Genomic DNA, 127500 nt, shown 5'->3' with positions numbered 1-127500 from the left:
TTCAGCTTTGCCATCACAGGAATAAATTACTTTGTGAAATATATTCAAATAGAAAACAGTTATTTTAAATTGTAATAATATTTCACAATATTACTGTTTTTACTGTATTTTTAATTAAATAAATGTAGCCTTGGTGAGCAGATGAAACTTCTTTTAAAAACATTAAAAATCTTAGTGGTTCTAAACTTTTGGACTGTACTGTATATATATATACATATACACACACACACACACACACACACACACATAAATGCATATATTTAAAATAAAATAAAAATACACAGTACACACACGTTTATTATGTAAACACAAATCGCATTTTGGATGAGATTAATCGTTTGACAGCACTAAAATAAATATTATCCTCTCTAGTTTCAATTCAATGTCAGAAATTTGAAATCTAATTAAATTAAAAATAATAAAATGCATATAAAATAACATAAAAAGCAAAAATATTTTAATGTTTTTAAAAGAAGTCTCTTATTCTCGCCAAGGCTGCCTTTTTGATAAAAAATACAGTAAAACAGCAATAATACGAAATACTATTAAAATTTAAAATGACTTTTCTATGATTATGATTCTGATATGCTTATTTGTTCCTCAAGATTTCTTATTATCAATGTAAGAAATTTATTGTATTTTATAATCTTTTATATAATTACATAATTATTTAATAATTATTTAATAATTATTTCTATCTATCTATCTATCTATATTAATGAAATGCATTTAAAATAATAAATACATTTCATTTAATACATTCATATAATAATTAATTAAAACTAAATTACATCTTTGGTAAAAGATACCTTGGCACCCTATTAAAAAAACTTTAAAAATGCTGCAAAACTGCGGAATATTGACTTTTTGTTTGATCATACATATTGATTTAGACTCCATTACCAGCTCTATAGCACACTAATTAGACTAAATGGGGTCCATCTTGATTTCATATTGCCTTTAACAAACCAGTTTCCCAGCCCTGATTGGTTCCTCAATAAAAAAGCAGATAAAACAACACCCACCACTTCTACTGTAGTGAAGACATGGCAGAAGTGGTAACCAGACTTCAGGTCTTTTGTGATGTACGCAAATGTGCAAAGGTCGTCGGGATCCTGGGCCGCACACGAGATGTTCTGGATCTCATGCTCTGCAACCAGCGCCTGCAAAAGTACAAAAATACTGAGTGAATCCATCACAATTTTCAGACATCCACTAAAAACATGAGCACTTAACTAATTCATAACCACACAGGCCTACAGTATGTAACCATATATAACCATAATCTATCATTCATGTCTGTGCCACAAATAGTGCGGGACGGGTTACTGTAGAGCAAATCTCTAACTCTGACAGTGATAGTGATGCTTGGCTTAGCAAACACTATTAATAATTAGAATTAAACCAGTGTTCACTTTAGTTACAGTATGTACTGGAGGTTGCTTTTACCTTGGTGGCTGCGTCAACAAACTTGACTCCTTTGTAGGTGATATTCAGAATTATAACGGGACCTTTCCGGTGATCCTTTGATTTCTGGTGAAAATTGGAAGTCAGAAAAATCAAACTGTTTAAGTGCCAAATGTATAAACATACACTGAGTTACTTAACAACAATTTAAGAAATAAAAATGGCATATTGACTTATTTATGCATATATACCCTTATTCTAGCACAGGCCTCCTGTGTAGATTCAATTCCTCGTAGATCTCGGATGATCACAGACCCTAAATACTGGAAAAGGAAGATTGGAGAAATATATTTTTCAAGGGTGGTATATGTCATCAATTTACATTCATATTCACATTTATCTATCTATCTATGACACATTTCTTATTATCAATGTTGAAAACAGTTGTGCTGCTTCATATTTTTGTTTAAACCATGATATATATTTTTTAGAATTCTTTGATGAATAGAATGTTGAAAAAGAACAGCATTTACTTGAAATAGAAATCTTTTGTAACATTATAAATGTATAATTCTATCACTATCTCTAGCTATTGTATGGAAGCTTGTTTCCGGCAAATAAAAAATAAAAAAGGTAATTGCAACTTTTTATCTCACAATTCTGACTTCTTTTCTCAGAATTGTGAGACATAAACTCATAATTGTGTGTTATAAAGTCAGAATTGCTAGAAATAAAGTCAGAATTGCGAGATATAAAAGTCACAATTACCTTTTTCTTTTTTATTCAGTGGTGGAAACAAGCTTACATACTATTGTGCTACACAATACGTTTCATCCCAGGGTTCACATTTTAAAAATAACAATGATGGTTCAAAAGAGCACTTTAATTTTTAATGTGGAGCTCATTAATGGATATTTATTTATTTAAATATAGACGCTGTCTTGGTCTGGTTTTGATCTTTACGACCTGAGTCACGATGCTTTTGACAATCCTTTTGGGGGTTTCGTACTCTGACACATAGTGAAGCCAGCTTGAGTCATTTCCTGATCCTATTTCCCCATCATTTCCTGTTCTCTCTCTCTCTTATATCCCTTGGCAAACTCGATTTTCAGCCAAAAAAACTACGCTTAAAGCTATTAAAAATAAAACTTCTGAAATATCGCCTTGTCGTGTTTTTAAATCAGATGCATGTCAATTTGTTTGATTAATGCACAAAACATGAAAAGAATATTTTCCTCTGATAGTCTTTGGGTGTATAAGAGCAAGTTAAGAGGAAAAGTTAGTATCATACCAACCCTTTGTTAAAAGTAACAAAGTAAACCAACCCTTTGCTTTCAGTAAAAGTGGCAAACGTCCAGATAAATCTATTGTGAGGTTGTATAAACTGACAAATCCTCACAGAAAAAGACTTACTCTGGCCTCATAAACGCAGGACTCGGTGATAAGTTTCTCAGGGTGATGGTGCCAGGTGGAGACAGTGGTATATGTGGCAGAGTGGCTGGAAGGGCGAATATGTGAACGTGAGTGACGATCTGCATGACGGTCCTAAAGGAAAACACAACAACAATTGAAATCTGTGTTAAGGTCACACCAACTAAAAAAAATAAAAATTATTCTGTAAATTTATATTCAAAGTGGAATTACATTTAATGTTATTTTGCAGAATTTTTCTATTGTTCCTCCATAAATTTTAAAGCATAATGAGATTGAATTATTTTTAAAATTTGCCTTATTTAAAAACGCTATAAATTATTCATGTTCTGTGGTGTTCAGACTGTGCCTTGTGGTAACAGACATCAGCCTTCAAACATGTACAAGAACGAATTCTTCACAAAGATCTCATAACCATTTTAACTCATTTGTCAGACAGCATGTGGAAACATAAATAGTAAATATTACTAAATATGTTTAATTAAAAATGAATATTTAGTAGAGACACCACAAAATGTGTCCAGATATTTTCAGAATTTTAGACACATTTAACAAATATACAGAAGCTTCTTTGAAGAGAAAACAGTTCTTACTGATTAGTGTAATAAATAATGATAATATATATATTAAAGAATGAGCAAACTATCCTTTGTGTTTTCTATTATTTTGATTCAAAAGATTTAAATGGGTGGTTGATTATGATTTCACTTTTTTAACTTTAGTTAGTGTATAATGTTGCTGTTTGAGCATAAACAACATCTGCAAAGTTACGACACTCAAAGTTCAATGCAAAGGGAGATATTTTCTTTTACAGAAACTGCTTTTTCAGGACTACAACAAACGGCTGGTAGGGACTACAACGAGCTTCTTCCCAGGTTGGTGACATCACTAACCATAAAATTTACATAAACCCCGCCCCCGAGAACACACAACAAAGGGGGCGAGGCCATGTTGGGCTGCTTTAGAGAAGAGGAAGAGTTGTTGTAGTAGAGTGTTGTTGCCATACCGTCATTTTACACCGGACCGCTTCACAAACGAGGATCAATTCAACACTGGATTTGCACAAAAGATGAACACGACGGCACATGCTAGTCGATGAGTTGAATCAACTCCACAGCAACTACATAAATTAATCCATTATCCATTCATAAACGTCCAGTTTCATTCTAAAAGTTGTAACTTCTTCCTGAGTCTCTCCATCAGTGTCGACTCCGGTTTGAACAATGTAAGGCTGAACACCGTTACTGTGGGGTATTTGAGCTGAAACTTCACAGACACATTCTGGGACACGCCCTCTACTACTGATTGGCTACAAGTGTGTTGTTGCTCAGTCCGATCCACTTTTAACAGCATCTCTCAGAAATCGCCTATTGCACCTTTAACTGCTTAGACATGGTTTGCCACATTTATCATAGAGTGACTCAAATGTGATTCATGTTACTTGGAAGGAGTCGTTATAATCACATTGATCTTGGTCACAGAGGTACTTACATGTGAGCGTGACCTTTCACCAAAGGAGCGAAGGGAGATACTGCCGTCCTGATCTAATGCTCTGCTCTTTCTGCCTGATTCTCCCAGTGGAAGCAGCATGTCCATGGAGCGACTGGTGTACGGGTCCATATAACTGAGCGGCGACGTATTCTGAGACAACAGGTCCTGAATCTATTAAGCACAGATATTATTTATGGAAGTTTTATATACATATTGTATTGTTACATTTGCATGCATGTTGTATCTTTTATTGAAAATCATTTGGTAATACGGATGTCATGCGGTCTGTGTTTATCACCTTGAGCTGGGAAAAGCGGTTGGATTTTGAAGGTGCTTCCTCATACGGTCGCTCTGCTATCGAGGCTATGATTCTTTTTCTGTGACCAAGAAGGCCAATTTTTAACACCTACACAGAGAAAATACGGTCAATGTATCAGATCACAGTTCACAAAACTCATTCCTGCTGACAAAAATAGTTTGAACCAGCATGAAAGCACTTTTACATTGACAATTTCAAGCTCCCACAGGTTCTTCACGCAGTCCAGGGTGCGGTAGCCGCTAGACAGGAAGTTGTGCAGATATTCTCCGAGGCCTAAACTTTCCAGCCATGAGGACAGAGAGGTGCTTCCGTCACACCCCAGCGCTTTCACCTGAAGGAGGAATAAAACACTCTCTCAAATTGCATGGCATAGCATATATATAATGCACTTTGAGTAAAGCCAGGAGAGACATTTGTATACTTCATTCACACTTAAAATGTCTGAATGTGATTGCATTAGATAACAAAATATTAAATCTAGTGCAAACAAATACAGAACAAGCTTTTCTCAGAACTAACTTTACTTTTTCTGAGACATATTTGCAATGACTTTTAACCCACTCCCAAGGTAATTTTAAGTGGAAGTGGATGAAAACTTGTTTTCACACTTAGTGTCCAAAAATACTATTTGGGGCCTGAAACACGCTACCTTCGGAAAGCTTTTTGCTGCATGAAGGATTTTCTTCCTGTGGCCTGGGTCGGTGATGCCAATTTCCTGAAGGTCCTCATCTTCCATCACGTTGCTCCCCTAAATGTATGCACATTCACATCAATTTCTGCTTTACTTAAATTCATGAGAACAACCAAGTGTTGCATGAAAGTGACAGCAGAGGTAGTTTACTACAACAGATTCAGGCACATACAGTACTTGTGAATATTGACACTTAGTGCCTTGCAAATATATTTAGACCATTAACCAATTCCCCTCCCTCTCTCTCTCTCTCTCTCTCTCTCTCAAACCAAAATTTATTCAGACACCTTGAACATTTCATTCATTAATACAGTTTATCAGTTTATTCACTATAGTTTAAAAAAATGTTAATAAAATATGACAAGATCTCAGAGTTAAACTGTGTCAGAAAAAATTAATCTTAATTATGTCAGATAACACTTAAGCAAAACATGGTCAGGTCAAAGTGTCCGAATAATTGTTGGTTCCAAATTTTTTCCAAATCAATTTTACAGAATTATGAAGAATTTTGGGGTATAATATGTCACAGTTTACTTTGCTATCCTCACTTACACTAGTAAAAATATATCAAAAATGTCAAAAATGTCTGAATAATTTTTGGTTTGACTGTATATATGTACACACACACACACACACACACACACACACACACACACACACACGTATATATATATATATATATATATATATATATATATATATATATATATATATATATATATATATCTGCCTAGTGCATACATTCATACAACATAGTATATAGTTGACAAAATAAGATACACACTTTTAGGCTATACAATTTTATATTACATACAATTATAATACATAATATTTATATTTAAGGTGCTGTGGCTCAAATGTACTATAACAATTTTTACATTAATTTCACCATTTTTAATCATCTTTTATCTGTTTTGCTTTGCACTTCACTAAGATAGTCCTGCATTGTGATAACTTAATTTTTTAAAATAACAAATATTCCATGTAGTTTCCCAATTAATATGAGGTCATAAAACTGCATCAATAACAAATATAAAACATTTATAGAAAAATATAAAGTTTTATATGCTTATAGCATGTCAAACTGCAAGAACTGCAAATTTTATGTTGTGTACCCTTTTATTTTAAAGCACTGAACTTATACTTTTATCTTTTAAATTATACCTTTAATGTAAAATTATTTTTGTTTAAATTCTAAAACTGATTTTTTTTTATAGCAATTAAATATTACAGAATTCAAATAAAATTAAAAAACACATACATTGGATCTACACTGAGGATAAAACAAAACAGATTTTCCTCACTTGGAAAAAAATATATTAATCCATGAATGACGGTGTTCAGTGGACTGAATCATATTTTGGGCTTTGGTATATCGGATATATAGAAACTCACCACATCCCTGACCGACCTGCTGTGTCAGTCAATCCCCACACACAAAAGCCACTCACCATGTAGCGCAGGTCATCGAAGCCATTGAGCACCAGTTTGCTCTCGTACTGAGGAAAGCCCACATGTTCCAGCCACTCCCCCACCGACTGCTCCAGCACGCGGCTCCCAGCTGCATCTGCCGACAAAGGATGGCGTTTGAGCAGCGAAAAACCATTTAGCCTGTAGCAACGGCACTCGGAGGCCGAGATGTGGCACTGCCACATCATCTTTGGCCAGCAGAGCTGAGGGCAGCAGCAGCAACAGCAAGGCAGTGTCCAGGCTTGAGCGACGGGCCTCCGCTAGACGCAGGGCCCCAGATATATAGACTAAACTAGTAATGGAGATTCCTCCACAAGCCCTCACTGCATTGGAGATGAGGACCAAGGCTGAATGGGGTATGGAGGTAGACCTTGGCAGGTAGTCCTTTAAAGAAGAGCGTCAAGTCAGTTAATTGGTACAATTTGGCGTTGCTCTTCAAAAAGAGGGCAAGCAAACGAAGCAGCGTCTACACAGCTTTTCCGTATCTGACTCAAACATTCGCACCGAGGGCCATCAGCACGTTGCTCCGACAGGAAGATCATAAAAGTTCAAAAAGAGCTTTTGGCTTGCAGCAAAATATCAAGATCTACAAGAAGCTACTAGGAAGTTGCAGGAACTTTACCAACATGCTCTTCCCCTACACGTCAAAACATTCCTACACGATGCAAGGCATGATGAAACAGACTTGTCCTTAAAATTGAAAGCAAAATCCTTTAGCAAAGAACTAAGAACAGTTGGAGAGTAAGAATAATGCCAGTGAGTTTGTCTACAACAGAATCATGGACCCTCAAGCCAAGCAGCCCAACTCATTGATCAACAGTCCACCACAATGCCAGTTCTTCAACACCAGAAGCCTTGCGTGACGGCAGCTCATCCTCATGGCACATTTTCCCATTCCTGCCTTCCCGTTGTTGAGTTGTTGAGTTCGAGGAACCCCTCCCACCATCAGAAAGTAGCCGGTTTGACCACTTCCCCAAGCAGTCCCTGATTAGGTAGTGCTCTGTCACGGTAATCCAAGTACTCCTGGTCCTTCCGAGCTTAGACGCACATCGCCGGGTTAACATACCAGAACAGAACACACCATCAAAACGAGGTAAAGCCAAGCCTTTATCCAGTGGAAACAATGGGTAAGAAAGCCCCGTTGACGGCTCGGTCCCTCTTCTTGCAGCCCAGCCCACTTGCTCTGGTCGCTTCGTTCCTTTAGAAGACGTTCCTTCGGCCCCTTATCGCGGTAATGCAAGGACTGCTGGTCCCTCCGAGCTTAGGGCTAACATACCAGAATGGAGCACGCCATCAAAGCGAGGTACAGCCAAGCCTTGATCCAATGGAAATAAAGTGACCTCCCACAATGGACGGATAACCCCATTAGTAAGCCCCGTTGATGGCACGGTCCCTCTTGTTGCAGCCCAGCCCCCTGCTCTGGTTGCTCCGTTCCTCTAGCAGACGTTCCTAAGGGTCTTGCGCTCGGGGGCAAGGATTGCTGCATCCCTGATCCAGGAACGCTCAGTCACAGAAGCAGCTGCATTCGGCACTCACAAAGCAAAACATCCAGATGACATAGTGCTCCTCCAGAAAGCCATCGGTAGCGCATTGCCTGCAAGGTTGCAGCTGGTAATCACCTTAAAGACATCTTCTTATGCATTCAGTTTAGCTGTGTATCACATCCACTCACTGTATCCAGCTCTCTTTCTTCTTTGACTTGATTTTTACTCCTCACTGAAAGAGTCTGCAGGGCTGCCATACGCCGTCTGATGCCGAGACCCGCTGCACGGCATATACGCTCTGTTCGTTCCCAAACCCCCCTCCCGTCTCTATGCCTGTCTCACATGCACACACACTCTCTCTCTCTCTCTGTGGTGATCAATCCCCCCACCCCCTTTTCTCTGTCTCCCTCTCTCTCTCTCTGCCCCTCTATCTATTCCCCGCTCCCCGTACTGATTAAAATTGCACGCAGACTCTCTGATCTTGCTGGTGCAGAAAGGACACCATCAGAAAAAGGAACAAGAGACAAACCCAAACCACACACTACTGTGCCAGGATCAGACAGAGGGGGGGAAAAAAACCCATACAGGTTCCTCTAACCCCACACCCCACAACCCCATCCCTATCCCCTCCACACTTAAGTGCTTCCAGTGCCTCTGCACTCTCTCTATGAAAAATTAAATCGCAGCCAAGCCACATACCACGGTAAATCATCAGAGGAATTAAATTCATGAATGTGTCACTGTACCGGAGCGGAGAGGAGGGCTGCACGTTAAACGTTAAGTCAGCGAAATGCACCGTGCACATGCTGCACTTAACATAATCCCACCTGTGCCCACATTCATATCGGACACATCCGAGTCCAATCACCAGAATTCAGGTTTGCCAGAGCCAGACGTGATTAAACAGTAGCGTTTGTGTCTCACAATGCAGACCGCATTTTCCATAGCGTGATGTAGTCTAATTCGGTGTCACACATGAGTGCTGCTTCATGCATGCATGTAGGGCATTATCTGCATGCAGCTGAGAGCAGGGGAATCATACGAACTGTCAGCCTGCCAGGGCGTTATTCATATCCATACAGACACTGAATAAGGCTTAAGATGTAAAGTACATCCTAACATCTGCAGGCTCAAAAGCACGCTCATTTCTAAAGGAGCTACATTTATTCATTTATCCAAAACGACAAGCAAAATGAGGAAAAACACTGACAATTTGGCAAAAAGGAGCCAAACAATATTAGTAATGGTGCTATACTGAATTTCAATATGGTATTATCATGGTTTCTTAGATATGCTATTTTTTATACCATAGTAGTACACTGCAAAAAGTGCTTTTCTTAGATTTTTTGTCTTGTTTCCAGTCCAAATTTCTAAAAATTCTTAAATTAAAGAAGGATTTTCTAGACAAGTAAAAATTATTGCCAGAAAAAATAAGTCATTATTAAATAAGTTTTTGCTTAAAACAAGCAAACTAATCTGCCATTGGGGTAAGCAAAATAATCTTGTTTTCGGTTTGAAATAAGATTATTTTAATTATCCCACTGTCAGATTATACAGAATAACTCATTTTCCTATCTCTGTTCTCTAACTCCAATATTACATTCCTCCTCTTAAGAGCTCTCAACTTTTCCAATACGTTTTGACTTTAAAAAATGGCCTATTGTGACACTGTAAAAATTTGAGAATTGATCAAATATGTATTTCAGAAAACACCGGCATTTTCTTCACTAACAACAGCAAACAACTCAACGAGCGTCTCATTACGTGAACATTTTAAGGACACTGTCTCACAGAACAATAGAGCTGTCTGTTCCTTTGAGGTGATTCTCTGCTGTACAGTTTCTAAATAATCGTACCTCTCCTAGAAAAGTCCATTAAAATATAGTGCTGTCGCTCCATATATAGCAACTACCTTGGGAGGCTCAACTCAAAAAGAAAAGTATATCAAGTCCTAATTACTTAGTATCAGTGCGATGGCCACAGAAAATGGTCATCTCATCTCTTTAAAGTAGGCCCTCGGCACCCATTGTGTATCGGATGGTGTCTGTGTCAAAATATCAGGTACAAAAATATCAGACTAAATTGGGGTGAAAAGTGAGACCATGTGGTTGAGAAAGAAAACCGCTGGTAGTTTAAGACGCTAATGAAATAGTTCTGACTCGAGGGATGATTCAGCCAAAGCAAAGCTTTGTGAAAAAAAACCCTTTGTGGGCTTTCACAGAGGATATACTACTGTGTTTAGACATATACAAAAATATTAAAAAAAGCATGGTTCCTCTCTTAAAGAAAAAAATAATATGCAACACACAAAAATACATTGATTCTAAAGGCTTTCGTAGCAACTTTAGTACCATTGCTTTGTTAGAGTGCGTTCACACTTTAAGTTTGTTTCTCTTGGTTCTTTTGGTCCGGACCAAAATAGAAAAATGATACATTTAGTCGTGGTTTGCTTAGCATTCACACTGTCATTTTTAACAATGAACCTAAAGATACAAAAAAAACACAGGTTTTTATGATGTATATTTTGCAAAGCAACTTGTTGAAAATCCAGAAAAATGCTGTGTGCTGGGCTATATACAGTATGATGGTATATGATGGAGCTGACAACTCGTGAAGAGCTTATAAAATGTGTAAAATGGAGTAAAAACAGGGGCAGGATTTTCTCCGTCACACACACAAACGAAGATGTGCTGCGAGGAGACATGGTTCTGAACTGTACAGGGCAACATCATGACTATGACAAGAAAAAACAGGTATGCTTAGGCATTCTGTCCTTCTTAGGGTCACATCATTGTAACATCGCGTCCTGTTTTTGGTTCGTATATATGTCTGTGGTTACATGTTGTTCATATTTCAGTCGAACCGCACAAGAGTTCATTTGAAAGCGGACTGAGACCCACCTTTTCAGGGGTCTCAGTCCACTTGTTTGGTGCGCACCAGGTTCGGATGGCAGCGTTCACACTTGTTCAAATGAACTGCAATAACAGAGCAAGCGCACCAGAGTTTGTTTTAATCGAACCAAACATGCCAAGTGTGAACACACCCATAGTTTATAGGTGATATTTCATACTTGTTGAGTTTAGATATACAATTCTGCCATACAAAGCATTCTCCAAAGAAAACATCTGCAAAACAGTTGCAGACAAACAGTACGGGACGAGATCCATGGTAGTTAGTTAGTTAGTTCACTCAAAAATGAAAATCCTGTCATTATTTATTCTCGTGTCGTTTCAAACCTGTATGAACAGTGCTGTTATTATTAAAGTCCCCCTGAAAGCAAAATGTAAGTTTTGTAGCTTTTAGTATGAATATGTTAGCCTTAAGGTTATGAATAAGCTGATGTGTTCCAAAACAATGACAAAATTCACATTTAGGAGATATAAGCATTCAAAAGTTACAGTCTCTCATTTACGCTAAAATGGATCACAGATTTACAAGACATCACTGTGCACTTCATCTTCTCATCAAATCTTCTGTCCAATCAAATGCTCTTTAGAATCTGAAGTCCCGCCTCCTCCTACACTATAAACAGATGCTGAAGCTGCGGTTGAAATCGGTCATTTGTTCACACATTTACTAGTTTTTATATGGTGAATGGCACATAGTACACTATATAGGGGATAAGAAACGATTCAGACAGTATAAATATGCTTCCCATTAATGCGTTAGCGTCACGTGAACCGCCGCAGTGCGAGCAGTCCAGAGACACGAGAGCACAGAGTGGATCATGTGCGCGAGTCGCGGCGCAGACCACAAAACGTATTGGACCCATTTGAATTCTGCACAAAATGCTGTATTTTAAAGCGATATTGAGGAGATTATGAGGAGAAATGGTTAGAGATTAGAAGGAAACCAAAGCTTTACCGAGGTCAACAGCTCTGGCCGAAGTGTGATATAAACTAAACGCTATTGGCTGTTTAAAAAAAATGGGCGGGGCTGTTCGATATATTTCTGTTTCAGTTGAAATTATGTCAATGCATTAAATAATGCTGCACGTTCCAAGACACTTCAGTGGGCCTTTAACTAAAGCGAAAACTAAAACTATCAAAAATAGTTTTCTTTAATTAAAATAAAGCCGATATAAAGCAAATATAAATATTAGATATTAAAAAATATTAAAAAAACATAAAAAAATAAAATGTTGAAGTTGAAGTACTAAAATTACTAAAAATAAAAATAAAGCTAAATATAAATTCTTAACAAAAAAAAGTATAATAAAAACAACAAAAGCACATTACAAAATTGCTAAAACTTAAACAAAAATGAAAAATGAAAAAGAAAACCGAAAACATAAAAATAAAAGCTGATTCAAAAACCTTAATAAATACTATAATAGTATATAAATAATATTAAAATGATCTTCTATGGAACACATAAGCAGATAAAACGTTACTGTCCAAACAACATTGGACCCCACTGAGATTCATTGTATAAACAAAAAAGAAACATTTTTATTCTTTTATGCTCCACAGATTGTCATATAGGTTTGGAATGACATGAAGGTGAGTAAAAGAAGACTTTTATCTTTGGGTGAACTATCCCTTTAGGATTGTCATTCAGTCGTCTTTGAGAACTGTGTCATGTCTCATCACTCATGTGCAGATCTCATATTTACCTTCCAATGCAGGTTGATTCTCCTTGGAGATCTCAATGCCGGCAATTAGAGTCATGATCCTTTCAATCTACAACACAACATCAAGAATAGAAGAGTTAGAAAATGCAGTTAAATATTTAATTTTACTGTAATCTGCCATGACAGGTTACTCTCTTCATTGGACTGTGTTATAACTGATTTTTATCCATAATTCATATGTGTTGTTGGCCAAAACAACTGTATCTGAATGCAGAAGATCTGAAATGTAGAAGATTTAGTAATTTTTCCTTTCTCCTAGAGAGTAAAAAAAAGACAGATAGTGGAAAAACTCACACCCGGTGTTGGTCCCGAATCAAGTCAGAATCGTAAATGCAACCCTGGACCACTAAACCAGTCATAAGGGTCAATTTTTTGAAATTGAGCTTTCCGTTGATGTATAGTTTGTTAGGATAGGACAATATTTGGCTGAGATGTGACTATTTGAAAATCTGGAATCTGAGGGTGCAAAAACATCTAAATATTGAGAAAATCTCCTTTACAGTTGTCCAAATGAAGTCCTTAGCAATGCATATCCACTCACAAAAATAATTTTTTTTATATATTCACGGTAGGAAATTTACAAAATATCTTCACGGAACATGATCTTTACTTAATATCCTAATGACTTTTGGCATAAAAGAAAAATCGATAATTTTGACCCATACAATGTATTGTTCTATTGCTACAAATCTATTGCTACAAATATACCCATGCAACTTATGACTGGTTTTGTGGTCCAGGGTCACAAATGTTCACATTAAAAGAAATCAAAAGGAAACGACTAGAGAAGCAAACTGAAAGCACATTTATAAGAATACTTTTGCTTCCGAGTAAAAGCTTCAAGATTACTCTCCAATCAATAGACTTTTAGGAGAAGCCTGAAATAGAAAAACGTTGGTTTTTGATGTAATATTTAAAGTCTGGCAAACTCATCTGCTGTGTGCTTGTGGCATCAACATGCTGGCAAGCCCCTAGATTCATTTAGCAGTCAGATGCCACGGTCCACGTGGTAGATCCCCTCTAGCCATACAGGTCTTTGCATTTCCCACTCTCAAGTAACCTACATACTGTACTGACTTACTTCTGTACACTTCCCATGTCTATCCATTATAGAATGCACAATGCATCATCACACCTTTCCATGGCGCACATCCCAGAATCCCTCAGCTGCCTGTCCGCATTCCAGGCTTCATCTCCTCATATGTGTTCGGAAGTACAGACATTTTACAGATCACATTAAAGGAAGAGGTACTCAGCTCTATATAAAAATATTGGTGGATTGGCAATGTATGACATTTATACTAAAACTATAGGCTTAACATAAAAAGAAACTTGATTTATTTTATTAATGCAAAGTCCTGATTTATATTCTGCACAATTCATGCTATTCCAAAGTAAAACTAATCAATTTCCCACAGATTAAATCAAGTCCTACCCTGCTCATTTGGAAATGCATAGCATGTGCAAATCAATTTTACTTTCATAATATCATGTTCTTCACGTTGATAATAAGATGGATTGATATGAATAATTAAAGGGTTAGTTAACCCAAAAATGATAATTCTGTCATCATTTATTCATCTTCATTTCGTTCCAAACCCGTGAGATTTTCGTTCATCTTTGGAACACAAATGAAGATATTTTTAATGAAATCTAAGAGATTTCTGTCCCTACATTGACAGCTTTGCAACTAACACTTTGACACTTCTAAAAGTTCATAAATAGATCGCTTTATATGATAAACAGATAGAATTTAGGCTTTTATACATTTGACACGCAAGAACAAACCTCATTGGTTCATGCGAAAGCTCAAACGTGCTGCGTAACACGAGAATGAACCTCATTGGTTCATGCGGAAGCTCAAACGTGCTGCGTAACACGAGAATGAACCTCATTGGTTCATGCGGAAGCTCAAACGTGCTGCGTAACACATGAGAATGAACCTCACTGGTCCTTGCGGAAGCTCAAACATGCTGCGTAACACGAGAATGAACCTCACTGGTTCTTGCGGAAGCTCAAATGTGCTGCGTAACACGAGAATGAACCTCACTGGTCCTTGCGGAAGCTCAAATGTGCTGCGTAACACGAGAATGAACCTCACTGGTCCTTGCGGAAGCTCAAACATGCTGCGTAACACGAGAATGAACCTCACTGGTTCTTGCGGAAGCTCAAACGTGCTGCGTAACACATGAGAATGAACCTCACTGGTCCTTGCGGAAGCTCAAACGTGCTGCGTAACACGAGAATGAACCTCACTGGTTCTTGCGGAAGCTCAAACGTGCTGCGTAACACGAGAATGAACCTCACTGGTTCTTGCGGAAGCTCAAACGTGCTGCGTAACACGAGAATGAACCTCACTGGTTCTTGCGGAAGCTCAAATGTGCTGCGTAACACGAGAATGAACCTCACTGGTTCTTGCGGAAGCTCAAACGTGCTGCGTAACACGAGAATGAACCTCACTGGTTCTTGCGGAAGCTCAAATGTGCTGCGTAACATGAGAATGAACCTCATTGGTTCTTGCGGAAGCTCAAACGTGCTGCGTAACACGAGAATGAACCTCACTGGTTCTTGCGGAAGCTCAAATGTGCTGCGTAACACGAGAATGAACCTCACTGGTTCTTGCGGAAGCTCAAATGTGCTGCGTAACATGAGAATGAACCTCATTGGTTCTTGCGGAAGCTCAAACGTGCTGCGTAACACGAGAATGAACCTCACTGGTTCTTGCGGAAGCTCAAACGTGCTGCGTAACACGAGAATGAACCTCACTGGTTCTTGCGGAAGCTCAAACGTGCTGCGTAACACGAGAATGAACCTCACTGGTTCTTGCGGAAGCTCAAATGTGCTGCGTAACACGAGAATGAACCTCACTGGTTCTTGCGGAAGCTCAAATGTGCTGCGTAACACGAGAATGAACCTCACTGGTTCTTGCGGAAGCTCAAACGTGCTGCGTAACACGAGAATGAACCTCACTGGTTCTTGCGGAAGCTCAAACGTGCTGCGTAACACGAGAATGAACCTCACTGGTTCTTGCGGAAGCTCAAACATGCTGCGTAACACGAGAATGAACCTCACTAGTTCTTGCGGAAGCTCAAACGGCTGCGTAACACGAGAATGAACCTCACTGGTCCTTGCGGAAGCTCAAACGTGCTGCGTAACACGAGAATGAACCTCATTGGTTCTTGCGGAAGCTCAAACGGCTGCGTAACACGAGAATGAACCTCACTGGTCCTTGCGGAAGCTCAAACGTGCTGCGTAACACGAGAATGAACCTCATTGGTTCTTGCGGAAGCTCAAACGTGCTGCGTAACACGAGAATGAACCTCATTGGTTCTTGCGGAAGCTCAAACGTGCTGCGTAACACACGAGAATGAACCTCACTGGTTCTTGCGGAAGCTCAAACGGCTGCGTAACACGAGAATGAACCTCATTGGTTCTTGCGGAAGCTCAAACGTGCTGCGTAACACGAGAATGAACCTCACTGGTTCTTGCGGAAGCTCAAACGTGCTGCGTAACAAGAGAATGAACCTCACTGGTCCTTGCGGAAGCTCAAACGTGCTGCGTAACACGAGAATGAACTCACTGGTTCTTGCGGAAGCTCAAACGTGCTGCGTAACAAGAGAATGAACCTCATTGGTTCTTGCGGAAGCTCAAACGTGCTGCGTAACAAGAGAATGAACCTCATTGGTTCTTGCGGAAGCTCAAACGTGCTGCGTAACAAGAGAATGAACCTCACTGGTTCTTGCGGAAGCTCAAACGTGCTGCGTAACAAGAATGAACCTCACTGGTTCTTGCGGAAGCTCAAACGTGCTGCGTAACACGAGAATGAACCTCATTGGTTCTTGCGGAAGCTCAAACGTGCTGCGTAACACGAGAATGAACCTCATTGGTTCTTGCGGAAGCTCAAACGTGCTGCGTAACACGAGAATTAACCTCATTGGTCCTTGCGGAAGCTCAAACGTGCTGCGTAACACGAGAATGAACCTCACTGGTTCTTGCGGAAGCTCAAACGTGCTGCGTAACACGAGAATGAACCTCATTGGTTCTTGCGGAAGCTCAAACGTGCTGCGTAACACGAGAATGACCTCATTGGTTCTTGCGGAAGCTCAAACGTGCTGCGTAACACGAGAATGAACCTCACTGGTTCTTGCGGAAGCTCAAACGTGCTGCGTAACACGAGAATGAACCTCACTGGTTCTTGCGGAAGCTCAAACGTGCTGCGTAACACGAGAATGAACCTCACTGGTCCTTGCGGAAGCTCAAACGTGCTGCGTAACACGAGAATGAACCTCACTGGTTCTTGCGGAAGCTCAAACGTGCTGCGTAACACGAGAATGAACCTCACTGGTTCTTGCGGAAGCTCAAACGTGCTGCGTAACACGAGAATGAACCTCACTGGTTCTTGCTGAAGCTCAAACGTGCTGCGTAACACGAGAATGAACCTCACTGGTTCTTGCGGAAGCTCAAACGTGCTGCGTAACACGAGAATGAACCTCACTGGTTCTTGCGGAAGCTCAAACGTGCTGCGTAACACGAGAATGAACCTCACTGGTTCTTGCGGAAGCTCAAACGTGCTGCGTAACACACGAGAATGAACTTCACTGGTTCTTGCGGAAGCTCATATGTGCTGCGTAACACGAGAATGAACCTCATTGGTTCTTGCGGAAGCTCAAACGTGCTGCGTAACACGAGAATGAACCTCATTGGTTCTTGCGGAAGCTCAAACGTGCTGCGTAACACGAGAATGAACCTCATTGGTTCTTGCGGAAGCTCAAACATGCTGCGTAACACACTGTATTTGCTCTGTGGGGTGAGTCTTTTTTTCTGTAGTAATCAGCAGCATGATGCCACAGATTTTTAACCCAGAATATTCCTTTAACATCTTTTCCATTACAAACAAATAGTGTAAGAAAGACTTTAGCATTCGTATATTGTCTAAAAATGCACAGATTCTTGGAAATGTGTAGAAGTTTGTTTTTGAGGAATTCACTGAAGTATAGTCTCATGAAATTGGAGAGAGAGACGGAGAGAGAGAGACAGCGACGTAGCGGGAGAGTTATTGCGGTCGTAGCCTCAAGCCATGGAGTTCCAAAAGCAGTTCATGAAAGGCGAGCATTTTCATTCTGCAGAGACAGCAATAAGGAACATCACACAATGTCCAACCTAATGAGTGAATATGTAGAAGCCAGCAGCTTGAGAAAATGTGAAGTAGGGGGGTAATAAAGATTTCATACAGCTCTACCTCATCCCATGTGCCAGAAGAGTAACAAGATTACAGGCTTCAGAGACCGGAGTGATGGCCAAACCTCGCTGACACCACAGAGGAACTCTGATTAAAGTAAAGCCATAAGATCGGGATATGATCACCACCACAGTCTCGTTCTGAAAACCACATATATGCATTTTGCAATTTATACCAATCAGTAAATGCATCTGTGCAACTGTTATGCAGTGCATTCTGTAATATTTCAAACTGGATAAAAGAGCAGAATTGTGTAAAAGCACATAAAACACATATCTTGTTATATTTTGAAAGTCCATACACATCAGCACTTATTTAGTGATGGCCGATTTCAAAACACTGCTTCAGGAAGCTTCAGAGCACAGATGAATCAGTGTATCAAATCTGCTGTTCGGAGCGCCAAAGTCACGTGATTTCAGCCGTTGGCAGTTTGACACGTGATCCGAATCATGATTCGATACACTGATTCATTTGTGCTCTGATGCTTCATGAAGCAGTGTTTTGAAATCGGCCATCACTAAATAAGTCGTTATTTTGTTTTTTTGGCGCACCAAAAATATTCTCGTCGCTTTATAATATTAATATTGAACCACTGTACTCACATGAACCGATTTAAACTTAAAACGCAATTCTGACTTTATATCATGCAATTCCGACTTTATAACTTGCAATTCCGACTTTATATCATGCAATTCTGACTTAGCAATTACAACTTTATATCAAGCAATTACGACTGTATAGCTCGCAATTCCCACTTTTTATCTCGCAATTCCAACTTTATAACTCACAATTGCAAGAAAAAAATATGTTTTTAGTACATTAATGGATCTTGAGAGAGGAAATGTCATTGCTCCCTATGGAGGCCTCACGGAGCCATCGGATTTCAACTAAAATATCTTAATTTGTGTGAAGATGAACGAAGGTCTTACAGGTGTGGAACGGCATGAGGGTAAGTAAAAAATGATTTTGGGTGAACTAACCCTTTAATGAATTATTCTGGTAATAATTAACTGCACGTTTTACTGTTAATCTCTTTACATGCATTTGCTTCTTGTACTGCATTCTTGTACTCACGTGCAAATGCAAACAAAAACTGATTTTAGAAAAAATAAGGACTGGCCAGTGCCACTAATTTGCAACAAAGCTCAGTGAACATGCAGGGCCTGTGTGTGGAACGGGCTGTAAAGTCTCAGAAGCTTTCTGACAGGTGAAAGCATTTGCCGCCCACTTCTTTTCCCCCGTGCGCATCTTTCGCCTGCCATCTGAAGATACGTTTCCCTTGACATCTTCCGTTAGCATATAAATTATGAAGAGACTTATATAGCCATCTGTGGAAAGCATGTTTGACCGCTCACTCAAAGACGAAATTATTTTTAAACAGGTTTTCTGCAGAAGTGCTGAAACATTAACACTCTGAGCTATGGGCTGTTTTAGTCACAGTTAAAGTGTTAAAGTCAGTGTTAAAAATGTGAGGAAGGCTTACTTTACATGCATTTAAATACAACCAATATCGTCAAGAAATGATTTTAGTATTTAAAAATGAATTGATTTGTCTAGTATTAACATTTGAGTGATTTTATTATGTGAATAAAGTACAACTACTTGTTTTAAAATAAAATGAAATTTTGAGTAGTTTTATCATTTAAACCTCTATGGCACGATTGAATCAATATGAGTTTAATGAATTGAATATTGCGTGTCAAAAGTGGAATTCATTAATTCATCAAAACTTGTATAACATTTCTGTTTGTCCAGTAATGTACCATGATACAGAGATGTAACACTTTGGTACTTTGAAAATGGAGTTAAAAAGTGCCATTTTAATTCATATACCATGCTATTTACATAGCAATTCAATGCACGTCAAAGAATACCATACTGCATCCTGCCATGGTACTGGCAAAGGAGAACATTTTTTACATCAAAAACATTACACACTTCAGAAGTTGTCCGAGGAACGTTCATTACAGTGACTAACGCACAAATGCCGATACAGCATTTTTGCACGGGATACAGTGTGATCGTGTGCCAGCATACTTGACTGTGTCCCGCTCAGCTCGGATTTAGCATTAGAAGTTGTTTTGTATTGATGTGTTAACAGTAAGCCCACCTCACCTTCCCAGTCATTTCTCCAAACCCACCCTCTCTCATTTTCAGCCTCCCTCTCTCAAGCTTATAGATGTCATCTATATATAATGTGAAGCAGCATCAATGTGAAACAGGATGTTCTTGAGAATAGGACACTCCACCCTGAGAGCCAAATTGATGATCTGACAGCAGATCCATTAAACTGGTGAAGTCTACAGTTTGAATAATGCTCCAGAATCTGATAACATAATCACTCCCAGCACCACCTGAGTCTAATGTTTCATAAAACTTTGAGTATAGATGTGATTGCCCCTAGTATTCTTCTTTTATTAAAAAAAAGAAGAATGTTAAGCAGTGTTAAGTATTTTTATAACAAAACGGATAGAGTCTCAATTCTGATCAGAAGAGTAACGCAAGTCAAGCATTTGTAAAATACTCGAAATATGCATTCATGTGACTGCACAACTGAATTTAATATTAATGTGCTAAGTTACCACCTTATCTGTGTCTGTTTAGAAATGACCTAGAAACTAGCAAGCACCCAGAAAAATAAAGCAATATAAAAATAAATGATGAAAATGAAAAATGAAATACTATAATAGTATATAAACAATATTAAAATAGCACGGTCTCAGAACATCTTAACAACTGCACAAGAACAGTCTAGCAATGACTCAGTTAGCCACTGTAATAATTAAAAACACTTAAACAAGCACCTTAGCAATGTTTTTGCAATTACCCATAAAACCTTAGCACATCCAATTTTAGGAACTAACCACACCCCTTAAAATCACCATGAAATCAAAATGGACAATCTTTGTTTCTTATGGAATATTGCAGTGTTTATTATAAATGATTTATCCGTGTACATCATTATTATTATTTTTTATTTCATGTGCCACGTGATCTTTAATCAGAATAACTTCCCCTCCCTCTTGCAGTGACATCTCTTAAGAAACTCGTTTCCACCATGAAATTAAATATAAAAAATGTAATTGCGACTTTTTATCTCACAATTCTGACTTTATAACACGCAATTCTGACTTTATATCATGTAATTTCGACTTTATATCTCGCAATTCTGACTTTATTTCTCGCAATTCCGACTTTTTATCTCACAATTCCGACTTTATATCTCGCAATTCCGACTTTATAACTCGCAATTCCGACTTTATATCATGCAATTCCGACTTTATAACTCGCAATTCCGACTTTATATCATGCAATTCCGACTTTATATCTCGCAATTCCGACTTTATATCTCGCAACTCCGACTTTATTTCTCGCAATTCTTACTTTATAACTCGCAATTCCGACTTTATATCTCGCAATTCCGACTTTATATCTCGCAATTCTGACTTTATTTCTCGCAATTCTGACTTTTTATCTCGCAATTCCGACTTTATATCTCGCAATTCCGACTTTATAACTCGCAATTCCGACTTTATAACACGCAATTCTGACTTTATATCATGCAATTCCGACTTTATAACTCGCAATTCCGACTTTATAACACGCAATTCTGACTTTATATCATGCAATTCCGACTTTATATCATGCAATTACGACTTTATATCTCGCAACTCCGACTTTATTTCTCGCAATTCTGACTTTATAACTCGCAATTCCGACTTTATATCTTGCAATTCCGACTTTATAACTCGCGATTCCGACTTTATATCATGCAATTCTGACTTAGCAATTACAACTTTATATCAAGCAATTACGACTTTATAGCTCGCAATTCTGACTTTTTATCTCGCAATTCCGACTTTATGACTCAAAATTGCAAGAAAAACAGTCAGAATTATGAGATAAAAAGTTGCAATTACCTTTTTTATTTAGTGGTGGAAACAAGCTTCCATACATCTCTTCTCACAACCATCTAATCAATTCCCCACAGACAAAATCAAGCCCCGCCCTACATTTTTCACGCAGATATACATCACAGTTGGGAAGAAAAGATGATCACAACTTCTGTTTCATGCTGATTTTAACTGTGGGAAGATCCCTGTAACATCCAGGATTGAGTGGGTTATTGCTTTATTTTATTTACTGAAAACACTCTTTTTTCATTTGCCTAGTCAGATACCATTACAACAGCTGACAGCGTCAATAATCGTGATCAGTGATTTAATCAACATGCATGTTTGTCCCTGATGTGAACCGCTAATCAGCACAAGGTGTGAATGCAGCGGCTGCACTCATTCGGGCTCTGACTAAAGCTGTGGCACGAGGGGAGGGGAGCTGTTGTGTGTGCAGCGTGGGCCGACCCCTGGGAAGCTTCCTGAGAAGATGCGGAGTGACAGTTAAGGCCCAATTAGCCCCGTGTGCTGTGGCCAGCATAGAGCAGCAGAAGGACTGATGGGCCCAGCCAAGCGTTCAGCATTCAGCCACTGGCGCTGATACTGTCAAGACTCGCTGCCTCGTCTTCCTCCCTTCCTCCTCAAGCTTACGCACTGCCAGAATTTCTTTCCCACCCACAACTAGAGGTGGAGAATGTTACTTTTAAAAGTAACACATTACATTGTTGCGCTACCTGTGATGAAAGTTCTAAAAATGAAAAAATGTTACATTGTTGCTTTTTATTCAAAGTAACAAGACAGTTACTGTTATTCGTATCTCTCTTAAAAAAATCTGTTATTGTTTACTTGATTTTGTTCTGAACCAGTGTTATTTTAGTTATTTTAATACTATTATAGCTTTTAATATTTTTTTGAACTAGCTTTTATTTTTATATTTTTCATTTTAGTTACACTTTTTTAGTATATGCTTTTGTCATTTTTATTTTTTTTAAAGGGGTGGTTGATTATGATTTCACTTTTTTAACTTTAGTTTGTGCAAAGGGAGATATTTTCTTTTAAAGAATTTTCTGTTTAAGGACTACAACAAACGGCTGGTAGGGACTACAACAAGCTTCTTCCCGGGTTGGTGACATCACAAACCCCAAAATTTACATAAACTCCGCCCCAAGAACACACAACAAAGGGGGCGGGGCCATGTTGGGCTGCTTTAGAGAAGAGGAAGAGTTGTTGTAGTAGAGTGTTGTTGTCATGCCGTCATTTTACGCCGGACTGCTTCACAAACGTGGGTCAATTCAACGCTGGATTTGCACAAAAGATTAACATGACGGCACATGCTAGTCGATGAGATGAATCAACTCCACAGCAACTACATAAATGTATCCACTAACCATTCAGAAACGTCCAGTTTCATTCTAAAAGTTGTAACTTCTTCCTGAGTCTCTCCATCAGTGTCGACTCCGGTTTGAACAATGTAAGGCTGAACACCGTTACTGACAATCCTCATTTTGGCTGCGTGAGATTCTCCAGCTTTGTTGTTGTTGTTGAGCAACCGAAGCATGAGCTGTTAAAGCTCCGCCCTCTTTTGGAAAGTGGGCCGGGAGCAGCAGCTCATTTGCATTTAAAGGGACACACACAAAAAAAAGTGTGTATTTGCTCACACCCAAATAGGGACATGCTATAATAAATGATCTGTGGGGTATTTTGAGCTGAAACTTCACAGACACATTCTGGAGACACCAGAGACTTATATTACACCTTGTGAAAGGGGCATTATAGGTCCCCTTTAAATAGTAATATTTAAGTTTAATTTATTTTTATTTATACAGCTTGGGTTTTTGTAATTTTAATACTTGAAATTTATTTCATTTTATTTCAGATGGTTGCCAAGGAAACATTTCTTAAATTATTACATGACTATGCTATGGTAAAGGAAGACTGTGGTAATTTTAAAATGGTAATTTTTAGTAATAAAAAGTAGTGTCTTTTCCAGAATGCTACCTCTATGCTTGGCTAGTTGTATTTTTTTTTTTTTTTTTTTTTTGAACAAGGCTGACATACTGTACTTTGCATGCAACACCTACACCCATACTGTATCAGCGTTTTTGTCAATGATAATAGCAGAGATAAAGTTTTATTGCACCACGCTGCTTGCTTCTGTATAGACACTGTGTCACATACACTACATAGGCCTAAGGCACTACATTATGGGGAAGAGAGATGTTAAACATTGCATTTGCCAGTAAATAAGACTAAATAGAAAACCAACAGTACATACACTACCGTTAAAAAGTTTGGGGTCGGTAAAATATTCTAATGTGTTTTTAAAAGAAGTCTCTTCTGCTCACCAAGGCATATTTCATTTTATTTGATCAAAACACAGTAAATATTGTGAAATATTTAAAATAACTGCTTTCTATTGTAATATATTGTAAAATGTAATTATTCCTGTGATCAAAGCTAAATTTTCCAGTCTTCAGAGTCACATGATCCTTCAGAAATTATTCTAATATGCTGATTTTCTGCTTAAGAAACATTTCTGATTATTATCAATGTTGAAAACAGTTGTGCTGCTTCATATCTTTGTGGAAACCTGTGATGCATGATTCTTTGAATGAATAAAAGGTTCGAAAGAACAACATTTATTTAAAATAGAAATGTTTTTTAACATCACAAATGTCTTTACTGTTATTTCCATCAATTTAATGCATAAATGCAAAAAGAACAGAAAAAACATACTGACCCCAAACTTTTGAACAGTAGTGTATTTTAAAAAAGTAACTTGGGTATTATAGTGTAAATTCAAAACATTACTGTGCATTACTTGTCACACGTCACACACAACCCTGCTCACGTCTTACAATCTCTCTTGTTTGTCCCTCATGAGAGGAAGTGTCACGTTCTCCCTCCTCTGCTCTTTAATCTGAAGTTCATCAGCTCTTACCTCATCCCATTCAGAGGCAAACGAAGGTATCTGCTCCATTTCCTTCCTCTCATCGGCACAGTTGGACAGGGATTCGCTCCGGCCACCTAGAGGCCCGTCGTCCTCACAATGAGGGGAAGCCAGCAGGTCGGAGTCTGATTTAGAAAGGCTGCATGCCAACTTCAGATGCCCAGGTGGTTTCCTCAAAGCTTGGGGTGACGGCACGGATGACCCATTGCTCTCGGTCTGGTCCGGACGGGCCGCTTGGGCATTGGTTTGATGAGCGCCCAGTGCGGGATTGGACATTCCGGATTTTCCTGTCTTTAACAGCAAAGCAGGGGTCTGTCTGGGGGTCTGGACACAAATCCTCTTTACCTACAATAAGCAGACTATTAGTCCTTGTCCACCTGGTATTATTCAGCGTAAGCCTGTATTATCCATCGAATTAAACTTAAACTTAATAGCCTCCCTGATCTAAAGCAGTACTAACCACTGTAAGCACTCGTGGTACTAGTGTTTTTGAACCAGGGAGGGTGTAGGTGCCTGATCTACATTGTCACAGGGTTCCACCCACAGTCTGTGTTTCTTCACCCTCCCCTTGCCAAGAAACTCCATGGGTTTTTTTGAAAGACTCTTTCCTTCCCCTCCCTCCCTGCCTGTCTGTTTTACTCACTTACCACAGTCACAATAGACGCCCCGTTTCTCTGCAGAAGCTTGCAGCCTAAAACAACCCGAAAACAATTGATCACATATCACTCAACAGCATAGATTAAAAAGTGCATTATAGAGCTGGAAGTAACAGCTAAAGAAACAACGAGGTTGGACTCTTAAAGAAGAATTATTTAAATAATTAAAAACAATTCAATTAATTTATTAATAAAATAATTAAATTAAAAATAAATAAACAATTTAATTTTAATCAACTTTTTATTACATTTTATTATATTAGATCAATTTAGAACAATATTGAAACTGTTCTTTAGGGTTAGGGTATATTACAAACCCAGCGATGCAAGTGTTCCAGAATAATATTTGTTCAGCCCACATCAACATCTCTAAAGCGAATCCTTGTTAAATGTTAAATTGAGCATGCAAGCACACATTATTTTAAAACACAAACCTTTTGCTTTATCTTAAGTTACTCACTTCGTTGTCTCCTGTTGTGGCTGGTTCTCCCAGTCTTCCTTGTCATCACACACTAGCTGACACAGCGATGGCTACTAGATCCAAGGACTGGTCTTATTATAACTGACAGGCTGGCTAATCAGGTTACTGAGACTCTCACACAGGCTGGTGGGCCTGGCTATTCACTTTACATGATGCAAGTAGTTGGGTCATTCTCTAAGCAACTTTGATCTAAAATAACAGCGCTGCCGCAAGGAAATCCAATGCACATTATACTGAATAGAGTGGGCACAATTTATTACCATGGTGATGTAATGCCATTGGTAAACAATAGGGTTAGACTCTTAGAGGAGGAATTCATTAAATAATTTATTTAAATAATCAATTAAAATAATAAATAATTTTAAAATTATAAAAAAATTATAAATAATAAAAAATCTGACTTTTTCCATGTTTAAGTGCTATAATCAGAACCCCGGTTCATCTACCAACTCAGAAAATATGAAAAAGTACCACCCTGTAACTTTGTTTTGGTAAGACTTTCTCTGCAAGCATGTGAAGAAAAAAACGAGCCGCTCAGATTTTGCTCCCCAAGTGACATAGTTTGGGGAATTTATTATTATTACTAGGGCTTTGGGTTCCAGAAAAGCGCATTATAAATAAAATGTATTATTATTATTATTATTATTATTATATTACTGCCCCTTAAAGGGTTAGTTCACCCAAAAATGAAAATAATGTCATTAATTACTCGCCCTCATGTCGTTCTACACCCCTAAGACCTTTGTTCATCTTTCGGAATGCAAATTAAGATTTTTTGTTGAAATCCGATGGCTCAGTGAGGCCTGCATATACAGCAATGGTATTTCCTCTCTCAAGATCCATAAAGGTACTAAAAACATATTTAAATCAGTTCATGTGAGTTCAGTAGTTCTACCTTAATATTATAAAGTGATAAGAATATTTTTTGTGTGCCAAAAAAACCAAAATAACGAATTTTTAACAATACCTAGTGATGGCCGATTTCAAAACACTGCTTCTTGAAGCTTCAGAGCTTTACGAATCGAATCAGTGGTTCGGAGCGCCAAAGTCACGTGATTTCAGCAGTTTGGTGGTTTGATATGCGATTCATAATGCTCCAAAGCAGTGTTTTGAAATCGCCCATCACTAGATATTGTTAAAAAGTCTTTTTTTGTTTTGTTTTGGCACACAAAAAATATTCTTGTCGCTTTATAATATTAAAATAGAACCACTGAACTCACATGAACCGATTTAAATATGTTTTTAGTACCTTTATGGATCTTGAGAGAGGAAATACCATTGCTGTGGATGCAGGCCTCACTGAGCCATCGGATTTAATCAAAAATATCTTAATTTGTGTTCCGAAGATGAACGAATGTGTGGAACGGCATGAGGGTGAGTAATAAATAACATTATTTTAATTTTTGGGTGAACTAACACTTTAATCTGCACGTTTCCACAAACAGTGCCGCCATTTTGTTTTCGCAAGCGACAACGGTGTACCAGCTCTGACACCATGGAAAAGTTCGAGCAAAGCATGCTAACTGTTCTGTCGTTGATTGTACAGATGAGCACAGAACACTATTTAGAGTCAGCATTTGATAGCAATCATAAACTTTAGCCTGGTGTGTATGGCTCTGTTTGGCAAACAGGTACGCTATGTATAGTGGGCATCCATACGGGTTTTGCACAAAAGATTAACATGACGGCACATGCTAGTGGATGAGTTGAATCAACTCCACAGCAACTACATAAATTTATCCACTATCCATTCAGAAACGTCCAGTTTCATTCTAAAAGTTGTAACTTCTTCCTGAGTCTCTCCATCAGTGTCGACTCCGGTTTGAACAATGTAAGGCTGAACACCGTTACTGACAATCCTCATTTTGGCTGCGTGAGATTCTCCAGCTTTGTTGTTGTTGAGCAACCAAAGCACAATCTGTTAAAGCTCCACCCTCTTCTGGAAAGGGGGCCGGGAGCAGCAGCTCATTTGCATTTAAAGGAACACACACAAAAAGCGTATTTTTGCTCACACCCAAATAGGGGCAAATTTGACAAGCTATAATAAATGATCTTAGCTGAAACTTCACAGACACATTCTGGGGACACCAGAGACTTGTATTACATCTCGTGAAAAAGGGCATAATTGGCCCTCTTTAAATAAAAAATGTGCATTGGATTTCTTAGCTGGATAATTGGAAAGTTATTTTAGATCACAGTTTATACATAAATGTGCACTCCATCACACAGAATAAAGTATGCACAAATCAAACCATGCGATAGTTCTTTTTTGTTGTTTGATATTTATTGGATATGTACCATGACTTGTTGGACATATTTTTGAAGTAGCCTACCTTTGCGCACCATGTGAATACAGTGAAAATTAAATTTGGCAATAATTTAATACCGTTGTATATTTTACCTTTATGCTACCATGGCAGGCCTACTGGTTTGTATGAATGCTCCGGATTACGACACGCCGCAGTCGAATAGCAACAGCTGACGTTCCCCCGCACCATAGTTACGTCGTGCGTTACGTCACGCCCCGCCCGCAGCCATGCGTACTCTGCTTGTTATCGGGTCGCTTGTTATGACTGGAGAAGGCCTCGGACTCAATTAAAACTTATCCCCGGGACAGCCGCATGCTCATGGAGGGCATGGACATAGACCTGGATCCGGAGCTCATGCAAAAATTCAGCTGCATGGGCACAACGGATAAAGATGTCCTCATCTCGGAGTTTCAGAGGCTGCTGGGTTTTCAGCTCAACCCGGCTGGCTGCGCCTTCTTCCTGGACATGACCAACTGGTGAGTCCGGGGACTCGGCCGCGGCCTAAAGCTGAACTGAACATAAAGAGTTTACCACTGCGGTTTCTTGCTTTAAAATCCCTTACATGTCAAAAATAGATTCGCGAGGACAGTTGTCACGAGCCCCAGTGGAGTTTAAATAAAGCTAAAGCGAAAAAGACAACAAGCTAATAGCTAATTGACTGTTTACAAAGACAACAAATGTAACATTTCGGCTCATATGAACTGTAAAGTAATATTTTAGACAGTTAGCCTCTTAAAAATGCATTTTCTCAAACATGTTCTTAAATAATGTGTTTTGTTTCATTTATGTCAGTTGTCAAACATGTAGCTTGTATGTGCTAGTAGCTCGCTACTATAGTGGTTGTGTTTCAAATCCTCGTGAGTTCCCTATCTAAGCAGCATTCTTTGTTTTTTTTTTCTGACCTGAAATGCTGCTGACTAGGGTAGTGCATTCAAAAAGCTGTCTAAGTAGTAGGGGTCTCGCTATGTTTTGAACCACAGACATTGTTTAATGTTGCTCAGTCACGACTGTTAAAAAAATACCGTTGGGTTTAACGATAGTGATATCTTATATTTCATTTGTAAAAACGGCACACTAAGTGTTTGTATGTTGCTGTTTTTGCGTAAACTTGTTGTTTGTTGACATGGATAGGCTATTGTAAAGTTTTCCTCAGAGTTACGTAATGCACGAGTGTACTTTCATCAGAGGTCTTACACACAGGCCAGCACAAGTTTGTCCCTCCCTTCTTTTGTTTTGAACATGACTTTACATTCGGGCCACTTTACATATGTTTAACTATATGCATGTCGTTTTCCTCTTGGTAATAAAACTGTGGTTAAATCCCCCATGTTGATATGTCTGTATTTGTGTCTTATCAGGAACCTTCAAGCAGCTATTGGTGCATATTATGACTTTGAGAGTCCAAATATCAACACGCCGTCAATGTCTTTTGTGGAAGATGTGACGATTGGAGAGGGGGAATCTGTTCCTCCTGACACACAGTTCACAAAAACATGGAGGATACAGAACACAGGTTTGAGGGTTTTTTTGTTTTGTTCTGGTTGAAGAGGCTGAATGACCCAAACTTGCACCAATGTTGTTATTTGCATGCATGCACAGAAATCACACATTTACCTTAAAGGGTTAGTTCACCCAAAAATGAAAATTCTGACATTAATTACTCACCCTCATGTCAAAAAAAACCTTCGTTCAGCTTCGGAACACAAATTAAGATATTTTTGATGAAATCTGTGAGCTTTCCGGCCTCCGATAAACATTATTACCACATTCGAGGCCTAGAAAGGTAGTAAAGAGATCTTTAAAATAGTTCATGTGACTACACTGGTTTGAAGCAATGAGAATACTTTTTGAGTGCAAAAGCCAAACAAAAATAACGACTTCCATGTCGGTCTCCTACGCTGTTCATGTAGTGAACGCAGTGCAGCGCTTCCGTGTTTACATCCGAATGCCAGCTCAGTATTGGTCGATGCTGTTCACGTGAGCACACATGAGATGCTGACGTAGGATGACAGTGTAGGAGAATGACAAGGAAGAGATGAAATTGTTGAATAAAGTCGTTATTTTTATTAGATTTTTGCACACAAAAAGTATTCTCGTTGCTTCATAAAATTAAGGTTGAACCACTGTAGTCACGTGGACTATTTTAACGATGTCTTTACTACCTTTCTGGGCCTTGAAAGTGGTCAAAAAGCTCTCGGATTTCATCAAAAATATCTTAATTTGTGTTTCGAAGATGAACAAAGGTCTTATGAGTGTGGAACGACATGAGGGTGAGTAATTAATTACAGAATTTTAATTTTTGGGTGAACTAACCCTTTAAATATTCCTTTATAGTGGAATCGTAATATAACATATGTCCAAAAGAAATGTTTGTGTTTTTCCTTGTGTGTTTAATGGTCGTTTTGCACTGTAATAAACCATGATTAATTTATTTTATTTCTTGTTTATATTGCTTAATTTGATAGGTTTATTTTTCCTTTTTACTTAAGGCGCTTTTCCACTGTATGGTACGGCTCGGTACGGATCACTTTTTGTCACTTTTCCGCTGCATGGGATGGCTCGGTACAGCTTGCTTTAATAGTACAACCTCGATGGAGGTTCCAAGCGAGCTGAACTGATACTATATGTGACGTGTAAACACTGCAGATCACTGATTGGTCAGAGAGAATCGTCACTACTAGCGTCACTGGATTTGAAACACGAGACACCAAACACGCTAGATTTAAATAGTTAGCAACAGCCACCACAGTATCATTTGTTCATGCGACTTTTTTTTTAATTACTTGCTTTAAATGACCATCGCACAGAACTTGATAAAAGAAATGGCTGTATTATGGTCAGTACACGAAGTGACTTGTTGGTAGCCGAGGAGTGGATCCACGAGAGTAAAGGTGGCGCAAATATAACGATCAGTCTATAATGCCTCCCATTTTGAACTAAACTGCAGTGGAAAAGCAAACCGAAAGTAAGCGAGCCATACCGAACTGAACCGAACCGAACCGAGTCGAGTTGTTCCACTCAGTGGAAAAGCGCCATTACAGGAATAGTGCACCCAAAAATTAAAATTGTCATTAATTACTTGTCATCATATCATTCCAAACCAGTTTTGGGTGAGCAAAAACTTTAACGCTTTATGAATACTTTTGCTTCTTTATGCATTGGTAATCTAGCCGCCTCAAATTAAATCCTAATGTCATTCCTGTCTTTGTGCATTGCAGGTACAGAGTCGTGGCCCCCAGGTGTGTGTCTGAAGTATGTTGGCGGGGATCAGTTTGGTCATGTGAACATGGTGATGGTGCGGTCTCTGGATCCGCAGGAGATCTCAGACGTGAGTGTGCAGATGCGCAGTCCAGCCGTTCCTGGCATGTATCAGGGTCAGTGGAGAATGTGCACAGCCACCGGACTATTCTACGGAGGTGAGACGCAAACGATAAAAGTAACAGTCAATGTTTTCACGACAATGAGCTAAAGAAACAACTATTGTTTAAAAAATTGTGAAATGTTATGCAATGACAATTTTAAAGGGATAGTTCCCCAAAAAATGAAAACACTGGTCATTTAGTCATCCTCATGATTTTCTTTCTGCATACTGTGTTTTTATGTCTTTCCAATTAAACCATTCAAGTGCAAGAGGATGCGAAAGAAAACTCAGTTTGCACTAATACCGATTTGAGTTCTCTTTCGTGTTTTGACCAGAGAAATGCACACAAATATATATACCAAAATACCCATCTTGGCGAGTATCATTGTAAACACTGTCAGTTTTGTCTTAATTGAATGTAAGAATTTGACAAAGGAAACGCATGTGTATCAGTATATTGGATCCGTGCGTTCTTAAAGTGACTAATATGCTGCTGCTGTCTGTGTAACTTTTGTAGCTTTAACCAGGATTAATTTATATGTAATTTATACAGTGAAGACTATGCAGTGTTTTATTTTTACATTTAATCATTCAGTTGTTAAATAAACCTACTGTACATGAAGAACTTTAATTTGTATCTTTGTTTTATTGTATTTGTCCTATTTTTTTATTTTTTTATTTGCTTCATTCTTTTTTTAATTACAAAAATAACTACACTGTAACTACATTATTTTTCAAAGATTATTGGAGCACGTTTTACAAGAAAATACTATTTCAGTCTATCTCCTTAAAAATTTCACATTTAATTCAATGTTACTTGCCATTTTTTTGTAATTAATTGTGAAATTTTCTAGCAATTTCTGAGTGAAAATTGTTTCTACAGCAAATTTTTTTGTGTATATTGTGATTTATACCATGGTCTGTCTGAATACTCGATTCTGATTGGCTGGAAGGTGTGCCCCGTAACTTTTATTAATAAATTAGCTCCGCTACTGAATCGCTACATTATACTGCTCAGCAAGAAGGTGGTAACGTCGCTGTTTTTGAAGTAATTCAACTTACAACTTCATTGCTAGAGAGATGCTGAACAGATACAGGTAATTCACATGCACATCTCTCTCCCTTTCTCTCTCCATAGACTAATTCATTCAACTCAATGTTATAAGTCAATCAAATAAGTGTAACCTTACCGCACTACTTGATCTCTGTGTCTGATTTAAAGCGGACAGAATGCTAGATCTAACGAGTCGTAGCTGACGAAAATAACCGCCGTTTTAACCCTTCCAGTCAAATTTCATGCTGCAAACTTGGTATAAGTGGGATAATCCATGGCTAGCTGTGCATTAAACGATTTGAATGCACTCTGCTTCATGTCAAGTGGTTCTTTGCCTCCACTTCGTGCATTAATATCGTTTAATGCACAACTTGCAGACGATTATCACTTATATCAATGTATATCGTTGTCATGAAATAAAATGTCTCATAACATGTTATTCAGAGCATTAGTTCTGCAAGTTCTGAGTTTCTACAACCAACTTTGGTGACCTGAAGGATGCGTGGCTCACCTCACTCCACTTGTTTTGCAGATGTGATCTGGGTGATCTTGAGTGTGGAAGAGGGAGGCCTGCTGGGCGTCACACAGCAGTTATCCTCCTTTGAGACGGAGTTCAACACGCAGCCACACCGCAGTGTGGAGGGAGGCTTCAACCCTTTCGCCTCACCACAGAAGAACAAGCAGGACACCAATGAGGATAATCTAAAAGACCCCGGGGGCCCCTGGGAGGCCCCACTGGACTCCATTCAGCAAGATCAAAATGGACTCAATCACAGCTCTGTAAATATTACACCAAATGGTCTCCAAAACAACTTATCAGTAGTGACTTACAGCCAGGTATGTTTGCCATTTGTAGTGTTTCATTGAGTTGAATGAAGATTAGCATGATAATGGGGTGTGAATATGGCTGGGTGATGGTTTTTGAACCGACTGACTGTTATGAACTTTACTGGCATTTTTACTCCCATTGTTTAACAGGGGTGCTATTAATAATCTCTCGTTATTGCAATGTGGTAACATTTTTTTAAATTCTTGCCATGAATTTAATCTTTGCTGAAATGGCAATAAAAATAAATTAAATCCCTCTTAATGCACTCCTGAGTCCCAAGAAGGAGAGACTGTCAAATTAGTCTAATGGTATGATCTTTACAGTCATTCGCCAGTTAAAATGATTAAAATATTTACAGTGATGCTTATATTTATAGTACCATTCAAATATTTGGGGTCAGTAAGATTTTTCTTTTTGAAATAAATTGATACATTTATTCAGCAAAGACCCATTAACTGATCAAAATTAATAGTAAATACATTTATAATATATAAAGATTTCTATTTCAAATTAATTCTGTTCTTTTGAGCTTTCTATACATCAAAGAATCATAAATAAAAAATGTATCGCGGTTTCCACAAAAATATGAAGCAGCACAACTGTTTTCAACATTGATAAAAATCAGAAATGTTTCTTGAGCAGCAAATCAGCATATTAGAATGATTTCTGAAGGATCATGTGACACTGAAGACTGGAGTAATGATGTTGAAAATTCAGCTTTGATCACAATAATAAATTACATTTTAAAATACATTTAAGTAGAAAAGTTATTTTAAATTGTTATAATATTTCACAATATTACTATTTTTTTACTGTATTATTGATAAAAATAAATGCTGCCTTAGTGAGATTTAAGAGACTTTTTGTTAAAAGGTATTTTAAAAATCATACTGATCCCAAACTTTTTAAATAGCTGTGTTTATTGGCAACAAAATCGTTGCAGATATATTATGAATGTTCAGTTTATCACCCAGCTGTCAGAATAATGAGTGATTACAAATACTTTTGACTAACCTGATGAGTACAAGCTCAACAGTCTAATGCTGTGAACCTGATATAAATGTTCATTAAATGAGGAGCTTTTTCCTAAAGGTAAGTTAATAGGTCACAATGCATCCAGCACAAGATTCAGTTTGAAAACCAAGATGAAACACTCAGCAGGTTTTTTGACACCCTCCCAAAATCTTCCTTTCATGCCAAAAGTCTGTACTGGAAAGCTCTCAATGTGCTGACCGCCATCTGATCTATTAGCATAGAAGGTCACTTAACAACAGCGCGTCACCTTTCTGTTCCCTGCCCTGTTTTGTGACATCTAACCAAAGAAAAGCACATTGTGATGATTCACCGTGTTTGGTTACACCTTTCCTCATTCCGCACACATGTGATACTGAAGCTGGGAGATACAGCTAAAACAGTTTCAGCCTTTTGACGATTTAATTTGTATCTTTATTCTGTTTATGTAGTTGCTTTGAAATGTCCTGAAAGGGTGATTTTTGTGGTTGAATTTTTTTTCTTCAATTATTTTGACTAAACACTCATTGTAGCCAAGCATATGTTTAATGTAGTAACTTAATTTTACTGCACCAATATAAATAGCGATATTTATTGTATTATATGATTAAGTGAATAATGCCACAGCATGAACATTTTGATTAAGAATTGCTAGAAATAGACTGTTGAAATAGTTCCTGACCCGACCAACAGCATATTCTAGTACGTTTTCCTTGGAATACTGGAAAAACCTGTACTAAATTTCTATCCAGATAGCCAGAAAGTACTGATTGGCTCTCTGCTGACTTGTGACCTGTGTGGATGATTAGCACCATACCAAAGAGATTGTTTTCAGACACACCTAAAGGTCTTTAAAACAACAAAATGCAGCTGTCCTTGTGAAAGAAAATCATATGTTGAAGTAGCACTCGGAAATATTCATGATATATTTGCGATCTTATTGCTACCAGTGGTTTTAGTGCCCATTTTAATTGGCCATTAAGTAAAGGCTGTCATTAGACTAATTTTGCATGTCTTGTGACTGTTTTAATACTGTCTCGGTTTTAAAAACGTAGTGTTAGAGTTGATCAATTTGATTAATGTCTGTGAATCCATTTAAGCTGTTCATTTCAATGAATATTATAACTCCGATTCCCTCAAAAATGTTAATTACGCATTATATTTTTTAACATATAATATATGTAGGTAAATATTGCTTTGATTTTTGTATTGTTATATTGGTGCATTTAAATTCAAATTAATTAATATTACTCTTCCAGTGTTCATTTAGTGAAATCTGGAAAACATGCACTGATTATTTTAACTTAATATTCACATTTTCTGTATTGAATCTGCTTGCTATCAATGGCTATTTGGTTTGTTCCCTAAAAAACACTATTTAAGCCATTTCATAAATTGATTTTGAGATGTATATCAAATGTCATTTGGCTGAAAATACTGAATGCTTTGTCTCCCAGCCCCATGTAGAAGCTTTTTGTTCTGAATTTGGCCTTGATGTGTTAACTGCAGGGTTGACATCTGTGAATGAGAGGCTGTTTAATTGGCCCTTGAGGGGGTAAAACTTTGCCTCTCAGCCACAAGATGGAGTTCCAAGCAAGCATGTGAGCTGATGCAGAAATGTCATTAACCAGTGGAATAAGTTACAGTTGAAATCTCACAAATTACTAACAACCAAACCAACCCATAGCGGTGTAATGTTGGAAATCTAGTATTGATTTTTTGAGTTAGAGACTATTTGCCTTAAAGGGATAGTTCACCCAAAATGAAAATTGTCATCATTTACTCGCCGTCAAATTGTTCCAAACCTGAGTTTCTTTCTTCTGCTGAACACAAAGAAGATATTTTGAAGAATGTCAGTAACCAAACAGTTAATGGTCCACATTGAAGTGAATGGGGTCCATCAACTGTTTGGTTACCCGCTTTCTTCAAAATATCATCTTTTGTGTTCTGCAGATGAAATAAATTCATGTAGGTTTGGAACAACTTGAAGGTGAGTAAATGATGACACAATTTTCATTTGTTGGTGATCTATCCCTTTAACAACAACCAGAGGGTCAAATATTTATGTAAAACTCGGTGTTGCACTGTCATAACTCATACATTGCTCATCATATTTGAACAAACCCTCAAAGGCGTCATGAAATCAAAATTGACCCTATTTACTTTGTTAGCACACATTACTAGTCTTGAGGTGAACGATTAATCCGTGAAACTTGATACAAAGGGAAAAAAATTGTTTTTCGTGGTAATCTTATATCAGAATCTCAATTTGCTTCCGCTCTGGAATGGCGTTCCTTCTCTGAGGACATTAGTTTGATGGCTTGGGTTGAATATCCTTAACCACTCCCCTCCAACCGTCAGTCTGCTATGAATGAGGGATGAAGCGAAGGTGCACTAAAGTAAAACCTCATCCTCTATTCAATATTCTGTTTCACTTGGAAATGTCAAAACACCGAAGTAAAGTCGGTTGCAACTTGCGGTTCACGGGGACTTTAACAATAGCCGCCGATTTATGTTTCCCAGAGAAAAGAAACAAGTTTTGTGTGCAAATACATTACAAACCAAATGTAAACACATCTTTATTCACCTTTTTTCCCATGAGCAAATGATAACTGGGCTAAGCAAGGTGACACATAGACATACGCAACAAATGCCCCTTGAAACATTTTACCATGCTCATTACTCAATAATTAATTGGTGTTGGTGCTGGCTTCAACTTCATGCAATGGTGCACTTAATGAATTCATTACTCAAAACTTATTTGTGTCTCGCAAAGAGAAACACACGGACTGCAAATATGTTGCCAAAAAACAAACGCATTCTTTCCATGAGCCGATCTCACGCTGATATACCTGATGATTTTGGAGTTAATGAGGGGTCATGACATGGATTTTTTTTTTTTTTTTTTCACACAAGAAAAACAACAAAACATGTACAAATTATTTTCTACCTTAATTCTGACCCTCTGTCTGAAATGACTTCTTTTTAAGGGGCGGCTCCTTTTAAGGCTTGTCAGTAAATGGCCACTGTTATGATTGGCTAACGTCATTGTATAGGAAACCGTATGAACGCCCACTCGCTATTGCACTTGAGTGTTTTAAAAACATTATCCATATAAAACCGTCATTTGCAGAAAAAGCATTATGAAATCCTTTACTTACTGTTTGTGTTTCAGCTGCTGTCAGATCAAATACAACTGACTGCTTCATCTATCAACAAATGTCTCATTACGCTATGTACATAAAATGAAATGCTCCGAACAAACATAATCCTCAGACACAATCCGGGAAGCCATTAAAATAAACCATCCACTTGTTTCCAACGCTGAGATCCTTCTGAAGTCTATATAGAGACCCAAAAAAACTGTTTAACCTGGAAGCATCAAAGCAAATGTTCTTTCACTCTTCCATTTGTCCTGTTGTCGACAGAATACTGTATACTGTGTCCATACAGCGTCAGTGATTATAAAGGCTTCTTTTTGCTTTTGATGTGACGCTCGCATCCAGTGTAGGCAAATGTCAGCCATTAAGCGACTGAACTCCAGTGGGCGGGCCTATGGTGTGATGTAGTACAACTGTTTGTCAATGTCTTTCTCTGGAGGCAGTCGTATGCAGATGTCACAGGTCACCCAATATCAAAACGAGCCATTTTTAGAGCTTGATTAAATAAATGCTTTGTTTATAATGACAATGTTTTAAAGGGTTAGTTCACCCAAAAATGAAGTTTCTGTCATTAATTACTCTCCCTCATGTCATTCCACACCCGTAAGACCTTCGTTCATCTTAGTAACACAAATTAAGATATTTTTGATGAAATCCATCTGACGGTATCTGATCCACACATAGGCAGCAACGTCATTGCACCTTTTGACATCCAGAAAGGTAGATGAAAACATGGTTAAAATAGTCAACATGACTACAGTGGTTCAACCTTAATGTTATGAAGTGATGAGACTTACTTTTTTTTCTGGACGTCAAAAGGTGCAATGACGTTGCTGCTTATGTGTGGATCAGATCCTCGGATTTCATCAAAAATATCTTAATTTGTGTTCCGAAGATGAACAAAGGTCTTACGAGTATGGAACGACATGACGGTGAGTAATTAATGACAGAATTTTCATTTAAGCTCTGAAACTTGCAGGATGTTTTAATGGTAAAAATACCTCTTTTATGTCAAAAGATCAACTCAAATATGATTTCTCATGTCATGACCCCTTAAAAATGCAATTTATCACTGTGCAAAAACAAAAAGCACAAACTTTTGCATCAGGTAGTTGACCACCAATCAGAGAAGTTCCTGAATTTTTGATTGGTTAAAATGAATGGAAAATGTCGCCATTTCCGGAAACTGCGCCTATGCCCTTAACCCTAAATATTAATCTATGTGGTAATATTATTATGAATCCCATAGTTGACTTACATTGGAGGGACCTGAGCCAGAAACTTGGTGCTCTTTTTATTTGGAGTGTATCAGTCAAAACACCCTAGCAACTGTATAGCAGTGTCCTAGTATTCAAGTGCCATTTGTTGTAAAAAAAAAAATCTAATGTTTAAAAATCTAATGACAATTGATCTTGTTTTGACAGAGTTTTATCTCACTCTTTCTGTTTATTCCCAGGGCATTAATGGACCCTTCCCGTTTGGACAGTCTTAAGATACAGAAACCATCCGGTAGCTCATCGGAGCTGCTGCTTTTGCCCTTTTCAGGGGTTCAGTGAGAGGAGGAACAGATTTACTCTAAAGACTTGGTGACCCTCCCTCTCCCCCGATGCATCACAACATCACATAAATGTGTGGACAAATCTGTTTGGCTCCAAATCAATATTGAAGCAACACCTGTGTTACGCATGTGTGAATGCTAGATTTAGACGAGTGCTAGAAATTCTAAAGAGATATAATGAAAAATACACCGTTTTTTCTGATCTGTATTGTCACATTACAGCAGTAAATTCAGATGTGTGAGTGCACGAATGCGTAAGAGAAAGAGAGGCAGGGCGAGTGGATGAATGAACGAGAGAATCCAAGTCATATCACCCCAAAATCAATAGAAAACCATATTTCGCTTAAAGAAAATAACGCCTGCTTTTAGGACGTGCAAGATATTTTGCTTCATGGCATTATTTTGATGACAATTAAGCACGTTTTCCACCAAATTACCGTATTAAATACGGACAATTATATTTCTGTAATTCCCATTGTTCTCACCTTTTTAAATGATTGTATTACATTTCTTTTAAATGTACTTGCACTGTTTTTTTTTTTTTTAGTTAGCCTAATTGAAATACAACCAATTAATGTACAACAATGTATAAATACTTTCGATATTTAAATAATATAAAAATATTTGCATTATAACAAATGATTAAATACCATGAAAATAATGTCACAATGAAGGAAAACTTAATGGTCCTAATAACAGGCTTTGTTTTCTTTATGCAAAGTATCATTTCTCATTTCTTCCTTTTGATTTTGCAGTGAAATATGACTGGGATTTGTTCTTGACAGGTTTGTGAGAGTCATCTGAATATGTGTGCGACTGAGTGTTTCAGCCATGCACAAAAGCCATCAACAAATGAATGAAGAATTAATGCCTGTCAAGTAGTTTTATAATTTTTTTCATCAATGTTCTTTGACTTTTACTTCACAAACTGAACCGTTTCAAGTAAAAAGAAAAAAGAAAGGTCAATGTGCCTACTTGGAGGTTAAATGTAATTGGTAGAAACAACAAAGATTTCATATGGTCCTTTGCCAGCCACTTGTAATTGCTATTGAAACCTGCTCTGGATTCACTAAAAAACCCAGCAACCTGTACAGCGTACATGAGCACGTAATGTCTCATCATATTGAAGTATACATCTGTACTGCCACTACAGGTCAAGTCATAGCTGTTGTCAGAGATGCCCTTACTATCTTGTTGCTGTTGTCATATTTGTTTACATTGATGTTTTTCTGGAGTTATTGAGTGCTGATGTTGGTTTCCACTCGTGATGACACAATCCATCAGAATTGATAGTAAGCAGATGTGGCTTTGGTTCCCTTGTTTACTGACCTAAGAGTTCACAAGCACATCATTGATTTATGTTCCCGATCATACATTTCTGCCGTTCACCTAGACCTGCGATGGTATTAAGCTTTTTTTAAATGAGCTGAGGGTGTTTTAATGAGGGAAAGTGTGAGAATGAGTTCATTTTAAAGGAATATTCTGGGTTAAATGCAAGTTGTGCTCCATTGACAGGAAATTGCGATTTGTACCTCTCTGAATTGAAAATGCATTGACATTTATGTGCCTACAATCGAAGTCTATGTGGCAAGTGCACTACTTCTGTTGTATGGGCATTTCCCTATACACATTTTTTTTTGTTTTTTCTTTTCTCTTTTTCTGTTTTACGAAGGTACCGATTATTTTCTGTGGTAGCGCCTGCATTTAACCAAAAATAATCTTTTAAATTGTATTCTCTTGAGATGTTGCTAAATGTTGAAATGGTAAATTTTGAGCTGGAAAGCTCCAAATAATATTTTAATGCATAAAGAATTTTTGTGGAATTTATTTGGTTTAAATCGTGCCTCTGTGTTTGGTATGATGGAAAGCTTCTTGGATGTTTATATCTCGCTAAATATATCTGAAAGGCCGTTTTACTCACCATTTTCTGTTTTGCTGCAATGGATAGGCAAGTTATAAAACATAAAACGTTAACAACAGTCTCCTATAATGTTTTTCTTTATTTGTCCGTTTACTAAGATGGAAACGTTTAAACAAATTCCCCGGTGTCCTCAAGCAGTATGCAAATCAATGAGTCCAAATTGACCTTTATGTCAAGGAAAAAAGAGATTAGCGTCAGCATGTCCTGTTAAATTTAATGCGTCAGGCGATTCTTGTCTGTTTCACCCCAATTCTATGCACCTGGAAGATTTCGACATTAACGGATACTGACATTGTGTCCAAATTTCTAGAATTACTGTGGCTTCACTCTTACATTGCAAATGATCTATGCAGTGTTTTAAGGGACAGTCCCTTCTGTATTCCAAAAAGTTGCACTCACAGTTGAAGCATAGAAGAAGTTAATGTTCTGAAACTGGTCGCCATTCATGTTGCCGTAAGGACAGAACAACACTGACGTTTCTCCTAGTGCTCGGCCCATAAACAGCTCATTGGAAGATGTCACCGCTTCATCAGTCAAGTCTTCCTTTGAGCTGTTCTTTGTGAATGTCCTCATCCCAAGCGCTGCACACTTCACAGTCTCCTTCCGATTTATAATTACACTCTGGATTTTTCTTTCTTTCTCTTTTTTGTTTTGGGGAAGGGGGAGGGGGGTGGGGGGTGTTGCTTATGCATGTGAGAAGTGTGATTGATTCATTGCTGCGTTATTGTCTTTTTTCTGATTTCTTTTTTTTCTGTTAGATCTGTTGGGTTTTCTGCACTGTGGCATGGTGTATGACTGAGCGGAGAGTTTGCATAGAGTCCTATGATAGCACAGTGAAAGAGAGAAAATATGAAAAGCCTTTTCCTGTATGTATAATTGAACATTTGTATGATTAAATTAACACTGAAACAAATGATTCTGTCGTCATGTGTTTTGCATGCAGCATATGTGAGCGGTGTGATTTTGTTAATGCAGTTCCCAGAAGAAGTCATTGTCCTTTTACATCTTGCTTGTTTTTTACCTTCAAAAATGATTTGGCAGTAAACATACTGTCTTGAAGCATTCAATTCCTTGCCAGCATTGGCCTAATAGGAATATTAGTGTTTTTATTTGTTTTACATTCTGAAAATAAAAGTTCTTTATTGGCATGAATGTTCCATTAAGAACCTTTAATGTTCATGGAACCTTTCCTTTGCACAAACGATTATTAAAATGTTCTCCATACTAAGTGAATCTGGTTCTTTTAAGAACTGTTCACTGAAAGCTTATTTGGAAAACCCAAAATAGTTTTATGGTATCGTTGCAAAAACCCTTATTAAATGTTATACACCTTACATTTAATGTACTATGGCAATTTAACAAGTTCAGGTGCCAAAATGTATTTGCACACTTAAGTTGCACTTAAATATGTCTGAATGTCATTGTATTTGATACAATATCAAAGCAAATGTCTGTCCCTGAGCCAAAAGGATTGTTTCACTAGCTTCACTTCATTTTTGAAGCCTCAATGACTTTTAACTTGAGTTCTGGTGATTTTAGTGGATGTATGAAGTCTGTTCTCAAGTTCACACAGAATCATTTGTTCAACTTCACATTAACTATGAACTTTGTGTGCAATTTAAAACTACTTGGTGTGATATTTTGATATCTAATCATTGACAGTCGCTCATTTTAACAGATTTTTAACTCCTTTAAAGTGGTGAAAATCAAGTTTTTAATGTTTGTCTAATGTTTTAATGTTTATGTGGTGTTTTTAATATGCTTTCAGACAAACCATGTGCAAATTTATTAGTCAGCACCATTGCTGAGTATTTTCTCCTTAAAGTTTGCATATTTATAGAACCACATATACTAAATGAGGCAAGGGTGTGATGTCAATTAAATGTCATTTTGGTGATCAAAGATGAGTTTTAAGGGGTAAAATGATTGACTACATGGGGACTTTAAAGTTTCCCCATCCCCAGTAATACCAAAGAGAATTTCACTTGTGAAGATTATATGTTTATGCCTTTTATGACCAAAACCATGTCTACTTCTAATCATAAACTGAATTCCAGTACAACCCTGATGTTCTATGGCCCTTCAGGAAGAATATAATCTTGTTTACACTAATTACCATAGCTGGGATGTGCTGATCTGGGATGAGGAGACCATATCTAGGCAAATATTTGCTCACATCTCAGGTCTTGTGCAACTTGCCTTGGCACTATCGTAATATTACCCACCTAACAAACATGTAAGATCATTGAAAGACCTTAAACAAATGCAAAGTATTTCCTCTTGGTTTGACAGCTGCACTTGTGTGGGCTGTGGGAGTTTGAAGCGACAGGCAAATTCTGTGGTATCTGGAGGATGGTAATGGGCTCTTGTATAAAAACACTGATTTAAGTGAAATGAGCCTTGAGCATTTCTTTTTTCTCTGTTTAAACTGTCAGCAATAGTTTTCTGGTGTTGGATATTGCTTCATTTGAAAAGTTTGACTGGATTTTTGTGCCGATTTTTAACTCCCTAAATGTAGTTTTTTCCCTGTGATGTCACTAAAGCCTCACCAAGACGACAACTGCAAACAAGGAAGTTTCAGACTTCAGACTGCAGGGCATTGTCATTAGTGTATTTCAGTAGAACAGCTTCCTTTAATACTGCAGGGTGTAGAGATCAACCAAGACTGTGCATTTTCATAATTTTCTAGTGTGGGGGGGTAAACATACACATTTAGACTCGGTATTGACACAGTTGGGTGTAATAGTTTGTTGGTATGGTAAGTAAACAGTCGTGCAGTCTCAAAGGGCAAATATCTTATTCCTAAGAGTTGATATGCACCTCTCTTTGCTGTGTTTCCAGACTTATCCTGCAGTTGGCTAATGCATGAAAATGCTGATAAATCATTCATTCATTCATTCATTCATTCACTTTATTTATAAAGCACTTTACAACTGTACCTGCAGACCAAAGTGCTGTACAATCTAGAGACACTTCATCAAAAACAACAGATATTAGCCCACCCTCTCAAGGCTAAAGACAAGAAGTAGTTTTAAACATCAGTTTTAAAAGCATTTAAAGATGTGACTTCTCCAAGTTCCTGAGGAAGGCTATTCCAGAGCATCGGACCCGCAACAGCAAAGGCCTGATCCGCTTTTAACTTTAAATGAGTTTGAGGGACAGCAAGCAATAACTTTTGACTTGATCTTAAAGGCCTCGGTGCTTGGTGAAGAGCAATGAGCTCAGACACATAAGCAGGATTCATTCCATGCACTGCTTTAAAAACATACAACAGAATTTTATATTTTATTCTGTAGTCCACTGGAAGCCACTTCAGAGATGCCAAAATAGGAGAGATATGATGACTTTTCTTAGCACCCACTAGCAGCCTATTGTATCAATATCAGAAAGGAGTTTCTCAGAGAAAAATTGCAAAGAGTTTGAAGTTATCATCATCTACCATGTATAATACCATCCAAAGATTCAGAGAATCTGGAACAATCTCTGTGCGTAAGGGTCAAGGCCGGAAAACCATACTGGATGCCCGTGATCTTCGGGCCCTTAGACGGCACTGCATCACATACAGGAATGCTACTGTAATGGAAATCACAACATGGGCTCAGGAATACTTCCAGAAAACATTGTCGGTGAACACAATCCACCGTGCCATTCGCCGTTGCCGGCTAAAACTCTATAGGTCAAAAAAGAAGCCATATCTAAACATGATCCAGAAGCGCAGGCGTTTTCTCTGGGCCAAGGCTCATTTAAAATGGACTGTGGCAAAGTGGAAAACTGTTCTGTGGTCAGATGAATCAAAATTTGAAGTTCTTTTTGGAAAACTGTGACGCCATGTCATCCGGACTAAAGAGGACAAGGACAACCCAAGTTGTTATCAGCACTCAGTTCAGAAGCCTGCATCTCTGATGGTATGGGGTTGCATGAGTGCTTGTGGCATGGGCAGCTTACACATCTGGAAAGGCACCATCAATGCTGAAAGGTATATCCAAGTTCTAGAACAACATATGCTCCCATCCAGACGTCGTCTCTTTCAGGGAAGACCTTGCATTTTCCAACATGACAATGCCAGACCACATACCGCATCAATTACAACATCATGCATAGGTGTGATTGGCAAAGGACAAAAAAGCAGGAAACTATACGGTGCACTTACCATGGGGGCGGGGCTTTGTTATGGGGGAGGGGCGTGGCTTGTTTTTGTACTGTTTTTTTATGATAAAGTTATGTAAAATAACTGCTCAGTGCTGCAAAACAGACAACTCTGCTAATGCTAACTTAATTCTATATAAACTATTAGGGGTGTGACGAGACAGGTATCTCACGAGACGAGACTCGAGATTGAGTTCACGAGACGAGACAAGATAGCGAAATACACGACTAGAAAAAATATTCTGCAGGTGTATTTGAAATGTTTTAACTAATCCTCTTGTAATGAATGTCATTTCAGTTCTACTTTCTGAGTATGAATTATCATATGCAGTAAAAGACAACAATACTCAAGTACTGTAAAAGGTTTTGACACAAACTCAACTGACTGACTTCTGTATGATTTCAGTCTCTTCAGATCTTACTGTACATGATTTATGAGCTTCTACAACTTTTGACCTCCCAACTGAACTCCTTTCCACAAACTGATCATATAATAAAAACAGTATGAATAAAAATGGTAACACTTTACAATAAGATCTCATTTATTAACATTAATGTATTAACCAACATCAACTAACAATGAGCAATATCTTTGCTGCAGTATTTATTAATCTTTGTTTATGTTAGTTAATAAAAATAGTCATTCATTGTTAGTTCATGATAGTTCACAGTGCATTAACTAATGTTAACAAATTAAACCTTATTGTTTGTGCTTAATAAGATTAAGAGAAACCTGTTATTCATTTTTATGGTAACACTTTACAATAACTGCAACCATAATCGCACTCTCTCAATATTCAAAGTGCAAATAAGACCAAATTTGTCTTTGATACAGAGATAAGAGATGGTTACAACTACACTGCCCAGCCTAAAATAGCTTTAATATATTGAGAGATATCTGCATTCATCAGGGAGCCGCTTTCAAATTGCGGGGTATTGAAATCACGTTTGAATGCGCGCGCGCGTTTACTTTCACTTTCGTGATCGCGTGTACTCTGTGAATGTGGAGCGGCGGCGACCGTTATCCAACTGAATTAAATGTTTTTTTATTTAAATACAAAGCAAAACGACAGTGGAGGCGTAATGTAAACGTAGCGGTGGCATATTCTTTCCTAATCATCCTAACACTCTGTCATGGCAACATCACGAGAGTACACAGTTTATGGGTATAAATTGTGTATTTCCCTCACAATTGTCACAAAAACTCACTAGTCTGTACACTGTCTGGTCTCTCTGCGCGTTGCTTTGCGAGATCATGGCGCGATTTTTTTTCCCTCACTGTGTGTGCGCATTCATAACAGTGCGCGTACACTTTGAACTTCAATCGTGACAAATGATTGGACTACTTGCGGAGTGACATGACGACATGAATCAGAGGCACAAAAAACGTTGACAGCGGTGAGCGGTCATTATGTTTACCAATACTCGACCCATCGCAACCGCCGCAACCCCTCCCCCCTCCCCCTTTGTTTTTTTTTTTTGTTTTTTGCATGATTTACGAGAGCATCATTTTCAGGTCGGAAAAGCCGGATTTCCGGATTTTTCCGGAAGAATCACACCCCTGAATTCATGGCTGCGTAGAAGAAGGATCCGGGTACTGAAATGGCCAGCCTGCAGTCCAGATCTTTCACCCATAGAAAACATTTGGCGCATCATAAAGAGGAAGATGCGACAAAGAAGACCTAAGACAGTTGAGCAACTAGAAGCCTGTATTAGACAAGAATGGGACAACATTCCTATTCCTAAACTTGAGCAACTTGTCTCCTCAGTCCCCAGACGTTTGCAGACTGTTATAAAAAGAAGAGGGGATGCCACACAGTGGGAAACATGGCCTTGTCCCAACTTTTTTGAGATGTGTTGATGCCATGAAATTTAAAATCAACTTATTTTTCCCTTAAAATTATACATTTTCTCAGTTTAAACATTTGATATGTCATCTTTGTTGTATTCTGAATAAAGAATTGAAATTTGAAACTTCCACATCATTGCATTCTGTTTTTATTCACAATTTGTACAGTGTCCCAACTTTTTTGGAATTGGGTTTGTACACATAGGTAGTATACTGGCAACATTGGGTAGCCTACTTTCTGATCATTTGACATTGCAGTTGTTTATGAAATCATTTAGTACTAGTTTAGTATGAATGATGAACAATAGACCTTATTCAGAGCAGCACCATGACAGATGACTTGCTGCCATGTTTTCAATTACATCTGTAAAAAGCTGTACAAAGCTCCTATCACTTGTAATTTTCTATGAAGTTTTTTTGTCTACTGAAATTTCTAAGATATTTCCGCAGTGTTTCGACAGCAGAACAATCCAAAAACACATCAAATAATAGTAGCTACAACACACTTAAGAGATCTCTGTCTATCCCTCACAGTCTCGCTTTCACTGCCGTTAAAAATCAAAGATGGAGCTGCTGTGAATAAGGTCTATATATGCATCAGAATGAACCCTACCAAAGAGTTTTAGTCCTATGTAATTTAAGGAACAGCGTCAAACATTATCTTGGTAGATTACAAGTTAGTCAGAGGTCACGGTTTGTTTTTTACGTGGCGGGTGGTGCCAAACTATTGCAAACTATCGCGTCCGATAACCATAGCAATAGCGCGCTTAGCACGTAGAACACTAATAATAACAACATTAAATAACAATTATTGTCATAATTTCTCTTTTCATTAATTTACATAGGTATATTACAGTATTTCACAATTGCTAAAACACATTTCTTGAAACCATCACTCATTTTCTCAAAACATTAAACACAAATCCAATCTTCAAACTAATTTCACAAAACTTCTGAATCTTATGGCAAAATCAAACAAAGCTTTCAGATCATACACACATTAAGCAAAATATAAACACATACAGATCATTCATTAGACGCTACATTAAAAAATGGAAAACACAACATCCAGAACATGAGGTTACAGAAAAAAAAGTATATTGTAACACAGTAAACACATTTTGCCATTACATAAAATGTATAGAAATCACAAGTAATGTGAATTTAAAGTATACTGTATGTACTGCAAGTACAGTATTATATTCAATATTATATAGTATTGAATGTCTGTATATACAGTACTTACATACTGCAAACATACAGCAGTCTAAATGCAAATGACTAAAAGGTCAAAAGGTCAAAACTCTAAATGACAAGCATGATATAGTACACACACACACACACAAAAAAAAACAAAGTTCAGTGAGTCAGTGAGAGATTCATTCTGCTTCAGCATCACGTCTTCATGTTGGGTCCGGCTACACATTTATACTACACAGATACTAGTCTAGTCTAGTCTAGTCTAGTATAGTATAGTATAGTATAGTATAGTATAGTCTAGTCTAGTCTAGTCTAGTCTAGTCTAGTATAGTCAAAGCAGCTTTACAGTGATAACAGGTACATGATGATCAGTAATGCAAAGAGGGTTCATTTTGGCTGTACAGCTCTAAAAGAAAATAGTGTCATTGTTCAGCTGAAGTCAGTTCAGTGTTGATTCACTTACACTGTAAAGATCATCAATTATTATGTAAATTACTGTAATTATTTTCCTCTATAAAGCAATTCTGCAGAAAACAGTGATGTCATCATCTAGGCTAGCTTAGTTCAGTTCTCATCCTATAATGTCAGTACTGTCAGATCAATAATATTGTTGAATATTATTGAATATTGTTGAGGACATTTTCCACATCACAGGCAATGTCGTCTCTTGCCAGGCAAAGGGAAAAACCTGTGCCGGATCCAGCCTTGACAGCCTTGTCTCCACAACCCCTTGCTCTTTCTCCTCATCATCCTCTTACACATACTCTTCCTTCTCTACTTTTCAGATTGTTTCCATCTATTGTTGGTATCATCATTCAGCACCTGTGTCACCTGTGCACTCTGAACTGACCTATATTTTATACAGTTGATTTGATCACTTCATTAGAAATAAGTGTGAATAATTTTGAGTCATTGTGTTTAAAGGATGACAACTGTGTTGTAGTTGTGTTTAACTTTTGCCACATGTATTTACCATTTTGCAACACAGTGCAAAATGTGTTTTAGTGAGTAAGAATGTGTTTAGAGTTTTGCAAAAAGAGTGGATGAGATTTGCAAACAGTGTCTTAACTACCTGAACTTGTTTAAGGTTTTGCCTACAAAGTGACTGATTCAACAAATGGGTTTAGGCCACTGAGCATTGGGTTCAGAGAATGGGGTTTAGTGTTTTAGCAATTGTGAAATACTGTAAATTACAGCGTATGATTTTTAATTCTAGATAGCTTTTACAAGACTCTATAGTTCTTTAAATAATCCTAGCTAAATAGTTTTACAAACTACCATATACAGTGGGTACGGAAAGGTACGGACATTTTTATTATTTTTATTTATTAAAAAAGAAAAACTGAAATATCACATGGTCCTAAGTATTCAGACCCTTTGCTCAGTATTTAGTAGAAGCACCCTTTTGATCTTATACAGCCATGAGTCTTTTTGGGAAAGATGCTACAAGTTTTTCACACCTGGATTTGGGGATCCTCTGCCATTCCTCCTTGCAGATCCTCTCCAGTTCTGTCAGGTTGGATGGTAAACGTTGGTGGACAGCCATTTTTAGGTCTCTCCAAAGATGCTCAATTGGGTTTAAGTCAGGGCTCTGGCTGGGCCATTCAAGAACAGTCACGGAGTTGTTGTGAAGCCACTCCTTCGTTATTTTAGCTGTGTGCTTAGGGTCATTGTCTTGTTGGAAGGTAAACCTTCGGCCCAGTCTGAGGTCCTGAGCACTCTGGAGAAGGTTTTTGTCCAGGATATCCCTGTACAAATCACCTGGCCGCATTCATCTTTCCCTCGACTGCAACCAGTCGTCCTGTCCCTGCAGCTGAAAAACACCCCCACAGCATGATGCTGCCACCACCATGCTTCACTGTTGGGACTGTATTGGAAAGATGATGAGCAGTGCCTGGTTTTCTCCACACATACTGCTAAGAATTAAAGCCAAAAAGTTCTATCTTGGTCTCATCAGACCAGAGAATCTTATTTCTCACCATCATGGAGTCCTCCATGCAGGCTTTCATGTGTCTTGCACTGAGGAGAGGCTTCCGTCGGGTCACTCTGCCATAAAGCCCCGACTGGTGGAGGGCTGCAGTGATGGTTGACTTTCTACAACTTTCTCCCATCTCCCAACTGCCACAGTGATCTTTGGGTTCTTCTTTACCTCTCTCATCAAGGCTCTTCTCCCCTGATAGCTCAGTTTGGCCGGACGGCCAGCTCTAGGAAGGGTTCTGGTCATCCCAAACGTCTTCCATTTAAGGATTATGGAGGCCACTGTGCTCTTAGAAACCTTAAGTGCAGCAGAATTTTTTTTGTAACCTTGGCCAGATCTGTGCCTTGCCACAATTCTGTCTCTGAGCTCTTCAGGCACTTCCTTTGACCTCATGATTCTCATTTGCTCTGACATGCACTGTGAGCTGTAAGGTCTTATATAGACAGGTGTGTGGCTTTCCTAATCAAGTCCAATCAGTATAATCAAACACAGCTGGACTCAAATGAAGGTGTAGAACCATCTCAAGGATGATCAGAAGAAATGGACAGCACCTGAGTTAAATATATGTGTCACAGCAAAGGGTCTGAATACTTAGGACCATGTGATATTTCAGTTTTTATTTTTTAATAAATCTGCAAAAATGTCAACAATTCTGTGTTTTTCTGTCAATATGGGGTGCTGTGTGTACATTAATGAGGAAAAAAATGAACTTGAATGATTTTAGCAAATGGCTGCAATATAACAAAGAGTGAAAAATTTAAGGGGGTCTGAATACTTTCCGTACCCACTGTATGTAACCCCTCACCCAGGTCCTACTTGGCGCTGGCTTCGGACCTGGGTCTCTGGCATGGGAGTTGGACGCTCTAACAAGGAGGCTAAAAGCTGCAACCTCTCTTGAGATCAGAGGAGTGAGGTTTTACTCGCACAGCGACTACTACCTGGCCTCTGTTACATATACATGTTGCAATCTACAACTGTTTTTATGAACTTATGTTAGAATAAAGAGATAAGTAATGACGGTATGTTTTGTGATGAACTGTCCTATAGATTTTCTCATGGAAAGCGTTCGAGCGTTTTGTGTTGCTAGAGCGAGTTCTGTTGGTAAACTGTTTGGTTTGGCACCAAGTGATCTAATCTAACTTTTGAATTCATTATATATCATTATATCATTATACTAGTACAACCTATTATCAGTGAGCCTCTGACGGTAACACTAAAACAGCGCATCTCAAGTGTTGTACATTTAATCACTAGCAGATTCAACACTGCTATGGCGACGTCTCACCTTATGTGATCTTAGTTTTGTGCATGACTCACTAAAGTATCTGTAGCAACAAGTTTTTATTTTCGTTTAACCCTTTAGGAGTATATTGACTAAATGTAGCAGGCTATAGTTATTGTGCCACTAGGCTATATGTGCATGTGTTTGTAAGGAAATTATAGAGGAAACTTCTCTAGCACCTGTTTAAGTTCACATGCAAGTCCTCCCTCGATGTTTATCAGTGTCATTTGTTTTTGGAAATCTGCCCATCAAGTGAATTCTCGTGAAATAATAAGTTTAATTCGAATGGGGGCAAATATAATTGCATGCAACTGTTTTCTAACGTTGTCAACATTCTTGAAGATATTTGTCATCCTCAGAGTTTCGTCATTCAGTCACTGTTGTTGTATTTTGTAATTTTAGTCATAACAAAATGACTTATCAAATTTATTTTGGAATGCTTTTCTGGGAAAAGATATCCAGAATAAATTCCACAACATATATTCTTCAGCACTAGCAGCATAATTTTCTTTAGCTATACTTCACTTGATCACGTGAAAGTGACCACAAGATCTAGAAAAGAAACTCTTCACCGTAAAAATGTCAACCTATTTCAAGTTTACATTTAAAAAAAAAGTATAATCAAATTAACCGAACAAGTCATTTCACCTTAAATTATATTAAACTGACGTGAATCTTATTTAACTAGTTATGAAAAGTTGAAATTAAATTATTTTGATGAGTTGAAGTAATGTAAAAACATGACTTATTGATCATTTTGGTTAGACTTCAGTTTAAGGTGACATAGTTACATTGTACTTATTTAAACAAGTACTGAGTAATATTAACTTCTTACTATAGAGTTATGGTTTAGGGTTAGTTACTTGTAATTATGCATAATTTACTGTTTTTACTGGAGTAAGTACATTTAGTAACGTGTAGCTACGCCCCCTGAAAATAAAGTGTTGCCTATTTTTTGATTACTTTATTGTCATTACTAAGTTGCACAATGTCACTAAAGCATTTTGTTCATAACATGTTTATCAGTTACTTAATTTTAGGTTTCTCATCAAAACCTGCTAATTAAGAGCTTTTCATGAGGGTACATCTCATAAACTTATGCCCAAAAGGCACTTTTCCTAATGCTTTTCACATCCATCATGGAGAAGTCTGAAGGATTATGGATTTAACCCAACTCAAACTCAGAGGGTTTCATGTGCGCAGTCTCTTTCACAATGAACCATTGAGAGCATCAACTGAGTTCTAGGTGTGCACGTTCTGACAAATGGCTCAACTGAACTTCATCGTAAATGGACACCTTTGACGGCGACAGTAACCTTTCTGTCCATAAATGGTTATCTAGTGCATGAGAAAGTTGTTTCAAAGTAAGACACTGAAAAGAGCACATCTTAAACCTGCGGTCTTTCTAACTGCCATGCAAATGAACCCCCTCTGGGAAATGTGCAAGACAAACAAAAATACAGAGAAGGAAACCTTTGTTTGGAGCAAGACATTCCACGCGTTTCCCAATTCTTATCTGAGCAGCTGTCGCTCTTTATAGTCTGGAAATAAAATTGTTAAACTGTTATATATATCCAGGGATGATATTGTGCAGTATTTGGTCTATAAATATTCTGCAAGTAAAAGCACCCTTAAAACAAGAACAGTTTACAGTATTTATTTTATCTTGTTGTATCGGCAGATTCTTCAATGTATAATAATTATTAATAAAAAATAATTTATATTTTTAATTAAAAATAATTAATTTTTTAAATTTTATAAAAAATAATTTTTAATAAAAAAAAGTTATTTTATTATTTATATATATATATATATATATATATATATATATATATATATATATATACATTTTTGTAAAACAGATAACCTCATTATCAGGCGTTTCTGAGGAACTCTGTGTAATAGCATGTAAAATAGTCTGATATACAATCTTTCTCTCACTAACTCACCTTCTTTATTTTCTATTACCAATAAAGTCTGTATTAAGTGTGTGTGTGTGGTTTGTATTGGTGTGTCTGTTTAACTGTGCAAACACTGTGGCATGCTGCGTGCTTGCAGACAAATCATCAGCACATTGACGCAGGCACAAATTCTCACATGTGCAAATGCACAGAAATACACTTTAGAAATGCCTTGCATACAGTGAAATGTCTCTACCATAACATCTGAACAGATAGAAGAATATTAAATAAAAAAGAAGGGATGCATTTCTATACATATGCATCTTAGTATCAGATTTGGGTCTCTTGTTTGGGTCTCTTTTTGCATCTGAGTTATTGGGTAAATGTCATGAAATCAGGTCATATTTCATCACCAAAAAAATAAAAATAAAATTATATATATATATATATATATATATATATATACAGTCAAACCATAAATTATTCAGACATTTTTGATATATTTTTACTAGTGGGTGCCGGACACTATAGTTCATTTCTGTAAGTGAGGATAGCAAAATAAACTGTGGAATATTATACCCAAAACCTCTTCATACAGTGGACTACCAGTAAAACTGATAAAAATTTGGAGCCAAAAATTATTCAGACACTTTGACCTGACCATGTTTTGCTTAAGTGTTATCTGACATAATTAAGATAAATTTTTTTCTGACACAGTTTAACTCTGAGATCTTGTCATATTTTATAACCATTTTTTTAAACTATAGTGGATAACTGTATTAATGAACGAAATGTTCAAGGTGTCTGAATAGATTTTGGTTTGACTGTATGTATGTATATATATATATATATATATATATATATATATATATATATATTTTTTATTTTATTTTATTGTTTTTGTAGAGTGAAAAGTGACCAGGAAATGCTTCCATGACATTTGCATGAGTTTTATTTTTTTTATTTATAATTTTATTTTATTTTTAACCAATTGGAACATATTTATTAAAAAAAAAAAAAAATAATCAAAAAATATGTGCATTTATGTGCATATTTTATGTGCACTAACAATAATTGACTGCAATTGAATAAAAAAACATAAAACAAGTAGGTCATCTTGCCATATTTGCCTCTGATGATCACACGTGATTTCTTATAACTATTGTCATTTAAGATTACAAAGCAGATGTCAGACATTTAATCAAATTAAATGAAACTGTCTCTTTCCTCCTCTGAGGGTGGGGGGTTAGTGGTCCACAACAACGGACAGGCATGTCAAACGCCTTCAGGCTGGGAATGGGGCTCTAAGACAATGTTTACACAGCTTAATAAGGCCTGTGTATAAAAGTGCCACGGGAGTCAATGAAGCAGGCATTCCTTCACTCACTCTAACTTGAAGTCTTGCGCACACCCACATCAGGTGCACTCACACACACACACACACACACACACACACACACTCCTGTCACTAGCAGTATTAGTCATTGAGGTTAGTAATGTGGCACTCTACAATTCCAGCCTGCCGCATTCCCTGTTGAGTCTGTAGGAGGCCTAGAATTAGTCCCACATTTGAGAAACAAGCTGAAACCAAAGGAAACAAGGAAAGGCCTTCCTGCTCGCACCTGCAACACTGTATTCAGCTGGACAGGTAAGTCTGCACTGCTACCTCCTATCAACCCACTTCTAAGGGATATTACAGCTTACATGTATTTAATGTGTACTTAAGAAGGAAAAGCAACAGTTTGGACACATTTGAACTGATATTACCTTCTGCGTGAATGTTTGATTGCTTGTTACACATATATTGTGCCTATCAGTGTTTACAAAACTAAAATTATTTGAATGTAAAAATGGAAATTGCATGTGTAAGCGAGCAGAAAAGCATCACTGCACTAGTTCTTCTTTCACGATAGTTTTTACAAGCATCCCAGGATGCACTTCATAAACGTCCACAGTGAGAAGAAGCTCAAATTTGAGATTGTTTTCATTTGCGTGACATGTTTTAGTCACTACGTCATTCCCATATTTCTTTTTGTGTTGTTTCATAGTTTTCATGACTTAACTGTTGTTTTAAGATGAAGAAAATGGTCATAATAGGGTGCAACAGTGCCCCCTTTTTCAGCGGAAGTATTATTTTTTCCCACTGGGATTTAAAAAAAGTCTCCGTTAACTTAACGCCTTTAGCGAGGGAAAGAACTACAATCCCATGAAGCATTGCGAACAGCATTAAAAATGGAGAAATATAAAATTACTCTTTTACAACTGTTGATTATATATTTAAAAACAATATATTTTAAGTTTATTGCAAAGTATGCATAAATATATATATATAAACCTTTAAGTATTTTGAGAGTAAATACCATGGATTAACAACCTCGTAGCTCAGTAGACCTACTCTATCTTTGAGGGTTTATAAGTTATCGTTCAAAATCAATTTCCCTATGGAGAAAATTAATGGAGTTTTTACTTCCGTAACCCAACTGTTGCACTCCATAAAGAATGAGGAGCTGTGTCCAAATATTAGTGCAGCAAAACATAAAAAGCATTTGTAAATGTGTCTATATCTCTAGGCAACCGAGCGATCAGCCTTATCACCAGCTCGTATCATATTGCCTTTCATTAATAGAGGCCGATATGAATTCAGATGGTTCTGAATGCACCTGTTCTCAAGCTGACACAGTTCACCTGTTGTTCACATGCGATGTGTCTTCATTTAGAAAGATAAACGGGAACATGTCTCCAAAAATTAAAAGGTGTAAAGCTCTTAGGTCTTCAAATGTCATCTGGCTGGCCTCCAGAACACCACCAGCAAACCACAAATGACTGTTTTTTTCCCCTGAAGGGAAAAGTGCAAGTGACTCGTGTTCTGGCTGATGGCCAAATCTTTCAGAAGAAGAAAAGACCTTAATTCTCAAAGTCAAATGTAAAGTTTCAATTGATTTCCATTGAGGCTAAGCACGGTATTGTGACTGAGCTAAAGTGTTACATTGTACTGAGTGAACAGAACTAAACTCATTTTGGAGTTGTGTCAAGTTGGCTTACAGCAAATGTCAATATTTCCTTAAAGGAATAGTTCAAAAATCTTATGTTGTTCCAAACTTTTTTGGAGCATCATGCACTCTTAAAGTAAAGGTTCCTAAAGGGTATTTTTACAGTGATGCCACAGAGGCATCGATGGTTCCATGAAGAACGTCCATTTTGGTTTCCCAAAGAACCTTTCAACGAACAGTTCTTAAAAGAACCTTTTTTTCTTAGTTTAAAGAACATTTTAAAGACCTAATGAACCGTTTTCCACTATGAAGAACCTTTTGTTGAAAGGAAAGGTTTCACGGATGCTAATAAAGGTTCTTTATGGAACCGTTGATGCCAATGAAGAACCTTTATTTTTAAGAGTTTATAAGTAAATTAAAGTCAGAATATTATGGAAGCTTGTTTGCGCAATGAAAAAAAAAGTAATTGCAACGTTTTTTCTCGCAATTGCGAGTTTATATCTAACAATTCTGACTTTTTTCCTTTTATAACTCACAATTGCGAGTTATAAAGTCAGAATTGCGAGATATAAAGTCAGAATTGTGATATAAACTCACAATTGCAAGTTATAAAGTCAGAATTGTGATATAAAGTCAGAATTGTGATTATAAAGTCAGAATTGCGAGATATAAAGTCAGAATTGTGATATAAACTCACAATTGCAAGTTATAAAGTCAGAATTGTGATATAAAGTCAGAATTGTGATTATAAAGTCAGAATTGCGAGATATAAAGTCAGAATTGTGATATAAACTCACAATTGCAAGTTATAAAGTCAGAATTGTGATATAAAGTCAGAATTGTGATTATAAAGTCAGAATTGCGTGATATAAAGTCAAAATTGTGATATAAAGTCAGAATTATAGATATAGTCAGAATTGTGAGATATGAAGTCGGAATTATGAGTTATAAAGTGAGAAATGCAAGTTATTGTGAGTTATAAAGTGAGAATTGCGAGATAAAGTCAGAATTGTGAGATATAAAGTCAGAATTGCGAGATATAAAGTCAGAATTGTGAGATATATAGTCAGAATTGCGAGATAAAGTCAGAATTGTGAGTTATAAAGTGAGAATTGCAAGATAAAGTCAGAATTGCAAGATATAAAGTCAGAATTCTGAGATATATAGTCAGAATTGTGAGATATAAAGTCAGAATTGCGAGATATAAAGTCAGAATTGTGAGATATAAAGTCAGAATTGTGAGATATATAGTCAGAATTGCGAGATAAAGTCAGAATTGTGAGTTATAAAGTGAGAATTGCAAGATAAAGTCAGAATTGCAAGATATAAAGTCAGAATTATGAGATATATAGTCAGAATTGTGAGATATAAAGTCAGAATTGCGAGATATAAAGTCAGAATTGTGAGATATAAAGTCAGAATTGCGAGATATAAAGTCAGAATTGTGAGATATAAAGTCAGAATTGTGAGATATAAAGTCAGAATTGCGAGTTTATATCAGGCAATTCTGACTTTATATCACACAATTGTGAGTTTAAATCTCGCAATTGCGTGAAGAAAAGTCAGAATTGTAAGATAAAAAGTCGCAATTACCTTTTTAATTTTTTTATTTAGTGGCATAAACAAGCTTCCATAGAGTGAAGTGCATGAGTACTAAGTACTTTTTTGTGGCTTGACAGTAAAAATCATGGCTCATTTTCATTATATGGAAAACAGTATGGGTTAGGAACTATAGTTGACTAAGATTTGATTTCAATCTTTTGGTCCGAGTATCACATGATGAGATTGACAAATAGATAACCTAATTATCTGAGTCAACCTGGCACAGGTACATCACACCTGCTCTGGAGGTCGAGGAACATTAAATGTGATCTTGAGTCATGAAGAATTCCCCTCTATGATTTCACTTGGGCTTAAAGATCCCAGAATGGATCAGAGATACTTATCAAAAGCGTCTGTCAGCGGTTAAGTGACTTAATATGCCAATTTGCATATAAACATGCTATTCCAGTTTTTGTTCAAACAGCTGGGAGTGTTGTGTTTGTAAAGAAATTATGGCAAAATTCAAAGTTTTTACAGTCTGAAAAGATAGATGACGGCCTCATAAAGGACATCATAATGTCACTGAGAAATGCAATAAATTTGCATTTTAACTTTAAATCAGTGAAAGACAAGCTACAGCTCCTCTGATCTTTAAAACCATAATTTCCTTACTATCGCAGGCCAGTCATTTTGATCATTTGTCAAAATGTTTGTAAAATTTGAATTAAAAAAATTAGGTTTTACATATTTAGGTTATTAATAAAGCCACCCTGAACTATTTGGATACACAAGACATACTTGAAAATGTCTGAATGGTACTTCTATAGATAACAAAATACCAAATATGATCATATTTGATGATGAACCATAATATGGTTTTGACATTTTGTTATTCAAAGATATTCCAACAAATTTAAGTGTGTCCACGTTCTTCTTTTGTAAGCGTTTTGACCTTGAAGAGTGTTTTTAGAGATTCTGTTGATGGTTTTTAAGAATTAGCCAATCGTTGTACGACACATCACTGGAGCTCAGTCATATGCTGGGGGAGCCGCCGCACTAATAACTTGTAATGATTACCAAATCTTTTATGTCCTTATGATGTGAACAAGCTGAATATTGTGCAGCTGTTGTTGAAACCCTGCAGTCGATGGAGCATTTCCTCCAGTAAGAGACGTTTACTATGAGCACGGCATGTACACAACCTAATAGACTCATTGAGCGGGGAGACTCGTTATTAATAGGTAATGTTTTGCTATTGAACTGTGCTGTGCTGGTTGCTATGCTGGGACAGAACAGGAATCATTATATATATATATATATATTGGGGTAAAAAAACAACACACAAATTTTTCAACATTTAAAGAATAAGATATAAGAAACTATGTTCAAATGATACCTATTTGAGGACTGTAATTAATTAAAGGATTAGACCACTTTTAAATACACTTTTCCTGATAATTTACTCACCCCCATGTCATCCAAGATGTTCATGTCTTTCTTTCGTCAGTCGAAAAGAAATGAAGGATTTTGAGAAAAACATTCCAGGATTATTCTCCTTACAGTGGATTTCAATGGCTACCAACAGGTTGAAGGTCAAAATTACACTTTCAGTGCAGCTTCAAAGGGCTTTAAACGATACCAGATGAGTAATAAGGGTCTTATCTAGCGAATCGATCGGTCATTTTCGGAAAAAAAATACAACCGTTTATGCTTTATAAACAAAATATCGCCTTGAACGTACTTTCCGCTTCCGCATTCTTCATAACACTTACGCTGAATGTCCTACACCTTCCCTATTCAAGTTACGGAAAAAAACAAAACATTCAGGCGTAGAACATTCAGCATAAGCGTTATGAAGAATGCGGAAGCGGAAAGTACGTTCAAGGCGATATTTTGTTTATAAAGCATAAACGGTTGTATTTTTTTCGAAAATGACCGATCTTTTCGCTAGATAAGACCCTTATTACTCATCTGGTATCGTTTAAAGCCCTTGAAGCTGCACTGAAACTGTAATTTTGACCTTCAATTTGTTGGTAGCCATTGAAATCCACTGTAAGGAGAAAAATCCTAGAATGTTTTCCTCAAAAACCTTCATTTCTTTTCAACTGGCGAAAGAAAGACATGAACATCTTGGATGACATGGGGGTGAGTAAATTTATCAGGAAAAGTGTATTTAAAAGTGGACTAATCCTTTAACATGAAAATAATGCAATTTTTTTTTTTACCTGTTTTCATTTATTTTATTTCCTGTATGCTTTTTAAAGAGGTGCACTATGCATAAATGAATCACTATAAATAAAGCACAAGTGTAGTAATGTAACTTTAGGAAAGGGCCAGTCTTGTGTCTTCTGGTGTGAGACGCTGATAAACGGTGCGAATTACGGGTCAAAGAAGGCTTCATAGGTCATGCATTATGGGACGTGCATTTATTGCATTGATGAAGAACATAATGTGTTTAATATGCATATACACAGTTCAGTTGAATGATAACATTTGCCCTCTTTAATGCTGTTAAACTGAATGTACGAAGCAAATATTTTGTTGAAAATATCTACAACTTAACAGCACTGAAATAGGAGCGCGAAAGTTGCATTCATTACTATAGTAGTAGTAGTATATATATAATCTTTCGGACCCCCCTGAAGGCCATTGTGTAATTCACACCCTGCTGAAAAACAGTCGTTATTTAGCACTGAATGCTGCTGACCTGGCAAATGGAGCGGCTCTTAACCCTTCCAAAATGAATTTTCGAGTCTTTAACCAAACTCATTTAAGGATCAGTCACGGGCCTAATCCCGCGCCTGGGGAGCGTGTTTGCATCTCCTCACCGCTGTTTTTTCTCTGCTAGCCAGAGTCAATATGACTAAATGTGCCTGTCTAATGGGCTTATCGCAAGCTGTTGCGAGCAAGAGTGGACACTAGGTTACAGACTTGAATCTAAGCTGGCCGCAAAATCACGCTCCATCATTTTCCTCGGAGAAGAGAGGGAGGGGGATGTGAAAGCAGCAGGAGTTTGGAGATGAGAACAGGGATTCCAGGAAGGATAGCTTCATTTCCTTTAGGGTTTACTCCAGGACAGCTTCAAAGACACGGTCCGGGGCCTCCGTTTGTCTTTGCGTATGGAGAAGTGAAAGAGCGAGAGACAAATGGTTTGACCTCTGACCCTCTGCCATTCCATCGCTGTGTCCAACGTGACACATGCAGCAGCAGCAGCGCAGTTTTGACAATTTTTACTATTTAAAATCTTGATAAATGAAACGGCTTCAAACTATTTTTGTTAAAACAATAATAATATGTCCTGGAATAAAGATCTGATCTAATGATATTTCAGATGAGAACTGAATTGAGCTGGACGATGACTTCACTGCTTTCTCCAGAGCTACTTTACAAACTCATTTCATAACTGATGAACTTTACACAGTCATTGAACTGAACTGAATCAACACTGAACTGACTTCAGCCGAACAATGACACTTTTGTCTTTTTAGAGCTGCTTTACAGCAGAATTAATCTCTGTTTGCATCACTGATCATTACTTTCCTGCTTATTACAGTAAAGCTGCTTTGAAACGATCTGTATTACTATAGAACACGTCCATCTTATTTTTTATAAAAACAGATATACTTATTTTAGAAAGACTCAATTGTTTTCAATACTTGACATGATGTTAATGATGGCGAGTAGGTAAAAAAAGTATAAACTGTACACAAATAGCAGATGATTTCTAATTGAAGTATAAAATAAATAATAATAATAACTATCATTGGTAACACTTTACAGTAAGTTTCCATTAGTTAACATTATGAACTTTCAATGAAAAATACTTAATCGTAAATTAAATTACATTATTACTACATGTTGTACCAATATTATTATACAGTATGCACATGAGCTAACACAAACTAAGCTTTTTATTAATTAACATTAACAAAAAAATGAATAAATACTGTAACAAACATATTGCTCATAATTAGTTGTTGTTAGTCAATGTTTTAACTAATGTTAATGGGAACTTACTGTAAAGTGTTACCCAAAAATATTAAAAATAGGAAAATATTAGGAAGAAATGCTAAGAATAACACTTTTTAATGATTTAAATTTTTATATAAAGTTATTATAGAGGGGAATTATTAAAAAAGTCTGGGACAAAGTGGAATTCTGGAAAATTTGACTTTTAAAAACATTAAAAAACGAGGAAAAAGTCAACTGAGAGACACAATAAAAGATTAAAGCCACTATAATCCATCCTTTAAAATTGATTGTTTTCATTTTATACCTCATTTCCTCTGCTATTGCTGGGTGTGGAGCAATCTCACGATTTTATGAATGACGGCAGTGGCGTGTCCAAACAAACGGAGGTTGTCCGAGAACATGTGGCAGATGGGGAATGTCCTGTAGACATACGCTCTAATGACAACTGATTGCCTACAAATGCGTCTTATTCTCCATCTGTGCCGTGAACTTTAAATCAAACGATTATGGGCGCATATTTACTTATGGGATGAAGAGAGGAGGCTGTCCAACAAATACCCTCACAGGATCTATATAAGAAGCATTTATGGCAAGCAAACAGTGCAAGGAGGAAAATGGCAATGCAGGATGATATAGAAATCAGAAATGTGGTTGCTGGAAGATTTTTTTGGACCTCAACTAGCAGTCTCCACATTAAAGGGAAAATTCCACTAAAAGTTGAAAATTATTTTTTTTTACTCACCCTCATGCCATTCCGAACCTGTATGACTCTTTCTTCTGCAAAACAGAAAAAAAAGAATAATGTTTGATTTTGAATTGATGACAGAATTTTTATTTTAAGGTGAACTATCTCAGTTGCACTTTATTTTGATGGTCCACTTTAATCTACTAACTAACTAGCTTTGCAACTACATGTCAACTAATTCTCATTAGAGTATTAGTAGACTGTTAGGGTTAAGTTTTAGTAGTCAGATTAGTAGTTGCAAACTTACTTATAGTCAGTAGAATGTCTGTTAGTGGAGCATCAAAATAAAGTGTTGCCAAATCTTTATGCATACTTGAAAATACTTGTGAACCATCAGTTCTTTTATAAATGCAACTATGACATTTAACATTTAGCATGTCTAAATTACAGTTGTACTCACTTGACCTGTGTCAGCACATTAAGTCACGCTCTGTTCGTTCCGACAGCACCTCATTGGCTGCCTGCAATGTTCTTCATGTAATGTGGAGGCCCTGACAAGACCTTCATGATTCATGAAGTTCCTTGTTTCTGTCACTGGGAATATTTTACAGCTTTTTTGCATTCCTAGTACAGTTTTTTTAGACGCCCCAGGGCAGATTTTAATGTTACACAGACTTTATTAAAAAAAAACAACATATATCTTTAGGAAAGGTCAGTGTATTGACAAGCATCCACAACACTCATATGTTCTTCAGAAAATGTAGTTTATATTAGTGTTATTTATATATTATTTATTAACTTTTGATTACTTTATTTTTAATATTTTAGCTTGTATTTGTATATTTCCAATTTTTTTTATTTCAGTTGAAGTTTTAGTAATTTTATAATTTTGCATTTGCCATTTTTGCCAATTTAACATTTCTATTTAGTTCTAATTAATTTTTAATTTCATTTTTTTTTTTGTAATTTTATACTTCAACTTATTTGAGTTAGTTGTCTAAGTTCTTTAAGTTTAAGTTTTGCATTTACTATTTATATTCATATCTTATATTTTTTTTTATATTATTATCAATAGTTTTAGTTGTCCAGTCAACACTGGTATATATATATATGTGTGTGTGTGTGTGTGTGTGTGTGTGTGTGTGACTGTAAATAAACTGATATATAATAACTGCAAAAAAATGAAACACATTTACTCAGTAAAATACTGTTTTCCATTGAAACAGTAATATACCATAAAAACAATGCATTCTGGGTAATATTCGTTGTTTTAAGAAAAGAGGCCTATAGGCTGCTTTCTCGAAAACAACAAATAATATTACCCAGAATGCATTGTTTTATGGTATATTACTGTTCCAATGGAACATGGTACTTTACTGTGTAAATTTGTTTCGTTTTTTTTTTTTTTTTTTAGAGTGTATACATGTATATATTTATATATAGTTTACTTACAGTCACACACTTCGATGAGACTTTTGCTCTTTGAGGAAACTCTTTGATATTTAACCAGCAGTTTAAAAAGACGGTTCTTGAAGGCAATTATTTTTTACTAGTGCTTCCAAAGTATTAATTGTCTTCCAGTGAACTTGTAATGTGACTCTTTCCTTCAAGCAATCTTCCCACCTTTTTATCTTTACCTCCTGGCTACTGGAGATAGATATCAGCTCCATCCCCGCCTCTCCTGTCATCCTACATTTGAAGCATCTTTTCCTCTTTGCAATTTGATTAAAAACTCATGCTGACACAGGAGACAGGAGAGCGGGGACGGCACCTTGAAAGCAGTCCTCCAAACCGCCGCTTTGCTTCAGTGTCACCCATCATTCTGTACAAGTGACCCATGAGTAAGTGACTCAGTCAAATCCAGTTTGCTTCCCCCATGCTGCACTGACTTTCTTCATTCATTCCCATTTGTCCTGAAACCCTTAAAAACAGAAACAGCATCACCTACGCTCAGTGTTTTCTTTGGGTAGGATAAGTTGGTTGGTTATGGAACACCAAAACGCTCAAGAACCAGCAGTTTGCTGAGCGTTCTGGTATACGGCAGCTCTTTTACGCATTATAAACTGATAGTATTGGATAATATTGAGGTGTATGGTTTCATTTAAGGTCTTTTCTCTTTAACTTCTGCAGGAGACAATGGCCAGTCCAGTCCGAATCCAGACAGACAGCACTGTTCTTCAGCCGCCACGCTCCACAGGCTTCACCGAGAGCTCGCTGGCCCTTCTCAAGCGAGAAGATGGCATAGTGCAGACCTCAGAGATGGTTGACCACAAACCCCGTCTTGACGGCTCGGACCGAGGCCATCCAGGACTCTACCTGTCCTGCTTCGATATGCTGTTCACCGAGGACGCCGCCTGGCTGGTCAGGGTGTCGGATTCGTCCACGACTGCGGGCGGCGGGTCCAGACTGGAGCCGTGTCAGGAACCTGAGCAGTGCCCTGTGATCGACAGCCCTGGACTGGGAGTCTCGCCGCTGTCTCCCACCCTGGAAGAACAGGTGGAGGAGAGATCTTTAGAACAGGTGCAGAGTCTGGTAGTGGGAGAAGTTCTGAAGGACATTGAAACAGCTTGTAAACTTCTCAACATCACACCAGGTGAGATAATACAGACTTTTATGTTGGTTAATGAAGCTGCAGAACTATTCCAATAAAAAGGAAAGAAATTATATGTATATTTTTATATTACAAGAACATATAAGTAGTTTTTAAAATGTTAAAACTGTATTTGTATTAATTAAATATATAAATAATTAATAAAAAATATATAAAGTATAAAAAATACAATTATTAATTAATTAAACATTTAAATCATACATTATTTAAATAATTATTTTAATATTATAAATAATTTAATTAAAATAATTTAGTTAATTATTTTAATATTTCAAATATATTTTTATTATAATTGTTTTAATATGTATTTTATATATTTAATTAAATATTAATTAAAATGAATATTTTAATATTTAAATAACATTAATATGTTCTTTATATATATATATATATTTAAATATAAATTCTTATATTCATTAAAATAGAAATATTTTTAAAATAAAATAGAAATTGTTTAAATATTGAAATATATTTTTTATTAATAGAAAAATTGTGTATTTTTAAAAGAAAATATCTATATTATTTAAATGTTAAAAACATTAAATATTTCATTAGTTAAACATAAAAGATAAAGAAATATATAAAATGTATATATTATTATTTTGACAAAACTGTATTAATGTCTTCCTTTCAAAATTTTCACTCTATGTATTTAATGTGTTTAATGTTTATGTTAAATATGCCTTAACTTAAAGACGTTTAAGCAAGAGTACCATGTGGACAGTCGTACATTTACACTGGTATAGTTCAATACATTCAGTTTACAGTTAGAAACAGGTTTGAACACGGAATTTAGATTAAATTAAGATTCGATTCAGATTGTGATTTTATGCATGTTGCAATAAAGCTGTTAAAAAAAGCATCCAAGAAAAACACTCAGTTTTAAAAAGAAGTGAATTTACATTAGATTCAGATTAAACACAGAATGTGACTTAGTGCATATGCCAACATTTTATGCATATTATCCCAATCAAAATATATTACAAAAACAAATTAAGGTCTGATATTTATGCAAAAAACTTAGACAAAATCTTAGACAATAATCTCCCAAATTCAGATTAGGTTTTTATTAGATTCAGATTAGGGCCATATAAAGGGCTATTTTCAAATAGAGCAGCTATATTAGTTATATAAATAACAAAGATATGATAAAGTTCACATATATTTATTTATATATAGTTATAAGTATATAGTATACAGTTATTAATATGTTAAGGTAAAATATTTATGCGAAATGTTTCAATTTCCAAATTTAGCAAACAACCTACGCATCGCCTAAAAATACTTCCACATGAAATACCGCAATACAGCTATGACGCACCTTATTCACAGGCACGGCATTAAAACAACAACATGCTGATATTTTCATGACACTTATTCAAATGAACAACTCACCATTCATCACTCATGTTCAATGTGAGTGACAGGCAGCTCTGGGTTATGATTGAGCCGTGCAAACATTCATAATGAAACTGTTAGAAAAGGTCTTTGACTGAACCACCCCTGAAGGCAGCTGAAAGTATCTCCACCAGGATCTGCCTAATCCTCCAGAGTTTCACTAATGTGCTGAGAGCTTTGTTGCACTAACTTTCCTTAAGGACATTCAAACCCCTCCCGTATAACGATGATAAGAAAGCAAACATTCAAATAGGTCTTGCAGATATTGTTTTTTAATAGAGATGCATATTAAAAATAGCTTGTAACTGGCTTTAATTATCAGTGATATGTCATACTGCTATTGATTTATCCTTATTTTATAATGGCGCACATGCAATTTGTGGTATCATGTTAAATTTTGCATCTTTATAAAGTCACACCACCTTGCACAAACACCCATCCCTACTGTTTGCTCTTCTGAATGCCGCTTTCCTTCACTAACTCTCTTTAAGACGTTTCAAAACATTCTGGAGTCTGTCCAAACAGCTCTGAATCCCAACAGTGTGCTTTGTCAGAGGTGGTTGGGTGCTCCAGACCGATCATGAGTGACTTATCTGATCTGATTTGATCTTTCAGACCCGATGGAGTGGAATTGTGGGAACGTTCAGAAGTGGCTGTTATGGACGGAGCATCTCTACAGGCTTCCGCAGGTGGGAAAGGCTTTCCAAGATCTGGATGGGAAAGATTTATGTTCCATGAGCGAGGAAGACTTCCGACAGCGTTCGCCACAGTGCAGTGAAACGTTACACGCACATCTGGATATATGGAAATCAGGTGAAATATTCGGATCAGTATGCGTGTACTAAGTCAACGATGAAGTACTGCATGCAAAGAACTGTTTGAATTCAGGGTTATGAAAATTCAGAATGCGAAAATTCACTCCCTTTCGATTCGTCTATGGGAATTTGAATTAAACTGTCCCCACAGGAAGTTGAATTGGAATCTGAATGACAGGAAGTGAAACTTTCTACACTATAATATTGAAACACAATACAGTGACAGTGTTGTTATTGTTAACTAAAACTCTTAAATTCCATTAAATTAAAAAAAGCTAAAATAAAAAAAGTTTTAAAATATTAACAGCATTTATTAATCTTAGCTAATATTAATTTCAACATTTACTAATACATTATTAAAGTCAAAAGTTGTATTTTATAACATTAGTTAATGCACTGTGAACTAACATGAACAAACTATGAATCACTGTATTTGTATTAACTAACATTAACAAAGATTAATATATACAGTAACAAATGTATTGCTCATTGTTAGTTCATGTTACCTAATACATTAACTAATGTTAACAAATGAACGATGTTAATAATAATAATGTTAATAATTTTGACGAATAATACATATTTATTCGCTTATATCTAGAATACATTTTAAGACCCAAGTTACGAAATACTGTCAAAACAATTAACATAGTTTATTAATGTAACATATTTACAGGTAACTCATAATGAAAAATGACTATTTATCATTAAAAACCACTTGTAGCTACTTTCTTTCTATTCCATTTTAATTCTACTTGCTTATATTCACATTCACAAGTTTGCATCCTGTTTGAAACTGTATTTTAAATTCAGAAATTGTATTATATGAGGCATCTTGGATGCTTGCATGTGTGTGTATTCATGCTGTATTTCTCGTTTCTTTGTGCATTCAGCTGCCTGGATGAAGGAAAGATGTTCAGGTGGAGAGACCAGGATGAGAGGTACGTCACAGTAAACTACACAGATGATACTAAATACAGAAAAATACCATTACAAATCTACAATGGACAGACCAGAAAAGGACAGCAGAGAGTTGTCATTGCTATGTAATGATTAACCTGTCCAGATCAGATCGATTAATGCCAATAAACAAAAGAGCTTATCATGAGGCATTTTCAATACAGAATTTCCATTGCAAGTTATATTGCACTACTTTTACAAATACTCTAACAATATCAAGGTACTGATGCTGCTTACAATATTCACATACCATGTTATTTCCATGGCAGTGTTGTTATTTTTAACTAAAACTCAGGGTACGTTTACTCTACAACAATGTACTAAAAACAAAAGTTTTTCCTTTTCACGTACAGACGACAACAATGTCAAAATCAAAGTCGAAAACAACTAAAAATGCTGTATTCTACTGCCAGGCCAGTAGATGGCGATGTCACTTTGTAAAGAAACACTACGTGCCTATAGACTTAACATGTAATACACGTGCATGAAATCAAAATGTATTCACAAATTTATGTTTTTGTAGTTTACGCAGAGACGATAATGTACTGTTTTCAAAAACTTGCTTGGCAAAATCACAGTTCACCAAGTACAACATACGCCTGGATCAACGTCTTCCAATCAACCAATCAGATTTTAAGGGACAAGTTTACATTTTTTGTCAAATTTAGACTTACAACCAAGGTTAGGTGCTTCTACATCAGTGTTATTCACCTATAATTTTCATCCGATATTACGGAAAAGTTATGGGTAGGGTTAGGTTTAGGGGTAAGGATATGATTAGGACTACATTTTTCAAAACAATCAAAATGGAACGTCTTACTTGCCAAACTCCCGGTGACCATGTCTGTGTGTGTGTTTCTCACAGAAGGTGAAGAGCTGTGGTCAGAAGCAGATTCATCTTGTTCTGGTCAGCCGATCCACCTGTGGCAGTTCCTCAGAGAACTTCTCCTCAAACCTCACAGTTACGGACGCTGCATTCGCTGGCTGAATAAAGACAAAGGTAAGGACATGGCGCAGGCAGCTCTTAATGGCCAAAGAATAATAGTCAGTCTTGGATGCTGATGATGGGTCAGTAAAAAGGGACTTTTTGAATGGTTACCATGATGCTTTAAACCATGGTACTCCAAGGTGTTTTTAAGAATACCATGCTACAATCTTAAAATTAAAGATTCTTAAAGGAATATTTCATCCAAAAATGAAAATTATCCCATAATTTACTCATGCCATCCTAGGTGTATTTGACTATCTTCTTTCATATGAACACAATCAGAGATATATTAAAAAATATCCTGGCTCTTCCAAGCTTTATGATGGGAGTGAACAGAAGGCGTGTTTTGAAGCCCAAAATAAAAGCATCCATCCATTATAAATATAATCCATACAGCTCCAGGGGGTTAGTCAAGGCCTTCTGAAGCAAAGCGATGGGTTTTTGTAAGAAAAATATCCATATTTATAACTTTATAAAGTAAAATAACTAGCTTCCGGCAGTTGACTGTACACAGCGAAATCCCCAGAGTTAAATCAACTCTGCGCAGAGTACATATGGTCCCTCTCTAAATAGTGTTAAAGTAACACTGAAGCAGAGTTAACGTTGATGAGATAATTAAGCGATTATTTAAGTGATGATTGAGCATTAGTGATGAACACCTGCTGTTAACAAGCAGAATCACTGAAGAAAAGAGAAACACAAAAACTACAACTGACTATGTTTCAGTGTTACTTTAACACTATTTAGAGAGGGACCATATTTTCTCTAAGCAGAGTTGATTTTAACTCTAGGGATTTTGCTGTGTACACATACTGCGCAAGTCAACTTGTGCCGTAAGAGTTAACCCCCTTTCTCTTAAAAATGGCCGTTTTAGACTTCTAATTCGTGATCAGTGTTTTGCGCTTCCGCGTTTGTCATTACGTCATGCGGCGGGTCAGAGGTTACTCTTCCGCCGCAAATAGATGCGTATGGCCGTCTGCCGGAAGCTAGTTATTTTGCTTTTTTTAACTAATTAGGGCAACAGACAGTTGCCAGCAACTTATCAGAGAGGAGCAAATCTATTGCCAACTCAATAAATACTTTATTATAAACACTTGTTAGGCACTTTATTTCAACTTTTCAAATATTTTCTTCATTTTTATTAAAAATAAATGCCTTTCCGATCTGATTTGTGACAGGAAAAGGGAGAAGAGCGAGTTCAGCAAAAGGCGGATTTGAACCCGCGTCGATCACATCAAAAGCTAGTCATATGTCAAACGCCCTACAGCCTACGCTACTACAGCCGTTAAACAGACCCGTCTTTTTAGTATTTAACTGAAATCATTCAATGGCTTCATTACAGCATACACTTTATTACTTTGGACAGTTGTTGGTATTTTAAGCAATATATGAGGTAAATTCCATGTTTTGGGTTGACGCATGACAACTTACTAGCGTAAAAAGATAAAAGTTCACACTCCTTTTCTCCGCTCCACTGCCGCTGAGGGGCCGCCATCTTGTTTGAATTTTTCTGAAATCTCCGAATGATGATCGGCTGCTAACATTCTGATTGGAGGATCTCAAAAAATTGCCCACGACCGATCTAACGTATCCAGATATATATTTGTTGCTCATTCTCAGTGGGAAAGTGCCCAAGCAACGTTGCTCTGCAACATTGCTCAAAAAGTTGCCCCATGTATCATCACCTTGAGAGAAGATAGTCATATACACCTAGGATGGCTTAAGGGGGAGTAATTCATGGAATAATTTTCATTTTTGGGTGAACTATCCCTTTATTTGGCATCAATAGTTCCATGAAGAACCTTTAACATCCAATGAATCTTTTCACTGCACAAAACATTCTTCAGATTCTTCAAGTGTTCTTCACACTAAGAAGAAATGGAACTGCTCGCTGTGAGACTATTTGAAGAAACCCAAACTGTTTCTTGTACAACATCACTGCAAAAACTTTTGGAACTTTTATTTTTATTACTACTCTTTGGTTTGTTTGTTAGTTAAGTTACTTACCTAATGCCATTCTTTTGGATCTGTGTCTTCACAGGGATCTTCAAAATCGAAGATTCTGCTCACGTGGCACGTCTCTGGGGTTTGAGGAAGAACCGTCCGGCTATGAACTATGACAAACTCAGCCGCTCTATTCGGCAGTACTATAAAAAGGGCATCATCCGCAAGCCAGACGTCTCTCAAAGACTCGTCTATCAGTTTGTCCATCCAGTATAAGAGAGATAGTGAACTCAGAACTTTATGAACTGACAAACCCTCCTACACATTTCTTGCTTTATTTTGAAGACTATTTCTGGGTTTTGCAGACCAGCGAAACTAAGAAAAATGTAAGAAAGTTAAATCTTTTTCGAAGTATAAAATAGAATTGTGATTGGAAACGTCCAATATAAACTTGCACTCTTTTAAAAACACTTGTGTGTCTGTTTAACATTTTAAATGTACCATTAAAGCGAGAAACTAGAGGTGAACTAATAGATAATTAATGACAGTGCAGTTTTCTGAAATGTTTTGTTTATGCAATATGCAAATGATGCATTATTTAATGAAATATGCACTAATTTGCATACATTTCCAGAACAGAAACCTGTACATTGGATAAAGCCATGGTTCAAAAATGGTTGTTTGATTTTGTTGACATATTAGTTAAAGGTTTTTACAGAGGGTTTTTTGGATCTCTTTTTATCACTCCATAAATCAGAAAAAACTGTAGTCAGCCAGAAAAATAAATTCACCATGTTTTTAGGAATACAATGTCATATAAATCAAGCAAATGATATATGAACAAACTAGAGATGCACCGATACTAAATTTCTCCACCAACAGCCGACTATTCAGAGTGATATCTGCCAATACCAATAGTTTGGGGGTTCTGCCTTTTATAGCCTACCTTCTTTTAAGTTAATGATAATTTCATTATAATTAATAATTAATCATTATATTTTGAAAGAAATGCAAATAAAATCTTTATTCTCGCTCATATTAACACTCTATATTAACACTCATTAACTAAATTCTGAAAATTAAATTAATATTTCTTATTCATATTTCATTCAGAATTATTATTATTATTAATTGGTTTCAAACTGGTTTCTTAGCATTTTCTTTACACAAAGTACAAATTCAGTGCATTTTCCTGTCCTTTTTTGATTGACAGGATATATCAGCCCTGACTATCGGCTGTTTTTAAGCTATCGGTCGATAACCGATAATGTGAAAATTTGCTTTTATCGGCCGATACCGATAATTGGCCGATATATCGGTGCATCTCTAGAACAAACCCCTCTGTAAAAATCTTTAGAATATAGATAGGAATAAAACTGTAAAGTTTAGAGTAAGTAAGTGATACTAAAGTAAAGATTTCTATGGAAGCTTGTTTCCGCCACTGAATAAAACATTAAAAAGGTAATTGCGACATTTTTGTTTAACATCTCGCAATTCTGACTTCGGTAACGCTTTAGTTTAGGGTCCAATTCTCACTAACTCAGCATGCATATTACTAGGATATTGGCGAATATCTTCCTTCGTGTACAGCAGAACAAAGAAATTTATACAGGTTTGGAACAACTTGAAGAGGAGTAAATGATGACAGAATTTTCATTTTTGGGTAAACTATCCCTTTAAGCCTACCTAAACATAACGACTACCTTACTAACTATTAATAAGCAGTAATTAGTAGTTTATTGAGGCAAAAGTTGTAGTTAAAGGGATAGTTCACCCAAAAATGAAAATTTGTTGTTTACCCCTAGCGCATCCATGAAGGTGACTTTGTTTCTTCAGTAGAACACAAATGATGATTTTTAACTCCAACTGTTGCCGTCTGTCAGCCGTATAATACGTGTCAATGGGAACTCCGTCTATAAGAGTAAAAAAACATGCACAGACAAATCCAAATGAAACCCTGCGGCTCGTGACGACACATTGATGTCCTAACACACGAAACGATCGGTTTGTGCGAGAAACCGAACAGTAACTTTATATCATTTTTTACCTCTAAAACACCACTATGTCCGACTGCCTTGAGCATCCGGTTAGTGAGGTCAAAAAACGCGTTCTGATGACAGAAGTGATGTCTCGCGCTTTGCTTCAATGAGTGTGAAAGATCACTGCCGTTGTCAGAGCGCGATCAGACCTCACTAACCGGATGCGCAGGGCAGTTGGACATAGTGGTGTTTTAGAGGTAAAAAATGATATAAATTTCATTTATATTTTCTCGCACAAACCAATCGTTTCGCGTCTTAGGACATCAATGTGTCGTCACGAGCTGCAGGGTTTCATTTGGATTTGTCTGTGCATGTTTTTTTTTTACTCTTATAGATGGAGTTCCCATTGACATGCATTATACGACTGACAGACGGCAACGGTTGGAGTTAAAAATCGTCATTTGCGTTCTACTGAAGAAACAAAGTCACCTACATCTTGGATGCCCTGGGGGTAAGCAGATAAACATAAAATTTTCGTTTTTGGGTGAACTATCCCTTTAATATTGAGAATTGGACACTAAAGTTTTTTCTCAGAAGTGCGTGATATAAACTCGCAATTGTATATTGCGCAGTTCTGACTTTATAACACAAGATATAAACTCCCAAATACGAGACAAAAGTCATAATTGCTAGATTAAAAATTGTTCTGCCAGTACATGGCGTAAACAAGCTTCCATAGATTTCTGAGGAGAAAAAACGCAGCCTTTGTTCTGTAATTGAAATCTACATATAAAATAAACATATAAATGTGTATTCTGAATGTTTTCTTTCCACTAGTCTGAAAGAAAACATGTTTTGGATGCAAAACAGCCCAACATCTCAAAATTGACCAGTACTTTTGCCTGTAATGTCTTGCCTCAGCTCTGCACTGCTACTTCCTGTTTCTTCAAGAATAAATGATGATGATGTTTAGCACTAATGTTAAAATAAGAAAGATTTAGTAGCCTATATTCTTTAAAGTATGTTACAGGTTACTCGCAAGGTCTGCCTGTGAATCACCGTGTGAATCTGCCAGCGTGTCTCTGAGCAAACCAGTGGAAAGGCCACGAGTTCGCGTTAATCTCTGCCTGCCACCCAACAAACATCCCCTTTTTTCTGGTTTCTGATTAATTGCACTGCAAACCTTTCAAGTCTGTCCATGTGAACTTTCTCCACTTTCTTCAATAATCAGCCAGCTTTGTGATCGCGTCACGTTTTATACTGATGCAAACGAGGGCTTACCGACGGCCCGCGTATTTTCTTATACCGCATTTGTCACGTGTTCTGTAACGGTTAATTGACACACGTTTAAGTCAGGAAGTCCGAGTTTAAGAGAGAAAGTCATTTTGAGCCTGAGGGAGGTTTGGTTTCTATTGTGGCTTTTGTATTTTTGTAAATCTCTATTGTGAACTCTAATCTCGAAGAGTCACTGGATGTTACGAAACATTATCCGTGCTGTTATAACTATATCAGAGCTGAAAAGCAATTTTTCATGTACATTCAGTTGTTTTTTTCCTCATTAATTTTGCCTGTTTCTTTATTAAATATTCCTTTTTCATTTTGCTGTCTCCTGTATATTTCACTTGTTCTTTTACAAATATTTAATCATAATTTTATCGTGAACATGTAGTACCATGGTATTTTTTATTTATTTATGGGTAACACACAAAAAAAAAATTAAAACATGTCCATATTACGCCCCAAAACAGAAAAAAACAGAAATAATGTTTATTTTACAATAAAACTTTTGACCGCTTTAATATTCCTCTCACATTCTCATTACCAAAATGCATCCATATATTTTACTTTTAAGATTTTTTTCGCCTTTCAGATGCAAATTAAATAAAATATAAGAATATTTTAATAAAAATTGTGTTTACTTATTCTAATAGTACTTTTTATTTTATTTTATAATTTTTATGTAAAAAAATAGTAATGAAAAAAAATCTTAAAAAACTTTTTATCTATGGATTTTAGGGTGAAATATGACCGATTTACGTTTTATATTATTGGGCACTTTAAACAGTATAAGGTATTCTGCAATGCTGACCTCTAGTGGCGACCCAAAGCTTTGTAATCATTTTTATTGTGAACTTGAATGGAACAGTTACTACACTGACATGAAGAGTAGAACACATCAGTCCAGTCTAAACATACAGTATATACACACGCACACATCACCTCCTCCATCCTGCTCTTAAAGACACAATCCATTACAGCTGAGCCCGAGTGAGCTCCCACACTAAAAACAAAGCTACAGTGTTAAAAACATATGACAAACAAAATTATTATTGTTGTGCTACATAAGTTATGGATTGCATGTTAAAAGACATTCCCATTTACATAAAGAGACAAAAGGGCAGAAGAAATACTTAAAAGCATTTGAACATACTTTTCAATAGCATGTGTCCAGATATCACTGTGAACCACACAGTTCAATGGTCATGACATCATAACTAATATCCGGAGTAAAAAAAAATGAAGAATTTTTATAATGATTTAATAAAAAAAAAATAAAAAAAAATGCTTTTTTTAAAAGATTAAAAAAATTATAATTATGCACTAGATAAACTAAACTTCTTTTTCTTTTAGAATCTCAGTTCTGATTCATTCTGGATCTATTCCAAATTAAGACAAAAATTCCATCAGCAATCCTTTAGAATCAGGATATTTAAAAAAAAGTTTCACTCCTCTTTAAAGTGAAAACTTACAATTTGTTCACAGGCTCTTTACAGGTTCTTAAAATGGCCGGAAAAACAAAAGATTTAAAAAAAAAAAAAAAAAATGGAAACGTGCATTTAATGTGTTTTGAGGCATAATTTGCACTTGATGAAAAAAATTGACAAAAATCCTGACACATCTTGCATTAAAGCAAACATATATCCAAAACTGACCCTATTTACTTTGTTAACACATATTTCTGGTCTTATTGTACACAATTTATTGAGAAAAATAAATTTTAAAATGCTCCACCTCCACATCAACTCTCCTTGTTGAATGATGTCACCAATCCCTTTAAATTTTAACCCCCTCCCCTCCAATCCATTCTGGCAACGCCCACTTTTCACAATCCAATTAACATAGAATCAAGCCCCACCCTAAATTTGTTCTCATTGAATATCTTATTTCACACATAAATACGTCAGATTATGTAAGCGAAATGCTGTTTCATGTTCACTAGGTTCAACACAGAACATTTCACTTCAAAATAAAAGTCTAGTATACACATTGCATAGCTGATTCTTGCTATGCTAGGCTTCATGGACGTCAGTACATTAATATTGTTACAGAAGACCATACGCAAACACATGTCAGCAGCACAATAACTCATACTGAACATGGCTATATAGACGCACAGAATCATTCCCTGCTCTCGCTGGGATTCGATATGTGTTTTGGATGCTGTAGGTTTTCGTTACGGTATTAAAGAAATGCTGCGTAAAGCTTCTCAGCAAGTCAATCAGGCAAGGAAATAGTTTCTCCGGAATCTCGCATTCGAGCAGCGTGGGGTAAGTCTTTAAGGCCTTCTTCACCGCATGAGGCAACTAAATGGGCTCCACGTAGTTAGCCGGGTACAAGCCTAGCTGACCGCTGTCCAGTCGGCCTTTGCACCAACCCTGCTCGTCCTCATCTTCCAGTTTGGTCAGCTCGTCTCCTGGGAAAACATGTTGATCAACAGTTAATACGAGCTGATAAAATGCTAAAGTATGCACTTTTAAAGATGCAAGTCACATCCTTAAATATGTTCTAGTAGCGTAATAAATTTTAAACTCAATATTTAATGTCCATTTATTTATCTATTTGGTAAGCGAACAGTGAAATGACCATTATAATAAACAGCTGAATGTACTTTATCCTTACATATTCAAAACATGACTCACTATTTGAATATTTTGAATCAACATTGTTTGAATGTTTAAACAACATTCTATTCACAGTAAGAAAACAGGTACAGTTTAAGATTCTCACAACCAAAATGAAACTCAGGGCTCAACTCGAAAGTGGATTTTTTTTGAAAGGGCAAGCAAAAGAGGATTTTCCTTGCCTGACCGGCTAAGTAGTCCAATTAAAACGAAAAATAAAAAATAACCTGGGAAGCACCGAAACTTCAGACACCAAAAATTCAGATGAGAAGGATTTCTATTTATTTCTCGCAAATGTAAGTTTGCATCTCACAATTCTGACTTTATTTCTCACAATTGCGAGATATCAAGTCAGAATTGCGTGATATAAAGTCAGAAATGCGAGATATGTCAGAAGTGAGATAAAGTCAGAATTGCGTGTTATAAAGTCAGAATTGCGTGATATCAAGTCAGAATTGCGAGTTATAGAGTCAGAATTGCATGTTATAAAGTCAGAATTGCGTGTTATAAAGTAAGAATTGCGTGATATCAAGTCAGAATTGCGAGTTATAGAGTCAGAATTGCATGTTATAAAGTCAGAAATGCAAGATATAAAGTCAGAAATGTGAGATAAAGTTAGAATTGCGTGTTTTCTCACAATTCTGACTTTATATCAAGCAATTCTGACTTTATAACTTGCAATTCTGACTTTAACACACAATTCTGAGAAAAAAAGTCAGATAAAAAGGTCGCAATTACCTTTTTTATTTTTTGTTTCATGACAGAAACAAGCTTCCATAAATAATGTATTTACTGTAACAAGGTCATCGATTTACTTTTCCAAAGGACACAAACATAACAAGGCTTAATGTCAAGCCCTGGAATGTTTGAAAAAAAACCTTTTAAAACAAATTGTAGGCTATAGCAGAGCCATAACCACCATATGATGTACACTACTGTTCAGAACTTTTTTCTCTAAAAAAAAAAATAAAAAATAATGCTTTTATTCAGCAACAATGCATTAAATTGATCAAAATTGCCAGTAAAGACATTTATAATGTCAAATAAATGCTGTTCTTTTGAACTTTCAATTAATCAAAGAATCCTGAAAATAATGTATCATGGTTTCCACTAAAATCACAACTGTTTTCAACATTGATAATAATCAGAAATGTTTCTTGAGCAGCAAATCATCATATTAAAATGATTTCTGAAGGATCATGTGACACTGAAGTATTTGCATCACAGGAATAAATCACATTTTAAAATATATTTAAATAGAACATAAATATTTTAAATTATAATATTTTCACCATATTCCTGTTTTTACTGTATTTTTGATAAAACTTCTCTCAAAAACATCTCTCATGCGATTCTCACCAGCTTTAAATGTGAGCTCGTCTTGTTCTTGGCCATCGTAGTCATACAGCGCTCTCACTCGCACTCCTTTACTCTCCTCATCGAATGGATTTTCACCACCATTAGTTTCACTGGCTGGTCGGGCGGCAGGCGGCTGCTCGTCATCAGACCACTCGGCAGAATACTGCTGGTTCTTCTCGTAACTGCTCACGCTGAAGACGACAACCAGATGGGAGAAGCGCAGGTTAATTTCTCCAGAGGTTAGGGTTAGCAACAATGGTGAACATTCACAAACAGCACAGTGCAGGCAAGGGAAGAGGAGCAGAGGAGCTAAGTTGCAGCAGATATACTATTACTTACAACAACAAAGGCAATCCAGAAGGAAACACTCAACGTAACAGCTTCACTAATGCAAAGACAATACAGGACAAAGAGAAGAACCAAACTGAGGGCTTAAATACATGGCTAAATGAGGAACCAAACAAGACTCAGGTGAACATAATCAGTTAACCAATGAGTAACCTTAGAAACCACCTAGCAACAAAGGGAACAGAAACAAAACATGAGAAGGAAACATGGAAACCAAAGGAAAAACAACATAAGAGTCCACACATAGAACAGATTTGTCTTATTAAAATGATATTTAAATGCTTAGTTTTATGAACTCTGGGGGGCAAAACATATAATGCAATGCAATACGTAGGGAATAACTGACTCCGGTCTGTTGAATTATTAGAAAATAATCAAACCTGAGTCAATTATTCTGCTTATACTACAGTTACCACACTTCAAGACATTGTTCAGATGTTGTATTTTAAGATATTTGTCAGGCTTTTGTCCTTAAAACGCTCTTGTGTGAAGGACAAATTTCTTACAAAATTCTTACGCCGTGTAAAAACAACAAGAACTGGAAAAACATGTTGTATACACTTTAAAACTGCAGTGTGCGAGTTTAAAATTAACAGACCGTTAATGTTCATTGGTGTGGATGCAAATATAGTTATTGTTCTTGGTGTGAACGGGCCTTAATGCAGTTATTAATGCAGTTATTAGAGAGAGAGAGAGAGATTAAAGGTGCCGTAGAATGTCTTTTCAAAAGATGTAATATAAGTCTAAGGTGTCCCTGAATGTGTCTGTGAAGTTTCAGCTCAAAATACCACGTAGATTATTTTTTATTCATTTTTTTTAACTGCCTATCTAACATCATTAAATATGAGCCGATTTAGGCTGCGGCCCCTTTAATTCTCATGCTCCCCCGCCCCCAGAGCTCGCGCTTGCCTTAAACAGCATAAACAAAGTTCACACAGCTAATATAACCCTCAAAATGGATCTTTACAAATTGTTCATCATGCAGCATGTCTAATCGCGTAAGTATGGTATTTATTTGGATGTTTACATTTGATTCTGAATGAGTTTGATAGTGCTCCGTGGCTAAAGCTAACATTACACACTGTTGGAAAGATATATAAAGAATGAAGTTGTGTTTATGCATTATACAGACTGCAAGTGTTTAAAAATGAAAATAGCGACGGCTCTTGTCTCCGTGAATACAGTAATAAACGATGGTAACTTTAACCACATTTAACAGTATATTAGCAACATGCTAACGAAACATTTAGAAAGACAATTTACAAATATCACTAAAAATATCATGATATCATGAATCATGTCAGTTATTATCACTCCATCTGCTATTTTTTGCTATTGTTCTTGCTTGCTTACCTAGTGTGATGATTCAGCTGTGCACAGATCCAGATGTTAATACAGCCTGCCCTTGTGTAATGCCTTGAACATGGGTTGGCATATGCAAATATTGGGGGCGTACATATTAATGATCCCGACTGTTACGTAACAGTCGGTGTTATGTTGAGATTCACCTGTTCTTCGGAGGTCTTTTAAACAAATCAAATTTACACAAGAAGGAGGAAACAATGGTGTTTGAGACTCACTGTGTGTCATTTCCATGTACTGAACTCTTGTTATTCAACTATGCCAAGGTAAATTCAATTTTTAATTCTAGGGCACCTTTAAGCATGTGAATTACCTGAGTCTGTGCGTCTCTCAACAGTGTTCGGCTGCAGCGTTTCTACTAATAGCTAAACTGTAAGTTTATCTGCTTCAAGAACAGCAGCGTTATTATTTATGTCACGTAGCTATTAAGTTGCTAAAATATTTTACTGATAAAATCATCAGAGCAGCGTTTCACAACACGTTTCTGTGCGAGTGTGTGTCTGTACTGTATGTGTGTGTTTGAGTGGGAGAGGGAGTATGTGCTTTCATAATAAAACTTAATTTTGTGACAAAAAAACATGGAATTAATGTCGTTTTTATCCTATTGTTTACTATATTTATTTGGGTTTTGGTTCTTTTGCTGTTGTAGGCTGTAAGGTCCTTTGAAATAACTGAAATAATTTGGCAAAGTGATACCGACATATAATGTGGTCAAGACCTGCCTAGAACTACTTTAGCCTTGTGTTTCCCTGAAAATAATTGCACACCTTAGAATGTTCATCAACCAATCAGATTCAAGCATTCAACAGCTCCGTAGTATAATATATGATGATTGAGAGATGAACAAATAAACATTCCTCAAAAGCCTGAAGTGTCATATTTGATACTCATATTTTAGCATGATTTAAAAAAAAAAAAAATGAATGGATGAATGAATATTCAAGTAAACCTAAGTTGGTTTAGTCCAGTAAATGTTCATCTTGAAATATTAATAACAATCTGAAAATTATTCTTACATTTACTTTATAAAAATCAGTCAAGATTTTACAGCAAAAAGACCACGACCTGAAGGAGGATGTTTTTACGATTATACAAAAAGGATTTTTACTTGATGTATAAACTATCAATCAGATGATAGAGGGCATGTAGTAGATCATGTGCAACAAGTTTTGACTATGTTGATCACTTAGAGGCATCAGAAATGTGTGTATCAAATATGATGCAGAAGACTTTATAGGGTTAAATAACACAAAAAAACCTCTGTACCTGCCCCGGTCTCCAGACTTCGGTGTGCCCTGATCTACACCATGCGTGACGTGAGTCAACGTGACTCCATCATGGTTCCTCTTCACCTTCTCTTTCTTATTAATGGAGTGGCTCAGTTCTGGGTTGAACTCCTGATTTAGAGACAAGGTGAATTATATGAGAAATACTCAGTAACTGTTTAATAAAATGAACAGTCCTAACACCAGATAGGTGTTGTTGTGCATTCTCACTGATCCCACACACGGACTTTACCTCAAACTGTGGCCAGTTCATGTGCATGCCGGGCCCGTGGACGCTGCTGAACCACTTGAGGTCTTCTTGGGCGCTGGCTGAGGTGATGGTACGCTCCAGTTCCCGGTAGACTGCGGCATAGCTGTAGAATTAGAATTATAGAGATTATTAAGAGACTGATGACTGGTTTGGTAAATGCAATTTTCTTTCTTATGTGCTAATGCATTTCCTATTCACATACAGTAGGAAGTTAGTGGCTGGACATTGAAGGGCTTATCACACTCGACAGCTTATAATTTGAAAAAATTGTATATGGGCCAGCATACATATTTTTGTTGTGTTTTCCAAAAAGAAAAATACTGTGAATTATGTGGACAATATTGTTGAAAGGTTTAGGGTCAGTAAGATTTATTAATGTTTTTGAACAAAAACGCTCACCAAGGCTGCATTTATTTGATGAAAAATACAGTAAAAACAGCAATATTGTGAAATATTATTAGAATTTATATTAACTGTATTTTTATTTAAATATATTTTAAGATGTAATTTATTCCTGTGATTCAAAGCTGAATTTTCAGCATCATTACTCCAGTCTTCAGTGTCACATGATGCTTCAGAAATCATTCTAATATGCTGATTTGGAGACCAGATCTGTGATTTCAAGCTGACCTTTGGCTCTCAGTGAGGTTAAGATGGCGTTTGACATCCAGAAGCACCTCGCGGAGGAAGTTCAGCCTCTTCTCCTCAAACTGCTGGCACGACTCGAACACGACCTCCATGTTCTCCATGTACTGCGGCGTGCACTTGCTGAGCTCATCAAGGGTCTTCTCGTATTTCTCTTTGGCCTGAAACACAAAACAAATGACATCTTAAATCCTCTGACTTGTTGCATATAATGTGAGATGTCTTATTTATGCAAATGTGAAAAGGTGAGCCAATCATAACAAAGGGGATTTGCATAAAGTTCTAAAATTAAAGCCTATGAAATTCTAGCCCTGTTCAAGGATTAGAGAGGATGGAAAATGGTCATGTTAAACTAAATGATGGCTTTGGTACACAAAACAAAATGGCATTATAAGTGCGCTGAAAGAACAAAAAACTAAATAATTAAAAAAAATGACACAATCAATTTAAAATGAAATTTAGGTAAATATATATTAAATAACAAATAAAACTATTTTTAGGACCACTAAGGTATATAATGTTTGCTCACTTTATGACAATTTTCCCCAAATTCTCATTATCATAATAAAGAAAAATAAGCTCAAATTATCTCAAAAGTTAAAAGTTCAGACACATTTAAGCAATTTATCATTTCTGAGGGAAATATCACGCAAAATCACGCAATTCTGACTTTTTTTCTCACAATTGTGAGTTTTTAATCATGCAATTCTGACTTCATAACTTGCAATTCTGAGACAAAAAGTAAAAATTGAGAGTTAATTGCGAGATTTAAACTCGCAATTGCATCTTATAAAGTCAGAACTGCATGATATAAACTCTATTTTTCTCAGAATTGTTTATAACTCGCAATTCTGACTTTATATCACGCAATTCTGAGTTTATATTTTGCAATTGCGAGAAAAAGTGTCAGAATTACGAGATAAAAAGTCACAATTACCTTTTTTATTTTTTTATTTCATGGCGGAAACAAGTTGTCATGAAAGTAATGACAAAATGCAAACATCTTAATGACTCGTGAAGCAGGTTTGATTGCTTTATGCAAAATACCTCTATATTTTTCTTTTAGGGGTGAAATGTGAGTTGTAAAGTTAGAGGATGTGTACATTTTCTTAATTGAACAATATCATTATATGGGATGGTTTTATAGGTAACTACAGCCGTCACTCAAATGTCCAGCTTGTCCATTGTTCTACTGTGACACAGCTGATTCCACTGGGACTCTGGGTTAAGTGCTTATAATGGATGCTGGGTTAGATTAAAGGCTAATGAATTGGCTCTACAGTGTGTTAGGGGCCCATCTATTGAACGTCCCTGTGTTTCCCATTAAGTGGTCCAAAGGCAGAGCAGTAATATGAAAGCAAGCTCTGGGGAGTCGGACCTGCTGGTGTAATGAATAGCGGATGAAATTGCTTGAGGATATTTCTGTTGGCTGCCGTCTGTTGCATCTATTGTGGTGAGCTTTGAAAAGATTTTTTTATTTTTTTTGTTAACAGACGACTGAAAGAAATTTCACATAAAGTGCAACATGAATTTCAGAAGAAACCAGGCCACAAAAAGGCTGCATTCTACATCAAAATGGTTTTGGATACTGTTAAAATACAAAAACATTGACAATAATATATGTCATGCACACATTTTAAAGGAATGTTAGAGTTGTTCCATAGACTTTCATTGTAGGTACATGACATAAACAACCTTTGGTTTGTTTATGAAAAATGCAAGTTGTACATAACATGCAATGTTTTCTTGGCTGACCTTCTGAACGTCATTTTTGCACTTGTCCACCTTCTCTTGTAGTTTCTTTTGCTGATCTGATGTGACTGACGCCTCTCCTTTGCTATTGGCCTCCCTTGTAGATGCAATTTTTTCTTCCTTGCAGGCCATATGGTATGTTTTCTTTGCTGTTTCCAACTGCAAATTAAAGATGAACATAAGCATGTTGAGTGAATTATTCAATGATTTGTTTGTAGTTTCAAATGAAGATATTTCTTCAGCCAAGATATAACATGCACTAAGTCATTTCTTGTTTATGGAAATTTTTGGAATGGAATAGTAGAGTACTGCTTGCTGCATACTATATTTTTTAAAAATAGTATGTGAAACAGAACACATTACACCTAGCTGTCACATGACCTCATGTTTAATTCACCAAATGGTGACCAATTATAATGGTTATTTGGCATATATATATATTATACATGGTTATTTGGCATTTTTTAATCTAATCTTAATCATAATACACACTATATACTGCATAAATAGTTCGTTATTCCAAATGTAGCCCAGGTTTTGCTGCCTCTAAATCATCAGCATTTATGGCATTTCACTTCAGGTTGATTGGTGTGCAAAATAATAACCTGATATTCTCTATGAATCATTTTTTGAAAGTAATATTTATGTTTTTAAGTGGAAAAATGACAGTGCACATTTAGAAGAATGTAGATCTGTAATCATTCAATTGGAAATGGGTCCCAAAAAAAGACCTGTGAGAGAAGTTCTGTCCCCTCACCTCTTTGAGTTTTTTGGCCCATGGTTTCTGGGCTTTCCTGAAACCCTCGTCCGCCTCTTTGGTTTCTTTGAATCCGCCCATCATTTGTTTGTGGTAGGCATCTTTCTGCCAGTTCTTCACCTTCTCTAAGTCCTCGTTCAGCAGGTTATTTTTCACCTCTTGATGCAACTCGCTCACTTTTTCTGCTTCTGTCATCACAGCTAACCAGGCTCTCTCCAGAGAACCGTACTGCGGCCCTGGAGCAGCAATAAACAGCGCATTAAAATTGATTGAGTTAGAATGCAAGGATGAAAGAGAAGCTTGTTTAGATTGAGAAGTAACACAACGTTTGCTTTCAAGGTTGTCACTTTAAATGTATTCAAGGATTTCTGAAGTGAGCAAACGTCGTTCTCTATGGCCACGTCATAAATCATTCAGCACCTCTCTCCACGAGCTGCCTCCACCTCTTAGACCAGTCGGTGAGCTGCTGGGCATAGGCCTTCTCGATCTTGGCACGCTCCTGTATGCAACTCATCATGTCATTGCAGAGTCGATGGCCATCCTCGATTCGCTTTACCGTACGCTTGTAGTTCCCAACCTGTGAAACACAGGTAAAGTCAAGGACAGGGCACTAGTCAAGCATTAGAGCTAAATGATCTATAATTCAATAGAAAACAGTGACCGTCCACTTTTTCGGTGTCCTTGGCTCTAGAAGAATTTCACATCCTTAAAGGTTTATATATTATCTGTTAAAAATCGATATCTCTGGAGAAAATGAATGTGATCCTACTACAGTCTGCGCTATAATGTATAGTCGATAAATCAACAATGACACAGTTTTACTTCTAATACTATGTTAACACCATACTATTCAATATAATGTTTGGTTGCCCTTTGGCTGAATGACATACTTTCACAGCATTAAAAGCCAATTAGTCAATATGATACAACAACATGCGACAGCCGCTAACAGCTTGTCTGGCAGCTAATCAATCCACCAGAGCTTCATAGCTGTGGTTTCCTGTACAAATAAGACATTTAACCTACATAATGTGAATAATAATATTACAGAAATAGTACGATTTTGAGCCTGACCTCCCAGAAACTGTCTGTGGTCTCGTCGGACATGGCGGACTCATCGTAGGCACCCGACATGCTGTGAGATTTGGCAGAGCAGGATTGAAGCTAACAAATGAAATTCACCATGTACTGCAGAAAAAGAAAGACAAAAGTTATGAGAACTTAATAATGAACATATATGGTTGCATTTAAAATAAAAGGAAAAAGTATAGAATAAAAAATCTAACAACCCCGCTAACAAAAAATGCTAAGTTATGAAAACATTTTGTTCATGTTCTATGAACGTTGTTCAAATGTTTTAAAAATATTTTTGTGCTAACATTTTGGGAACATTATTAAAGACCAGATCAGATCATTTTAAAGCAACATTCTATTAATGTTGCTGGAAGAACGTTGCCAGAACGTTCCTTGTTTTAGCTGGGAAAGAACAACAACAATGCATTTTACCTACAATACTGATCTAATAAGACCTCTTTACAGGAAAAAAATGCTTTGTTAAAAATTAATTTAAATCATTCAAAATATCAAGTTGGACCATGCATTTAGTAGTTTAAGTAGGCTTAAAAGCATGAAAACAATGGAAAGTCATGTAGTGTCTTGTTTTGTATTAGTCATGATGTTCGTTTTCAGAGTATTCAAAACTAATTTACAATCTTGCAGAGAGGTCCATAATGACCTGTTGCTGGTTGCCAACCCGAGTAGCCTTTTCAGTACTAAACTTTTCAGTCATTTGGCTGTGCCTTTTCCTAAATCACTGACAAAAAGAAAACAAAGTAGGGCCCAAAACAGAGCCCTGGGGGACTCTTTTAGCAAACATGTGGAAACTAGATCTGTTGTTCTTGACATGCACACTCTGAGATGGATTTGCAAGGTAATTTTAAACCAATATAGTTCACTTCACTAATCCAATATTGCTGTGAGCGGCGGTTCATGATAAAGAACATCATTTCAACTGAATCAAAACAGACGCCATCTGACAAAGTGAGCTGTTTCCAATACAACAGGGAATTTTTGTAATTGTCATGACTTATGTTGTTTTGTGATTATCTAAACCCAGACAATACCTTAATTGAATCCGTTGGAAGAAATGTAATTAAAATGTAGTTTTTGCCTGTGCAAAACATTCAATAACTTGTTAATGTGACAAATTAGTAATGTAGAGATCAATGTGTTCTTGCAAGGCAAGAGAGCAATGTAACTGTTTGCACAATCCAGATATGGCATCCAATCTTTAAAACACTGAATTTATATTCTCACTCAAAGAAAAGTCACTAAAAAGTCCAGACTTTGAAGATAAAGGGATCACCCACCCAGACTACACAAATGATTCAGTATGATTAAATCACACTGCCACTTTAAATCTGTGATCCACCTGATCTATTCCAGGCCACATTATGCTCAAAAACAAACACAAACCTTCAGCCTTCAACCTTGAGCCCTGATTGTATCATGATAATTTAATTCTCTGTCAGTGATCTCATCACAGTGATGAACAACAATCAGAGTGAAAACACTGAAGGAAATGGGCAAGATATATATATAGATATCTTATCTCATATTAAATACTTTTTTTTAAATGGTTAAGATTGTATAATTATCGTGATAAATCCAATGTCACAACATCACACAAACATAACCTGCATGCACAATAACATCTGATGACTGTATATCTTTATGTAACCTTGGAATAAAATTTATGAATGTCACTACGAATTGCTGCGCTTAAGGCGTACTAACAAAACTAAGAAAAACGACATTGACAAATGACTCAAGTGACTTCTGAGTGTTTGCAATGATAATAAAATTATGGGCGAGCCATGATGATATCATGCCATTATTCAGACTTGACAAGACAAGACGGCCTCCACTTATTTATAGGACACTGGGAGGGCGGGTGAATAATATTTGGGTCAGTTGAAACCAAAAAATGTGAACAGTTTAGAGCAACAAAAACAATGAAGGGTGGCAAAAGTGCACCAAAATTTACAACAAAAGTATTAAATCTTAAAGGGTTAGTTCACCCAAAAATGAAAATTCTGTCATTAATTACTCACCCTCATGTCGTTCCACACGCGTAAGACCTTCGTTCATCTTCGCAATACAAATTAAGATATTTTTGATAAAATCTGACGGCTCAGTGAGGCCTCTATTGCTAGCAAGATCATTAACACTTTAAAATGCCCAGAAAGCTACTAAAGATGTATTTAAAACAGTTCATGTGACTACAGTGGTTCAACCTTAATGTTATGAAGTGACGAGAATACTTTTTGTGCGGCAAAAAACAAAATAACGAATTTATTCAACAATATCTAGTGATGGGTGATTTCAAAACACTGCTTCATGAAGCTTTGAAGCTTTACGGATCTTTTGTTTCAACTCAGTGGTTCAGAGCGTGTATCAAACTGTAAAAGTCACGTGATTTCAGTAAACGATTCTTCGTTACGTCATAAGCGTATCGAAATGTTTTGAAATTTCAATGGTTCACGTGACTTTGGCAGTTTGTTACACACTCCGAACCACTGATTCAAAACAAAAGGTCATTATTTTGTTTTTTGGCGCACAAAAAGTATTCTCGTCACTTCATAACATTAAGGTTGAACCACTGTAGTCACATGAACTGCTCACTGAGCCAAAAATATCTTAATTTGTGTTCCGAAGGTCTTACGGGTGTGGAACGACATGAGGGTAAGTAATTAATGACAGAATTTCCATTTTTGGGTAAACTAACCCTTTAACCCCAATAAAGCCTACTGTATCATTTGATACGCAAAATTCTAAGGCCTCTAAATAATCAACATGCTCAAAACTGCTAATAATGCTACTGCATGCCTTCTGTTGTCTGATTAGCAAGTGAAAGGCCTTTTAGTATAAATTATTTAAAAATATTTGTAATATTTCAAGATGAACATTTACTGCACTGAAGCAACTTAGGTTTACTTGATTATCCACACTTTTTTTTTTTTTTTTTAGAAAAATGATGTTAAAATATCTAAAATTTTATACAACAGGCTTTTGAGGAATGTTTATTTCTTCATCTCTCAATCGTCATTGTATTGCATTGCATTATATATTTTGTCTGCGACATTATAAAGTACAGAGCTTTGATCATAAAACTAAGCATTTAAATATAAACTTAATCAGTCATATTATTGAGAGATATAAAGTGACTGCTAATATTTCCATGCATTTGATGTAAGTAGTCTATATGAGCCAAAAAGTCCTGATGTATCAAATGTATTTTTTTAAAGATTTTTTAAAAACAGAATTGTCTAAAGTTTCAATAAACAATTCCATTATTATTTTTTTCCATGTGTCAGATTTGCAGGGTTAAACAAATTATAGGGCAAGTTGCTCAAAAACAATTAGGCAAAATGGCCTCAATCTGGGCGGCATGTTCAGTTAATCCATTCAAATTGACGGGGCGGCAGTGGGAGGCATTTTAATCATTGCACATGACTCTCTTTGGCACGTTAAACAAAAGAACTATAAAAGTAGTTAGGCTTCCTAACTATTGATTGACTTAGGTCATAGCAACGCTCAAAACAATGCATCCCAAATGAATAAAACATGCCACTGCATGCATGTTATTTAAGATCATAAACTTTAACCACTTTCTTTATTTAGATCATATTAAAAATGTCATGAAATGTCTGATAGTCTTTGACATTAAATGCTATCTTTATCTCATTTCAAATGATATGAGACAGTTTTGAATAATACAACTTCAAATAAAATCCACACACCAAAAGAACAAAGGTCAGTGCATGTATGAATGCACTAAAATACACTAAAAACACGAAAAGACAGACTCCAGCTAATTGCATGAGCTTGTGTGTTAAAGTAAATTTGATAAACTGACCTAATCATGAGCTGATTGTATGTATACCTTAAATGCAAATCAAGTACCATAAAAGCGTCTGCCAAATGCACGAATGTAAATACGAGTCAGACAGTCTCTCTCCAAATCGCACCATCAAAAACAAAACCCCACACTACCCCCAAACAAAGCTTTCCTCCAACATCCACACACATGCATCATCTCTTCCATACTGATGACGAACACTCCATCCAAAGAGTCCAATCCAGCCATGACAAAAGAGGAAAAGCAACAAAAGGCTCACCGATCCCCCGCGTTCAGCTGTGGCTCAGGCTGCATTCAGATTCAGGCACGTGGGACTCTCCACCCCCTCGAAACCAACCCTCTCCACTCCACACTTTTGTTCAATTTTTGCCTCTTTCTTACTGAATTAACTTGGTTAGGCATTAGAGTAACAGCAGACTCAGTCAAGCTCACTGTACCTCTGATGTCTGGAAGTTAAAAATGCTTCTTGGTGGACAAAGTGGGTGCTCACATGAGCAGCAGCAGTGTGTGTGTGTGTGTGTGTGTGTGTGTGTGTGTGTGTGTGAGAGAGAGAGAGAGACTAATCACATTTGACTTGAATTATTCTGACAGCAAGGGGGGTGGGAGGTGGGTCAGTATTTGCCTTGGGATGATGGGGGGTGAATTTTGTTTTATTTTAGACAACAATAACACAGATATTTGGTTCTATTTTCTATGTATTTCTTTCATAATTATATATTGTGTCATATATACATATATATATATATATATATATATATATATATATATATATATCCCCACTTACATAAATGAACTATAGTCTCCTGCACCCTCTAGTAAAAATATACCAAAAATATCAAAAACGTTTGAATAATTTTTGTTTCACTGTATATATACATATATACATACACACACACATATATATATAATTTTTAATTCTTATTCAAGCTCAACTCAACAAAAGAAAGCTGTCATCAAGTTTCTCTTTGTAAAGTTTGTCTCCATTATTTATCATCTATAACTGTATGCTTTATTATGTCTTTAAATATCCATGCCTGAAGCTCAAAGCTCAGAAACGATAAAAAAGATCAGGAATGATAGAACAGCTGGAATGCCTAAACATTTCCCGACATTTTTCCATGACAGGTGGGTATTGAATACAGCAATGTGAATGACTGATGAATGTCTTTCTGTGTCATAAAATGACAGAGACATAACAATGTTCAGTGGCATGTTGACGATTGTTTGCCAACCCAAATAAAATAATGCCTGTTTTACTAGCGTAGCATATGTTTGTCTTTCGATCAGGCCAGTAATACAGTTAAGCTTTAAGTTGGTGGTTAAAACAGTCCGAAATGTTCTTTTAGTTCAATATTGCTTTTGTAAATGTGGAAAATGTAATCAGTAAACATACACTACCATTCAATGTTTTAATCTTTTTGAAATAATGATGTTATATGCTCACCAATTCTGTATTTGTTTAATCAAATATACAATAAAACGTGAAATATTGTGAAATATTATTACATTTAAAAGAACTGCTTTCTATCGTAATATATTTTAAAATGTAATTTATTCCTGTGAGCAAAGCATCATTACTCCAGTCTTCAGTGTCACATGATCCAATCATTCTAATATGCTGATTTGCTGCTCAAGGAACATTTCTAATTATTATCAATGTTGAATACAGTTGTGCTGCTTTATATCTTTGTGGAAACATCAAAAAACTTTTGCTTTACAAAAAAAAATAAAACACACAATGATGCACCTTTCAAAGTATCAAAGAATCACAATGCCTAAAGTCCATGTGTTAAAGGGATAGTTCACACTAAAATGTATTGTTCTGGTATTCTTTTTCAGACCACAAAAGGATAAATTTAATAAAAATGTTGCAACATCCATATAATGGGTTTACAAAAAAAGATGCAAAAGTATCAAAGAATGGTCCATGTCGTATTGTTCTGGGGGTATACAACCGGGTTTGGTAAAAACAAACCAAAATGTAGTGTATTATTTAAAGGTGCCATCGAACGTTTTTTTACAAGATGTAATATAAGTCTAAGGTGTCTCCTGAATGTGTCTGTGAAGTTTCAGCTCAAAATACCCCATAGATTTTTTTAATACATTTTTTTAGCTGCCTATTTTGGGGCATCATTAACTATGCACCGATTCAGGCTGCGGCCCCTTTAAATCCTCGCGCTCCCTGCCCCCCGAGCTCTCAACTATAGAACAGTACATAAACAAAGTTCACACAGCTAATATAACCCTCAAAATGTATCTTTACAAAGTGTTCGTCATGCATACTGCATGCATGCGTCGGATCATGTGAGTACAGTATTTATTTGGATGTTTACATTTGATTCTGAATGAATTTGAGGCTGTGCTCCGTGGCTAACGGGCTAATGCTACACTGTTGGAGAGATTTATAAAGAATGAAGTTGTTTATGAATTATACAGACTGCAAGTGTTTAAAAATGAAAACAGTGACAGCTCTTGTCTCTGTGAATACAGTAAGAAACGATGGTAATTTTAATCATATTTAATAGTACATTAGCAACATGCTAACGAAACATTTAGAAAGATAATTTACAAATATCATTAAAAATATCATGTAATCATGGATCATGTCAGTTATTCTCGCTCCATCTGCCATTTTTCGCTATTGTTCTTGCTTGCTTACCTAGTCTGATGATTCAGCTGTGCACAGATCCAGACGTTAATACTGGCTGCCCTTGTGTAATGCCTTGAACATAGGCTGGCATATGCAAATATTGGGGTCATACATATTAATGATCCCGACTGTTACGTAACAGTCAGTGTTATGTTGAGATTCGCCTGTTCTTCGGAGGTCTTTTAAACAAATGAGATTTATATAAGAAGGAGGAAACAATGGAGTTTGAGACTCACTGTATGTCATTTCCATGTACTGAACTCTTGTTATTCAACTATGCCAAGGTAAATTAAATTTTCCATTCGATGGCACCTTTAAGGAAAATCCTGACCTTGGCTGCTGGTCTTCTGTGCAAGACTGTGCGTTCATGAAACTCTATTAGTGCCGCAGTTGATTCTGACTCACCCAGAAAATGCACACAAGTTGTGAGAAAGCAAGAAATTTAAAAACGCGAAATAAAATGCAATGCCTAAAAATCCCACAAAAGAATCCTTGTACTTTATTCACTGGAGCTCTGGTTGTCAGATGATAGTCAGGATGACAGATGACAGATGTAAATGTGATAACTTCTTCGACTAACACAATGGATGTATTCACCTCAGAAAAGAAAGTACATGGATTGTGTATTTCAGGTCGCAATGTATTTCAGTCTTGATTTCTCACAACTTGTGTGCTTCTTCTGGGAGAGTTGGAGTGAACGGTGGCGGTAATAGAGACACACAAACACGCGTGTCACATAGCCATGCACAGAAGACCAAGACCATTTTGTGATAGTTTTGCGTCTTTTTTTAAAGCTTGATGACGTATTCACAGCCATTATATGGTCGAGCACAAGCAGGACATTTTTAAAAAATTCTCCTTTTGTGGATCAAAAAGAAAGAAGGGCATACTGCATTAGAACAACACAAGTGTGAGTAAAGGATGACTTCATTTTCATTTTAGGGTGAACTATCCCTTTAAGATAACTTATCTGAAGCTGCTCAACTGCTGTTCAAAGTCTGAAGTATAGTACAGTTATGTGAGAATGTTATTTAAAGCCCTCAATCACGTCACATTCAATCACAACTAAAGACAAATGGAGCTTAAAAAAACGGAAATTAGATAAAAGCTCATTCAAATGACCCCTTTAATCACTTCAACATCCTCAAGGATTATTGCTTTTATAAAATGTGAAAACAACATGTTAAATGAAACCAATGTAACGTATGATACGTGAATACGCATCTAAGCATCTCCCTCACAAGAGGTGGAAGCAAAAAGGATGGAGTGAAGAAAGACGTAATGAGGAGGAGAACTGACTCTTATTGATCACAGTCAGCAGGAAGAGCAGCAAAAGAAGTCAAGCCCACATACACACGCTCGAACCTTAAAGAAATTTTGCAGTATTTTTAAAAAAAATACTATGATATACTTTTTCTAAGGGGAAATGTGGTAACAACAAATACTTGTAAATCTTTCTGAAATTTTATAAACTAAGTATTCATTTTATTTTTGTTGTTTTATATCTATTTCTATCGCTGTTAAAAGTGAAAATGTGCAGATGTTACTTTAAAGAAGCTATGTCCGTCTGATCCGACTCTTAGAACGTAGTTTTTCTGATGTAAACGAATGCAGTCAGGCTGATTCAGTTATAATAATAAAATAAAATAATAGACAATTAAATAATAATATATAACAAAATAATTTAAATTAATTATAGCCAACATTAAAATAAATAATAATAAAATGTGAAAACATGTTAAATAACACCATTGTCATAATGATTAAAAAGAATAAATAATTTGTCTTTAATAAAAAAAACTTTTTTTGGTTAGCTGACGAAACATTTTTACAGTCTATTAAAGCTCACTCTCACATCCATCCTAAGGAATTGTTATCAAGTACTTCAGTGAGTATTGAGCCACACTGTAATCATAACCCGTCCTGTAATAAGCAGTAAATGGCTGCATCTGCAGTGGCTGTGTCTCCGCAGTGCCTCCACTGCAGCACTCATGAGACCTGCAGATCAATAAAGCCAAAGACACCCTATACGCCGCTTCCAAACCAGAAACATACAAGCGCTTGCTTGCTCACAGAGCCTGAAGACTCCACCTGCATCAATCCACACAATTCTGATGCCAATCAGTCATTAATTTAAACACATTCCCTGGCCACTGTGTGTTCGTTTACTATGTCTAATTCCATGGTAACACTTCACAATAAGGTTCTATTTGTTAACATTATTTAACTAGTTAACATGAACAATGAAAAGTAATTCTGAAGCATTTATTAATCTTAGGTACTGTTAAAGGCACAATATGTAAATTTTCGCCACTAGAGGTCGCCAATTCAAAACAAAGGCGTAGCTTGATGAAACCAAGATTGAGTGTGGAATCATGGGAGATGTTGTTTTCATCTCACATCCAGGGGAAAAGAATCGGACAGGACTCGGACAGAAATCATGTTCATGGTTGAGATTGTTAACGTTACTGTAGTACGAAGCAGAGCAGGGAGCTGAACGAGGCCGCTGGAGCAATTGCTAATGAGAGACGAGCGCAACACACGTCTCGAGAGCAGCAGAGCTTTTATTATGCCACAGTCTCCGCTTCCGCTTCTTCCAGTCAAGCATATGTGGGGTAACGCAGCTCTGTTTATCATATTACATACATTTGAGTGTGTTGAAAATGAGGTTATAACGTTACTCTGTGCGTTCGCTCGGTGGCTACTATGAGACACTTGTTGCACACTGTAGTAAGCTAGATTGATATTAGAAAATCATATGAATATAATAAAGAAAACGAGATTCAAATAAGACTAAATTTGTTGAGCTACATAACAATGATTAGTTTTCTGTCTATAAATATATCCAAACAGTTGATCCCTTGTCTAATAAAACATGTAATATATTAAAGCGTCTTTGGAAATCAAGGGTAACGATTATTTCCGATGTCACTGATCCGTGTCCTGGTTAAAATTGCTTATTTCTCTGGATTTAAACATTTTTGGAAACATTGGGATAAGTACCAAGTCAACAAAATATATAACATTGTTCTAGTGGTTTTTGGATAATTTAATCCAAAAATCTTACATATTGTACCTTTATTTTAACATTTACTAATTCATTACTAAAATTAAAAGTTGTATCTGTTAATATTATTTAATGGAACTCTCAATTACTAACAATTAACAGTTGTATTATATTAACTGATGTTAATAAAAATTAATAAATACTGCAACAAATTAATTTCTCATTGTTAGTTCATTTTAGTTAACACATTAACTAAAATTTGATCATATTGTAAACCCCAACGCTCAAAGTAGTTACTTGGTTTGAATTAATTTTATTTAATCAAATTAATTTTTATGAGTATTTAACACTTTCTTTTTCTTTCAAGTTCACAGAACTGACATATTTTAAGTAAACTGAACTGTTTCATTGTTTTGAGTTTTAAGAACTCATTTCTTTTAATTTAGGCTAACTTAAGTTTAACTGAAACTGGGCTGGGATTTCTATTTTCCAGCATGCTTTGCTAATGGCACTCGAAAGGGAGAGTAAATGCTAAAATTAAGCGTTATATGATGTTTTTTGTGCAAGATTAATGTTAAGTTGGAGATATAGTAGTGATTAATGTTTTGTTATGCTAATTTAGAAGAGTTTCTGTTACTGTGGGTTTTTGGAGAGTTACCATCATGGTGACGAGTGGAGCATGTGGCTTGGTTTGAGAGCAAGTATGTTAAATGCTTTGCACTCATTCAGCAAGTGCTATACCACACTATTGTTAACATGTTAGCAAATTAGCAAGGTAGCATTTTCTGAATTAGCTGGTTATAGCTAGCTAAGTTTACACTAATAAAAATGTTCACATTGAGGTTACATGATAATTTTAATAAAGTTAAATGTATGAATTAAGTGTATTCAAACATTTTAAGTTAAGACCAATTAAAATGTCTCAGTACAAACTTTGAATTTCTTAACTTTTGAGGTAACTGATTGCCTCAAATTTGTTCGAGTTTTGCCAACTTATTCGGGTTTACAGTGAAAAAAAGTCTAGTACTCTCCGTTTTACCACATATTTTATCACATTTCCCACAGTCAAGACAGAAAACATGCAAAATACAAAGTGGCCTTAATAATGACTGAATATGAGTATTGTTATGAACTCAACGGATCAAGCAGAGATTCTTGGCTTTGCAGAAGTAATCTACTTAACTCTCTCTCTCGAACTCTCGAATGATAAACCCACTAAATGACACAGATTTGCATTATGACCCACGTTTGCCATTTGCTGAAAATGCAAGAGTAGCAGGATTATGATCAGCTAAGCCCAGGGTTGATGAATAATTCACAGCTTTCATTTAACAGATCACATTGGCAACCGATTCTAGAGCCCCTGCATACCCACATACACCAACGCTTGTACAACTTGAGCCATGTGGGCTGTTTTTTCTCTAATGTGACTTCAGATCTGATGTCACAGATCATGATGCAGATTCCCTTGAACACGAAAAGGTTTTTGCAAAGCCCTCAAAAGATGCTGCACGGACATTTATTCAGATTAACTGCTTTGCATTTGGGCAACTGACATGATCAGTGACCACAGTGTCCTGCAGTGTGACATGCTAGTTAGTATGTAGTCCATGTAAAAGTAGTTTAAATAATATTTTTAGCTAATTCTTGAATAGTATTTTCTCATCTGCAGCTGAGAAAATATATGAAATATCTGTACATTTAGCAATTAATTTGTCAGGATTTGTAGGTGAACTGCAAAAAAAAAAAAAAATGGGGGCAAAATTGTGATTAAAAATGGTGAGAAACTCAAAGAAATTGGTGACCAGTTAAAAAAAAAGCATTTTCCATCAGCATTTAACCCAGTGGTTGGGTTAAAGGTTTGTCCACCCTGCTGGGTAGTTTTATTTAACTCAAGTTACAATTGTTTAAAAATTACTGTTTTGCTCGCTTAAAATGAACCCAAAATATGTTGGAAATTAACATTTATTAATATGTTTAAAAAACTAACATTTATTAATAAGGTTAATGAATAATAATTAAACAATAAACATTTATTAAATAGCTTAAATGTTCACCTTTTGATTATTATTGTTGCCTCTAGTAATTATGTGTCGGATTTTAATTTCCAACCTATTTTAGGTTCATTTTAAGTCAGCCATATAGTCATTTTTAAACAATAGTTGAGTTAAATAAAACTACCCAGTAGGTTAAAACAACCCAATCACTGGGTTTGTCCATTTTCAACCCAACTTGGGTTGTTTTTAACCCAGCATTTTTTAGAGTGTATTTTTAACCTGTATGTTTAACCTAAAATCTTGATGTTAAAAATATACATTTCAAGTCCATGTTACTTGTCATTTACCCAACTGCGGCAAAAACATAACACCAAATCTCTTTGCATATCTGATTGCAAGGTGTTCAACCAGGGTCCAAAATATGAGACCACCAGTGAAAAATCCTCTATTTGCATTTTATTTTCCCAATTTAATGCAATATTGTAATATGAATGCATTCTGTATATACACTGTTAGAAAAAAAAAACAATTTTTCAAAAGTGTAAAAAAATAAAGATTATTAGAGTATGAAGAAAATGCTATTTCAGTCTTTCTTCAAAATTTCACATTTAATTATTTGTGAAATTTACATGCAATTTCTGAGTGAAAATTGATTTAAATGCAAATAAATTAAACTAACAGATGAAACTCAGAGGTGATTGTCTATCCCTTATTCTTGTCATTGTGCAAGTGACCAGGTTCTCTTTGCTGTCTGCAGCTATAAATAAAGTATATTCCACTGGCACCCTGCGCTGAAACTAAAAACCTCTCTCCCAAAACCTCTCCACACAACCAACACACTGAAGCCATCGCTGACACACGCTGCCCTGTGCAAGTCAACACAATTTCAGCCTATCGGCTCCACATCGAGTTGATTAAAGCAGTCCTGAAATGTGACGATATCGAAATAAGAGAAGACGTAATTTCCTGAGCTGAGAGGGAAAACTTCACCACATCCTCAAGCACGTTTTGCGATACTGATAGAAAAGCTTTGCATTGCAGCAATAGATATAAAAGCCATGTAGATGACACACCCAAACGTAATGCATGATGTCACATAATTATAGGCATATCTGCATAACTGACGTCACTGGAATTCCATCATTCGTTATAATTCACAATTATTCATCTTTTGTCATCACTACCTTTCCAAAAAGTCACATTTCACTCCAAAATCAAATTAAAGAAATTATATTTTGCAGAAGAAAATTGGCATAAACGTTAAGCACATATTCTGATTACAATAATGCATCTAGATGTTTTACTTTTGAAATTTTAATTCCCATTATAGTGATTCTCACTAGATTCTCTTTATTGTAATACAGTTACTCTATTACTTTTAAAAATATTGGAATACAAAAATAGTCAGTATAATATAATATAATATAATATAATATAATATAATATAATATAATATGTAACACTTTATAATAAGGTTTCATTAGTTAACTACTTTAGTTAACATGAACTAAGAATTAATAATTCTACAGCATTTGTTAATCTCAGTTCATGTTTATTTCAACATTTACTAATACATTATTAAAATCAAAGTTGTATGTGTTAACATTAGTTAATGCAATGTGAACTAACATGAAGGACTGTATTTGTATTAACTAACATTAACAAAGATTAATAAATACTGTAACAAATGTATTGCTCATTGTTAGTTCATGTTAATAAATGAGACCTTATTGTAAAGTGTAACCACATAATATAATATATACATTTCTTTTGATTTTGTTGTGAAATAACCTGGACATATTCTTGACAGGTTTCGTGACATTCACCTTTACACAGGATATAATTTATGTTACACAAGAGAGACTTACAGTAATTGAGATAGACTTAAAATATTTGTTTAGTATAAGACAATATCTCACCTGGAAATCCAGCCTAAAAGAGAAAGATGTTCCAGGACCTGCGAGTGACACTGGATACTCCTGACATCAGACGAGTGTTGGATTAGTGGGTGTGTCTAAAGATGTCAAACACAACTTCTCCCAATCTCTACTACACTCACACAGTATATTCCTTTAGAAATGTTTGCTCTGAAACACACTCATGCATTAAACTGAACTTTGACAACCCCACCCAACAAGATGGCAGACGATCAATGATTAACCAGAAGAATGTCATGTCAATATTACCACATACTGAGTCTTAAAAAGACAGGCACAACCAACCAGAAGACATACAAATAAAATACCTCAAAAGAGGTGATATTTTATAAAATGCATAGTTCAGGTCAATCCAGTCTTCCTCAAGGGGGCATAAATGTGTTACATTGCTTTCCCATCACCAGCAAAGTACCAATGTTTAGTGCATACTAGTAGTACTAAGCCAATTGGGACACAGTCTAAGACATTGGTATTAATATGTCCCAAAATGTTGGTGAAAGAAACATAAACATCAGTAAACCCACCAGTAATACTGATGGATACGCCCGTGTTGTCGAGAAAGAGAGCTAAATGGTGCTAATTGCCAACTAAAAGCTGTTCAGCACACAGTCAACTGGATCTCGCCCACCACAGGAACTAATCAATACCATTGATCGGGTCAATGTGAAGGAAGACTGAGGCCAGCAGATATCAATAGCTGAAATGCTCAATGCTGAGGCTAATAACTAAATGGCTAATGTTAGTATTATTATCAGTAGAGTTTGATAAGTACTACTATTGCTCATACTGGAGATTGCATGTTCTCCCTGTGTATGTGTGGGCTTCCTCCACAATCCAAAAACATGCAGTATAGGTGAATTTGAGACGCTAAATTGTCCGTAGGTGTGAATGCGTGTGTGTGAGTCCCAAGCCATGTAATGAAAAGGATTGGGGAAAGAACAACCTACCCCAAGAAGATTCATGGACTGTCTCTCACATGTATGGCAAGAGATGGTCATAAAATCATCAAGAGTCAGATACGACTGAAATGGTAATAGACAGAAAGATAGATTGCTCATAATGAGGGTTAGTGATTGGAACAAACCCCAAACTTTAAGTATATGAATTCAGGGTTTAAAGGTGCCCAAGAATGCTTTTTCACAAGATGTAATATAAGTCTAAGGTGTCCCCTGAATGTGTCTGTGAAGTTTCAGCTCAAAATACCCCATAGATTTTTTTAAATTAATTTTTTTAACTGCCTATTTTGGGGCATCATTAACTATGCACTGATTTTTTCAGCGCGCCGCCCCTTTAATTCGCGTGCTCCCTGCCACACGAGCTCTCGATTATATTACAGCACATTTACAAAGTTCACACAGCTAATATAACCCTCAAATGGATCTTTACAAGAAGTTCGTCATGCATGCTGTATGCATGCTTCGAATTATGTGAGTAAAGTATTTATTTTGATGTTTATATTTGATTCTCTATGAGTTTGAGGCTGTGCTCCGTGGCTAACGGCTAATGCTACACTGTTGGAGAGATTTATAAAGAATGAAGTTGTGTTTATGAATTATACAGACTGCAAGTGTTTAAAAATGAAAATAGCGACGGCTCTTGTCTCCGTGAATTCTGTAAGAAACGATGGTAACTTTAACCACGTTTAACAGTACATTAACAACATGCTAACGAAACATTTAGAAAGACAATTTAAAAATATCACTAAAAATATCATGCTATCATGGATCATGTCAGTTATTATTGCTCCATCTGCCATTTTCGCTATTGTTCTTGCTTGCTTACCTAGTCTGTTGATTCACCTGTGCAGATCCAGACGTTACTGGCTGCCCTTGTCTAATGCCTTTCATAATGTTGAGAACATGGGCTGGCATATGCAAATATTGGGGCGTACACCCCGACTGTTACGTAACAGTCTGTGTTATGTTGAGATCCGCGTGTTTTCCGGAAGTCTTTTAAACAAATGAGATTTACATAAGAAAGAGAAAGCAATGGAGTTTGAAACTCAATGTATGTCTTTTCCATGTACTGAACTCTTGTTATTCTACTATGCCAAGGTGAATTTAAATTTTGAATCTAGGGCACCTTTAAATAATCATGCCTGTTTGTGCTACAGACATGAATGTTGCCTCAAATGAAATGTGCTGTTTTTAAAAACTAGACTTAAAGGTGGATAAAACAACAACTTAACAACCACCTAGAACAAATCAACCATGTAGCACTGCCCTAGCAACCACAAAGAACACCCTAGCAACTACATAACAACGCCCCAGCAAATTAACCTGAAAACTCTAGCAACACCCTAACAACCACCTAGAACATCAAAGAAACCACATAGCAACACCCTAGCAACCACACAGCAAAGCCCTAGAAAAAGAAATGTGGCCTTAACAAGTAACTGAAATAAATATGTTTAAGTTGAAGTACTAAAATTACTAGGGCTGGTACGATACATCGATTCTTGATCGATACAATGAATCTGGATCGATCCTGATATTTTCTCTCTCGAATCGATTCTGAGCTTAGTTTTAAAAGCAGATGGCGCTCTAGGCTAGTTTTTAAAAGGTTAGTTCACCCAAAAATGAAAATTATGTTATTAATGACTCACCCTCATGTCGTTCCAAACCCGCAAGACCTCCGTTCATCTTCGGAGCACAGTTTAAGATATTTTAGATTTAGTCCGAGAGCTTTCTGTCCCTCCATTGAAAATGTATGTACGGTAGACTGTCCATGTCCAGAAAGGTAATAAAAACATCATCAAAGTAGTCCATGTGACATCAGTGGGTTAGTTAGAAGTTTTTGAAGCATCGAAAATACATTTTGGTCCAAAAATAACAAAAACTACGACTTTATTCAGCATTGTCTTCTCTTCCGGAATCCTTTCCATTGAATTGATTCCATTGAATTGATTCCATTGAATCCTTTCATCTGTCGGCGTTGGTAATGCATTTTTACGTCGCCGTGGTTGTTTTTGGCGATTAGGACATCCGCGACATTTTGAAGCATCGAAAATACATTTTGGTCCAAAAATAACAAAAACTACGACTTTATTCAGCATTGTCTTCTCTTCTGGGTCTTTTGTCAATCCGCGTTCACAACTCCGCTTCTTCTTCTTCTTCTTTCCTGTTTTACGGCGGTTGGCATCCAGCTTAATGCTCTGGAGTGTGGTTCACGACTACAGTCTGAGGGAGACGCACGCTGTATTCAAGCTATTCTACATTGTTTGTATTTTGGTATTGCTATATTTTTTAAAATGGTGCATAAATGTGCATGTCACGGATGTCCTAATCGCCAAAAACAACCAGGGTGACGTAAAAGTGCATTACCAACGCCGACAGATGAAAGGATTCAATGGAATCAATTCAATGGAATCAATTCAATGGAAAGGATTCCGGAAGAGAAGACAATGCTGAATAAAGTCGTAGTTTTTGTTATTTTTGGACCAAAATGTATTTTCGATGCTTCAACAAATTCTAACTAACCCACTGATGTCACATGGACTACTTTGATGATGTTTTTATTACCTTTCTGGACATGGACAGTATACCGTACATACATTTTCAATGGAGGGACAGAAAGCTCTCGGACTAAACCTAAAATATCTTAAACTGTGTTCCCAAGATGAACGGAGGTCTTACGGGTTTGGAACGACATGAGGGTGAGTCATTAATGACATAATTTTCATTTTTGGGTGAACTAACCCTTTAACTGCACACACTCAAACGCTCATGAAGAAGAGTGCTGGAGAGTCATGTAAGTGGTAAAATATACTTGCACCTCGGCTCAGAATGCTTTTATGATGCAAGATTTGTAAGTTGCTTCAACCTTTTCGAACTTTATGAATGATTATTTTAGGTTAAAGTGGTTTGTGTAAAGGAACTGGAAGCAGGCAGTGTACGAGTGTTTCTAAAGCACGTAGTGCCATCTGCTGTTAAAAACCAAGCTCAGAATCGATTCGAGAGAGGATCACGATACATCGGAAAATATCACAATCGCTTCAGATTCTTTGTATTGCGAATCGAGATTCGATTAGATTTGTCCCAACCCTAAAAATGACTAAAACTGAAATAAAAATACATTAAAGCTAAATAAAAATATTAAAAAACTAACATGGCAAAAGCATAGGCCTGTAACAAAATTACTAAAACTTAAAGGGTCAGTTCACCCAAAAATGAAAATTCTGTCATTATTTACTCACCCTCATGTCGTTCCAAACCTGTAAGACCTTCGTTCATCTTTGGAACACAAATGAATATCTTTTTAATGAAATCTGAGCGTTTTTTTCCCTTCATTGACAGTCAACTACCACTTTGACACTTCAAAAAATTCATAAAGAGATCGTAAAACAAATCCATATGACTTGAGCGATTTAGTCCAATAATATAGCCTATAAATTATATATATATATATATATATATATATATATATATATATATATATATATATATATATATATATATATATATATATATATATATATATATGGTGTCAGGAATTCTATTCTATTCTACTCTACTCAACTATGCTCTGTCCTGCAGTGTGATTATAGTGTACCTCACACTGCGTATAATCGAAGGGTTTGCGTGGGAATCAGAGTTTGACAGGTTTCTCGTTCCTCTTTAGCCAACTCAGCGCCTCAGGTCAGTTTAATTGCACTGGCTAATATCCAGGAGATGAGACTTACAGATTCACTCTGTTAATGTCTTTCCAATTTCAGATGAGTTCAAACCCAGTTCACGCTGACAATGGCCTTTTCTTCACCCTCAGAAGTCTAATTTCCTCCACGACCCAAAGGGAAATTCAAAGGGTCCTTTTCTATTCTGTGCCTAAATAACCACATTAACATTTAGCCCGTGTACTTTCTCTCTCGGTTCGTTCCTCAGCATGAAAGAGCAGCTCACCGCATAACAGATAGTAATGAAAGCCACATAAAATAACCATAACGACCAAAATGAGCAGTCAGCAGCTATCAACAAACGAGTTTTTTTTTTTTTATGCATTTACATGATTTCAAAGTTTCTTTGCATATAATAGACCCTTACATGCCTCTCTCTTCCTCTTGCTTTTGCCTCTAAACACAATAAACAGATCTCTACGACAAATTTCTTGGCTCTAGTTCAGTGCATTCAACTGTGAAATACAGTGGCTGAGGCAGCACAGAGCATCCATTACCAACACTGCATTCTCTCTCTCACACACACACACACACACACACACACACATACACACACACACCTGAGCTCAATAACACTAAAGTGACAGGATCCATTTGACATGAGAGCCAGCAAATGTTGACTGCAGTCACATTGACTAGTATACTTTTAACCAAAATAGAACTACACATAAAGAATAACAATATGACACTCATTTCAAATAAAATCTAACAACGATAGTATAAAAACATTGCATCTTCAGCTCAAATCACAGCCCAGTTAATGCATATGCATGATCAGTAAGCTGATTGGCTCTTTTAACTGAAAGGCAGGATTTCCATTCCCACAGCAGCCATAAAATTCAATTTCAATTCACATTTATTTGTATAGCGCTTTTCACGATACATATCATTTCAAAGCAGCTTTACAGAGAATGCATGTCAACATCACAATTTAAGAATGCAGTTAGCAAATAATGTAATAATTTAGGCAATTAATTTACAATCACTGTTAGCAGTTTAACTGAACGTAGAAGCAATGAGCTCCTGGAAAATTAACAATAATTAGGATATAGAAATTGGGCAATGTGCATGTTGATCCAGATGATATTCAGTTTTCATAAAAGAGATATATTTTATGCAAGACAATTGCATTAGGTAATGAAACACAGAGGTACACACAGTAATTTAGAACATGATTCTCAGCCCAGTTTCAGTTTATAAAACTCAAAACAATGAAACAGTTCAGATTACTTAAAATGTGTCAGTTACATGAACTCAAAAGAAAAAGAAAGTCCTAAATGAATTATATTGAGCATTTTTTCAGTGTATTATTTATATACTATTATAGCACTTATTATTATTTTAAATTAGCTTATATTTTTATATTTTCAGTTTTCATTGTAGTTTTAGTCATTTTATTTTGCGCTTCTATCATTTTTATTACTTTGTTTCATTATCTCTGTTATATTTAATTTATTTGTATTAGTTTTAGTGATTTTGGTCCTTCAATTTTAACTTTATTTCAGGTAGTTGCCAAGTCAATATATCTAATCTAATCTAATTTTAATTAAATGTCAGCTTTATTACAATTAATGAAAACTATTTAGTTTCATTTAACAATACCAATACTGCTAGATGTGAGCAATAATAGAAATGCTTACAGTAAACGCCCTAATTAATGCAATTCATTGCTATGTTTGCGAAATATAAATGCTCCACAGCTGTGTTTGGATTTGAACATCGCAGGTGAAGCTTTGTGTAGGAAGACAGTCATAAACTGAGAGACTGAATCATTCATTCACTAAATACTCAAGAGACTGATGCACACTCCCTCTGTCTCTCGTGCTTTAATAATGTTTTGGAGGAGCTGCGTAAGCGTTAACAGCAGAGACAGTCACACCCTGGAAAAACAGAGGCTCATTTAACCTAAGAAGAGAGAGTTCACACTTTCAATGTACAATAATATACAAATATTCACCAATATAGTCATAAGGGGTGGTTGATTATGATTTCACTTTTTTAACTTTAGTTAGTGTGTAATGTTGCTGTTTGAACATAAACAACATCTGCAAAGTTACGACGCTCAAAGTTCAATGCAAAGGGAGATATTACAAACTACAACAAACGGCTGGTAGGGACTACAACAAGCTTCTTCCCGGGTTGGTGACATCACAAACCACAAAAGTTACATAAACCCCGCCCCCAAGAACATGCAAATGTATCCACTAACCAATCAAAAACACAAAAAGAAGATATTTTAAAGAACGTTGGTAACCAAACAGTCGCTGGTCCCTATTGTCTTTCACAGTATGAAAAAAAGTACAATGGAAGTCAATGGGATCTAGCAACTGTTTGATTACCCAACAGAGTTTTAATTTTTGAGTGAACTATCCCTTGGATTCAAGCATTGAGTCTCAATCTCAGCTCAATATACCGTTTGAGCTCAAGATAACTAACTTTTTGGTCTTGCATCTTGGCAAATCCGAGCATGATATCTCTTCTGAATCTCTAGAGGAGACACATGTTAGCTTTTACTCATACAAGAAGTCTAGGAGAAACAATTGAGATTTTAAATATCTCATACAATATTGTTCTTGCTTATGGGTGAGGTTGTGGAAACATCTAACAAGCTGCACTAAGCTTCAAATAAGTTCTCACTCGCATTCGTGAAGCACAAGTAAACATTTTCAGAGACCGAGGAATGGATTATTTATATCAGATCGTTGCTGCTTGGCAATGTTCAAAGCATAAATCTCACATCTCTCCTCAGCATCTCATTCTCTCAAGTGTTTAGTCTCAATCGATACGTCCTTCCATCCAAGTCTTCAATTTGTTTCTCTCTATCTTTATCCATCTCAAAGACAGGCAGAAACTTGGGCAAGACTGCAGAGAAGGATCAATGCAGGACCTCACAGCAGCCAAAATCGTGTCTGTGAGGATTTGCACGTGTTTGTGTGTGTTAAGGCAAGGTCACAGCGCAGCTGACATCCACACCGACTCAGACACACATGAGAACCTGTCAAAAAGCAAGCCAGCCTCCTGGAAATACGACGCTGGAGAGCTGCAGCAGCTGAGATCTTGTTGCATGGATTCCCTGAGGCTTCAAAGAACAGCGTAATCTATCCTATAAAAGACGTCATATACGGACAAACACTCTTAAAACACTCTCTACTGGTTCCTTCCAGCAGCTCAGGTTCAAATTTAACCAGCAGTGATGTTCTGATCACATCTCCCTCTCGTTTCCACAGAATTCTTCACATGATTCTGTTCTTCCTATATTCACCAGAAGTCTCGCACATACAAAATAGATTGGATATTATCTAAATAAAAAGTATCTTATTGAAACCACATATTGATTTCTGTCAGGATCACAATCATCAAATATGATTGACAGTTAGCATACAGCTTGGAGTGGTGGTGTGTTTCTGTTCTGGGCAAGAACTAAGAGCCGGGAGAGCAGTGATAACCGCAGGGTAAACAGAACAGAACCAGCATAAATGTATTGCAGATATAATTTATGTAACAACATAATTCAAGAAATATGAGTCTGATTCGAAGAGGAATATCAGAAGGCCAAGTCGACTGGACGAGAGGAGATAAAGCTGATGATAATACTGAACAGACCTTATATATAGGGATGCTGAGATAAGATATGCGCCGTATTGGATCAGCTGATGCGAGGTTGACTGACGTGACCTGCCAGAACTAATGCTACGCTTGATTTGGATCATGTAAATAACTAAATGAATACTACACTGTAAAAAATTATTGTTGGTTTAACTTAAAAAGTAAGTTACCCGGTTGCCTTATAATTTTGAGTTCTTTGAAATAAAATGTTTGAGTTAATACAATGAAGGAGATTGGTTTAATAAATAGAAACTCAAAATATTATGGGTAACACTTAAGTTGATTTGACAAAAGAAAAAAGTTGTGATAACAAATCATGAAAATAATTTTTACAGTGTAGTGTAGTTGTATAAAATACTTATTTAATTATATTAATGTATTTTATACATAACAGAATTTTATAAGTATATTTATTTTTATTTTTAAAAATATAAAATACTAAATTACATTGTTAAACTGCTGAATAACTGTATAAATAAAATGCTAATTTTAGAATCAATTTGATAAATAATTTAGATTATATAAAAACTAGGCAGCAAATAAAATTATAGCTAAAAATGACTCGATCAGACATGTTGCCAAACCTACCAACAAAAACACTAAATTAATTTTATAAATAAAATATCAAATTACATATTTACTGAACAATTATATTAATAAATTACAAAATTACATTTGATATAAACTACTGAATAATTTTATAAATAAAATGCTAAATTACCTTTATAAATAAAATAGTAATTTAATATAATAAATAAAATATCAAATTGATTTTATAAAGTATCAAATTAATTTTATAAATAAAATTCCAAATTGATTATATCAATAATAGGTAGTAAATAAAATTTGCTAAAAATTACAACTAAAGCTCGATCAGACATGTTGCCAAAACTACCAACAAATACACTAAATTAATTTTATAAATAAAATATAAAATTATATTTTTACTAAACAGCTGAATGTATTTATACATAAAATGCTAAGGTAATTGTATAAATAAATTACCAAATTAAAGTTTTACATAAACTACTGAATAATTTTATAAATAAAAATTACCTTTATAAAGTACCAAATTAATTTTATAAATAAAATTCCAAATTAATTATATAAATAAGTTTAGCTAGAAATATAATAACTAAATCAGATATGTTGTCAAAACTACCAACAAAAGCTACTGATTAATCAAAAGAACAGAAATTAGCGCTGTAACCAGTTTCAAATCCCATGTGGGCAGTAATGGGTGATAAAATTTGTGTCCTTGAGCCTGCCTCTTGACCCCAATCGTCCTGAAGTGAGCAATGACACGGCCCTGCTGACCCCTGGGTCATCCTTCAAAACCACAGGTGGTTCACCATAAAATACAAATGATTCAATCTGGGTTATGCAACAAAACCTATGCTATTAACTGCATACTATACACTTATAAAAAGCGTGTGATGCACTAAGCAATATGCAATGATAATCTCTTTTCTAAAGGTGATGTCTTGGCTGGAATGAAATTTCAGCAGAGTTTGAAACTGTTGCATTGAGATTTTGTGCTCAGACCTTGTAATGTACCTTGAGTTGAGTTAAAAGCCTCTAAGGACACACTCTCCTTGGGTTTACTCGCCATCTGAAGCTACTGAAGGCTGAAGGACGGACTCAGAGTGAAGGTGAATGAGTCCTCTAACACAATCCAGTTACAGAGCTACAGTATACACTTTATAGCTTTGACTTCACTGGGTGAAAGGATTGCAAAACACTACATTTGAGATTAAATACTATCATCTATATACGATAAGAAATCCCAAACTCCCACAGAACTGTGCACAAAAATTGAAACTTTAGAACAAATAATAATTGGCCTGGAGCTAAAGAATTCAGGTGCCAAGAGGCAATTCAGGACCTTGGACAGTTCAAGACCCTCCAGGGGCAGGATTTCACCTTTGACTCGAGCAGAAGAAGTCAAACGGACATCTGGTGTCTGTGAACGAGCGGTTAAGCTTACACTCATTTGTATATTTACTGCTGGTTGAGACAGATGGGACTACCAGGCATTTCCTTATCAAACAACACACTGCTGTAATGATTAATGTTGAGCTGCTGCTATTGATTTATTAAAGCAGACCTTTTAAGTTTAACATAGAAAAGGGCAATAAAGTCTCCTTAGGGAGCAAAAGAGATTGCACTTACTAAAATGGTCTATTGTGAATCTCAGGGTTAACATGTTTCATAAACTGGCATCTTTATTCATACAAGGTACTTCAATGTGCCATTGTTTGTACAAAAACATTTGGTATTTACGTGTTAGGCTAGCACAAACCTTCTTTTTAAGAAACAAAAATCAGTCTATTTTAAACTAAAAGTAGAGTAATTTTAGTAGGATCATTTAAATTATTGAGCTTTTTGTCTCAAAGTTACATTGTATTTTTATTATTATGCTTTGGATTTCTCGGGTTTATAGTGTTTACATATTATTTGTATTTATTATAGTTTAGTTATTTATTTGTGAGTGGTTTTAATCAGACCTCAGTATCTAATTTCCTTCCAAGTGCATGTCTTTTGGAATGACAAAAAAAAAAAAAAAAAAAAAAATCCATATCCTTATCCTCCTAATGAGCTGTTTAAAGCATCATATTTTCCAACATTTAGACAGTAGGTGTTTTCAATAAACAATTATATTGAAACACAGAACAAAAACACAAGGTACACTCACAAAAAAGTACCAAAAAGTACCTTGGAGTGCAATGTAAATATTTCATCATCACAGTACCATTGCATTACCATGTGATTACCACTTTTTTGCAAGAATTTAACCATTTAACATTGTACTAATATAAAAAAATCAACTAAAGTCTCTGTGAAATGGCTGTATATCTAGTAGGCTAATATTAATAGTTAACAAAAGTAGTTTATTTTTTCCAATGCATCATATTTTGCCAAACGCAAAACATGTGTATAATAATAAAGAATGCATACAAGTCTAATTTATTCATGCAATTCAATTTCATTCGACACATGCATATTAATTCCAGGTGCACAGAGCGTTCAGTGTTCAGCATTGATGCGAAGAACCGCAGCGTTCTGAAATGACTGCGCAAGCGTTCAGAAATAAACGACACAACACAAGACGACACGTCTATCCGCATATATCAATAAGAGTCTCATTTCTGCAGCTAAATAAGAACAAAATCATGCGTTAAGACATACCAAACACAGATGAACGAGAATCCAGCCTCTCACGATCCTCCACTCTAGTAAAACACAATAACGGTCGGTGAGCCGTCTGATTCAGTTTAGGGAATCGGTTCGCTCGGCGAATTCGTTTCAGCGAGTGTTTTCATGTGATTAAATAAATATTTCGATACATATTTTGAATATGTCATTTATATGGTATTTGCAGGAAGTGGTTTACAAACGCATTGCGAAACAGTTCAACTGAATAAAAAAGAATCGGTTCGACAGAATGATTCGTTCGAGAATCGAACATCACTATAACACAAAGGTATCGGATGAACACAGGCAGTGTTGTGCTGCGGGTGTATCAGATGGGGGATGGTCACTCAGTCAAGAGACCCACGTTACATATTAATGACCTTTACTGAAATGAGCACCAATGAATGGGTGACCAGTGCAATAATACACCATTTTAAATATTATTTGAATGATTCCTCATTCTTGTGAAAGATTTGCAATTGATTATGATTCAATTGAACTCTTAATTCAGTGCATTTACCAAAAAAGTGGCAAAACAACTGGTGTTTGCGATGATTGAACAACAAAAAAGCACTGTTGCAGTACAGTTATATTAATATCATGGTGCTATGATAGTGAAATTCAAGTACTGTGGTATTTATTTACACTTTACTCAGGATAAATTAGGGTTTATTTTTGCCACCTATTGGTGAAACATTGCTAATGCATTTACTTGAGCTTCAATGTGTTGTTGGGGTCAGCAGTGTCATCATACTGCAGTAAAACTAAATGTTTGATGACGTCATAATATCGAACACAATATTCATGAGCTACTTTGCATTTTTATTTGCATTTGCACTCTTTAAAAAAGTTGAATTCAAACCTGTACAATATTTGCACTAACCGGTTTTGGCATAAATCTGCTCCTAAATGTAATATTACATGAAAGGAATTCAACTGCAAAGTCAGTGCGGCACAGGTGGTCCGTGTATGAAAGCAGATGGAGGTGTTGCAATGTTAACTTCTCAATTTGTTGGTGCAGGTGGAACAACAATCAGAGCTCCTGTAAGGTTCATTCCCATAAGTCCACAAACCTCAGGCACTAAACACATCACCGCCTCACAACACAGATGGGGAAACAGGAAAACTCTGTTCGCTGCCAAACGCAAACTGCCAGAGATTTGTGCTGAGCGCTGAAATATTAACCAATACATTTCTTGTTAACGCATCCAATGAAGATTTAATTCAGTTTTAGCAACTGAATGGAGCAACTGCTGTTGAAATTCTCACAGATCTGATGCCAAATCAGAAGCTGAAACTTCAAGAAACTTTAAGAAAGAGTTAAAATTTAACTGTTCATCTTAAAAACAGCATTTATTTGGCCTACTTTCAAAGGTCAACCTATAAAGGTTGAGAAAACTTTACCATAATAGTAGACCATACATAATACATGCCAAATTAACCCATTAAGTGCCATAATTGAGAACAAGGTCAAAGGCCATATATATAAGGATATAGAGGGTATGCACGTGACGTCACCGTTGACTGTTATGACTGAGTGGCAAAAGACTGAGTGGCAGCATTGGTTTTCAGCGTGAACGAAAAACACACAAAACACATCCAAAACGGGAAAAAGCTTTTCGATTGTCTGTACAAAGAGCTTTGACACAAAATCTGAGGTATATTTTTACAGACTGCTGAAAGCTACAGAAAAAAGAAGCAAACAGGTCACTGTTATTCACAGAAACAACTGACTTCAGGCAAAGAAACATGTTTTGCAGTTATCATTTTGTGTCAAAATGTAGGATTTTGGGGTAAAATCATATCCTATATATTGTGTTGTTATATATTGTGTTGACAACTCATCAATTAAATACTTACCATCTTATATTCTGCATAATTGGGTGTTTTTAAATAAACACTGACAAAAACTATACAAGTTTTAGGGCTGGATGATATGACGAAATATATAACATTGATATAAGCGATTTAGACCTACATATATTGTAGTTATATAAAGTATTCACAGGCCGATTTGCTTTATGTGTTTCCCTGGCATCGAAATCGGGCACATATAAATGTCAGGAAACACGATTCCAGGCTGCATGTCAATATCCATGGATTAGGTTTTTAAGGAACACTTTCGAGCCAAACCTTTAGTGTAATCGTTTGTTTTATTCGTGTTTTTGCAGTTTCCCCTATTAAATCCAGTCATGCAGCAGGTTCTTTTGCCACTCAGTCCAGCTGAGGGAGCGCGTTCCGGCTGGAAAGTGACGTCTATGCATAACCTCTATATTGCCCAAAGTATTGGGACACCCCTCCAAATCATTGAATTCAGGTGTTCCAATCACTTCCATGGCCACTTGTGTATAAAATCAAGCACCTAGGCATGCAGACTGCTTCTACAAACATTTGTGAAAGAATGGGTCGCTCTCAGGAGCTCAGTGAATTCAAGCGTGGTACCGTGATAGGTTGCCACCTATGCAATAAGTCCATTCGTGAAATTTCCTCACTACTAAATATTCCACGGTCAACTGTTAGTGGATATCATAACAAAGTGGAAGCAATTGGGAACAACAGCAACTCAGCCATGAAGTGGGGTCAGTGAATGCTGAGGCACACAGTGCGCAGAAGTTGCCAACTTTCTGCAGAGCCAATAGCTACAGACCTCCAGACTTCCCGTGGCCTTCAGATTAGCTTAAGAACTGTGCATAGAGAGCTTCATGGAATGGGTTTCCATGGCCGAGCAGCTGCATCCAAGCCTTACATCACCAAGTGCAATGCAAAGCATCAGATGCAGTGGTGTAAAGCACGCCGTCACTGGACTCTAGAGCAGTGGAGACGTGTTCTCTGGCGTGACGAATCACTTCTTCGTCTGGCAATCCGATGGACGAGTCTGGGTTTGGCAGTTGCCAACGGTACTTGCCTGACTGCATTGTGCCAAGTGTAAAGTTTGGTGGAGGGGGCATTATTGTGTGGGGTTGTTTTTCAGGGGTTGGTCTTGGCCCCTTAGTTCCAATGAAAGGAACTCTTAATGCTTCAGCATACCAAGACATTTTGGACAATTTCATGCTCCCAACTTTGTGGGAACAGTTTGGGGATGGCCCCTTCCTGTTCCAACATGACTGCACACCAGTGCACAAAGCAAGGTCCATAAAGACGTGGATGAGCGAGTCTGGTGTGGAGGAACTTGACTGGCCTGCAGACAGTCCTGAACTCAACCCGACAGAACGCCTTTGTGATGAATTAGAGCGGAGACTGTGAGCCAGGCCTTCTCGCCAACATCACTGCCTGACCTCACAAATGTGCTTCTAGAAGAATGGTTAAAAAATTCTCATAAACACACTCCTAAACCTTGCGGAAAGCCTTCCCAGAAGAGTTGAAGCTGTTATAGCTGCAAAGGGTGGGCCAACTCCATATTAAACCCTATGGATTAAGAATGGGATGTCATTAAAGTTCATGGCAAGTGTCCCAAAACTTTTGGCAATATAATGTATCTTTATTGTTAAGTTGCATGCTTACTTCTCATGTATGATGGATGTGGATGAGCTCTATGTCACTAGACAGCGACCTTGAGATATAAAGATTATCCTTTAGCATTCAACTCAAAAAATAGCAGGGCAGAGAAATGACAACTGAATCAAAGTGTTGTGGACTGTATTTGATGTCACAACAGGACAGTATTTATGGGCAAAACAGGCGATGTCGGAATTGTACTGGTCGCTGTTTTGCATGCATACAATGAATTACCACTGAGGACATCCATTGCATTTGTAATATACTGTATAAACTACTACCGTTCAAAAGTTTTAGAAATCTGTAAGATTTTTTAATGTTTTTAAAAGAAGACTGTTCTGCTTAACAAGGCTGCATTTATTTGATCAATAATAGAGTAATATTGTAAAATATTTTGTAAAATGTAATTCATTCCTGTGATCAAAGCTGAATTTTCAGCATCATTACTCCAGTCTTCAGTGTCACATGATCCTTCAGAAATCATTCTAATATGATGATTTGCTGCTCAAAAAACATTTATTACTATTATCAGTGTTGAAAACAGTTGTATACATCTTTTTCAGGATTCTTTGATGAATAGAAAGAATTATAAATGTTTTTAATGAATGTTTAATGAATCCTTGCTGAATAAAATTATTAATTTCTGTCAAAAAATAAATTCTTTCTGACCCCAAACATTTAAACGGTAGTGCATAATATTACAAAAGCTTTCTATTTCAGATATGCTGTTCTTTTTAACTTTCTATTCATCAATAAACTGTTTTAACATTGATAATAATCAGAAACGTGTCTTGAGCATCAAATCAGCATATTAGAATGATTTCTGAAGGATCATGTGACACTGAAGACTGGAGTAATGATGCTGAAAATTCAGCTTTGATCACAGAAATAAATTACATTTTAAAATATATTCAGATATTTTAAATTCTAATAATATTTCACAATATTACTGTATTATTGATCAAATAAATAAAATAAAAACTTATTTTAAAAAACATTAAAAAATGTTACCCATCCCAAACTTTTGAACAGTAGTGCATGTACAATTTTTTTATATTATTATTATTATTATTATTTAAACGCTTTTGTGAGAAATTAATACTACCTCCAGTTCACTAGATGGCGCATCGCGCTTCACACGTGACGCATAAAGAGCAGCGAAACAATACAGGAAGAACAGCTGATGACGTTCTTTCCGGCTCCGGTCTCTCAGCAAGAGTAAAGGTAGGCCGAAACAAGAGCCAAAAATCCGTTCAAAATCTTCATCATCTTACTATTTTATGTGTTATTTCAAGCGAATTCCATTTAAATAAACTCCTTATAATGAATATATCTCAGTCTTGAGAAAATATTCAGAGGGGAAATACTATATATAAGGCGGGATGTGTGTCTGCGGCGCGAGAGTGTTTCACGGCTGGTATAAAGTCAACATAGTAACATGAAATGAGAAAATAACATTGAATAAAAGATTTATTAGTGTTGTTGTTGTTGTTACAGAAAAGAAATATATTAAATGCCGAAACCGTTATTAGTGTGAATGCATCTAGGCGTTTAACTGTCGTCGCATAATGTTACTAAAAGTACCATGCTATTACCATGTTTTTTCTTTTAGCCATGGTAAGTTACTAACATGTACATAATACGATACTTTAATATGATAGTCGTGTAATACCATGATATTACCATCACTACTACAGCAGTACTTCCTTGTATGTGGTTCTGCGTTGATTTAGTGATGACAACTGATAGAAATAGTAGGGTGTTTTGAACAATATACCATGGTACTGTTTGTCATATATTATGCAAATGATTCTGTAAGATATACCAATGGTGTTTATGGTAAAACTAAGGTCTCAAATGTTGGCTTAAAAGTTTGTTTCTATATAAATATACATTGAATGCAATGCAAGTCTCATCTGCCAAATGCATAATGTAAATATCATAAAACGTATGAATGCATGTCATGCTCATGATTGTTTTTTTTTTCTCTCGGCAGATGTTGATGCCCAAGAAGAACCGCATTGCTATCTATGAGCTCCTCTTCAAAGAGGGCGTCATGGTGGCCAAAAAAGATGTGCATCTTGCAAAACATCCAGAGCTCGCTGACAAGAACGTACCCAACCTTCACGTGATGAAGGCGATGCAGGTGAGTCCTTCGTTAATGGACCAATCAGTGACTGTGACTGTATATTGTAGGGTTGCAACTAACTGTTATTTTGATAATTGATTAGTTGGCTGATATTTCTTTGATTAATCAGATACTTTTTTTTTTTTTTTTTGAAAAAACACTATTTATTCCTTCAAACAAACGTGGCAGTTGAATGCTATGAAAACATGTGTGTGTATATGCAAAATAGCTATAAAGCAAAAGGACAGTTTAAATCCCTACATTAAAAATGAAGATAATAAAGAAAAACCAAAACCAAAAAAAACGAACTCCGTGTTAACAGTAGGGGTGGGAATCTTTAGTCTTCTCATGATGCGATTCTAAAATGATTCTTGATCTACTTTTTTTCTTAATTATTTTGACAACCTTTTTAAAATAATTACAAGTTGAGAAAATAATTAAAACAATTGTATCTTAAGAATTTTAAACTAATATAACTTCAAAACATACAAGCAAGTAGCAAATAATGAGGAGCAACGAAACAGATTACAAGCAATAAACAAAGAGTGCTTTCAGTATTTAAGATTATCTGAACGTTTTCTTTCTCACGTTTACTGTCATTTCTTTGTTCATAGACAGCGATCTAAGTTGCATTCACACACAGATCTCTTCTGAAATATAATAAGTAATGTGGTTTGTCCTGTCCATTTAATATCTTAAGACACAAATTGGCTGTGTTCAGGCTAACGTTACGTTAATTTTGCGTCATAAAGCCATTTTGAGACGCAAGTACATTAAACCACTTACACGGAGTCGTGCACAGTGGTTTTAAGTACTTGATGTACGTGGTTTAATGTACTTGCGTCTCAAAATGGTTTTATGTCACAAAATTAATGTAACGTTAGCCTAATCAGCCAGTTTTGTCTTAATTTTTTTTTAGAATCGATCTAGAATCATTAGAGAGAGAATCGCGATGCATCGATGGATCGATACTGTTATTATTATTATTTATTTATTTTTTTTCTCCCACCCCTAGTTAACAGATAAGAGGAATGTTCTGCAGGAACACACATTCACTCTTAAGGCCCCGATATACTTCAAACGAAGTTCTTTTCCATTCTTCGTTTAGTGGTAAAGCGAAGTTTGAAATACGTGAGCAGCGATTATACTGTAATCAGACATCTGACGCCACCCGCACTGCTGAGTGCATTAAGATGAATATGTAAATGTATGTGCTGTGCACTTTCTTCTCAGTAACAAACGCAACAAAAATGAGAAAATGGCAAAGCACATGACAGGGAAAGCCATGTCACAACATTACGCTTATGCATTAGCTTGAAGCTTGAAGAATTCTCATGTTTTGGGCAGCTTAGATCACGTACCTTTCCTGCAGCAGCTCACTTTGTTTCTTCCGCTGTTTTTAGTTACATTTTGTAAATAGAAATGCGTTATTCAGTGCTGTAATTTGATGCAACTAGTGGAAGTTTTCTGTGCACGGAGGGCAGATGCGAAAAATGATATTCGTTGTCCTATGATTTTCATTATCTTCTATTATCGATTCTATATTCCATAGTATATTGAAACACTTTTGCCTTCCCAGTCTCTGAAGTCATGTGGGTACGTGAAAGAGCAGTTTGCTTGGCGCCACTTCTACTGGTACCTGACCAATGAGGGCATCCAGTACCTGCGGGACTTCCTCCACCTGCCCCCGGAGATCGTCCCCGCCACCCTCCGCCGCCAGACCCGCCCAGAGACCGCCAGACCTCGTCCCAAGGGTAAGATGGTCATTGTTTCCTCACCTAAAAAGCTTTTCAAATCGAAACTGGTTATTTTGCACCTTCATGATGTTCCAAACCCATAAACTTGTTTGTTTTCCATGCAATTTTTGTAGAATATCCACATCTTTTCCATTCAATGACATAAAAAGTAGATCATAGAACTCAATCTTTAAAAATCATTACTACTAGAAAGCTATGTTATGTCTTGAATATAGTGCATTGACTAATTTCGCTCCTATTTGGAGTGTGACCTATAAATGGTTGCAAACAAAGCCAGTCCATTTCAAAGACCTTACTAAATCAAACGTGGTGTTTTTCAGGTCTTGAGGGAGAGAGACCGGCTCGTCTGGCCCGTGGTGAGGGAGACAGAGATGCTTACAGGCGGTCTGCAGCTCCACGTACGTACACAATACATACTGTTGACATCAGCGTAATCTTTATCTGTGGCCTCGACGTGCAGCATTGTGTTAAACTAAAACTGTTTGTCCTACAGCCGTCGCTGATAAGAAGGGTGAGGCTGGTGCAGGTGCAGCCACAGAATTCCAGTTTGTAAGTACTGCTGTTTAAATACTATTTAAAATGCATTTTCAGTGTGTGACTTGATTACAAAAATGCAAGCTTGAATAATCCACTTGGGAAATGGAAAAGGTGACACTCACTTTTTGCATGTGCTCCAATTTTTTTTTTTTCAGAGAGGTGGTTTTGGCCGTGGCCGAGGACAGCAGCCACAGTGATTTTCCACATTATCTGTACAATAAAGTTTCAAAAGTACTTTTGTGTCAGACTCGTTTGTATATTGGTTGCTGGTAATTGTGAATGCATTCAGTGCAATATTCTTTGTTGGTTTAATTTTCTTCCTGTTTTGTGTTTTTGAAGAATCTGTTAAAGGTGCCCTCGAATCAAAAATTGAATTTTCCTTAGCATAGTTGAATAACAAGAGTTCAGTACATGGAAAAGACATGCACTGAGTTTCAAACCCCATTGTTTCCTCCTTCTTATATAAACCTCATTTGTTTAAAATACATCCGGAGAACAGGCGAATCTCAACATAACACCGACTGTTACGTAACAGTCGGGGACTCCGCCCCCAATATTTGCATATGCTCATGATCCAGGCCAGGCGGAACCGCCCAGCGGAATCATCGGAAGTTCTGCAAGCAGAGTGAAGAAACAAGCCAAGCGAGGATAACAGCGAAAATGGCAGATCATGGAAATAAATGTTATGTTCCAGGCTGTGAAGGGGATGTGAAAACTTTTCATAGTCTTCCTCCAGAAAAAAACTGTCAAAAGGCATGGCTGATGTTTATCTATAACCGGATACCGGAACAATTTAACTCAAAGTTGTTAGTTTGCTCTGCCCATTTCACCACGGACAGCTTTTCTAACCTGGGACAATATCAAGCAGGCTTCGCTCAGCGTTTGACACTGAAGAAAGGGGTAATTCCAACTATATTCCCGCAAGCAGTAAGTAGTGCTTTTATCCACATCTTGGCTGTAGAAACTATTTCTGATTAAATGTAAAGTTTCTTAGTGAGCTAACAACATTAACGACCATGTACCCAGTGTTGTCTAGATCTAATGCAAGATGCTAGTACAGTAACAAATAGCAAAGTTTACGTAACTACTATTAATGGTGAGGTTAAAATTTATTACTGTCTTTGTTATATAAATCTATAACATAACCGTAGATACATATGCCAATTCTCTTTTGTCGGATATAATTATAATTTGACCTATATTTAACCAACAACATATTACACCGAAGCTAACTATGTTAGTTTATTTGCTTACAGATAGCTACAGATACTCGATCCTTCTAGCTAACTTTCTACACCGTTCAAACTGAAACGATAGTCATTTGACAAGACATTTAGTCACTTTTTTTCAAATATTTTTATTTTTGAGAACTTGTATGACTTGTATGCGTACACCTGTGGAAAAAGATATTTATAGACGATGTAAGTTTTTGTTACTAATAGCTAAATCGTAATCACACTACGGCAGCTGAGTAGTAAACATGACACTGCTTTTTTGGAATGTCTTCTATGCTTTACTTTGGTTGGCTAAATAAATCAAATTTAAAATCATATCGGTAATGTCAATATATTAGAAACAAATTTTCGTTCGTTGTCAGACATCCCAACCTGCAAAAAGTCATTTCAGGGAGGTACCCCCCCCTAGATTCCGGGAGATTTTAACTAATTTGCGGGCATCAGGGAGCCGCTATCAATATGCGGGAGACTCCCGGAACTTCCGGGAGACTTGGGATGTCTGCGTTGTTTAGAGTTGTTATTGCAAAGTGAAGAAGCTATCATTGTAAAACCATACAGCGACACATTATTACAATTATTTTTTTTTTACAATGCTAAAAACAAAGTTGCAAATACTGACGTTATGAGTTATAGTGTAAAGTTAACGCTATATGCTAGTTCCATTGACGTAACAGTTACGTTTTGCAGGTGCATACTGAAAATAAAGACTAACTTACCACTCAGAAACGTCTATGGCCAATCGCAACAAAATTGGTTGTTCCTCTACATCTGCATCTTCGTCAGAAACAGGCTCAAACATATAAGGTTGAATACCAAAACTCTCCATCGTTCACGCCGTACAGTACAGATTTGTTCGCTATCAGTGTGAGCTACTGGAAGGAGCCGAACAGTGAAACAGCCAATCAGAGCGGAGCACCATATTACTATTCATGAGCCTTCCAAATAAGGCAAAAACAGACCTTTTCATTCTAGGGGCTATTTGTGGGGTTATAAATGGAGCTGTAAAACCATATCTGGACAATTTTCGGCCATAAAAAAGCCACATACCCTCTATGTAGATATCAGGGAACAATTTAAAATGTTTTTTCAAATCACTCAAGGGCACCTTTAAAATATATAGTTGCAAGAAAAAGTATGTGAACCACTTACAGAACCTGAAAATGTGAATAATTTTAACAAAATATGAGAGATCATACAAAATGCATGTTATTTTTTATTTAGTACTGTTCTGAGTAAGATATTTTACAAAAGATGTTTATAGTCCACAAGACATAAAATGCTGAATTTATTAAAATGAAAGTTTGGGAACCATTGGTTCTGTGTGGTTACCTGGGTGATCTTTGACTTTTTTTATTTTGTGATGGTTGTTCATGAGTCTCCTATTTTATCTGAACAGTTAAACTGAGCTGCTGTTCACAAAAATCCTCCAGGTCCTGCAGATTCTTCGCATATTTGAACCCTTTCCAGCAGTGACTGTTATTGAGATAAGACCCGGTGCATTAAGAGCCAGGGGTAAAAACTTTTTGAATTTGAAGATCAAGGTAAATTGTACTTAATTTGTCTTTTGGGAAACATACAAGTATCTTCTGTTGCTTCCGAAGGGCAGTACTAAATGAAAATATTTCAAAATAAAAATGGACTACTTCATCCTGTTCAAAAGTTTTCACCCCCCAGCTCTTAATGCATCGTGTTTCCTTCTGGAGCATCAGTGAATGTTTGAACCTTTTTTAATAGTTGTGTTTGAGTCCCTCAGTTGTCCTTGAAAAGATGGATCTTAAAATCATTCAGTCACTGCTGGAAAGAGTTCAAATATGCAAAAAATCCTTGAAAACTGAAGAACCTGCAGCACCTGGAGGATTTTTCTGAAGAACAGAGCTCAGTTTAACTGCTCAGAACAACCATCACAAAACAAGAAAACAGTCGTAGATCATCAGGTAACCACACACAGTATTGAGAACCAATGGGTAACAAACTTTTGAACAGGGTTATTTGAATAAATTCAGCTAGTTTTTTGGCTTGTGGACTTTATGTAAACATCTTTTATGTAAAATACCTTACTCAGGACAGTACTAAATAAAAAATAACATGCATTTGCACAGATTCTGCATGTGGTTCACATTTTTCTTACAACTGTATATATATATATATATATATATATATATATATATATATATATCTACACGCATACATATTGCCGCTAAAGCGTGACCTTTCAACACTTTCAACAATGTTGCATGAATCAGGAATATGCAGCATACTAAACCATTAAAAATTTGACTTTTGAGGGAACAAACTCACTGAAACCTTGAGGTGAAATACTGGTGTTTATTAGTTGGCACATTTATATTACATTCTCATACTGGTTGATTTCACAATCCCAAAATGAAAAAGCAAAATATTCCAGTGAAGCGTACAGCTGTGGAACTAAAAACGGTCACAGCTTTTGTTTTGAAGCGTTGGGAGATTTCAGTCATAATTACAACATCCCATTTGAACCAATTACATCACGTATACCAGGGCGAACTCTTTTATTCATGTGGCCAAATAAAATGCAATCTACTAAAGTTTACATTCAGAGTCACAAGCAGGGCAAATTTAAGGTGCTTTCCGTGAGATTTTTGTCAAAGGATATGAGTATTTCACATGGTTTTGTACTTCAAATGCAGCAGTTAAGATCTCACATCCTTGTTTTGTAGTATGAGCGTGCTCAGAGAAGGTCATTTACAGCACTGATGTTGGTTAAAGGTGGTTCGGACCACTTCCGCTCAATGCAGAAGTTGTTCTTTTATATGCTGTTGTGCCATTGAGGGGTACATTATTATGGCCGTCATCACATATCAATCAAAAAACAGTCCAGATTAAGTAATACATGCTACACTAAAAGTGAAAGAGAAAGACTTGCAATCAGCTGCAAAATCTATGACATTAGTGTTGATAGATATCGATCAATCAAAGGCATGTAAACGTAAATCACTGAGAAACGTATGTTCATTACTCACTTTGCAGTCAGACTAACAACGCAAAGATGAAATCTTGAATCAGAAATGTACTTAATAAGGACCTTGCATCATAAATGCACTTAAAACTCCTAGAGGAGCGAAACGATGCAGTTCAGTCTCGAGGAAATCAAACTCCCAGCCTAACGTGTACCATATCTATACGTCGCAATCACGAGCACTCGAATTTGACGTTTTGCCTTTTATCTGTACAAGAGCAATGAAAAGACACCAAAACATCTTTCTAACTACAGTGGCTCAAGATTCACAGTATTTTACCAACCGCTGCTTTCCAAGCACTTTACAGAGCGGCATTTCAAAAAAAGGGATGTTTAAACGTTTTTATACACTAAAACAATCTGTGCATGTTGATCAAAATCTTGCAATGTTAAGCATCTAAAGAGTTGTAGATGAAGATGTGGTCACTTCTAAAAGAGGTTTAAACAACCAAAAATATCTCAATATCCAAGATTAAGGCCAGAAAACAATTGTCACAATAATATTAATGGCCAAATCTACTAATGGAAAATGAACCAATTTCAGGGGTCTACTGAAGATCTGTCAAAAGTGTCCTCAAAAACATGATGCGAAACGTGTCCTGTATGTACGCTGCTAGTGCGCACTAGAGCTAGTTTTGTATGTACGCACAGTGCATTAAACTAAAAATATTAACTATGTAATCATCTTCATTCAAACAGCTCTTTAGGTGTCATTTGAGAGCCGTTACGGTATTAACAAAATGTAAACATCTGCTACATAAAAGCGTTTTACTTCCTTAATGTGATGCATTTCGGAGCGGAACAGTATATTCCATAAGAAAAGATAAATGGCTTAATTTCTTCCGAAGATCAATTGCTCATTCTTGATGGCATCTTTTTCCACATGGAATAACATGAACTGAAATTAGTCATGCTCAATAATACATTAAGCACATTAAAAAAGTAAAAAGAATCCATTTTGATTTCACGCGGTTAAGCTTTTGGAAATTGCCAGGTAACGTTACGATAGTTTTTTCAAACAGATTGCATTGAAAATTGAAGTGTATCTTCTTGTGTGGATTTCCAAGCTACTCAATTTCATTGGCCATTCAATCTACTGTGGCACTTCTTGAAGTCAACATTGTATGCACAACCCATTTTACTTCCATATGGTGAGGAATAAAATAAATCTGGAAGCGACTGGATCATGAAAAGTATGCGTTTGCAGTCAAATTGTGCCGGCACAATATGGTGCACTGATGAAACCAGGCAAGTGTATTAAAATGTAAATCGAGTCCATTTTGTTGACGTGCTGACTTCAAAAAGTGCTACAGATAACCATAACAGCACAAAATCATACCGCCATTATATCACAGTTTGCTTAAAGGGGAAGTGTTTCATTTCTGCATCACCAAACAGAACTGCAAAAATAATGTCCAAACAATTCAGTTGCAATTAATTGGTGCTGCTAGTGGCACAAAATGACACACAGGATCCATTGTAGATTTTACAATATTAGATTGAAAAGTCCTTCAAACATCAGCCGATTGGAAAAAATGTTCTGAATTAAAAAGTGTGCGTTTGTAGAATTACGCTCCAGTCTAATCAGGTACTAGAATAAATTAAATGTGTTTTTTGGAGGCCCATAAGTTATTTACAAGATGGCAAGACAAAAAATGGTTAAGTTAAGAGCAACAATTTAACACGAAGTACAGGTTAAACATTCATCTCATCACACAAACTCATTAGACAAATAAATACCAGTGTTCATGCAAAACTATCAAGTTCTCACAGTTCCACCATTCACACGACTAAACGCTCCCCTCACAACCACGGAAATAGAAGCAATGAAACACTCGTTCGCACATACACACGCAGAGGAAATCCAAAGTGTAAAAATACTGAAAGCCACATGCTGACGCACCATGTGTATATTTTTACATCACAACAGTAAAAAGTAGTTCTTGCATTCGTTTAATCGCACACTTGGGCCGCTAAAAGGACGTGGGTCATGGGTTTCATGCAACAGTCCGCATGAAAGGAGAATTAAACAGGGAAAAGCAAAAGTATTACATTTACAAAACATCGTTTCGAATATTCGACCAACACTCGACGCCTTTGCCACCTTCAAAAAGCCTTGGCAAACCGTTGTTTTTGTGTCTTTTTTTAAAGAAAAAGAATGCAAATAAGAACAGAATAATGAAAGTAAGAGCAAGAGTGGTGGAAGCATCCGGAGTGTCTGTGTTTTGTATTAGTTATCTGACATCAGAGACGGAGCTCTGATTAATGCTGTAGGTGGGCGACATGTCTTCGCCTATCGTTGCCACCAGGGGCGTCCCGTTACTGTTCAGACAGCCTTCCTGTAGAGCCGTGAAGTAAGTGGCCTGTACTGGTTTGTGACACTGCAATACTTCTATGGCATCGTCAATTTTGAACCATTCCCGTTTTCTCCCTGTCAAAACAAAAAAGATGGGTTGATGTTAGCCAGCACAATGCAATTGTGTGTGAGTCAATCAAAATCTTTTGATTTTAGGACCTTTCAAGGTTTTACACACTTGCAAATCCCAGTGGCACTCATAAGAATATTCTGATATTAAAGGGTTAATTCACTCAAAAATTAAAATTCTGTGATTAATTACTCACCTTCATGCTGTTCCACACCTGTAGACCTTCGTTCATCTTTAGAACACAAATGAAGATCTTTTTAATGAAATATGAGAGCTTTCTGTCCCTCCATTGACAGCCTATGCAACTACCACTTTCAAGGTCCAGAAAGGTAGTAAAGACATCATTAAAGTAATCCCTGTGACTCCAGTGGTTTAACCTCAATTTTATGAAATGACGCAAATGCTTTGTTTGTGAAAAAAAAAATGTACCACTTAATTAACAAAATATTTATGTCCAAGATATGCCTGCTCTCGTATCAACACAACGTGCATGCGTCATGGTGCGTCGCTTCATAAAACTGAAGATGAACGGAGGTCTTATGGGTTTGGAACGACATGAGGGTGAATAATTAATGACAGAATTTTCATTTTTGGGTGAACTAACCCTTTAAATAGAATTGGGTCTTAATTGAGATACACATGATGTAAATGTTGCTTAAACACTGCCACATGTCTGTGTTAATCTGAATTGCGTGTCATGTGTGCACTTTATTCATTATATACAATGTAAAGAAATATTCTTTCACATATATACACACACACACACATATATATACACATATTGTATATATATATATTTATTACACACAGGGTTCCCACTCTTTCATGAACACCAGATTCAAGGACTTTAAAGCACTGTTTATTTTATATCAAGCACCTATCAAATTCACATCACATATGGAGGGCCATGAAAGACCTCTTACAGTACTTAACATTTTAATCCTCCTATTGCATTTGCATCCATTTTAACCCGGAAGAGGTACAGAATCATTTGTACATTAATTTTGGAAATATATTAAAACCGTTTGCAGCTTTCTTATCCCTAATGTTAACAATTATTCCATACTAGTTTTGGTTTTCATTTTTTATGAATCATTACTTGAGTAAAAACATTATAATATAGAGAGAATATTATAAAAATACATTTTGCAATTGAGTGAAAAAAAAAAAAAGGATTATATGGATCGTAATTGTGGCTTAAAGTCAGAATATATACAATATATTATAGATATAAGCTTGCAATTCTGAGAAAAAAAAAAAAAAAAATCAGAACTGCAATTTATATATCACAATTCTGACTTTATAAGACACAATTGTGGCTTTATAATCATGCAATTCTGACTTTTTAAAGGGTTAGTTCACCCAAAAATGAAAATTCTGTCATCATTTATTCATTCTCAAGTTTCTTTGTTCTGCTGAACACAAGGAAAGATATTTGGAAAAATGTCAGTAACCAAACAGATCTCGCCCCTACCATAGTAATTATTTTTCCTACTATGGTAGTCAATGGGGGGCGATATCTGTTTGGTTTCAAAACAATATTCCAAAACAAATATACTAGGACTAAGAGGGGCGTGTTATAATTTTCATAAAATTTATTTCAAATTTAATTCAAGCACTTTCAAGGACCAATATTTGTTTTCAAGTACTTTCCAGGCCTTGAATTCATGTGTCTGAAATCCAAGTACTTTC

The 127500-nt window shown here is 36.3% G+C and overlaps 5 protein-coding genes and 2 long non-coding RNA genes across 18 annotated transcripts in view; 3 read left to right on the top strand and 4 right to left on the bottom strand.

The window, feature by feature from the left end:
* anks1ab (ankyrin repeat and sterile alpha motif domain containing 1Ab) overlaps positions 1-26350 on the bottom strand; it is a 38238-nt gene extending 11888 nt beyond the window's left edge. For 3 of the 7 annotated variants that reach the window (XM_048198513.1, XM_048198515.1, XM_048198514.1), the window contains exons 1-11: positions 25000-25614; positions 12909-12975; positions 6791-6906; positions 5298-5396; positions 4833-4979; positions 4628-4735; positions 4330-4500; positions 2821-2952; positions 1659-1730; positions 1450-1533; positions 1026-1163 (exon numbers count right to left, since the gene is read on the bottom strand). In XM_048198513.1, the coding sequence (XP_048054470.1) occupies positions 1026-1163; positions 1450-1533; positions 1659-1730; positions 2821-2952; positions 4330-4500; positions 4628-4735; positions 4833-4979; positions 5298-5396; positions 6791-6906; positions 12909-12975; positions 25000-25284 (1419 nt within the window). In that variant the 5' untranslated portion in view covers positions 25285-25614. Of the gene's footprint in view, positions 1-1025; positions 1164-1449; positions 1534-1658; positions 1731-2820; positions 2953-4329; positions 4501-4627; positions 4736-4832; positions 4980-5297; positions 5397-6790; positions 6907-12908; positions 12976-24999; positions 25617-25655; positions 25689-26124 lie in introns of those variants that run through there. The other 4 variants (XM_048198510.1, XM_048198511.1, XM_048198512.1 and 1 more) reach the window with 4 other exon arrangements.
* A 2263-nt stretch (positions 26351-28613) lies between these two features.
* ilrun (inflammation and lipid regulator with UBA-like and NBR1-like domains) lies at positions 28614-42262 on the top strand. Its single transcript, XM_048198507.1, has 5 exons — positions 28614-28930; positions 29813-29967; positions 31673-31870; positions 33402-33706; positions 39327-42262. The coding sequence occupies exons 1-5, from the start codon at positions 28767-28769 to the stop codon at positions 39360-39362; spliced, it is 858 nt and encodes a 285-aa protein (XP_048054464.1). The 5' UTR covers positions 28614-28766; the 3' UTR covers positions 39363-42262.
* A 12604-nt stretch (positions 42263-54866) lies between these two features.
* Positions 54867-73152, top strand: LOC125273314 (SAM pointed domain-containing Ets transcription factor). 2 transcript variants are annotated; one of them, XM_048198506.1, is made up of 6 exons: positions 54867-55353; positions 65025-65487; positions 67519-67716; positions 68612-68659; positions 69544-69678; positions 71708-73152. In XM_048198506.1, the coding sequence occupies exons 2-6, from the start codon at positions 65031-65033 to the stop codon at positions 71884-71886; spliced, it is 1017 nt and encodes a 338-aa protein (XP_048054463.1). In that variant the 5' UTR covers positions 54867-55353; positions 65025-65030; the 3' UTR covers positions 71887-73152. The 2 variants fall into 2 exon arrangements, with proteins under 2 accessions (XP_048054463.1, XP_048054462.1); XM_048198505.1 differs by lacking the exon at positions 54867-55353 and having other exon boundaries at positions 64318-65487.
* LOC125273315 lies at positions 65257-74830 on the bottom strand. 2 transcript variants are annotated; one of them, XR_007186051.1, is made up of 3 exons: positions 74773-74830; positions 69499-69662; positions 65257-65378 (listed from the first exon to the last, which is right to left on the bottom strand). It is a non-coding gene; the product is annotated as an uncharacterized LOC125273315 (long non-coding RNA). The 2 variants fall into 2 exon arrangements; XR_007186050.1 differs by lacking the exon at positions 65257-65378 and adding an exon at positions 66098-67613.
* An 865-nt stretch (positions 74831-75695) lies between these two features.
* On the bottom strand, positions 75696-111370 carry pacsin1b (protein kinase C and casein kinase substrate in neurons 1b). 4 transcript variants are annotated; one of them, XM_048198501.1, is made up of 10 exons: positions 111230-111370; positions 86325-86438; positions 85671-85827; positions 85251-85486; positions 84497-84652; positions 82727-82902; positions 82079-82199; positions 81827-81957; positions 78851-79041; positions 75696-77283 (listed from the first exon to the last, which is right to left on the bottom strand). In XM_048198501.1, the coding sequence occupies exons 2-10, from the start codon at positions 86382-86384 to the stop codon at positions 77174-77176; spliced, it is 1338 nt and encodes a 445-aa protein (XP_048054458.1). In that variant the 5' UTR covers positions 86385-86438; positions 111230-111370; the 3' UTR covers positions 75696-77173. The 4 variants fall into 4 exon arrangements, with proteins under 4 accessions (XP_048054458.1, XP_048054461.1, XP_048054459.1 ...); XM_048198504.1 differs by having other exon boundaries at positions 84527-84652; XM_048198502.1 differs by lacking the exon at positions 111230-111370 and adding an exon at positions 99745-99912.
* A 4462-nt stretch (positions 111371-115832) lies between these two features.
* Positions 115833-119386, top strand: rps10 (ribosomal protein S10). Its single transcript, XM_048198500.1, has 6 exons — positions 115833-115954; positions 116727-116876; positions 118438-118612; positions 118936-119013; positions 119109-119164; positions 119308-119386. The coding sequence occupies exons 1-6, from the start codon at positions 115850-115852 to the stop codon at positions 119347-119349; spliced, it is 606 nt and encodes a 201-aa protein (XP_048054457.1). The 5' UTR covers positions 115833-115849; the 3' UTR covers positions 119350-119386.
* Positions 119387-122692: 3306 nt separating this feature from the next.
* Positions 122693-126059, bottom strand: LOC125273310. The gene is made up of 2 exons (XR_007186049.1): positions 126005-126059; positions 122693-125813 (listed from the first exon to the last, which is right to left on the bottom strand). It is a non-coding gene; the product is annotated as an uncharacterized LOC125273310 (long non-coding RNA).
* Positions 126060-127500: the final 1441 nt, after the last annotated feature.

The sequence above is a fragment of the Megalobrama amblycephala genome, linkage group LG8 (genome assembly GCF_018812025.1).
Source record: "Megalobrama amblycephala isolate DHTTF-2021 linkage group LG8, ASM1881202v1, whole genome shotgun sequence".
Taxonomy (NCBI): domain Eukaryota; kingdom Metazoa; phylum Chordata; class Actinopteri; order Cypriniformes; family Xenocyprididae; genus Megalobrama; species Megalobrama amblycephala.
This window is presented reverse-complemented; position numbering and strand designations above follow the sequence as displayed.

Coding starts and splice junctions, on each gene's coding strand:
- ilrun (XM_048198507.1), top strand. CDS start 28,767: ATGCTCATGGAGGGCATGGACATAGACCTGGATCCGGAGCTCATGCAA. Junction 28,931..29,812: donor TTCCTGGACATGACCAACTG/GTGAGTCCGGGG, acceptor GTGTCTTATCAG/GAACCTTCAAGCAGCTATTG. Junction 33,707..39,326: donor CAGTAGTGACTTACAGCCAG/GTATGTTTGCCA, acceptor GTTTATTCCCAG/GGCATTAATGGACCCTTCCC.
- rps10 (XM_048198500.1), top strand. CDS start 115,850: ATGGCGCATCGCGCTTCACACGTGACGCATAAAGAGCAGCGAAACAAT. Junction 118,613..118,935: donor CGCCAGACCTCGTCCCAAGG/GTAAGATGGTCA, acceptor GGTGTTTTTCAG/GTCTTGAGGGAGAGAGACCG. Junction 119,014..119,108: donor CAGGCGGTCTGCAGCTCCAC/GTACGTACACAA, acceptor TTTGTCCTACAG/CCGTCGCTGATAAGAAGGGT.
- LOC125273314 (XM_048198506.1), top strand. CDS start 65,031: ATGGCCAGTCCAGTCCGAATCCAGACAGACAGCACTGTTCTTCAGCCG. Junction 68,660..69,543: donor TGGAGAGACCAGGATGAGAG/GTACGTCACAGT, acceptor TGTTTCTCACAG/AAGGTGAAGAGCTGTGGTCA. Junction 69,679..71,707: donor CTGGCTGAATAAAGACAAAG/GTAAGGACATGG, acceptor GTGTCTTCACAG/GGATCTTCAAAATCGAAGAT.
- pacsin1b (XM_048198501.1), bottom strand. CDS start 86,384: ATGTCGGGTGCCTACGATGAGTCCGCCATGTCCGACGAGACCACAGAC. Junction 85,828..86,324: donor CCACAGACAGTTTCTGGGAG/GTCAGGCTCAAA, acceptor TGTGTTTCACAG/GTTGGGAACTACAAGCGTAC. Junction 82,903..84,496: donor GCAAAAATGACGTTCAGAAG/GTCAGCCAAGAA, acceptor TTTGTGTTTCAG/GCCAAAGAGAAATACGAGAA.